Consider the following 122,545-nt stretch of genomic DNA (forward strand, 5'->3'; position numbering starts at 1 on the left):
CATTTCCAAGACCCCAAAAAGTTCCCTCATGCCTTTTTCCAGTCAGTTCTTTCTCATGGCCCCAGGCAACTACTGATCTGCTCTGTCACCCTGTGGTAACTATATTAATCTATATTGAACTATATTAGCTTTGCCTCTTCTAGAATTTCTATAAGTAAAATTATACACTATGTATCCTTTTGTGTCTAGCTTGTTTCTGTAGTTTATTTAATTTTCTATAGAGTCTATTTATTTATGTTTATACAAGTGTCATAGCTTATACATAATGTTGTAGATAACCATGGAAAATAACAAAACAAGTGAGACATAACAATGGTTCATAAATTCCACTTATTATTAGCTATTTCAGATGTAGTTGAACTCAAAATGAATTGAGTTCTTAACATATCTTTTCCCATTTTTGAAAATGTTACTTTAAAAAGAATGAGGAGGAGTTCCCTGGTGGCCTAGGTGTTAAGGATCCAGCCTTGTCACTGACGTGGCTCAGGTCACTGCTGTGGCGCAGGTTGGATCCCTGGCCTGGGAACTTCTGCATGCCAAAGGCATGGCTGAGAGAGAAAAAAAAAAAAGCATAAAGACCCTCAGATGAGCTTTTTGTTATTGAGATGTCTTTTACAATTCACTGTGTCTCTATGGAGAAGTTTAGTTTCTAAAGCCAATCCCAAGAGAAGCCTTGTTTATACTTTGACATCAGATTAAAACTTCTTCTGTCACTTACACACGTGCTCTCCTGAAAAAGCCCAGTCCCTTTGGAGCTCACATCACAAGCTCAGCCTGGGCTGGCATAAAAAGGACCATTGGAATATTCTGACCTGCAGGTGTAGGAAAAGGGTGTCAAGATTTCACACCAGATGTCCCCTCAGTTCAAAGGGTAGGGCGTCAGGTTCCGTAGGGTCCAGATCGCCTGCCACCTGATCATAGATTCCTCTTGGATCCTCAGACTTGTCCTCAGGCCAGCGGAGGTCATAGGGGCCCTGACAAGCAGAAGCAGAATTAGAACCATAGACAGATGATCTGTGGGTCATCATTTGCAGCCCTGGGGGATACACTCTCCTGCTCAACTTTACAGAAAAAAAAATGTTTTCACTTCTACTTATGGAAGAATTCCAACATAGACAGAGAAGAGAGTGATTACAATGAATTCCCATGAACCCATCACTGAGTTTCAACAATATCAACCTTTGGTCAATCTTGATTTCTCTAGGTCTCTCTCTTCTCATGCCTCACTCCCACTAACTGGATTATTTTAAAGCAAGTCCAAGCTATCTCATGATTTCCTGTCAAAAAAGTAACTTGAGGAGTTCCCGTCGTGGCTCAGAGGTTAATGAATCCAACTAGGAAACATGAGGTTGCAGGTTTGATCCCTGGCCTTGCTCAGTGGGTTAAGGATTTGGTGTTGCCGTGAGCTGTGGTATAGGTCACAGATGCAGCTTGGATCCGCGTTGCTGTGGCTCTGGCGTAGGCCGGTGGCTACAGCTCCGATTAGACCTCCATATGCCTCGTGAGCGACCCAAGAAATGGCAAAAAGACAAAAAGACCAAAAAAAAAAAATTAACTTGAATGTCATACATGTGAAACTTTTAAAAGTGTGTAATATTAGCTATGGGAAGAGTAGAATGTGAGTCTTGACTCTGTTAGACTTGTCAATGTCCAAAACATTTCCTCATCAAAATAGAAGAAGAAGAAGAAGAAAAAAAAAAGGCCATATAGGGTGGTCCTTACTGGGGATGTGCTTTACCTTAGATTTGGGAGAAAATGGCTTTTTTATTTATTTAGGCCACACATGTGGAAGTTCTCAGGCTAGAGATTGAACCCAAGCCACTGCAGTGACAGCACCGGACCCTTAACCCCCTGCACCAAAAGAGAACACCCAACAAACAGTTGATTTAGATCAGCAAACTTTAGAGAAAACTTGCCCATGGGCCACATGTTTCTGCACTGTCCAAGAACAGTTTTACATTTTTTTAACTGCTGGGAAAATATCAAAAGGAGAACTTGTGACCTATGAAAATTAAATTCAAATTTGTGTTCAAAAATAAAGTTTTATCAGGACTTAGCCACAATTGTCTGCTTACGTACTGTCTATGGCTGTTTTATGGCAGAGTTGAGTAGTTTTGAGAAAGACAGTATGTCCTGCAAAGCCCAAAATATTTACTCTCTGGCTCTTTACAGGAAAAGTGTGCAGAATGCCTCTGTGCTTCAGAGGGCAGATGTGGTTCAGCACCCTGGACAGTGTGCATAGTATTTTTCACCCTGGTGGGGAGAACAGCGCCCCATCAGGAATTAAGTTACAGAGCGTACTCTTTGGCCCACAGTTGGCAGAGCATTAGTCAAGGCCACACAGAAAGTCAGGGGTTCTGCCCCCCACCTCCTTCACTGTGAGGCAATAGTTGAGGCGTAGTTGGTGGTCAAGGTGCCTGTCCAGCCACCATCTTCGCTTCCCTCTGGGCTCTCCAGCCCTCTTCCACTCTCAGTCTGGTGGATTGAGTGAGGCTGGCCCATTGATCCAGACTTGTCTAATTAGCATATTCTATTCCCTGCCTCAGTGGTTCAGCAATGAGTATGTGAGCCAAGCTAAACAAATAGGTGTTTGCATTGAGGCTTTGGAAATATTGAAAAAGAGGCATTCAGGAGTTGCCATTGTGGCTCAGCAGCAATGAACCTGACTAGTTTCCATGAGGATACAGGTTGATCCCTGGCCTCGCTCAGTGGGTTTAAGGATCCGGCATTGCCATGAGCTGTGGTGTAGGTCACAGACTCGGCTTGGATCTGGCATTTCTGTGGCTGTGGCTGTGGCTGGCAGCTGCAGCTCCTATTCATCCCCTTGCCTGGGAACTTCCATATGCTGCAAGTGCAGCCCTAAAAAGCAAAGGAAGGAAGGAAGGAAGGAAGAAAGGAAGGAAGAAAGAAAGAGAAAGAAAGAAGAAAAGGAAACAAAGAAGAGAAAAAGAAATTTTGTAAAAAAGAAAAAGGAGTTCCTGTTGTGGCCAGTGGTTAACAAACCTGAGTAATATTCATGAGGATGCAAGTTCGATCCCTGGCCTCACTCAGTGGGTGAAGGATCCGTTGTTGCCATGAGCTGTGGTATAGGTCACAGATGTGGCTCAGATCTGGTGTTGCTGTGGTGTAGGCTGACGGCTATACCTCTGATTGGACCCCTAGCCTGGGAACCTCCATATGCCGCTGGTGCGGCCCTAAAAAGACCAAAAAAGAAGCAGAAGCAGAAGCATTCTCTTACTTAGAAGTTTTCTAATCTAATAGGATACAAACCTGGATTTGCTAGGGACATCTTTAGAGAGGAAACTCTGGATAGACCTGAAGACAATTCTATCCCTTGACTTTTCAATTGAGTGGGCCAAAAAACTATTTCTTTATATCTCTCTGCTCAACCAGTACAATGGAGATGGCTAATTATCCAACCAAATACATACCTTCCTTCTTTCACAGTAATAGAATGTAGTAAGGCCCATAGCGGCCAAGTGGACTAGATTTCTCAGCCTCCTTTGCAGTTAGGTGTGGCCATGTCTGTATTCTCACCAGTGGAATGAGAGCAGAATGTACCATTTCCGGGCCTGGACCATAAGTCAGGGTTGTGCCTCTACCAGGCTATTCTCTTTTTCCCTTTCTCACCTGTTGAAACCTCAGTGAACTGGCCTAACCATGAAAACTAGGTCAACTCACTAAGGATAGCAGAGAAACACAACAGAAAGAACTTGGACTCCAGAATAACCATGTGCAGCAGGACCACTCACCTCTGAGAAAGATATAGACTGCCTGATTTAGGCCACTGGATTATGGCCAGGCTTCTTTGTTACAGCAGCTAGCTTACCCTAACTGATACAAGCAGGAGGAGGTGGGTTTCTAGCACTAGCCAGGAAAGACTTCCGCTGATACAACTCTCCTTACCATCTGTACCTCATCATAGAGGGGTCCCCAGGCCCAGGATGGGGCATACACTCTCTCCACTTCATCGTACAGGTGCCCAGGGAAGGCCACATCCTCCTCCTCAAGACCTGGAGTTGGAGCAGAAGGAGGGGATGCTCAGGACGTCAGGTGTATGTCAGGGGCATCTATGAGCGGAGGGAAGTTCCAATGTGCCCGCCACTCACCTCGGGGATAAGACACTTCCTCCAGCGTGGGGGGTAGCTTCGGGCTGAAGTCCTTCATCGAGTGGTAATAAGGCTCTACATCTGTTGTGCTAACCTGTCAACACCCCCCCCCAAAAAAAAACCCAGATAAAATCTTTTTCTTCCTCTGACTCCATCATTCCTGGAAAGGGTACTGATGAACCCAAAGCTAAAGGTGGTGTTTTAGTCACTCTCAGTTCCTGTCAGTGAGGTGTCAGGACCACCCCCACTCACCATGGAGCTTTGAGTGTCCCGGTCTCCAGTCCACTGGCTCTCCTCGTATTCATTCCTGACTCGGTCCTCCTCCGACCTTCCAGGATGGAGGCATGGAGGGCAGTTGGGTCTTGACCCTCAGACACCTGTCACCCTCGACTCTCCTCCCCAGAGTCCTCCTTACAGACCAACATCCCCACTTACCCTGCCTCTGTCTTCTCTGAGATGCCTGAGGAAAGGAGGGAAGAAGGGGTCAGAGAGCCACCCTTGGGGCCCATCTGGCCCGGGGAGACCTTCAATGTGCAGCAACCGCAGGGGCTCCCATCACTGTTGAGGCTCCATCCCGGCAGGGGAAGGGCCTCTCCTCACCTTCAGCAAGACGCTTCAGTCTCCGATGCCAGAGAAACCCTCCGACACAGGAGGCATGAGAAAGCAGCAGAAGACCCCCAACAGCAAATAGTATAGGCAGCAGTGGCAGCCCTGAGGGTCCTGTGGGGTGGGAGATACCCCCTAGTGAGCCTCAGATAATTGGTTTTAGACCTCAATTAGGGATCTCTGGAAAAAACCTGCCCCTGACCAAACAAGGCCCTACTTCTAGGTCAGGGCAAGTGTTTCCATGTCCATTCCCTCTTTCTAGCCCAGGGCGAGTAGCGCCTTTCTCAGATCAAGCCATCAGCAGTGGGCCCTACCTTTGCCCGAGCCCTGTGTATAGACTCAAGCAGGACTTCAGCTCCTTAGCTGGGCACTCAAGACCTTCTGTGATCTGGCCTCTTCCCAGGTCTCCAGCCTTACTCACCAACCACAGACAATGGTATTGGACCCTCTAGCCACACAAGCTAAAGCACTGGCTGTTTCCAGAATCACTGAGGCAAGCCCACATTGCCAAAGCCTTCAAATAGTCAAATGTCTGTCTTTAAATATCCTTTCTTCTCAAGCAAACTTCTCTTCTCCCTTCAAACTCCATCTCGAATGACTTCCTTTTTTTTTTTTTTTTGCTTTTTTAGGGCCACATCTGCAGCATATGGAGGTTCCCAGGCTAGGGGTCTAATTGGAACTGTAGCCACCAGCCTACACCACAGCCACAGTCATGCAGGATCTAAGCCACGTCTGCAACCTACACCACAGTTCACAACAACACTGGATCCTTCACCCACTGAACGAGGCCAGGGATCAAACCCGCGTCCTCATGGATGCTAGTCGGGTTCGTTAACCACTGAGCCACGATGGGAACTCCTCAAATGACTTCCTCTTTGCACAAACAATATCAGAATCCTCTGCTATACCCCTGAGGACAAGACTAAGTTCCTCTAAACATATATCTAGTCAGCATCCATTTCTCCATCTTCTCTTAACAGCACTCATTTTCCTTTGAGGAAATAATCACATCTGGATGGCTCCACAGGACTCCCTGCAGGATACTTATTCTAGCCTGGCCAATAAGAGCACCCACTCACCTCTTCCCACAGTGCTCAGTTCAGAGCCTAGCATTTGACCCAAGGTAGGCTTTTTTTTTTTTTTTTTGTAGGACCGCACCGCGGCATATGGACGTTCCCAGGTGCCGGCCTACACCACAGCCTCAGCAACGCAGGATCCGAGCTTGTGTTAAGGATCAGACCGAAACTTGTAGCAACCCCGGATCCTTAATCCACTGAGAGAAGCCAAGGATTGAACCCACATCCTCATGGATACTAGGTGGGTTCCTAACCCGCTGAGCCACACTGGGAACTCTAACTCAAGGTAGATTTTTGCCAGAACATTCGGGACACTCTTCTGCCAGCTGTTGAGAAGTGAAACAAGGATTTCCTGCTGTGGGGCAGTGGGTTAATAATCCGGTGTTGCCACAGCTGTGGCATAAGTCACAGCTCTGTCTTGGATTTGATCCCTGGCTTGGGAACTTCCGTACGCTGTGACAGCAGACCGGGGGAAAAAAAAAAAAAAAAAGAGTGGAATGAAAGCTGAAGGTGTGGGAGGATTTATTTGTCTTTTTTGGTGGGGGGGGGGGGGCAAGGCATGTGGAAGTTCCCCAGCCAGGGGTAAAACCCGTGCTCAAGCTGCGGCAGGAACCACGCTGGATCCTTAACCCCCTGAGTGCAGGGGAACTCCTCTTTGCTGTTTTAAGGAAAGAACCTGAGAAGGAAGTCATCAGAGTTAAAGGCCAGGTTGAGAGAGTGAGAACTAGATTCCTGGGGAATTTTTGGACCACCTGAAACTAGCTACTCCTGGAGTTTTCAATTTCATTAGCCAAGCAATTCTTTTTATCGCCAACAACAGTGAATTTCTGTCACTTGCCACCTTCTCAGGCGCTAAAGGGGATTATTTGCAACATGATCATAATTCTCTCCCTGTATCCATATTCTCGAATTTTCCCCTTCCACTCTGAGCTGAGCACGTCACTTGCTTTAGCCAACGAGACAGTTGCAAATGTGACAGTCTCAGAAGCTTGACATGTGCCTGTAAATGGAGTTTGCCCTCTCTTGCTGCTCTCAGGACTCCCGTGACCACCTCCACCATGTGAACAAGTCAAGGAGACACAGGTGGCCCAGTGATCTCCACTGTCCCAACCAAGAGCCAGACTGTCAGACATGTGAGGAGGGGGACCGTCCTAGACCAACCAGTCCCATTGGAGGTGCTGGCTGTCAGTAGCCTGGGCCAGAACTCTTCAGTCCCTCATAGACTCATGAGGAATAATGTTTGTTGAGATAAGTGCCCACGTTCTGGGTGGTTTCTTATGCAGCAAAAGGCAACTGACACAGGCTCTGCACAGAGCATGGAGTCAGCCAGTTCTTTCAAAATTAAACTGAATCAGGAGTTCCTGTTGTGACTCAGCAAGTTAAGAACCCAACCAGCATCCATGAGAATTCGGGTTTGATCCCCGGCCTCACTCAGTGGGTTAGGGATCCAGTGTTGCTGCAAGTTTTGGCATAGGTTGCCGATGCAGCTTGGATCCAGTGTTGCCGTGGCTGTGATGTAGGTCACAGCTGCAGCTCTGATTTGATCCCTGGCCAAGGAACTTCCATATGCCACAAGTGTGGCCGTGAAGAAAATTAAACTTGAGTTTCCATCGTGGCTCAGTGGTTAACGAATCCGACTAGGAACAATGAGGTTGTGGGTTTGATCCCTGGCCTCGCTCAGTGGGTGAAGGATCCGGCATTGCTGTGAGCTGTGGTGTAGGTCACAGACACGGCTCAGATCCTGTGTTGCTGTGGCTATTGCATAGGCTGGCAGCTATTGCATAGGGCTCTGATTAGACCCCTAGCCTGGGAACCTCCACATGCCTTGGGTGTGGCCCTGGAAAAGACGGAAAAAAAAAAAAAAGAAAATTAAACTGAACTAAAAAGAGAGAAAAGTTATCACATCCAGGCAAGAGGGAGAGCTAAGGATATGGGTGAGGACCTACAGGGCAGAGCGAAGTCTTAAGGGGCTATGGCTACGAAGTAAAGGGAGTGGTGTTAGAGACCAGAACGTTTTTTTCGGGGTAGAGCGGTGTTCAGGGACTGGGGACTTGCCTGCAGGCTGCTCTGTGGGCGACTGGTAGTCGGGTTCTCCAGAAGGTTCCTGTAAACCTGGGAGGTAGATAATAGAGATTGCAAATTAATACCAACAAACTGGGATAAGCCTTAAATATTTCTCAGGCTCCCATTAAGCTTCTCAACCCATTTTGAGACTCATGGGAACTAATGTATAATTGCTTAGGAATAGTTCAAAGAGAATTGGAAATTGCTGATGATAACGGCAATACTATTAATATTAAGCCATTCTCATGCTAAAAAATAATTTTAAAAATTATTCTTGAGGGCTTTATGGTGTGGAAGGCCCTTAGAACCTGAATTGTCAATGTGGGGGCATAATCAAAAAAGATGCTGGGGTCTCAGGATGTTTTAATAGAGGCATAAGTTCTAGAGCCAGGGAGGTACTATGCATTACTGCTTAAAGGGAAAACTGGAGTAGAGGTGGAAAGGAGAGAGGAGGGAAGATTATAAGGATGGGAATGAGTCCTTACTTCCATGAGGAAAAAGGCTGCTCTGTCAGGAAGGGAAAGACAGGAGAAGAGAGTTTTCATGGAGCGAATTAAACAGAGTGTGAGTGGGGGGCATGTCTTTAAATTAGCATCTACATAGCACTTACTCTGTACAGGGCCCTGGTCTAAGCACTTTACATATATTCATTTATTCAGCATTCACAACTGTCTAAGATCTTACTTTCAGAAACTGAGCTACAGAAATTGGAGATATACCTTATCTTTAGAGACTGAGGCACAAAGATTTTACTGAATCTTAAGTAAGTTGCCTAAACTCTCACAATTAGGAAGTTGCAAAACTGGGACTGGAGCCCAAGCTTGTCTGATCTGGGCTATGTGTGATTAGCCACTAAACTGTCATGTCTACCAGAGTCAAAATGTTCTAAGTCATATTCAAGGAAGGTATCCATTTCATCGAAGTTGCTGATTGTATTGATATAAGGTTGTTTATAAAACATCCTAATTTCCCCTTAATGTCTGTAGGATCAGTAGTAATGTCTCCTTTTGTATTCCTGATATTGGTTAAGTTGTGTCTTCTCTCTTTTTTGCCTTGATTAGCTTTATAAATGTTACTGATCTTCTCAAAGAAGCAGCTTTTGGTTTCATTGATTTTTCGTTATTGTTTTTCTTTTTCCTAGTTCATCAACTTCTGCTCTTTATTCTTTCCTTCCTTCTGTCTACTTTGGGTTTAATTTGTCCTTTTTCTAGTTTCTTAAGCTGGAAACTGAGAGTCAATTAGAAGACTTTAAAAAGAAATCTGGAGTTCCCGTCGTTGCGCAGTGGTTAACGAATCCGACTAGGAATGATGAGGTTGTGGGTTCAATCCCTGCCCTTGCTCAGTGGGTTAACGATCCGGTGTTGCCGTGAGCTGTGGTGTAGGTCGCAGACGTGGCTCGGATCCTGCGTTGCTGTGGCTCTGGCATAGGCTGGCAGCTATAGCTCCGATTCGACCCCTAGCCTGGGAACCTCCATATTCCACGAAAGTGGCCCATGAAATAGCAAAAAGACCAAAAAAAAAAAAATTTTTAAAAATAAATAAAAAATAAAAAGAAATCTAATATGTGCACTTAATGCTATAAATTTCTTGCTAAGCACTGCTTTAGCTGCACCTTACAATTTTCACATGTTCTCATTTTCATTCAATACAAACTCTCTTCTAACTTCATTATGTCATTAATCACATTCAGACAGTACAGTTTAGTAGCTAAAAACTAATCTCTGGAGTTAATCAGCCTGACTTTAAGTCTCATTTGCATCTCCTTCTGTCTGTGTGAGCTTTGACAATTTGCTTAACCTTTTTGGGCCTCAGTTTCTCCATCTGTAAAAAGAGAATATAAACATCAATTTCACTAGACCACACTATTAAGTCCTCCGAGGAATTCTGCAACCTGCTCAAAAATGTCCCTTCGGGAGTTCCCGTCGTGGCGCAGTGGTTAACGAATCCGACTAGGAACCATGAGGTTGCGGGTTCGGTCCCTGCCCTTGCTCAGTGGGTTAAGGATCCGGCGTTGCCATGAGCTGTGGTGTAGGTTGCAGACACGGCTTGGATCCCGCGTTGCTGTGGCTCTGGCATAGGCCGGTGGCTACAGCTCCAATTCGACCCCTAGCCTGGGAACCTCCATATGCTGTGGGAGCGGCCCAAAGAAATAGCAAAAAAAAAAAAAAAAAGTCCCTTCGCACCTGGGGTGGTGACAGAGATCTGGGACCCTTTGACGGCAAGTCCACTGTCCCCTAGGGCATTGCGGGCCAGCACCCAGACCCTGTATCGTGTAGAAGGTTGCAGCCCAGTCAGCATGAAGGTGGTGGCCTGGGGTGGTAGGACATCTGTGTAGAGGAACCCTGGAGTCTCCAGAGCCTCATACCTGCATGAAATGGAGGACAGGGATTCAGAGAGGTGCCTTGCCACTGCTACTGGCTGTCACCCCTTCTTGCCATGACAGGGACCCACCTGATTTGGAAACTCTGTGGCAAGCCCCCATCAAAGCCAGGCGTCCATTCCAGCCCCACTGAGTACGGGGTCATGCTTAAGACCTTCAATCCGGATGGTGGATCAGGGCGGCCTTTGAGGTAAAGGATGGGGGAGATAGTCAGAGGATACAGAAGAATTCTGGAAGATTCCTACCAGATTTTTCCTCAGCATGATTTTTAAATATAAAGTTGATTCTCAATATTCCTGGCGGTCATATTCTGTAAAGTCACCATGAACATGCAATTTGCAAATACCAAACCATTGCTTCTAGGGGAAATGCAGGCTTAGATTCCTGCAAGCCTCTAGTCATATTTTCATCACAATAAATACATGATCATATTTTATGTGTGTTTCTGTTTAAAGACACCTTATTAAATATATCCTGTTGAGGGAGTTCCCGTTGTGGCTCAGTGGTTAACAAATCCGACTAGGAACCATGAGGCTGTGGGTTTGATCCCTGGTCTTGCTCAGTGGGTTAAGGATCTGGCATTGTCGTGAGCTGTGGTATAGATTGCAGACTCGGCTTGGATCCCGCACTGCTATGGCTGTGGTGTAGGATGGCAGCTGCAGCTCCGATTAGACTCCTAGCCTGAGAACCTCCAGATGCCATGAGAGCAGCCCTAGAAAAGGCAAAAAAAAAGTAAAAAAATAAAAATAAATATATCCTGTTGATTCATTAATGGTGAACTCACAGCCAACAGTGCTATAACACACACCTGAACGAAGCTCATCCAACACAAGCATTTTCTCCAAACAGCACATCACAGCCTTCTTGAGCTCAGAAACACCGGACAGCACTTTAGGTTATATAGCAAAATCTTATGCAGCAAATACATGGCAAAATCACTCACAAAAAAAGCACAAAATTGCAAAAAATGCGGTATTAAATAGACCACAAAAAGGACACATTTACAATATGAGAGTCGTAAGAAGGCAAAGTGTCGACTTGCTCCACTTCAGTTGAGAATGTGCTCACTGGGTGACTCAGATTTTTTACCCACTCTGTACAGTTTGCTGAATGTCTGAGAAAGCAGCATGAGTATTGATTTGGAGGTTTCCAGTAAATTTTAGCAAGTAGGCAAATTTGCAAATACAGATCCCACAAAGAATAAGAATTGGCTGTATAATATTCATTTCTTGTACAGGATTTTTTTTTTTTTTTTATTGCTGCACCTGTGGCATATGGAAGTTCCAGGACCAGGGGTTGAACTGGAGCTGCAGCTGCTGGCCACAGCCACAGCCACGGCAATGCCAGATCTGAGTCACATCTGTGACCTATGCCACGCCTTGTGGCAATGCCGATCCTTAACCCACTGAGTGAGGCCAGGGATCGAACCTGAATCCTCATGGACACTCTGTCAGGTTTTCTTAACCCACTGAGCCACAAAGAGAATTTCTTGTAGTGAGTTTTTGTATCTCTCTCGTATCCATTCCCCTCATTTCTTCTAGTTACAGAAGCCTGAATAGACTTGGGAGGGCCACTCGCCCACATGCTTCCGATGGGAAGTGACTCCCTTTCTGGTAGAATGAACACATGACCAGGTCTGTCCAATGAGAGCACTGCCTTCCCCTCACCACCTGATTGGTTCAGGGATGGGCTGGGAGGCAAGTGGAGCCAATGGATCTTACTTCTAGTACTTTCATACCACTGATAGGAAGAAAAAAGATTCACTTCCCCTGGGAATGCCAACAGACCACTATGAGAAGCCTTACAATAAAGCCAACACAGAGAAAAGCAGTCCTGAGAGATGTCAGCTGAATCTAGACCCAGCAACTCCTGAAAATCTACTTTTCAGTTACTTGAGCCAGTAAGAGCCCTGTCTTTGGAGTCCTCTGGTAGAGCAGCGGGCAGAGGATCTGGCATTGTCACTGCAGCAGCTTGGATCACTGCTTGGCAAGGGTTCAACCCCTGGCTTAGGAACTTCCAAATGCCATGGGTGAGGCAAAAAAAAAAAAGAGAGAGAGAGACAGAGAGAGAGAAACTGTCTCTTTTTTCCCCTTTGTTGTGGGCTTCCCTAAAAATCCAATCTCCTTTTGGATTTTCAGGGCAGGCAAAAACTCCGTCTTCATTCATAAACCCATTTATGAAACTCAGGTTTCAGGAACACTGCCACCCTAGGAGCAACCAGAGACTTGGGGATTGGCCTTCCTGTTGTAGCACAGTGGAAATGAAATCCGACTAGTATCCATGAGGTTTTGGGTTCAATCCCTGGCCTCACTCAGAGGGTAGGGGATCCGGCGTTGCTGTGAGCTGTGATGGAGGTTGCAAATGCAGCTCGGATCCCATGTTGCTATGGCTGTGGTGTAGGCCGGCAGCTGCAGCTCCAATTCCACCCCTAGCCTGGGAACTTCCATATGCTGCAGATGCGGCCTTAAAAGCAATAACAACAACAGCAAAAAAAGAGAGAGCGAGAGAGACTTGGGGACTGACCGAGGGAGCACCCTCCCGATACCCTCATAGCATCCTCCCAACATACTGATGCTGACGAGTTGAATGTTGGTATGGTCTGAGCCGAGGGGGTTGGTGGCTGTGCACGTGAAGAGGGCATAATCCTGGGCTGCAGACACATTGGCAATGGTCAGAAGACTGCTGTGGATGCCACCCTGGTGGTATGTGTGCTCCGTATACCTGGAGAGGAGGTGTGGCAGGAACTCAGGGAGGATGACCGGGGCTAGGGGATCAAGATGAGGGCTGGAGTTACCTGGCTGGGCCTGGGCTCACCTGGGATCCTGGAGATCCAGAGGGACCCCATTTTTGGTCCAAGTGAAGACAATATTGGGGACACCTCGGGCACGACAGTGGAGAGTGGCAGAACTAGTGCTGTCTCCGGCGGCAGCCACCTTGGTTAGGGGAGTGGGATGCTCCACATGGGGGGCAACTAGAGGGGTTGGAAGTCAACATGAGGTATATGGAAGGACATGATATGTGCACTTAGTGGCAGGCCTTGAAGTCAGGGCTTTGGTGTTACTCACATCTGACGACAAGACGGACCAGCCCTCGGGCTGGAGGTGCCACCCCATTGTCCACAATGCACTGGTAAGCACCAGCCTGGCTCAACTTGGCATGGTGAATTCGAAGACGTCCCGTGGATCCTTCTGACACCTTCTCCATGTCTTCCAGGCTCTGGTCCTCCTCCTCTTCTCCCTAGGAGCCCAGGACTCAGGAAATGGCCCCCTAGTCTGCCCTGCTCCATTATCCCCCAAACTGGGTCCCATCTGTGGCCTCATCCTCTCAGTCACAATCACACTCGCTAGCAAAGAAAATTTCCCCCCCCCCCGTCACCCACCATTCATTTGGTCACCCACAGATCCATCTAGCTACTTACTCATCCGTTTATGCAACCATTCATACTTGGAATCATCTACCCACCGACCCATCCATTTAACCATCCATCTGTCCATCAGTTCATCCATTTACCCATCCATCCATCAAACTCTCCTTCCATCCATTCATCCGTTCACGCATTCATTCATTAAACCATTTGTCTCCCTTCAAACCATTGTCATCCACATCAGCTATTCACTAGCACATGCAAGAACTAATAAATATATGCATGTATACATCAACTCATCTAGCTACCTATATATGCTTCTCTCCATCTCTCCACTGACCTATGCACCCATCCATCCATCCATTCATCCATTATCCTTCCACAGACATCTTTCCACTGATGTCATATCTATCTATCATATACTCGCAAATCTAACCCATTTATCTACTCATTTCATTCATTCAATTATCCAGTTGCCCACTGATTGATCCATTCATCCAAGTATTCATTTCTCTGTCTGCTCTTCAATCCACTCATTCATCTATCCACCTGTTTATCCACCCATCTACCTATCCATCTATATATCCATCTACCTGCCCACTCACTCACCTGGTTATCCATTCCCACATCCATTCATCTATCTGCCATTCAACAGTTCTTGGAGCATGCCACAAATACATAGTTTTACAGGGTCATATAGGTCATGTAGGTGTTGACCCCTTCTCCCAAGGAGCTCATAGTCAAGAAATAACATTCCCCAGCCCCCACTTTCATTTGCCAAAGTTGGTCCTCACCAGCCTTTCCCAGCTGAACATCCCTGGAAGGATAGGATTGGCTTCAACAGTGCAGACTATGTCCACAGAACCCCCAATGTTCACCTCAGTAGGGTCTTGGAGATTTCGGATGATGGGAGCATCTAGAGAAGGCAGGAGCTTGGGGAAGGTACTGGGGCCCAGATGGGCCGTGGTGGAAGAGGGCCCCAGGTGGGAGAGGTGTCTTAGAAGTACTCGGGAGTTATGGGTGTGACAACATCTGCCTTTTGAGTAAAGTTCTCAGGGTTAGTGAGGTTGTCTTCACCCTCTACTGTTCCACTGTGGTGACAAGAGTAGGTCTAGTGGACTTCCAGAATTGTATGGAGGTGGGGTTTCCACAGTGGGCTTGGCTCCCTGGTGGAAGTAGGTGGGCAGAGATTCTACATAGGGTCTCTCTAGTAGACAAATTTCCTAAAGTGGGCGTGGCTCAATTACAGTGGGAACTCGCAGAGTGGGAGGCTTCAAGGATGGGTGACTACCCCTGGGTGGGCGGAGCTTCCACAATGAGGAAACTCCACATAGGGTACTATTCCCTGGGTAGGTGTGGTTTCCATGGTGGGCGGAGCTCCCTAGTTCCTAGGGTGATGAGGGGGCTCACAGTGTACATCCAGCCTCACAAGCGCTTCCGCGGTGCCCTCTGAGTTCTGGCAGTGCAGCTGATAGAGGCCATCGTCAGCGCGGGTCACATTCCACAGCTGCAGAGCGCCACCAGACAGGATACGATGCCGGGGGCCACCAGCTGGGGGAAGTCAGGGTGAGGGGTCTGCCAGACCCTCCTGTCCCAGAGTCTTGGAGACCTGCACCTCTCTCCACCTCCCCTCCCTTCACCTGGGCTGAGGCGGTAGCCACGGAAGGTCCAGTTGAAGGCCTCTGGGGCAGGGTTGGCAGACACGGACACCGGCAGCAGTGCCTCCCCCCGCTCCACCGCGGTCACCACAAGCACCTGCTCGCCCAGGAACTCTGGAGGGTCTGTGGAAGAGGCACCAATGGATGGAAGTCAGGATTGTTAAGGTTCAGGGTGGATTTGAGATCAGGTGCAGCTATAAAGGGTTAAGGTCGAGATTAAAAGTAGATTTTAATGTTGTGGACAAAGTAGTAAAGTTCGGCAATTAAGGTCAGAGCTGAGATCTGGGATTAGGTGCAGGATCAAGGTTAGGATCGAATTCAGGGAAAGCGTAGAAGCCAGAGTCAGATTTAAGGATAGAAAGAGGGTTTGGGTTGGGGGCCATGGTCAGGAGTTGGGGTAGAGGACAAAAGGCAAGATGGAGGTTGGACAGGATAGGAGCTGATTGAGGCAGGATCAGGTGTCAAGGATAAAAGTCGGGAAAGTTCCAAGGTTTAGAATGGAAGTCAAAGACAGGGTCAAGGTGAAGATAGTATAGAGCGAGGAGGGAATCAAGGAGGGTGTCCGGCCGGCGCACATACACAGCACATTGAGGCGGTAGAAGGCGCTCACGGTTTCCTGTAGCTCCGTGCTGTGGGCGCGGCAGGTCACGCGGTGGCCGTGGTCGCGGGACGACATTCTCAGAAGGAGGCTCCTGGCAGCAGAGGAGCCTTTGAATGGAGCACTCCGGGGTGCGCCGGCCACACCTTCCAGCCTGTGGACCAAACAGGAAGTGGGACCAGAGCTAGAGCCTGGACAGGACAGCACAGGACAGCAGGTGTGTGTGTGGCGGCGGGGGGGATGGGGGGGAACATGCCTGTTGAGGAGCGTGACCAGAAGCGGGGAGGGACGGGGCCACTCACCTCTCCCCCTCCTTGTCCCAAGACAAGTTAACCGGAGGGTTGCTGCTAACGCTGATGCACGTCAAGTTTAAGGCATCCCCGGGGCGCAGCGCCGACGCGTTGGCCAGGATCGTCACGTTAGTTGGCGGGACTTGGAGAACCCATGGAAGGAGCAAGGCCCAGAGGTGAGGCGGAGGCTCGGCCTGCTTCCGCCTGGTGGGAGCCTGGAGTCTAAGGCATCCATCCTCACCCCGCAGCCACACACACCCCTGCCCCCACCTCCAGCACTGACTCGGTTCCCCGCCGCTGCGAAGCCATCCCTCCCAGGCGCGCCATGCGCCCCCTCACACTGAATCACAAGCTGCATGGACGCGCTGAGCTGGCCGGCTTTGCAGGTGAACTTGGCCTGGTTGTCCGACGGACCCGTGACCAGCACGAGCTCTCGGGAGAAGGTGCTCCCGGACTTCTCCAGACCTCCCAGCTGCACCCGCCGTGGCTCCTGGGCCTGCCGCGGCTCCGTCACCGTGCGCGAGTCCTGAGCGCCGAGAAGGAGTGGGAGACCGCGTGTAGCCCAGCCTTTCCCCGCCCCGAGACGCCCGCATTGGATTGGCTGTCGCCAGCCCAGATAAAGCCTTTGCGTGACGAGGCAAAGGCGCCCCCTTCCGGGGCACCAGCTGGGGTAGAGGAATGCGGCCGGGAATTGAACACACCCCACCCGAAATCCCTCCTGCCTGCTGCGCCCCCAGAACCCTGAGATTTTGCTGTCTGATCCCACCGCCGGTTCCACGCCTCCCCCTCTCCCCCCCACCGCCTCGTCTGCGCTAGGGAGGCCTGCATCTACCGGCGCCCTCTGCCGCCCCTCAGCCCCACTCCTCAAAATTCATTCCAGCTGTATTTACCAACATCCTACGCCAGGAAACTCCCTTGGAATTCCCAAACCCTTCCCAGAATTCTTTCTTTCTTTCTTTCTTTTTCTATCCTTGGTTCTTTTTCTTAAAATCCCCACTTTCCGCATAGATTTTCCTTTGCTCTTTCCCTTAATTCCATTGTCTGGTCACCGATTTTATTATTATTATTATTATTATTGCTTTTTAGGGCCTCACCAGTGGCATATGGAGACATCCAGGCTAGGGGTCGAATTGGAGCTGTGTCTGTGCCCTACACCACAGCTCACAGCAAGGCCAGATCCTTAACCCACTGAGCGGAGCCAGGGATCGAACTTGTGTCCTCATGGATGCTAGTCAGATTCGTTTCCGCTGAGCCACAATGGGAAGTCCTCGTCACCAATTTCTGAATCCTTTCTCAATATTCTCGTATTACACTGGTCTTTTACTAGAATCCTTTGTATTGTCCCAATTCTTGGCATTTCCCCAGAATTCCATCCAATTAAATGGGATTCAATTTCATTCCCGTAATTCCTAGTCTTTCCCTCACAATTTTCACTGGATTCCTAATTTCCCAAGATGCTCCCAGAATGCTGTCAGAATTTTAAAATTTTAATGCACTTTCATTATCTTACCCCAAATCCCCCAAAATTCAATTTAATATTAATGGATTATCACATTTTCTGTGGAGTTACTAGTCTTTCCCCAAAATTCTATCCTTTGCCCACCATTGTTTTTATTCCTGGAAATCTTAATCTTTCCCTAAAATTTCTGCTATTTCTCCTGAATTCCAAGATTTCACCAGGATTTCCTTTAATTTTAATGAAATCAATTGCCTTTTCTCTAGAATCCCCAGTCCTGATCTAGAACTCCTTCTTTTGTTCTACAATTCTCACTGCTTTTTCAGGATTTCCTCAGTTTTCCTAAGTTTTCACCTAATTCTCATGGCATTTGTCTTTTCCAATTCCCTGGAAAAACTCAAAATCTCCAGCATTTTTCTTTCTTTCTTTCTTTCCTTTTCTTTTTACAGCCACACCAGAGCTGCAGCTGCAGGCTTATGTCACAGCCACGGCAACACCAGATCCGAGCCTCGTCAATGACCTCTGCCACAGCTTGCAGCAATGCTGGCTCTTTCACCGAGCAAGGCCAGGGATCCAGCCTGCACCCTCACTGACTCTATGTCAGGTTCTTAACCCACTGAGCCACAACAGGAACTCTTCCAGTATTTTTCAAGAAACTCAGGTTTTCCAAGATTTCTCAAGACTCTGGGGGACAAGCAGGGCCTTCATCCCCCGCCTCCCCCCCCCCCACATTCCTGGCCACCCCACAACCCTTGCTGGGCACTAACCTTGTACCAGGTGAGCGAAGGGTCTGGGTTGCCTCCAATGGCCAAACACACTAGCTTCACTCGGGTCCCAGCCCGGAGGCGGCGCTGCCCTTCTGGGGGGCCCTCGATCCACAGCTTCTGGGCAGGATCTGTGGGGAGATCCAGAAAGAGTGGCTTTTCTCTCTGGGCTGGGACCTGAGGGTGGGGGTCTCTGAGGCAAGGGGCACCCCCAGACAAAGGTGGAGGCTCACATTTCACATTCAGGGTGAGCGACTTCTTGAAGGTCTCCTTGGCGAAGGCCTCACTAAAGGCCTCACACGTGAGGGTCAGACCATTGTCCTCCCTTCGCGCCAGGAATGTCAGGTTAGACATGGAGATGTGGCCGCCATGCAGGCCCTGGCAGGAAGCGAGCTTCAGACTTGGGGACTAAGGCACCCCCACCCCTGGTACCAGTGACCCGAGTGCATCCCAGACCCCAGAAGGGACACATGGATCATCTCCACCCTCCGCTCTGTTAGATCCGGGAGGCCCCAGGGAGGCCCATGCTCCCCAGGGACTAAGGCATGCAAGCTGCCAGACCCCTCCTCTCCCAGATCCAGGCCTTGTGCCCTCAGCGCCCTCCTCCCTCAGGCCCAGGAGCCTGCCCAGGTCCCGCCCCCAACTCCTCACATCCATGACCGTCTCCTCTGTGGGCTGCAGCTGCCGCCAGCCCAGCCACCATCGCAGCAGGACCCGTGGGCGACTGGACTTGGTGATGCAGGAGAGCGTCATGTTCTTGTTCTCAGACTGGGAGGCAGATCCCAGGATGGTAATGGCACTGGGGGGAACTGCAGGGATGAGGGGACAGAGGACAGGCACGATGGGTGGGACAGCTCGCAGATCAGCCCAGACAGACAGGAGACTGGGGTCAGATGACAAGGTCTTTGGCATCAGATGGGCGTGAGGGGGGGCACAAACAGATGGTTCTCTGGGGCACAGACTGACAGATGGGCAGCTGGCACCGGGACTCACAGGTGACCTGCAGCGTGACCCCGCGTTCCTGGATCCCTGTAGACACGCTGTTTTGGGCCTCACAGCTGAGCCTCGCCCCATGGTCTTCCGGCCGCACAATCATCACTAACATGCTGCGGGCCACCACCTGAGCATGCTCGGTGCCCCACGGTGTGGACACGGGCTGGCCATTCTGGAGCGAAGGACAGGACTGGGCCAGCTGAGGACCAGCTCCTGACCCCCGCCCTTGTCCCCCCTCCCCCATGCCTGCCTCTGTCCTCACCTTCAGCCACTGCAGTGTGGCTGGCGGGTTCCCCCCTCGGGCCATGCACAGCAGCTCCAAGTTCTGCCCTGCCCGCACATGCCCTTCATCCAGGCCTGGCCACTCAATGACAGGGGGTCCTGGGGGGACTGGGGAGCAGCCATCACTCAGTGGGCCTGGAGAGCTCATCCATTCTTTCAAGGCCCCCACAACCTGCCTCTAGATGCCCGTGTTTGTTTTGAGAGCCTGAGCCCCCCTGTCCTTCCCCAGGCCCCTCAATTCCTGCTCCCCAGAGCCAACAGCTGACTCAGTTCCCCACTTACACAGAACATTCATGGTGACCGACACCTTGATAGGGGTGTCCAAAGCTGGGCTGGATCCCTCACACACCAGTAACTGCCCATTATCCGAACTCTGGGGTGTCACCCTGGGGTGGGAAGTTGGGGTTCAGAGTCATTGTTTGAAATTTGGGGAGTCAGAGTGAAGGGCTGAGGACCCCAGTTCCCCACACTTGGTCTAAGTCTCTAGGCTGATTTTGTTTAAGATCTAGAGTTCCATGGAAGAGATTTGGGGGTCAGTAGTGAGGATCGAGGTCCCAGAGGCCCACGCCCAGCCAAAATCTCTGATACTTGGTGCTTGACACTTGCTACTCTGGAACTGAGGCTCCCATGGAGATATTTGAGAATGTCAAGGTGAAGAACTGGGTCACAGTCATTCATACCTCACCCAAGATTCCATGCCTGAATCCCTGGGCGATGGGGTTTTCGTGGTGAGATTTGGGGGGGTCAGGCTTAGGGGGGACACCCCAACTTCCATACCTGGCCGTGGCCTTGGTGATGAAGAGCTTCTCCTGCGACCCCTCATTCACATTAGCAGAGATGTCAGAAATTGTTTGTCCACCTTGGGGTAACAAGAAGTCTAGAGGGGTGCTAGGTTCCCCCCGAAGTAGATCCAGGGGACCATGGCCTGGAGGTCCTCAGGTGGACACGCGACCCCCTCCCTCCTGGTTCTGGAGGAAAAGCACTAGCTCCATTCCCTCCAAACATTTGAGTCTCCCTGAATCCTTGAGTCCTCAGGGCTGGGTCCTGGGTCTCCTCTCTCCCCTCCCTGCCCCTCCCCTCCAGGCCAGGTTGTATCACCCACCCCATTATCTCAGCTTCTCGTTTCTATGCCAACAAGACATCCATACCTCTGTCTGGAGTCTCAGCCTCTTCCCTGAGTCCCACCCCAGTAGTCCCAAGAAGTCCTCAGTACCTTTCCCTGGATGTGCCCTCCCATCCCCTGGGTCCCCCACTGGCCTCAGCATCTCCCCAAGACTGCTCCTGCATCCCATCTCCTGGGGCCCCTAGGAGGACCTTGGGCAGGGACCCACCCCCTTCCCACTACAGGGGCTTCACACACTGCCCCCACCATTTCACCCACACTCACTGCGGAGAAAGGTGATGTCAGGTGCGGGCTTTGCATCCCCAGAAACACAGCTGACTTCATACTCCTGCCCAGCTACCCACGTGACCGTGCTCCCTGCCTCGGGGGTCAGCTGAAGCACCTTGGGGGGCACTGGTGAGAAAGGGCCTGGGGTAAGCTGGAACAAGCCAGAAGAATAAGAGGATTTGGGCTTGAAGTCACATTGCTCATGAAATGGGTTCTGAACCCTGGGTCTGAGGAAGGGGGTTCTGGGAACTTGGCCTCCTGGGCCCTGGAGCAGGCGAGGGTGGAATTGCAGACTCATGGGTCCTGGGGGTCTCTCACCCATACCCAGGACGGAGAGGATCACTCTGGGTGACACGAGCTCAGGGCCTGTCTCTGAGCGGCTGACCTGGCATTCATACTCTGCATCGTCGCTGAGGTCACAGGCTTCAATATGCAGGTGGAATTCACCTGCAGGTAGAACTCAAGGTCAGGGCCACAGTCAGCCTCTGCTGGTGGCCCAGGATCTCAGGCTCTGGTTCCTTACCTTTAGTAGGGTCCCCTTCCAGGTGGTACCGTGGGAAACTGGGGATCCTAGGATCAGGGCCTAGGAGCAGCCCACCTTTGGCCCATTGCACCGCACTGCCAGGGGCGCTGACCCCACACCGCAGCTCAGCAGCGGCCCCCTCCACCACCGTCAAGTTTTCAGGCAGAGCCCAGAAGCCTCGGGGGGCTGCAGCAGGGACCAGCACCTGGGCCAGGCCTGGTGACAGAGAGGTGTGGATAGAAGAAGGCAGAGAGGGAGTTCCCATCATGGCTCAGTGGTTAACGAATCCAACCAGGAACCATGAGGTTTCAGGTTCGATCCCTGGCCTCACTCAGTGGGTTAAGGATCCGGCATTGCTGTGAGCTGTGGTGTAGGTCACAGATGCAGCTCGGATCCCATGTTGCTGTGGCTGTGGTGTAGGCTGGCAGCTACAGCTCTGATTCGACTCCTAGCCTGGGAACCTCCACATGCCATAGGTGCAGCCCCAAAAAGACAAAAAAAAAAAAAAAGAAGAAGAAGAAGAAGGCAGAGGGTCTGGAGAATGTGGGTGGGATGAGGGTCAGGATCCCACTCACCTTGGGTCAACAGCCCCATGAGGAGCAGCAGAGCCCTGATGGGGACCCTCAGGGCCATCCCAGTGCCTGTGGTTCCTGCAGCGCCCATGGCCCACCTCCGGGGTCCGCCGCTGGCTTCCTCTGGGTCTCTCTCTGTCTCCGTCTCTTGAATTTTCTTTGTTTCTTTTTTCCTATTGGCCTCGTCTTGTCTGTTTTTCTCTTTCCAGGAGTGAGTCTAGCGGTCTCCCCCAGCTCCCTCTGTCTCCCTGTCTCTCCCCCCGCCCTAAGCCCACTCTTCCTCCTGTATTCTCTCTCTTTCTCCTGGTCTAAGGTTTTTTTCCTCTCCCTCTAAGCATCTCCATCTCTGACATCCGTCTCTATTTCTCTTTCTTCTCTCGCGCCCCCCCCCCCCCCAACTCCCGGTCTCCGCTCACAGCCCCAAAGGGAGGACCTACTGCTCAAAGTCCAACAGGCCCCGAGCCCAGGAGATGGAAGATGTGCTCAGTGGCAGAGCCGGGACTTGTTCTCAAACCCAGTCAGATCACAAACCTCATCCTCACACGGCCACCTCCCCCAGGCACACTCTCAAGTCTCCAGTTTCAAACCTCAACCCAAGAGGCGCCTCCCAGCACAGCTGAAGCAAGAAATCCCCTGTCAGCACATGCCAGGCACATTCTTCGGAGCCTCCTCTGCCCCCATGACCCCAAGGGCCAGCCTGGCTTGGGCCAGGGGTAAGGGGGAGCGGGTCAGACCCAGGCAGTTCCAGCTCAGCGTCAGGGGCAGAGAGCTAGGCGGGCATGGGAGCAAAGCTCCCTGGCTCTTCCTACCCTGGTCCAGGACCTTCAAGTCCTTTCCTGCCCTGAGTATACAGCCCCCTTTCAGGGAGGTCAGGGATCTCTGCTGGGGAGCGTGCAAGAGTGTGTGTGAGAAACCGAGTACAGATATCTGGGTGCACACAGGTGTGTCAAGGGCATGTGAGTGTGTAAGCATGCGTATGAGCCTGGGGAAGTTAAGAGTGAACTGTGATCTGTGAAAGCATGTACACTATGTGGGTGTGTAAGTGCCTAATGTGTAAGTGTGCCGGGCAGTCAGAGTGGGTGGGAGTGAAAGGCAGGGTCCGAGGCCACCAGCACTGAGCCATGCGTGGGAACCTTCTGGCAAGAGCTAAAATGTTCTAGTTCACATAGTTTCCCTCTGTCTCTCCCTGTCTCTTCTTTCTTTCTGGGGGAATCTGTCTCTCTCCCTCCCTCTGTCCAACTCAAGTTATGTTCCTATCTTTCTCCATTGCTTTGAGACTTTCGCTCTCTGTCTCAGTGTCTTTCTCCCCTTCTCTCTACTAGGTGGTTACTCCATCACTGTCTGTGCTGAACACGTCTGTTTTTCTCTTTCTTTCTTTCTTTCTTTTTTTTTTTTTTTGTCTTTTTGCCTTTTTTCCTTTTCTAGGGCCGCACCTGTGGCATATGGAGGTTCCCAGGCTAGGGGTCGAATCAGAGCTCTTGCCACTGGCCTACACTACAGCCATAGCAACGCCAGATCCGAGCTGCATCTGTGACCTACACCACAGCTCACGGCAATGCCACATCCTTCACCCACTGAGCGAGGCCAGGGATCGAACCCACATCCTCATGGTTCCTAGTCGGATTCGTTAACCACTGAACCAGGATGGGAACTCCTGTTTTTCTCTTTCTGTCTCTATTCTCATCTCACCTCAGAGTCTCTCACACACAATGCTCAGTCAACATTTGTGGAGTTCCCTGGTGGCCTAGAAGTTAAGGTTAAGTATTTGGCATTGTCACTGCTGTGGCTCAGGTTCCATCCCTGGCCTGAGAACTTCTGTGGGTGGGGACAAAAAAATAATTTAAAAAAGATTTGGTTTCAGCCAAACTTTGTGTCTCTCTCTCTATCCTTTTTTTTTTTTTTTCCATTTTAGTGCCACACCCAAGACATATATATGGTGGTTTCCAGGCTAAGGGTCGAATCAGAGCTGCATTTGTGAACCGCACTACAGCTCACGGCAACGCCGGATCCTTAACCCACTCAGCAAGTTAGGGAATTGAACCAGCATCCTTATGGATGCTAGCCAGATTCTTTTCCATTGTGCCACAATGGGAACTCCTGTGTCTCTTTACTTTATTTGTTTCTCCATCTGAGTCCCCCGGATTGTCACATCTTCAAATTTTATAACCATATGCTGGTTGGCCTGCCCTTTCCACCCCAGTATGAGCATACACACCCACATGGGATAAGCTTCTTCCGCCTGCTTATCTCCTGCAGGAATTGGAACTGCTCGTTTTCTCCCCCCACCCCCCCGCCATGATCCCCCCCCAAATCTGGTCCTCCTCCAGGAACAAGATGAGGCATCTGGTCTGAGCCGCCACAGCTCCATCCTTGATGTTCCATCTAGTCTTTCTTCTTCCTTCCCATCATTGACTCCCTGCCTCCTCCCACATTCTCTCTGCCAACTGCCCCCACGCCTCCTGGGGAATGGACTGGAGGCAGAGCTGGAGGCTCTGTCATAGGACCGTCACCAGATGGTGTCCCTCAGGGCCACGGCGTAGAGCTGTCCATTGCTGGGACCTTTAATTAGAACAAAGCTTCCACCTCACCCCACCCCCACCTTGGATGTTTTCCTTCTCTGGATGCTCCTGGGACCTCAGCCTCTCCATCTTTCCACGCCCGTGGCCCCAGAGAGACAGGAAGTGGAAACGATGTCAGGTGTCTGGAAAAACAGCCTTACTACCTGACTTCCACCCCAAGACTCAGGAGGCCTGGCCCCAAACTCATCTTATTTCAAAACTCAGGGGCTGGAGTTCCCGTTGTGGCTCAGGGGAAATGAATCTAACTAGTATCCATGAGGACGCAGGTTCCATCTCTGGCCCCATTCAGTGGGTTAAGGATCCAGTGTTGCCGTGAGTGGTGGTGTAGGTTGCAGACGTGGCTTGAATCTGGCGTTGCTGTGGCTCTGATTCGACCCCTAGCCTGGGAACCTCCATATGCCCTGGGTGCTGCCATAAAAAGACCAAAAAAAAAAAAAAAATTCAGGTGCTGGTTCCCCCAAACAGAAGCCAGGAGTTCAAGGAGTCTGGACCCCTAAGACCCACCCTCTCAGATGCAGGAGTCCAGGCCCACAGCCACTTCTTCCCAAGGACGGGGGAGTTCAGACCTTCAATTCTCCACCTCCCGCCCCCAAACACACACAGGACTTAGGGCAGATGTTCACTGTCTGTTGATTTTCAAATCCTCCTGGGCCTGTGTGGGGGTGGGAGAGAGATTGGTGGTTAAATCCACTGACTCTAAGACTTAAGACCAGATTTTCTGACCCCCGGTCATCCTTTCCCAACTGCACTCTGCTGCAGGCAGGGCACCTAGTTGAGTCCCCAACTGCTCCTCAGAAACACAGCGTTCATGCCGTTAGCTTCTCAGTCATCCGAGGTCTGAGCCCCCAGTCGTAGAATCCTGGGCGTCCATGCCCCTGCTCTTTAGGAATACAAGAATCTGAGCTCCTGAATGTGGATCCCCAGATCCTACAGGCTCAAGGATGTCAGACCCAGGGTCCCAGACCCCCAGGACCCCCCTCTGTCGGCTCAGGGTCCCACCCACCTGTCCGGCCAGCTGCGCAGCGCACGGGCGGCAGCGTGGGAACGCCCCAGCTGGGCGGCTTGCAGCCGTCAGGACAAGCTGCGCGGTTCCCAGCCTCCCCGCCTGCCCCGGCCCGGGCACCGCCGCCTCCCAGCCGTCACCCGGCAACCACGGCCGAGTGGGGGCGAGGGGGTGGTCCTGGACTGCGGGGTCCTGGGAAAGGGGGGGTTGGGGGGGCTGGATTCCTGGATCTCAGGACGTGCTGTGGTTTGCAGCGGTAACGCGGCAGGCAGAGGCAGATTTTAAGAAGGGGTTTGGGGTGGGGAGAGCTGAACTCCCCTCTTCTTGGGGTCCCCGCTGCCTCCCAGGCAAACTCGGTGCCCTCTTCCTGACCCACAAGCCCAAAGGAGCCCTGGGCCCCGCCTCCCCAGGGCGCGGAAACTAGCAAGTTCCCAGGGGTTCCCATTTATAGCTCGGTTTCCACTCAGCACTGTCCCTCCAGGACCCAGGCTGAGCAAGTTTCTTCCACTCCCTCCCCATTCTCCTCCGCAGCCCCCCCAAACCCCCAACCCTGGCAGATTGTAGGTATCCAACCCAGCCGGTACCCCTTCCTTCGACCCAGGTGTTCCAGCGCCTGGACTGAAAGGGGGCTGGGGTGTCCGCCCGCTGGGGGGGACCCCGCCCCCGCCCTGCATGCTCCCATTCATCCGCGTCTGGGCCGCGGGAGTTTCTCAATGGGAAGAGGGCGGGTCTCCCAGGGGGCGGGCCAGGGCGGGGCGAGTGGCATCCGACCTCCCCGTTCTCTCCCAGACCCAACGCGCCGAACCCGCCAGCGTTTCAGAGCCAGGGAGCCCGAGGCGGAGCAGACGAGGAGAACTCCAGGAGAGATACTGGGGGGCTTCTAGCCTGAGACGACGAGTCGGGCTTGAAGGGGGATCCAGAGGGGTGGGGGGTGTGCTATCGACGAAGAAGCTCTCAGGGAAGCCGGTGCAACAGCGAGTCTGCTAGACCTTGGGGCTCACACTCAGGATGCTGGTCCCCACACTCCTTGTCCTCTTCTTCCTCTTCCTCAGAGGGCGTGCAGGTACCGTGAGGGGTTGTTTGCCAGCTGTCGCTTTACAGGGCTGGGGCTGAGGGTCTGGACTCCTGGATCTGAAGGAGGAGAACTCTGGGAGCCTGGGCTTCTGGGTCTGAGGGAAGAGGGGTTTGGGGTCTGGACTCCTGGGTCCTAAATGAGGGAGTTCTTGAATGTGCTAAGCTCTGCTCTGCTCCCCCGCCCCACTCTCCTAGGCCTGTCACCCCACTTCCTGCAACAGCCCGAGGACCTGGTAGTACTGCTGGGGGACGAGGCTCGGCTGCCCTGCGCCCTGGGCGCCTACTGGGGGCTGGTTCAGTGGACTAAGGATGGACTGGCTCTAGGGGGTGAAAGGGACCTGCCAGGTGAGGCTTTCTCTCTATTCAGGGCGGCCTGGATTTGGGCTATCGCTGAAGTTTCAATTTTAACGTTCTCGAGTCTGGGAAACTACTGGGCTCAGGCAAACATTTGGGAGTCCTGAATTTTCAGCTTCTTCTTTGGAGGTGACCCCTAGGGTTTGGGACTTTTTATTTTTATTGTAAAACATGAAATACATGCAGCAAAGCACATAAAGCATATATGAAGTTTTGCCAAATAATTCTAAAATAGACACTCGTGTAACCACTACAGGTCCATGGCCAGCTCCCCAGAAACCCTCCTTATTCCCCTCCCTTATCCTATGCCCTCCCTCCTCACCCAAGAGGTAGCATATAATCTGACTTTTCTCTCTCTCTCTTTTTTTTTTTTGTCTTTTTGCCATTTCTTGGGCTGCTCCCGCAGCATATGGAGGTTCCCAGGCTAGGGGTCGAATCGGAGCTGTAGCTATCAGCCTACGCCAGAGCCACAGAAACGTGGGATCGGAGCCGCGTCTGCAACCTACACCACAGCTCACAGCAATGCCAGATCCTTAACCCACTGAGCAAGGCCAGGGATCGAACCTGAAACCTCATGGTTCCTAGTCAGATTCGTTAACCACTGAGCCACGACGGGAACTCCTATAGTCTGACTTTTATGGCAAGTGTTTTCTTGTGCTTTTTCTCCCTGAATTTATCACCCCCAAGTTTGCAATGACTCTGGGTTGGGAGAGGGTTAGTGTTTCTCTGGCCCAGTGTCCACTTTTGGTAGTGTTCTTCTGGGGTGGGATGTCTGGGGATGGAGATCTGGGGCCAGGAACTCAGAACCATTGCTGTGACTGCCTTTTCCCTGACTCTAGGGTGGTCCCGGTACTGGATATCAGGGAATGCAGCTGGTGGCCAGCACGACCTCCACATTAGGCCTGTGGAGCTGGAGGATCAAGCATCGTATGAATGTCAGGCTACACAAGCAGGTCTCCGCTCTCGACCAGCCCAATTGCACGTGCTGGGTGAGGATCCAACCCACATGTCCCCAGGGAGCCCAGGAGGACTGCCAGCGTTAGCTGGGAGTATCAGAGTCCAGAGAGAATGGAGGAGTGGTGGGTTAGAGCTGGGAAGATCAGGATCTATGGGCCCAGGATCCAGCTCTGACCCCAGATCCACCCCTACAGTGCCCCCAGAAGCCCCCCAGGTGCTGGGCGGCCCCTCTGTGTCTCTGGTTGCTGGGATTCCTGCAAATCTGACCTGCCGGAGTCGCGGGGATGCCCACCCCACTCCTGAGCTGCTGTGGTTCCGAGATGGGGTCCAGCTGGATGGGGCTACCTTCCATCAGGTCAGGTCTAAGTCTCTGTGCCAGCCCTTGCTCATGCAGGGAAATTTGGGGATCCACACATCACAGGCTCATCCAGAGGAGAAAAGAGCATGGGAGGACAGGGATTCAAGGCTTAGGATCCTCGGTATGCCATTAAGGATAAGGACTCTAGGGCCAGACTACCTGGGTTCAAATCCTGGCTCAGCTGCTTGCTAGTTGATGGATCTTAGCCTCGCTGTCCCTCAGTTTATTTATCTGCACAATGGGCTTAGTAGTCGTATGCACCTCTAGGGTAGTTGTGGAAATTAAATACCGTAATATTTATAAATGCCTAGAAGAGTACCTGACATAGAGTAAGAATTACAGTAAGTGTAGATGAAGTCATTATTATTATTATTCATAAACGACAGGCCCTGTTGAAGGAAGGAACCACTGGGTCTACTGGGTCAGTGGAGAGCATCTTATCCTTGACGCCTTCCAGCCATGATGATGGAGCAACCTTGGTTTGCCGGGCCCGGAGCCAGGCCCTCCCTGTGGGAAAGGACACGGCTATCACACTGAGCCTGCAGTGTGAGTGCAGTTGAACACTAGGTTTGGAGCCTGAGGTCCTTGGAGAAAGTGGGGGGTCAGGGCCTGGACTTCAGGGAAGGAGGGGGGCCGTGGGCCCAAGGGGATTTGGGACATTTCAGCCTAAATCCTTGCTGAAAGGGAAGAGGAGACTAGGGGCTCAGACTCCTAGGGTGGAGAGGCTGAGAGCTGGACTCCTAGGTCATCAGCCGCTGACCATTGACACACCTCCACAGACCCCCCAGTGGTGACTCTGTCTGCAGAACCACAGAGAGTGCAAGAGGGAGAAAAGGTCACTTTCCTATGTCAGGCCACAGCCCAGCCTCCTGTCACCGGCTATAGGTGAGGACGAAGATCATCTCTCCCCACCTGGAAGCGCTTGGGGAGGGCTGGGGCTAGGATGTGAGCAGGTGTGCCTGAGCAGCAAGGACACTAACAGCCCACCGCCTTCGCAGGTGGGCAAAGGGGGGCTCCCCGGTGCTCGGGGCCCGCGGGCCAATGTTGGAGGTAGTAGCGGATGCTTCATTCCTGACTGAGCCTGTGTCCTGCGAAGTCAGCAATGCAGTGGGTAGCGCCAACCGCAGCACAGCTCTGGATGTGCAGTGTAAGAGCGGCGGCGAGGCCTTGGGTGTGGCCAAATGTGGGGCGAGCAAAATGGGCCAGGGGGCTACTGCGGGGCTTGGCTGCTACGGGTTGAGGGAAGGAGGTGGGGCAGGGGTAGGATTTAGGCGGGATAAGTCTGTGCTGGATCTGGGCCAAAGTGGAGCAGGGGCGGGGCAAGGGGGGGCCGGAGACTGTGAGCAGAGTTGTGGACTGGGCGCTTTAACTCAATGGGCCCTGTGGGTGTTGTCCCTGAGGGGCTGATCCCAAGACAGAAGTTGCATTCCTCCCTGGTCATGTGATTCTCTCTGTCTCTCTGTCTCTGTCTCTCTGTCTCTCTCTGTCTCTCTCTCTCCTCTCTCCCTATTCTCCAGTCGGGCCGATTCTGCAGGCAAAGCCAAAACCCTTGTCCGTAGACGTGGGGGAAGATGCCTCCTTCAGCTGTGTCTGGCGCGGGAATCCACTCCCACGGGTAACCTGGACCCGCCGCGGGGAAGCACAGGTGAGGCAGGATCTGGGGCTTATAGCCGTGGCTTGGCAGTGGCCGGGGCTTCTTTTCAAGGTCCTGCCCTTGACACCACTTCCTATCCCAGGTGATGGCCTCCGGGCCCACTCTGCGCCTTCCAGCTGTGGGACCTGAGGATGCAGGCGACTACGTGTGCAGGGCTGAGCCGGGGCTCTCGGGCCTGGGGGGCGGCGCTGCGGAAGCTAGGTTAACTGTGAACGGTGAGAAAGCGGCGCTTCCTAGTGGACCCCACAGGTCCTGGGATAAAAGTGGGCTCCTTGTGAGGGAGCTTAACAGACTGCGGGACCTGGGAATTGCCGCGGGACCTAGCTGAGACTAGCCTCGGTGGGGTTCACAGTTTGTTGAGAGGCGTGGCCTAGTTGGTTGGGGTTGGTGGGTGTGCCCAGTTATGACCCCGCCTTCTTGAGGAGGAGCTGGGGGCGGGGCCTCTTCTCTGATTGGTCCACTGTCTCCAAACCAGCTCCCCCAGTAGTGACTGCCCTGCACTCTGCGCCCGCCTTCCTGAGGGGTCCCGCCCGTCTCCAGTGTCTTGTCTTCGCCTCCCCAGCCCCAGAAGCCGTGGTAAGGAAATCCCCGCTCTCGTGAGCCATCCAGCGGTGATCCCGGACCTCCAGCCGGACTCCCAAAACTGCTGTATTACCGACACTGACTCTACCGACACCTTGCCGCCCCTTCCCATGGTTTCTTCTGTGGCCTTTCTCTTTTGTGCCCCCAGGTCTGGTCTTGGGATGAGGGCTTCCTGACGGCGGGGTCGCGGGGTCGGTTCCTGGTGGAGACATTTCCAGCCCCAGAGGGCCGCGGGGAACAGGGTCCAGGCCTGATCTCTGTGCTACACATTTCGGGGACCCAGGAGTCCGACTTTAGCCGGGGCTTCAACTGCAGTGCCCGGAACCGGTTGGGCGAGGGGGGCACCCAGGTCACCCTGGGACGTAGAGGTGAGACCCTAGACCCGAAGAGCCCAAATCTGACTTCAGACCCCCAAATGCCACAATCTCCAAACAGAGGACCCTCAAATGCAGAGACCCCTAAACCTTAAGAGCCTTAAAACTGAGTCGACTTGAATCCTGAGACCTACTCCCACCCCCAAACAATCATTTCCCTCAAGTACAGAATTCTAAACTGAGAGACCCCTCACACTTAGAGGCTCCAAAGAAAGCAACCTTCAAATACAGAGAATTGTAAAGTAACAGTACCCTCAAGCTCTAAGACTCCCTAAAGCAAGGGAGTTTAAACTTGTAAAACCCAAGTTCCTGAACCCCTAAACCCAGGGACTCCAAGCTAGAGGACTACAAAACTTGGGAGTCCCCAAATTGGTGACCTGTGAACCCAGAGATCCCCTACCTAAGCCTTGAGTCCTGTTCCCCTCTTCCTGCTCAGTCTTCTGCTCAGCCTCCTCAGGACAACCCCCTCTGCTTCCTGCAGACTTGCTGCCTACTGTGCGGATCGTGGCGGGAGCAGCTGCTGTTGCCATGACTCTTCTTATGGTCATCACTGGGGTGGCCCTCTGCTGCTGGCGCCATAACAAGGGTCAGTGCCTGACCCCCACCTCAGGTCCACACACAGGCCCTACCCACGGGGACCTGGTCCTAGTCCTGCCTCTCTAGACCCTCCCTGGGCCTGGCTTACATTCAGGACCTGCTGCCCCACTCCAGCTCTACCTCCATCTCCTCAGGGTCACACCACTTGCCCTCCTAAGCCAGGGTTCTCATTGGTTCCCAGCCTCCCAACCTGATTTGCCCCAGTCCTCTCTCTTCCTGCTCATGGGTCCCACAAACCATGACTCAGCCCCCTTGCTTACCTCTGCTCCCACCCCCAATGTCACTGGCCTCAGCCTCTTTCTCCAAGCAAAAGAACCTGGTGAGAATCCAAGGCAGCAGTGACAGCTCCAGTTCCAGGGGCCCCGAGGAGGAGACAGGCAGCGGTGAGGACCAGGTAGGATGCCAGGGTCCCCAGACCTGACTATACCCCAAGACCCAAACGGTAACCCAGTCCCAATCATGACCCTAGCCCCATCACCTCCCCAACTTAAACAGAGTCCTAATCCCAATGGCGACCCCTGGATCCAAATGTCCGTGAAGTCCAAACATGCCCCTGGTCCAATTATTCCTCCCAACATGCCCCTCCACCCCAGGGCTACTTGTGGTCCTAAATCCAGACCCCCAGCTCCCAGGTGCCCCTGGTCCCTCCTGCCTGGCATCAGATGTTCAACTGAGGGTCCCTGGGGTCTAGCACTGGGGTCAAAGGATCCTCTACACTCCCTCTCACTAAGCACCCTACCCTAGGGCCCCATCATGCACACAGACCACAGTGACCTCGTTCTGGATGAGGAGAGGGCTCTGGAGACCAAGGTGAGCGCTGGGAAAAGAGGGGCTCTGTTCAATGTGTCTCCAACTCCCCCTCCTTTTTCATTCAGTTGCCCTCAGAGCTGGCACCTACCCCCCTGCACCCATTCTTGCTGCCTCCTGGGCTGTATATCTGCTCACTCTGCCCATATATCTGCCCAGCCTTGCCCTCCACCTTGAGCCCCAGATCAATGTTCCCTCTGCCTGTGCTTTCCCCAGTTGTGTTTCAGGCCCAGACACCTCTCCCTGGTTGCTTCACCCAGGCCCCTTCTACCTATCAGATTCCATTTGACCTCACATTTCCCCAAACCCATCCCTCCTTTGGGACCCCATCTCTTTTGGGCCCCACTGACTCCAGTCCCCAGTCCGGAGCCCTTCTCTCTCTCCTCTCTACCTCACACATGTGATTCTCTTGATCTGAAATACTCCTACCTTTCCTCACATACACACCTACCATCACGCCTCTGGTCTCAGCCCAAGCACTTCCTGTCCCAGAAAGCTCATGCTTCCCTCCCCATGGCTCTGACCATTGTGTCTGGGTTTCACCTGTCACAGCCATGTGACAGTCACAGTGTGACCATTGTTGTCTAGGCTTTCCCATCGCAGTCTGAAGATTCCCCCATCACTGTCCCAGTCAATCTGCCTGAACTTCCTCCATCACACCTTGACCCTTCCTGGCTTGATCTGGTGATGCATCATTTCTCCATTGGCCTGGGATCCCCATGAGGACAGGGCTAAGACTATCCCAGTAAGAGATGTCTCCAGAAGCAGCACAGGGCATGACACAGAATCAGTCTTGGGGCTGTTGGGCAAATGAATGAATGAGTGTCTTGATCTCAATTTCTTTTCTCTCTTTTTTCTTTCCTTTTTTTTTTTTTTTTTTGCTTTTGTCTTGTTAGGGCCACACCCACAGTGTATGGAAATTCCCAAGCTAGGGATCAAATTGGAGCTGCAGCTGCCAGCCTACACCAGAGCCACAGTAACGCCAGATCCAAGCCACATCTGTGACCTATACCACAGCTCAAGGCAATGCCAGATCCTTAGCCCACTCAGAGGGACCAGGGATCAAACCAGAGTCCTCATGGATACTAGTTGGGTTCATTTCCACTGAGCCACAATGGGAACTTCTCAATTTTTCTCTCTCGTTCCCTCTGATCTCCTTCCACACAGCTGCCCCTCAGCAGATCTGTATTCCTCTGTCTCTGCCTTTCTCTGCCCATCTCCTTCTGCCCCTTTGTCTCTTGTTGCTGTTCTTCCTGTCTCACTTTGTCCTTCTACCAGTTTATATGTCTCTGAGTCCCTGTCTACTCCTGTTTCTGGATCTCTCCCTAGGTCTGGCTCTATCTCAGTGTGTCTCTCCATCGGTGGCCCTCACCCATCTATAGCCTCACATAACTTACCAAGTCCCATTTTGTCCCCTCAGGACCCAACCAATGGTTACTACAAGGTCCGAGGAGTCAGTGTGAGCCTGAGCCTTGGAGAAACCCCTGGAGGAGGCCTTTTCCCACCACCATCCTCTCCCCTTGGGCCTCCAGGGACACCTGCCTTCTATGACTTCAACCCACATCTGGGCATGGTGCCCCCTTGCAGACTATACAGAGCCCGGGCAGGTTATCTCACCACTCCCCATCCTCGAGCTTTTACCAGCTACATCAAACCCACATCCTTTGGACCCCCAGATCTGGGCCCCAGCACTCCCCCCTTTCCATATGCTGCCTTCCCCACACCCAGCCACCCGCGTCTCCAGACTCATGTGTGACATCACTCCAACTGAAGAGTCCTGGGATCTTCAACTTGCCATAAGGGATTGTCCTGATTACTGAGGAGCCAGAACAAATTGGCAACCTTGCTCTTCGAAAACTGAACATTGAATGGAGGGAGAGATCGTTATAATTGTCTGTGTCATTGATACACAGTCAGTTCAGCCAAAGGGGATACCCCAAGTGGAAGCAAGATGGCCTCTGTGCCTACCTATTCCCCACTATGTAAAAGAGATTCCGGGGGCAAATGGGCCCTTTGCAGAGGGATGGGGGGTTGGGGGTGATGGGAATTAGGGGCAAAGAAGGAAGTTGTTTCTAAACACTGAAGGAAGATATTTCAAGATGGCCACTTGTATTGAGAAGAAAGGCAACATAAGGCAGATTAAGATGGAGGTACTGTCCCAGCTGTCCCTGAAGGGCACTTTGCTTCATTCATGGAATTGCAGCCAAAATGGCCATCCACTCCCTGGGAACCCCAGATGGCCACCATCTTGATTCTTTCTACCTTCCTTAAAGGCCCTGGAAGAACTGGACCCAAGGAATAGGATAGGGTGAGAGTTGGGTTTGTTTGTTTGGTTGGTTGGGGGAGGATTGGAATCCAGGAATGAGAATATTTATGTTTAATTAAAAGAATGTTGAGAAGCAAATATCTTAGAGATTCTCCTGGCATTATTACTGTCCATCAAGGAAGGGGCTCATCAAACCTGTACCAAGTCTCTTCTTCTACCCCAGGCTATGAAGTGGTGATAGAAAAAACACATGAGCCACCTCCCTAGCCCTTTGCTACCCACTGAGCACTCTAGGCTCTTTTAATATACATCTACACAAGCATACACACACAGATGCACACATAGGACAGGGCTCCCCTAGGCAGCTCAGGGAAGACAGAAATCTACCCTGTATTTTGAGGAGACAAAACAGTGAGTCCTGAAGGAGAGGCAGTGAAGAAGAGGCTAAGGGTGGGAAAATAGAAATGCCCTGATCTAGGAGGTTCCCACCGTGGCTCAGTGGTAATGAACCCAGCTAGTATGCATGAGGATGTGTGTTCCAACCCTGGTCTCCCTCAGTGGGTTAAGGATTCAGCGTTGTTGTGAGCTTCGGCACAGGTCACAGATGCAGCTCAGATCTGGCATTGGTGTGGCTATGGCATAGGCTGGCAGCTGGAGCTCCAATTCAACCCTTAACCCGGGAAATTCCATATGCCACAGGTGTGGCCTTAAAATTGGGGGGGGGGCAGTGCTTGGGCTGTGGGATGGAAATCCTGTGAAATCAGATTGTTATGATCATTATACAACTACAGATGTGATAAATTCATTTGAGTAATAAAAAAAATAAAGTAAAAAAAGGGGGGGGGGGAGAAAAGAAAGAAATGCCCTGATCTATAGAGCAAAGATGGGGAGTCTATGCCCTTATCCTGAGGTGCAGGGTATCTGACTCAGCTCATCCTTTAGGAAAGGGCCTGGGGGCTTTGGTTCATGTATCCTTAATGTTGGAATTAAAGGTCTAGATGTCTGGGGCTCCTGGGAAGCAGAGCAGAAGGCCTGGGCTTTTGGGTCTTAAGGAGAAAGAGCTGAGGGCTTGGTCTCTGGGCTGAGAGAGAAGATATCTGGGACCCAGAGCCCTGGATTCTGAGAGAGTAGGAGACTGGGTCTTAACTGCTGCGTTTGTTTGTTGCTTCCTTAGGGCCGCGCCCACGGCACATACAAGTTCCCATGTTAACGGTCAAATAAGAGCTGCGGCTGCTTTCTTACACCACAGCCACAGCAGTGCGGGATCCGAGCTGCGTCTGTGACCTACACCGCAGCTCGCGGCAATGCCTGATCCTCAACCCACTGAGTAAGGCCAGGGATTGAACCCGAATCCTCATGGATACTAGTCGGATTCATTACCACTGCGCCACAGCAGGAACTCCCATCAACTACTGTGTTCTTGATTGGGGGAATTTTGGAGGCTTGTACTCCTAGGATCTGAAGGGAGGATTTGGAGGTAGGGACGCAGGTTTTCAATGCTGGGATCCCTGGAAGAGAAGGAAAATGGAGCCGAGGGAGGAGAAAACTGAGGGTGAGGGTCTTGAGGGAAAACTCAAAATCCACAACTACAAAGCCGGCGATCCACACTCCTGGCTAGGCCCTTACATGTGGTGGGATGCCTGGACTCTCAAGGGGGCGGAGGCGGGGCCCAGGCTTCCACCCTGGGCTTCCTAGCGGCTCCTCTCTGCGCAGAGCGGCCACGCTATTGTCCTCACAAGGAAGGCGGGGCCGGCGCGGGGCGGGGCTGGCGGCGCCGGCGCAGCCCGGGGGCGGCGGGAGGAGGAGGCGGCGGCCGTGGCGCTGGGAGCTCCTGTCACCGCTGAGGCCTGGCTGGGCCGGGCGGGAGTGCAGGGGACGTGAGGGCGCGAGGGCCGGGACATGGGGCCCGCCAGCCCCGCCGCTCGCGGTCTGGGCCCGCTGCCCTTGTTGCTGCCACTATTGCTGCTGCTTTTGCGCGCGCAGCTCGCCGTGGGGAGCCTGGCCGGTGGAAGCCCCAGCGCAGCAGAGGTGAGGCCCGGCGGGGTCCTAGGGGATGGGGGAAGGGGCGGGACTGGGGCTCTAGACTCCGACGCAGACAGGTCCAGAACAGAAAGCGCAGTCTTTCCAGCCAGGCAGCCGGCCCCCTGGGGCCCTTTAACGGCACCAAGGCATTCGGAAACCCAGCAGTCCAGGCTCTTATCTCTCTGATCATCTGTGGTCCCAGCCCTCTCCTAGCCACAGCATAGGAGCCCCTGGTCCCAGAAGTCCAGCCCTCTCAGACCCTCTCGACCAAGGTGACTCAGCCCCAGCCCCTTCCACCTGAACAGGACCCACCAGGCAGCAAGGCACCTAGAGCCAAGAATTGGCCCCTTGCATCCTCTAGACCCATACGAGAGCTCCCACAATCTTCCCAGTACTCAGGAGTCTAGGCCTCCAGCCACTGCCCCCTAACCCAGGATGTAGCTCTCCATCCCTCAAGGACTTGGTGTCCAGGCCTGCAGGGCTCTGAAGCCAGGCCTTGTGGTCTTTGCACCCAAGAATGGGAGCCTGAGCTAAGGATGGAGGGAGGAGAGGCCAGAACGCCTGGGTTCTGGCCTCCTCCCCCGCCATTCAAGTTTAACCCCTTCAGGCTCTTGTGCGGCTGCGCTGGGGTGAGGGCGGAGCCTGTCTCCGAGGCAACAAGGCCGGGAGAATCCCAGGGGACCCGGGTCGCCGTAGCAACGGCGGAGTCGGTGCGCCCCCGCCCTGTGGGAGCTGTTTCCCGGGGAACCGAACCTCTACGGAGGAGGGTGTGAGGTGCTTGGTGGAGGGGGCTGGTGCTTGGGGTCTGAACAACCTTGTGGTAGGGAGCAAAGGACCAGGAGACACCGCATGCCAGTGTCCTCCGTGGCTTCGCTGACCCCTCCGCCCCCACCCTCAGGCTCCAGGGTCGGCCCAGGTGGCTGGACTATGCGGGCGCCCAACCCTTCACCGGGACCTGCGCACCGGCCGCTGGGAACCAGACCCACAGCTCTCGCGACGCTGTCTCCGGGACCCGCAGCGCGTGCTGGAGTACTGCAGACAGGTAGGCGGGACCTACTGAGAGGGGCGTGGCCCGCAGGGAAGCAGGTCTACCTTGGGGCCCAATTGCCCACAAGAAGCTAGTCGAGCAAAGACAAGGTCCAGGAAGACAAAGGATCCAAGAAGGCATTCGAAGCTAGGGGACTTGGCCGGCAAAGAGGCGAAGTGAGGACAGGACCTATTTTTGAGAAAGTAGGTCAGGAAAGGGGAAGAACTGTGCGAAGACGACCAGCTAAGGAAAGTGTCCAGTGAAGAGACCAGAGTTTAGAATACAGGGTGGACTCCTTAGAGAGCCAGGGTATAGGGGGGCGTGGCCACAGAAGAGGCAGGGCTAAGACAAAAAGACCTCAAGGACCTGGGCATCAGGGAATGGGGTGGAAACCAAATGGGAGAGTGGAAAGCTAGGAGGCGTGGCTATGAAAAGACAGGTCTAACACAAAGAGAAGGGATACTTACTGAGAGGCCAGAGAGAGGCGAGGCTTAAAGAGGTGGATCTATAGAGAGATGAACCTGATTGAGGGAGGATGCAGAGGCGACTAGAAGATAGGTGGGCATAGAGGGACTGAGTTTGGGGGCAGCGGAGGGACCTTCTTAAAGAAACTGGACAGGAGTCCCGCTGTGGTGCAGTGGGTTAAGAATCCAACTGTAGCGGCTTGGGTTTCTGCGGAGGTGCGGGTTCCACCCCAGGCTGGTGCAGTGGGTTAAAGGATTCCACGTTGCCACAGCTGCGGCACAGATCACAGCTGTTGGATTCAATCCCTGGCCTGGGAATTTACAAATGCCGCGGGTGTGGCCATAAAATTTTTTTAAAAAAAGAAAGAGGCGTTCCCATCATCATGGCTCAGCAGTAACGAGTCTGACTAATATCCATGAGGACGCAGGTTCGATCCCTGGCCTCACTCCACGGACTAAGGATCCAGCGTTGCCGTGAGCTGCGGTGTAAATCATAGACAAGGCTCGGATCTGGCGTTGCTGTGGCTGTGCATAGGCCTGGGAAGCTCCGTATCCCACGGGCGCAGCCCTAAAAAGACAAAACAGAAAGAAAGAAAAAGGAAGAAAGGAAGGAAGAAACTGGAATGACAAAGGGGCGGGGCCTAGGGAGGGCGTGGCTTTTAAGGGTCTCCTGGAGACGCCGCCCAGGGGCTTAAATGTCTAAGACTGGTTCTTTAGAGAAGTGGGGCCTGGGGAGGAGAGGTCCTTATGAATACAGAGCCTTGAAAAGGGACGTGGCAGTGCAGAAGCAAGGCTAGTAGGGATGGGGCATTGGGTTGATCGTCCCCACCCACTGTCCCCAGATGTACCCGGAGCTGCAGATTGCACGCGTGGAGCAGGCAACGCAGGCCATCCCCATGGAGCAATGGTGCGGGGATGCCCGGGGTGGCCGCTGTGCCCACCCCCACCACCAGGTTGTGCCTTTCCGCTGCCTGCGTGAGTCACAGGCTGAGGGAGGGGAACGGAAGGTTGGGGGAGGGGGCATCTGCGAGGGGGTGAGTTTCTGGCCCTGGTTTCAGGTTCATATTAGGGAGCTGGATGCCTGGGTCCAGAGTGGGACAGAGAAGCCTCTGAGGATAACAGATCTGGATTCTAGGCGGGTAGGGCTAGTGGCTGTGGGAGTGTCTCACAATGATGCCCCCCCATTTGCCAGCGGGTGAATTTGTAAGCGAGGCCCTGCTAGTCCCTGAAGGCTGCCGGTTCTTGCACCAGGAGCGCATGGACCAGTGTGAGAGTTCAACCCGGAGGCATCAAGAGGCACAGGAGGTCAGGACCTGACCCCCTCATCCTCACTCCCCACTCCCTGCCCCCGCCCCAGAAGGCAGGAGTCCAGTGCCCTAACACCCTCTTCCTCCAGAACCCAAGGGTCTGTCCCTCAGCCCCCTCTTCCCACAGGGACAGAGCTAAGAATCCAGGCTCCCAGCCCCATCAACCCCAAGACCCAGGCATCCCAGCTCCCCGTCACCCCACAGTCCTGGCATATGGGCCCACTCTTCCCGCAGGCCTGCAACTCTCAGGGCTTCATCCTGCATGGCTCGGGCATGCTTTTGCCCTGTGGTGCGGATCGGTTCCGAGGTGTGGAGTATGTGTGCTGCCCCCCTCCAGCGACCCCCAACCCATCTGGGACAGCAGTTGGGTGAGTGGGAGGGAAGCCTCCATGCCCAACCCCAGGCTCCGGAGCTGGAAACCGGGGCCCTGGGCTCAGGTTCTTACTGTCTCGGGTCTTCTGCTCCCCCAGCGACCCCTCCACCCGGTCCTGGCCCCTAGGGGGCAGAGTTGAGGGGGGTGAGGACGAGGAAGAGGAGGAATCCTTCCTACAGCCAGTAGATGATTACTTTGTGGAGCCCCCACGGGCTGAGGAGGAAGAAGAGGAGGAAAAGGTCCCACCTGCAAGCTCCCACACCCCTGCAGGGGTCAGCAAAGGTGAGGCAGCCTCTGAACCCCCAGTCCACTCCACCCTGGAGGGAGGATGATTTAAGGGAGCCTTAGTGTAGGGGCACCTTTGGGAGGGGCCTGTGGGAGAGAAGCCCTGTTGGGGGGAAGTGGGAGGGCTGGGAATGGCTTTGGATAAAGTAGAGGTGGAAGGGCCAGCCTGTGAGGAATGCAAAGGATGAGGATGGTTTGGGGGTACCTGGAAATGGAGGGGCCATTTGGTAGGTCCTAAGGATTATTTGAGGAAAGCTTGGAGGGGGGGCATATGGATTCCCAAGCTTTGCAAGAAAAGGCCCAGTCCAGAGTCGTATCGCCCATCACACCAGGCAGCAGCATGGCTCCAATGAACTCACGTTGGTCTCCAGTGAGCCCTAGGAAATGCAGTTCTATGGGAAGGGAAGGTGACCTGAAGATGGGCTTCAGGCTGACTCCCTGATTCCTGGCCTTGCAGTGACTCCCACCCCGAGGCCCACAGATGGTGTGGATGTGTACTTCGGCATGCCTGGAGAGATCAGTGAGCATGAGGGGTTCCTGCGGGCTAAGATGGACCTGGAGGAGCGCAGGATGCGCCAGATTAACGAGGTGATGGTGCTGGGGGCCTCAGGATCCCCCATAAGCAGAACTTCAGCAGGAAAGGCCTCAGGGATGCATTGAGACTACCTCTAAAGGCTCTCCAAGCCCTTGTCAACCCCCCCCAACACCCTCCCAAGGATCCCTGACCCACCTAGGATCCCATTGTGAAGCCACCAGATTCTTTGGAAACCGTGGTGCATGGTACGCTTCCACTTCCTTCTGGAGTTCCCATCGTGGTTCAGCGGTTAATGAATCTGACTAGTATCCATGAGGATACAGGTTTGATCCCTGGCCTCACTCAGTGGGTTAAAGATCCAGGGTTGCTGTGAGCTGTGGTATAGGTCGCAGATACGCCTCGGATCCTGCATTGCTGTGGCTGTGGTGTAGACCGGCAGCTACAGCTCCGATTCGACCCCTAGGTTAGGAACCTCCATAGGCCTCAGGTGCAGCCCTAAAAAGCAAAATAAATAAATACATACATAAATTCCTTCTGAATCCTCTCTCTTGGGAATCCAAACAGCAGTGGGACTTCAGGGATAAGGAGACTCTGAAGAGTGATGGGAGGACTCACTGGGTGGAGCAGGGCAGAGTCTAGGATCCTGAAGCTCCACTTGTCCCCAGGTGATGCGTGAATGGGCCATGGCAGACAACCAGTCCAAGAACCTACCTAAAGCCGACAGACAGGCCTTGAACGAGGTAGGACAGCCCCAGAGGGTCCTCATCATGCCTGTCCACTACCTGGGGCACGCTGGGTCTCCGCCTGGCTCAGGCTTTGTCTGGCCTCCTTCAGTTTCACCCCTTCCTACAGATAGGGAGCTCTCCCCGCCCCACCCTACACTTGGCTCCGCCCCTCTCGGCCCAGATCAGACCTGACTTTGCCCGCCTTCTCCTATTGGCCATGTTTTGCCCTGTCTTAACTTGATCCTAACCTCTTAAGGGCTGGCTCTGGAGTCTTCTCCCGAGCTGGGTCCCTGCAGACACAGCCAGATCCTTCTCAGCCTCTCTTTGATGCTAGGCCCTGTCCCCTGACTCTGGTCCTGCCCGCTAATCTCTCTGCTACTCAACCCCTCCTCGAGAGGCCCAGCCTCATGACCCTGGGACCCCCTCTCTCGACCTCACCTTGGTACAGCCCGACCCCACATAGACCCTACTCAGGTTAGCCCCACTCCCTGACTCTTGCTGCAGCCCCTGTAGTCTCGTTTAGCCACAGCCTGTCTCCAGTTGGCCCTTCCCAGGCCTCCAGCCCTACCTTTCCTATAATACTTTGTCCCTTTTCATGGTTTGTTCCCACCCACACTGTTGACCCCTTCAGCTGGCCTCCCAGCAGACCTAGTCCTGCCCCCACTATAACTGGCCCTGCAGCCCCAGCCCCTCCAGTCTCCTGTGATCTAGTCCTACCCCAGATTGACTCTGCCCAGGCCTGGCTCCACTGCACCACCCTCCCCCTGGGCCCTATAACCTCACTTCTACAGACTATCTTTGACCCACGTTTCACCCACCCACGCCTCTCCTGGCCCTGTGCCCATCCCCTCTGCAGCACTTCCAGTCCATTCTGCAGACCCTGGAGGAACAGGTGTCTGGTGAGCGACAGCGTCTGGTGGAGACCCATGCCACCCGAGTCATCGCCCTCATCAACGACCAGCGCCGGGCTGCCTTGGAAGGGTTCCTGGCGGCGCTGCAGGGGGATCCGCCTCAGGTGCGGGAGCCGTGGGGGCAGAGGGCACAGGGTGAAAAGCGTGGGGCGGGCCCGGGCAGCCTTCATCCCTTCCACAGCCAGAGCGCGTCCTGCTGGCCCTGCGGCGCTACCTGCGAGCAGAGCAGAAGGAGCAGAGGCACACGCTGCGACATTACCAGCACGTGGCTGCTGTGGACCCTGAGAAGGCCCAGCAGATGCGCTTCCAGGTGCTCAGACTCTTCCAGCTCCCAAATACCCTGCTGCCCCTCAGACCCCATCCATCAGACTCTCCTCTTGTCCATCAGACCCTCTTTCTATCCCATGGACCTCCTTCCTGTCCCTGGAACCTCTCCCTTCCGTGCCTTGGGACCCATACCTGTCCCTCAGACCCCTACTTCCTGGCCCTGGAGCGCTGCCTCCCCCACTTCCTGTTTCTTGACCCCACTTCCTGTCCCTTGGCTTCCTACTTCCTTTCCCAGAACCCTCCTCCTGTGCCTCAAACCCTGTTCCCATCCCTCAACTCTCCTTTTTACTTAACCCCACGTGCTCTCCCTGGAACCCTTGTTCTGTGCATTCAGATCCTAATTCGTTTCTGGGATGTTCTCTTGCTGCCCAAGGATACTCTGTTCAATGCTCATGAACGCCAAGTCCTGCCCTTGAATCTCCTCATTTCCAAGGGACCCTCCAATCCCACTTCCTTTTCCAGAACCCCTTCAAACTTCACTTTCTGTTCCTCAGACCCTCCTTCCTGCCCCTCCAGCCCACCTCCCTCCATTTCCTAACTTTTATACCATCTTCCTCGTACCCTCTACTCACCTTGTCTCCTGGGCCTCACCTTTCCTAACAACTGCAGCTTTTCCTCCTCCCCACCTTCTTTGCCAAGACTCCTACTTCCTGTCTTCCGTACATCTTTTCTTTGCATCCTGCTTCCCCTCCCGTTTCCTTCCTTCTGTGGCCCAATTCCTGGTCCTCATACCCTGTTTCCCATCCATTGTATCTGCTACTTTTCCTTGGACCCTATGAACCTTCCTCCTTCCCCCTGCCTCAGTTTCCCCATCTCCAGCCTACACGGCTCAGGTCATCCGTCATACTCGCTCCCCCACAGGTGCAGACCCACCTTCAAGTCATCGAGGAACGGATGAATCAGAGCCTGGGGCTGCTTGACCAGAACCCCCGCCTGGCCCAGGAGCTGCGGCCCCAGATCCGTGAGTACCCAAGTCCTGACCCCCAGCCTTTGGCTCACCCCCCCAGCCACTTCAGTTACCTCTCTCTCTGTGTAACAAACCCCAGAACTTAGTGCCTTAAATCACCCATTTTCTTTGCTCACGATTCTGCTGGCAGGTCCGGGTTCTGCTGGTCTTGTCACTAGTCGAGCATGTAGTTATGTCTGGCTAGCGGATCAGCTAGGGTCTGGGACTCTGGGACACATGAGCCTCTCTTCCTCTCCGTGGAGACTCAGGGCCTCTCTTCTCCATGGAGCCTTTCCATATGGTCTCTCTAGCAGGGCACCTGGACTTCCTACGTGGTAGTTCAGGCTCCCCCAAGCACAAAAGTGGGAACTGCCAGGCCTTCTTAAGGCTTGTGCCCGCATTCTGTTGGCTAAAGCAAGTCATAAACCCAGTCTAGATTCAAGAAGCAGGGCCTACACGAGAGCATAAATATCAGAAAGTGTGACCCACCACAGCCCCCAGGTCTATTGTGGCTTCCTCCTGGATGGAGGTCCCATGCTCAACCCTAATCCTCCTGCTCATTAAGGAGGCCATTCCCTTGAGCTTCCACCTCCATCTTCGTCCATTCAGCTCCCCGCTTCTGCAGATCCCATGGGTGGCTACCCCCCCCCACCCTTCTGTTAGGGCGCCATCCATCCGCCCAGTTCTGTTCCATGGCTCCCTATGCTCACCTTTCTGCTTGCTCCCCGCAGAGGAACTCCTCCGCTCTGAACACCTGGGTCCCAGTGAATTGGAAGCCCCCGCCCCGGGAGGCAGCAGTGAGGACAAGAGTGGGCTGCAGCCTCTGGACGCCAAGGATGGTGCGTTAACCCAGACTGAGACAATCCTGGACTTTGGGACACAGGCCCCTGGGCTCAATTCTCATCCCATAAAGTCTGGAGGTGTCTTAGCCACCACAGTGAGAGAGAGAGGGTGGAAGGGAGCAGTGAGGTTGGGAGGGCTCTGTGGGGTCCTTGGTCCTCCTTGCTTGGCCTCTGGCAGAGGGTCTCCCCACAGCCTCCTCAGTGATGCTCCCCTCCCTTCACTGTTCCACCCCTCTTGCCTCCTCTGGCTGCCAGCAGACACCCCTGTGGCCCTTCCAAAAGGTGAGTGCCTCACAGAGCAGCCCCCTGCCATCAAACCCCTCTGAGTCCTTGAGCCTAGAATGGAAAAGGACCTGTACCCTGGGACCCCCAGGCCTGCTGCGGGGGGGGGGTGTGTCCGGTGCCCCTTCTGACCCCCTCCTCAGGCGGGGGTGGCACCAGTCCGGACTGTGAGGAATGAGATAGGATTCGGGGGGCAGGGTCCACAGAACAAGATGCTGCATCCTCTGGAAAAGAGAAGCCGACCCCCCAGGAGCAGTACGATCGAAAGGTCAGTCAGTCAGAACTGCACAGGCGCCTGAGGGAGGACTGGAGGGGGCCTGGGCTGAAGGAGGTGGGTGGGAGGGGTTGGGATTCTGTGGCCTGAGGGGAGAAGGGACTGAGGATATGGACTTTGGGGTCCTAGGGAAGAATAAGGCTGGAAGGGGGGGTGCCCTCTTGGGGCCCAGGGGAGGAGGAGGCGGGGGCCCTGACTCCTGGGTCCCTGACACCTCCTGCTCCCGCAGGTGAACGTGTCAGTTCCAAGGGGTTTTCCTTTCCACTCATCGGAGATTCAGAGGGATGAGCTGGTAAGAGGAGGAATATTCTGGGTACCTAGGGGGAGGGATCAGAGGTCAGTGACTAGGCTGTGACTCCCAAAGCCACCACAGAGCCCTAGTGAGCCTCAAAGATGACCCTGGCCGCATCTCCTCTCCCTGCAGGCCCCAGCCGGGACAGGCGTGTCCCGAGAGGCCGTGTCCGGTCTGCTGATCATGGGAGCAGGTGGGGGCTCCCTGATTGTCCTCTCCTTGCTGCTCTTGCGCAGGAAGAAGCCCTACGGGGCCATCAGCCATGGGGTGGTGGAGGTGAGAGGCACAAAGACCTGGACTGGGGAGGAGTTCCAGGGCCTGGGCGTGGCGGGGCTGTGAGATCTATGCCCCCTTGTCCCCTGCCCCTACTGCAGGTGGACCCCATGCTGACCCTGGAGGAGCAGCAGCTTCGTGAACTGCAGCGTCATGGCTACGAGAACCCCACCTACCGCTTCCTGGAGGAACGACCCTGAACCAGCCCCCTTCACCCCTTCGGCTGAGCCCAAACCTTCCTTCTTCCTGGAGCCCCAGAACCCCGACTCCCAGCCTGGAGGGAGGGGATCTGGGAAAACTTCATTTCACACTTATTGTGAGGAGGCTGGAAATTCTTATTTCCCCTTTCCAATTCCAAATTCCATCCCTAAGAAACCCCCAGGTAGTCCCAGCCGCCTCCCCACTGGGGACCTCCTCAGCTTAATTTGTTTTGTATGTTAATTTATTGTCCCTTAAGCTTGGTCCTAGTGTTTGTTGTTCCCTGGAGTCCCCCACTAACATCCCAATAAAAGTCCTCTTCCCCACCAGGCCATCCTGCGTCTCTGTGGGAGAATCAGTGTGTGAGCAGCTCTGCACATTGGTGTGCGAACCTGCCCTTTTAAACTGTAGAGAGATCTTTAAATCTGGGCGGGCTCTTCAGAGGGGCGGGGCCTAGAGAGCCGGCATCTTGGCCAGGAGCTTTCCGTGGTGCTGACTTCTTCTTCTTCCTTTTTTTTTTTTTTTGGCTTTTTAGGGCTGCTTCCCTCGGCATATTGAGGTTCCCAGGCTGGGGGTCCAATCGGAGCTTCCGGCCTATGCCAGGGCCACAGCAACGCGGGATCCGAGCCGCGTCTGTAACCTACACCACAACTCAGGCAACGCCAGATCCTTAACCCACTGAGCAAGGGCAGGGATCGAACCCACAACCTCATGGTTCCTAGTCGGAATCGTTAACCACTGCGCCACGACGGGAACTCCCCCGGTGCTGACTTCTAAGCCGTTGACAACTGACTTCCAGAGTGGACACCGAGGAGGTGGGGCTCTAGCAAGTCAAGCCCCACCTTCTACTCACCCTCACGCACAATCACATACAACAGCCACCTGTGAGCCCGATGAGGGACTGGGAATCTTGAACCTCTTCATCCCTTCCTGGGGAGGCCATTGGAATCTCCCTGGGACGTGGAAATCCAATCACGTGTCCCAGAGAGGGCTATGTGATATCTGCAATTGGTTCATCCTGTTTTGTGACATGTTGGAGTGATCCCTCTAAAGATGTCTCAAGAGGGTTGTATATGAGAATTAAAAGGATGAATGTTTGTGGAGACATTAGAACTGTGACTACTGTTTTGCAAGTATTTGTTGAATAAATTCTAAAATGGCATGGCCGCAAACACTTACATGGCACTCACCCTGTGCCAGGCACTGCTCCAGGGGCTTTACTTGCATTGGCACACTTAATCTTTACTTCTACCTCGTGAAGTAGGTACTATGATTATCATCATTTATAGATTCGGAAATGGAGGCAAAGGGAAGTTATAGCACATTCCCAAGGTCACCATCTAGGAAGGGTCAGAGCTAGAGTTTCAACCCATAAAACCTGGCTCCAGCACTGATATTCCTGGTCATTTTGCTAATCTGCTACCAAATAATTCGTGACTGTCCCATATGGTGTTCTGGTTGTGCACTGCAAAATTTCAAGTGATCCATTCATCTCCTAGAAATTGTAGACTTGTATTTTTATAACTTTCCAGCAGATGGCAGTAATGAGCCATGTTCTAATCTCAGAATAGCACAATTTTCCGACAGATGGCTTAGAAGAACCTATTTCTAATTCTCCCAAAGGACCTATGAGCTCACAGAGGCTCTTCATAATATATACATGTAAATATAGGTCATGCATATTAAGTATAGAAATGGTAGGTATTAGGAGGAAGATGCCTACATGATTCAAGTTGGATACAATACCACAGCTTCATTAAGAACTCAGTTTGGGAGTTCTTGTGTAGCACAACATGTTAAAGATCCAGTATTTTTTTTTTTTTTGTCTTTTTGCTATTTCTTCGGGCCGCTCCTGCGGCATATGGAGGTTCCCAGGCTAGGGGTCGAATCGGAGCTGTAGCCACTGGCCTACCCCAGAGCCACAGCAACGCGGGATCCGAGCCGCGTCTGTGACCTACACCACAGCTCAGGGCAACGCTGGATCGTTAACCCACTGAGCAAGGGCAGGGACCGAACCCGCAACCTCATGGTTCCTAGTCAGATTCGTTAACCACTGCGCCACGACGGGAACTCCAGATCCAGCATTTTTACTGCAGCAGCTTGGGTAACTGCTGCGGCATGGGTTCGATCCCTGGCCTGGGAACTTCCACATGCCGCAGGTATGAGGGAAAAAAAAAAAAACTCAGTTTGCAACATCCTTCTGATAGTGGCTATACCATCACATGTACTCAGACAAACCTAGCAGAAATCTGTAACTAGCATCACAAGCAGGGGAAAAAACTTCCTATGTATTTTCATAGCCAAGGGTGATTAACAGGCTAACAATGGGTTAAGGAGCTGCAAGCAGGTGGGATAGAACATGAAAGGCTAGGAATTCCCTGGTGGCCTAGCAGTTAAGGATTCAGTGTTGTCACTGCTGTGGCTTGTTGCCAATACTGTGACTAGGATTTGACCCCTGTCCTGGGAACTTCCACATGCCGCAGGCAGGGCCAAAAAACGAAAGAAAAAAAAAAAAAAAGGCTAATTGGCTCAATATGCTCAACATTCTTTAATAATATGTACATTTTAGTGGTAATAGGTTTTTTATTTATTACTGAAATTCCAGCAGGAACAATGACTTTGCTATTGCTCCTGTGATGCTCTTGTGTCCCTAAGCCACTTTTCTTTTCCCATCAAAAATTATTTAATTATTCTTTTAATAATGCGAAGTTTCCTAGAGGCATGTTATCATGTTAGTGGGGGTGTGTGTGTGTGTGCTGATATGTGCCAGGACATACACCCTGTATGTCAACAGAATCTAAGATGCCATCAATAATAAGAAATACCATTATTTCATATACCACAAAGAAAAAAATGCAGACACCGAAGTATGCCATATAATTGAAAGATGAATTCTTGTTAAGTTTTTCAAGGGTCAGCAGCCACTATGTGAGTACACACAGAAGAGCATACAGAAAAGGGAGAGCACTCAAGAAAGCATATGCTATCAAGCCAGAACCAATGTGAACTGGAGCCTCTTTTTTTTTTGGCTGCCGCACAGCATATGGAGTTCCCAGGCTAGGGATGGTCAGATCTGAGACACAGTTGAGACCTACACCACAGCTGCAGCAATGCCAGATCCTTAACCCACCGTGCCGGGCTGAGGATCAAACCTGCATCCCTGGGCTCCAGAGAGGCCACTGATCCCATTGTGCCACAGGGGATCTCCTCCCTGGGGGAGCTTTGAGAGCCCACGTGGAACATGTGCTTCCGAGTTATCCCCCCAGAGGCAAGGGACCTGGAATATTCACATAGCATCTCCTTTCAGTCAGTCAGTGGTTGAGGGCTCCTGGCATTGAAGCCTTGCCACACTTGTACAGGGCAAAGCGGGCACCAGGGGTCTAGAATGTCCACCGGCAAAGATTCATGTGTTGGCCCTGGCAGTTGGGCCACCAGATGTCGCCAGGGTGAGGGGGACGGGATATGGACCTGGCATCCACAGTGTCTGCACAAACACCCCACCTGGACCCAGCCATCCAAACACGACTCCTGAGCTGCTTCCCTGCACCAGTGATGAGAGATTAGACAATAACAGGTCTAGTCCATATTGACTTTAATAGGAATTTCAGACAGAGGGACTCACTGGAAATACTGGGGTCTGGGGGAGGGGCCCTGTTCAGTTCTGAGTCAAAAAGCAGTAGGACCCTAATCAAAGAAGGTCCTTCCTATGTCTCAGGGTTAAAGACCTGAAGGGAAGGGGTCCTGGAGAGGTTAGGGGGTCACCTGAGGAGTGCTACTGGGATGGTACTGGAAGCTGTTTTGGGGGTACCCCAGTACTGTATAGGGGAGTTACACCTGGGGTTCCAGGTATAAAGAGCTGAGTTAGGGGAAGGGACCACAAAAGATCCTGGTGGGGAAAGGGTTAGGGGTCCAGGGTGTTTCACAGAAACAATCAAGGGGCCTCGATTTCACAGAAATCATCAAGGGGCCCCTTGTGGGTGGGGAAGGGGTATCAGACCACCCCAAATATTGGGGACTGTTTACCCCTCAGCAGCCATCCTGGGGTTTTAATGTAAGACCCCAAAAGGCAGCACACTCCCCATACATTATCACGGATTTGCAACATTAGCATACGCTGGCTGTCCCACAGGACGGTGGGGACTGGAAAATCAGTCCAGGTTCTGGGTTTGAGTCCTAAGAGGACAGGCCTGGGGGTGCCACACGGCTCCTCTTCAATAGCTGCCGCAGCTGTGGACAAGACAAGGCGGGGGAGATGCATGAGAGGCTGCGGGGAGGGTGGGGGCCGGCCCTCCCCGCCAGGTGGGGGGTTCGAAGGGAGCTGGCTGGGTCGGAAGATCAGAGGTTCTGAGTCAAGATGCGGGGTTGGGGGCGCTGTGAAGGTGCGTTCACATGAGGAGTAAAGGCTCAGGAGCCGGAATGGGGGAGGGAAAGGCGCTGCTGGTTGCAGGTTCCCGCCTTGGGACCAGCACTGAGGACTGGGGATCAAAGGGGAGAGGCAAGGGGGGCAGAGTCACGTTCGGGATCAGAAATTCCACTGTGAGGTCAGGACTAAGGGTCAGACTGAGGTTATACTTGGGATCAAAGGTCACACACTGAGGTCAGGATTCCAGCTTGGAAAAAGACGTCATACTTTGAGGTCAGGGTTGAAACAGAGGTCAGGAGGAGTCACCATGACAAGGTCAGGTTGGAGAAGGGTCAAGGTCACCTTCGGAGATGACAAGTCACCCTCTAAAGTCAGGAATGGATGGGTCAGGGGTTCACTGGGTTAGGTCAACCGGCAATCAGGGTGGGATCAGTGCTCACCCCCTCGGGGCCCGGCCCGGGCCGTAGCAGGTGGACAGGCTGCTCGTTCTCCAGATTGCGCAGTGTCGGATCCGCCCCCGCTGCCAGCAGACGCCGCACGATGGTCTCTTGGGCCGGCCCAGGGGGCAGGGCGGCCGCCATGTGGAGGGCTGTGTTCCCATGGGCCTAGGGACAGCAAGGGGAGGACTGCTCAGGACGCAGATTTAGCTGGCCTGGGTCCCCAGTGTCACACTTCATATTCGGCCATATCCATGTCCCACGTGCTCCCTTTCACAGCCCAGAACCCGCCTCCACAACCACATTCCACACAGCCCCCAGTCTGTGTCCTACACATGTCTCCAGTCGATTTCCACATCCTACACCGTCCCCAACCTCATCCCATCTGTTGTCCCCTCCACAGCCACCGCCCACACGACCCCCAACACCCCACTGCCCCACTCCGCCACATCTCAATCTGTACATTTCAGCCTAGGCTCCTACCTTCATGTTGACAAAGGCCCGCAGGTCCCCCCGAGGCAGCTCCAGCAAGAGTTGAACCAGAGTAGGGTTGGCGGCCTGCACAGCCAAGTGCAGAACTGTCTTGTTGCTCTTGATCTCCTGTGGGGAGGGGGATGGCAGACGTCAGGTCAGTTCTCACACTCAGGCCTCCTCTCATGGAAGCCACAAGTCTTGAGAGACCCTGTCTTTGTCTCTCCTCTGCAAGCACTCAAAGGTGCTAAGGATTTAGATTTAGCTGACCTGAGCTGTATAAGCAACATTATATGGTTGCAAGTGTTGTGCACTATACAAGAATACCAAGTTTAAGGGAGTACCATTCCGGTCATATGCATCACAGAGCATTTATTAGGACAATGTTCCAGCCCAAGAATCTTTGAGAAAAAGGAAATCTCTGGAAGAGTAGCTATTCTGGCCTTCCCACATCCTATTAAGCACAGTAAAATGCACCACCTCCCACACCGACTGTACTTTATCTACAAGGATGGGAGTTGAGGAGCATTAATCAACGGAATACCTAAGCCTGTATTTACTTCCATACCGAGTTGTTCTCTACATATTTTGAAGCAAATGAAGACATTTTCTACAGTGAAACTTTATTATATGCCTTTAAAGAGTTTGTAATAGTAATTAACATTAAAAATTGTGTTTATAGGGGCAAAACAACACAGTTGGCTCACCAAATAAACTATAAAGAGAAAACAAAGAGATAGAGGGGAAATTCTAAATCAAGAATGACCTAAAAGGACATATCATCTCAATGTATGGCCTTTATTTGAGCCTAGGGAGGTGTGTTTTATAACAAAAAAAATAAACATATGTCACTTTAGAGCCAGATGAAAATTTGAACACAGCCAGGATCTTTGATATTAGGAGATTATTAATTTTTTTAAGGTGGAATAATGATACCGAGGTTAAAAAGAGTTCTTATCCTTTAAAGACACAGAAATAGGGAGTTCCCATTTTGGCTCAGCGGTAATGAACCCAACTAGTATCCATGAGGATGCAGGTTCAATCCCTGGCCCCCTTTAGTGGGTCAGGGATCTGGCGTTGCTGTGAACTGTGGTGTAGGTCGAAGATGTGGCTCAGATCCCACATTGCTGTGCTGTGGCTGTGGCATAGGCTGGCAGCTACAGCTCCAAATCAACCCCTAGCCTGGGAACTTCCACATGCCACAGGGTGCGGCCCTAAAAAGGAAAAAAAAATAAAATAAAATAAAAAATAAAGCACACAAATATTTATGCATAGAATTACATGCCTGGATTTAAAAATAACACAGGAAGGTGGAGAAGTGGATGGGACAGGACTGGCTATGAGTTGCTGGTTATTGACCTTGGGTACGTGGAGTTTATTATACTATTTTCTGTACCTTATCTGTGTTTAAAGTTCTTCGACTAAAAAAAAAAAACCCAAAAAACTTGAGTTCCCGTCATGGCGTAGTGGTTACCGAATCCGACTAGGAACCATGAGGTTGCTGGTTTGATCCCTGGCCTCGCTCAGCGGGTTTAGCATCTGGCGTTGCTGCGAGCTGTGGTGTAGGTGGCAGTCACAGCTCAGATCCCGTGTTGCTGTGGCTGTGGTGTAGGCCGAAAACTACAGCTCCGATTCGACCCCTAGCCTGGGAACCTCCATATGCTGCCAGGTGCGGCCCTAAAAAGACAAAAAAACAAAATAAAACAAAAACCCACAAGTAGACGTTTAATTCTCTCAGCCAGCCCACGAAGGAGCTACTGTCAGGAAGGAGGAGACTACCACCATTACTAGCTGGATTCTGGGGTCACCACCCAGGTTCTGATTCCCTCTCTGACATGCACAAGCTGGAAGATTTTTGAATCCTTGTGTCTCAGTTTCCTTATAAATAAAATAATAACGGCACACGTATCAAAGGGTGTTTTTGAGGATTCAACTAGCTAATCCATGAACCTGAGTGCTTCATGAATAGTAAGCGCTTGGGAAATATAAGCTCAGGCCAGTAATACTATTTACAGTAGACAACTAGGGCGCAGAAGAGAGAAGTAACATGCTCACGGTCACACAGCTGGGAAGAGGCAAGTCAGCATCTGTTTAGAGCCCCCGGACATCCAGGAGCTCCCCCCGCCCCCCCACCAGGTCCTCCTGGGGCCAGCTGCCCACTGTCCGCTCACCTGGCTGGTGTGGTCAGCACCCATGTGCAGCAACATCTGGACGCAAGCCAGCCTGTCTTGGGCCTGGGTGCTCAGGACGGCGGGACACAGGTCGGGTGGGTGCATAGCGACGTTGAGGGCCAGGATGGCTGTGTGGAGGGGGGTGAGGCCTGCAGAGGAGAGAGTGTGGGCTCTCCATCTGGAGCACCCACTCCGCCAAGCCACAGCCAGCCAGCCCGCCACCCAACTTACCCTCGAAGTCTCTGGCTTCCAGGTCAACCCGAACCCCTGATTTAATCACAGCCTGGGAGGAGGAGAAGGCAGAGGGCTGGATTAGGGTCTCCCCAGGCCTCCCAGCCCTGAAAGCCGGGATCTTGGCAATCAATCCATCTCACTCATCCCACCTGCCGGCTGCACATACCGAGAGGACTCTTGGGAGCCCATAGGTAGCGGCCACATGCAAGACGGAACGTCCTTGATGGTCCGTGGCATTGGGTTCTGCTCCCAGGTTCAGTAGATCCTCCACAATCAGGGGCTGGTTGGCAGAAGCAGCCACCAGGAGCGGAGTCTGTGGGTGTCAGGAAAGATGAGTCTGGGAGCCCAGCCCTAGCCTCCTTCCCTCCGAAACCCAGGAATCCAGGCCCCCAGACCCTCTGCCCTCAGATCCAGGAGTGCAAGCCCCTGGCCCTCACCTTGCCCTTATGCTCACGAATGTCCAGATGTCTGTACATTTGCAGCACCTCAGCTGCAGCGTACGCGGCCCAGCGCAACCCTCGAGCCGCAAGCAGGTGCAGGAGCCTGGGGATGGGTAGGGGGCAGTAGTGAGCACAGCACCCCAGCTGAGAAGGGCGCCTGCAGACCCCATTCCCTGACACTCACGTGTCTCCCTCCTCATCCTGGGCTAACAGCTGTTGTGGCCCCAAAGCCAGCATTTGAGCACGGGCAGTGTCCAGGGATGGTCCGGTGACCACAGGGGGCAACTGTGGGGGTCCTGAGGGGAGTGCAGAACCTCTCCAGGATCCTGTCTGTGGCAGGGAAGGTTCTACATAGAGCCGGGTATCCAGGGGGTCCTGAAGGGTGCAGGTGATAGGGAGAGCCAGTCAGCTGAGAATTCCTTCTTCCCAAACCACCACACACACACACACACACACACACACACACACACACACACACACAGCACCAGTAGAGTGGCTGGTTGACTTGTCTGTGCCAAATGACCTTGGACCTTTGGGCCTCAGTTTTGCCCGTTTTAAGAAAGGAAGCTTAACCCAGCACCAGACACCTCAGGATGCTGCATGAGAGCAACTGGGAATCTTAGGGGACGTTCAGCATCCTGTTCCCACTCTATATCTCACCTCCATCCCCAGGGGAAATGGACACGGTCGCCCTGGGTCCGAGTGTGGGTAGAAGTCAGGAGGCAGGAAGCCTTCAGCAGCAGAAGCAGTGTAAGAGTAGGGGCTGTCTGTGTAGGCAGCATGTGTGTTGGGGTCCCAGTCTGGAAAGCCTGTGGTGGGGGCCATGCTGCCATATCCAGACCCCACAGTCTCCTGATGTGCTGGGAAGTGAATATGGCCTGCATGTGAGAGGAGGAGCAGGGGCAGGCATGGTTACTGGAGTTAGGGGAAGTCGTAGCCTGGTCAGGGCCTGGGTGAGGGCCTCAAGTATCCCAAGGACCTGAAAGCTAGTACTTCTGGGGCCACCGAGGGACTGGAAGCTTGGACTTTTGGGGCCTGGATGTCTGGGGCACTGGGGGACTGAAGGCCTAGACTCCTGGAGCACAAAAAGGCTGGGCGCCTGGGCCCCTGAATGACTATTTAGACTACTGGGCTCCAGAGAATCTGGGAGAGCCAACTTTTGCCAGGTCTCGGCAAGAGTGAGGGCCTAGCTTCTAAGTTCCCCCAGATACTAAGAGTTGCAGAGTTCCCTTTGTTAAGGATCTGGCGTCGTCACTGCAGCAGCTCAGGTCCTACTTTGGTGTGGGTTTGATGATGCCTGGCCCAGGAACTTCCACAGGCCCCAGGCACAGGCAAAAAAAAAAAAAAAAAAAAAAATTCTAAGAGTTGGGATGTTTGAGTCCCTGAGGGAAGCTGGGACTGGGAGCTGAGGCAACCGGGTGCATTTCCAGACTTACCAGCTTCACCCTCATTCACAGATGGGGTTAGGGGCTGGGCCAGGGGAGGTGGGAACTGTCCCTGTAGAGGCATAAGCAAAAAGAAACAAGGGTGAATTTATCTGGCAGATTCCTCAGCAGCCATTCCCCACCTACAGGGCATCTAAGTCAGGACAAGTCCTGTGAGCCCTGAGGGCCCAGCAGGGCAGCAAGTCTTTGCCCGACAGGACACGGCCTCATGGGAGTTGTAGTTGGCGGGGTTTCACGGGCCTCACCGGTAGGCCACCGGCGTCAGGCTGCTGCTGGCGGCGCCTCTGTTCCTCCAGAAGCTTCTTCACCGTCTGCGATGGGCAGTGGCTACGTTCATTCCGACTCACTGTGGGGTGAGGTGGGAAGGAAGTTACCAGGGGTCCTTAAATCATCTAAGTGCGCGGGGGAGGGCGCTCTCCTCGCCCTCCTGCGCGGAAAAACTGGCACACTGATGTCGCCAGAGAGCTCCCAAGCCAATCTAAGATTTCGGGTGTGGCGCCGCCTCCGCCATTTCCTTCCTTTTGCTCCGCACTTTCCCCTCTGACCCAACTTTCCACCAGCGTCGTGGAAACTGAGGAAGGGGGTGGAGGGCGCCCTCTGCAACCCCCTGCTCCGCCACTTCCGTGAAAAATCCCACCCCTTGATCTCCCAGGGCTGAAGGATTCGGGGCGTCGCTGGGCATCACTCTCCGGAGACACACATGCAGGTTCTCTCCCCTGATACTCCTTCTTCGGGAAACCAGGCATCCGAGTCCCCAGCCCCTCTCCCCGAGAAGCCACGAAGTCAATAACCCCCTCGCTTATCAGGGATCCAAAGGTTCCGATCTCGGCCCCCCACTTCAGACTCAGGAGTCCAGGCCCCACCCCGCAGGAGTCTGGGAGACTTGCACCCACTCCCCTGCCAGAAGTACGGGCCCTCAGCTCACTCCCCGACTAAGACCTGGTCCTCGCTTCCAGTCGCCTAGTTTGCGCAACTCAGAAAGGCGGAGCCCTCAGCCCTCACCCTTCCGAGCCAGTTCCGGCGGAGGAAGGGTTAAGGGGGGAAGGGCGGACTCGGAAACAGCCCGGGCGCAACGCGCTGACGTCACGGCGCTCACGCAAGGGAATCTTCCACCTCCCTCTTCCTCCCCGCTCGATGCCGCAGGTGTCGGGCTCCGAGAAGCGATGCGTGGCCAAGCGTGGCACTCGTGGAATCCCCGCACATGGGGAATTCCTGTTAAGCCCGGGGCCTCGGGCCGGGTGGCGACCCGGGAAATCCCGGGCCGGGGGCAGGGTCATGGCCATTGTGAATCCCTGTGGCCTGGCGCTGGGCCTTCCACACCCAGACCTTGGCGGATTTTAAAGAACCACGCCCCCAACGACTCAATCCAACCTCTTTCTGGAGCATGGAGTTCAGACCCTCACCCCCTCTTCCCAGGACCCAGGGGTCCCGGCTCCCTGCGCTTTCCCCCCGGGACCTAGGATTCCAAATCCCAGTCCTTTACCCCTCGGGACTCAAGGGTCCGAAATCCCAGCCGCTCCGTCATCACAACCCAGGAGTCTGGGCCCTCTGCCCCCTCCAAACGCGGGTTACCCTCGCTCTCAGCTTGATGCTTGACCCTTTACTCTTGATGCTCCGGCTCTGTCTCTCGGAGCCTCAAAAGTGCCCCCCGCCCCCGGCCCCTCTGTTAGGGGCCGAGCGTGCTTCCCCCCACCCCCCACACTTTCCATTACCTCGGGGATTCCGTGGCGCGGATTGCGGGCCCCCAGGGCCCCGGCCTCGGCGCTGCGCCAGCCTCGCTGTTTCCCCGCGGAGCCGCCGCTGGGTCCCCGATCTTGAGTCGGGTCCCCCGCGAGTTTTTAAACTGAAGTTCTGGCACCGCCCAGTCCTGGGCAGGGCCCCGCCTACAAGCCCGGGGAGTCCCCGCGCGGCGCTAGCGCAAACCTGGTCTCTGAATGGGCGGGGCTTTGAGGGCCTGACTCCGAAGTCTCCCCGGAAAGAGATTTGGGAGCCCTATCTTTGGTCGGAGGGAGAAGACTCCCGGGCCCTGGGCTGGCGGCACAGGGTGGAGGGGGTGGTGCCCGTATTACTGAGCCTTGAGGGAGCAGGGAGCTGGAGGTTCTGAACTCCCTCATCCGGGGGGAGGAAAGGTCTGTAAGAAAGTGATGTAGGTGGACTCCAGTTTCTCCCTCTTCATTTTTTCAGAGATCAGCTCTCATTTATTCATTCATCTTTAAAAATAATTTTTTACTGCAAGTGGGGTGCTTTGCTGGGTGCGGTGGTATAGGTGTGAGCTAAGCAGGCGGGAATTCCCAGCCCTCAAGCAGCCTGACATTCCAGTGGGAGGCTCATTCTCAGTTCCCATCTCGGTGACCAAGTAAATCACATTTGTCCTCTGCTTTCAAGACTCCGTGTTCTCCTGGTTCTCTTACCTCACTCGCTGCTCCTGTTCTGGCTGTTTCTTCCTCTTCACTCATTCTTGGTGTTGGGGGGAGGTGGTGTGTTGGGTGTTGCTCCTCTATCTGGACTCACTTCCTCGATGATCTCATCCTGCCGCATGGCTCTCAATACCATCCCTAAGACACCGACCCCTAAATTTACATCTCCAGAGCAGACTTAGCCCATGAACTCAGAGGCAGGCAGCTCTGGTGGTTCAGCTTCTCCACAGGGGGACCTATCAGGCATTTCCAACTCAGTGTGCCCACACCCCAGCCTGTTTCCCCTAAACCTGCTCCTCCTCCTTCTCCATCCCGCCAAAGGATGCTCTGCCTTTTCAGTTGCCCAAGCCAGAAGTTTGGTCATCCTGGACCCCTCTGTCTCTCTCATATGCACTCATATCTACTGCATCAGGAAGTTTTGTTGGCTCTACCTCCGAAATCTTTCCAGAATCTCCTCGGTGCCCACAACCTGGTTTCCCTGTCACCTCCCACCTGGACAATCATAGTAGCCTCCTAGTCTCTCTGACCGCCCCCCAACCCCAGTTGTCCTATTAGACAGTCACAGGGATCCACCACCTCTCTTCCTCCCACTGACACAGGAAGCAGATTGCCTTGCCACCAGCAGAGTGACATCCGCTATTGCTGCCTCTCTACTCCCCCCACTGTTCCTCAGGACTTCTGTGGACCAAAGCCCTGTACCAGACCCCTTCCCGCCCCCAGCCCACCATGGCCCCTCCAGGCGGCATCCTGTTCCTGCTTTTGCTCCCAGGTGAAGCCAGTGGTCGGGGCGGGGGGGCCGGGCTGTGTGTTGGGCAAGTTTTGTAAAAGGGACAGCTTGGGTGGCATCTGAAGGGAGGGGTGCTAAGGGCAGGTCCTTCTCCCAGCACCCTCCCCCGCCCCCATGTAGGCTTCTGGGCCTGGTGCTTTGGGGAGGGAAGCTGGGTTTGGAGTGGCCACCTGTTGTTCTTCTTCTCACTGCTGAGTTTCCATCTCTACTTCTGGGTTTCTGTCTCTCTGTGTCTCCGGGGGCTCCCCTCCTGTTTGGCCCCTCTTTCGCATTGCATCTCTCCAGAGTGGACATTACTTCTGAAGACATCACCTTTTCCTTTGGGAACCTCCTCTCCCTGCTGATCTATCTTCCCTATCCTTCCACAGTGGCTGCAGCGCAGATGACCTCAGGTGAGAAATCAACACCCCTTTCCCTTTGTGGAGCAAGCGACTTCAGGTACTGCTTCCCTCCCCCCGCTGCCCCAAAGTGCGGCCTGACATTCCTGGAACACCCCCAGCGGCTCTCTAGGTCACCATCTGACCTCTCATCCCCAAATCGGAGGCTCCAAAGGACCCACAGCCCTCTCTGGAACCCCATCTCACCATTCTCATCACCAAACAGAAGACCCAGGGACCCAGCCACCCCACCCCCCCCAGGCCTGTCTTCAGGGGTATCCACCATGCCCAGAGCACAGCCCCTCAGGCCCTGGGACACATCAGCCTGTCTCTGGATCTCCCCTCATTCCCCAGGGAATCTGGGCCACCCAACTCCAAAGGGACTTTCTTTGCCCCAAGCCCAGCCACGAGTGTCTGGAACCACACCCTCCCCGCCAGCCACCTTCTCATCTCGGCCCCAACCCTTCAGGTTCCTGTTCCGGATGTGGGCCCCTCTCCCTGCCACTCCTGGCAGGCCTCGTGGCCGCTGATGCGGTTGTGTCACTGTTAATCGTGGTGGGGGTATTTGTGTGTGGGCGCCCACGCAGCAGGCCCACCCAAGGTGAGGGCAGGGACAGGCTGGGCTTGAAGAGGGTTGGTGTCCCTGGGGAGGGGGGTCCCCAGGGCGGGGGCCCCAGGGCAAGCCCTGGAGGTTCTGGGGAAACCCTGGGGGCGGTGCTTGGGGGAACTCCTGAGGAAACCCCTGAGACAGGGGGTCCCCAAGGAAGTGGAGATGTGGGTGGGAGGTGGGTGGTCAGGCCTCGTGCTCTCTCTCCCCCACCCCCAGAAGACGGCAAAATCTACATCAACATGCCGGGCAGGGGCTGACCCCGCTGTAAGCCGTTACCTGCAACCTTTGACTCCTGACCCTCCCATCCCAGATTGTGCGTGGTGGCACAGGAAACTGGCCCCTCTTGGGGATTGGAATAAAGTCTTTGAAATACCTCTAGTTCTAATTCTTCTTCAAAGAACCCAGGCTCCCCACAGCCTCCCTCCCACTGACTTGTTTCTGGGTCCATGGTCCCCCCACCCCCCACCAAAACCCCACATATCCCCATCCCATCAGCCCAGGGATCTGAAATAACTCAATAGTGCTTAGGTCCTCCATGTTTATTTGGGGACAGTCGTGGGGAGAGGTCTGACATGGAGGATACTCTGTGGATCCGTATCCTGGTGGGAGCAGAACGGGGTTCTGGGCAGGCATCAGGAATGACTGGATCCAGGCATCGGGTTGATGACTGTCCTGATTTGGGCTCATTTGTAATACTGCCTCTGTGTGTTGAGGTCGCTGTAGACATCTGACCTCTGGCCTTGGAGCTCCTAAAGGGATGGACAGGGTAGAGACCCTCTGTGAAAGAGGTTCACCAAACCAGCTTAAAGCCAGTGCCTTGCCATGGCTGTGGCGGAGGCCAGCAGCTGCAGCTCCAGCTAGATCCCTAGACTGGAAACTTCCATATGCTGTGGGCGCAGCCCTAGACAAACAAACAAACAAAAACCAACTGTGGTTAAATTTAAAACAACAAGATCTAGCCTTCTCCCAGTGGCCTTCACACTTGCAGCCAAGAGAGAGATCTGGATCTTATTCAAGTGTGTTCAGCATTCCCCCTTCTCCTCTGCCTCATCTTATGGCCCAGCCCAGTGGCCTTTGGGTGCGCCATTCTCTGCCTGGAACACTGGTCCCCTAGAAATTCCCATGGATGGTTCCTTCTCTTTGTTCAAGTCTCGGCTCAAGTCACTTTCCCAGGAGGCATTTCTTAATTCCCCATCTCTACTTTCTTCCTCCCACATCCCACTTACTCTCACATCAACCTGCTTTATTTCCTTCATGCTGCTTCCCCAAATGATCTTCCGTGTTGCTTTGCTTCAAGTCTGTCTCCCCAACTAGGACACAAGCTCTGCTAACAAGCATCTAGTGTAGACAGGTCCTCAGCCAATTCCACCAGAACAGTGAATAAATTGGAATAATGCTCTGCCTGAAATGTCACCGCCCCCAGTAACTGGAAGGCCCCTTCAGTCTTCCAGTCCTCACAGAGCCGCACTTGAGCTTCTTACACTTTGCAAAGTCTTTTTTAGCCACACATGAGGCAAAGCAAAGTGGGTTGCAGGCGGGGCTTTCACAGAACAAGGTTTATAATGGCAATGGGGTGTCTATCACCCCAAGGCCTCAGAATCCTTGAAATCTTATACAAATGCCTAGTCTGGGTGTGTATTTTTGTGGAGAGGGTCTATGTGGCTTCCATTAGATTCTCAGAGGAGCTCCTGACCCCCTAAAGTGTTAAGAATGGCACTGACAGGAGTTCCCATCATGGCTCAGCGGAAACGAATCTGACGAGTATCCATGAGGACGTGGGTTCCATCCCTGGCCTCGCGCAGCAGGTTAAGGATCTGGCGTTGCCGGGAGCTGTGGTGTAGGTCGCAGATGTGGCCCTGATCTGGCGTGGCTATGGCTGCAGCGTAGGCCGGCAGATGGAACTCAGATTAGACTCCTAGCCTGGGAACCTCCATATGCCGCCACTGTGGCCCTAAAAAGACAAAAAAAAAAAAAAAAGAAAAGAAAAAAAAAAGAATGGTACTGACAGAAGGTGGGTGATGAAAAGATGATTATGGGCACAGAGGTTCTTAAAAAGGGTTTCAAAGATCCTTGCGCTGGCCCTAGATTATATGCACAAATTTGTATTTTTTTGTGTGGATTCTTCTAAGGAGTCTTTAGACAGGTCCTCAGCCAATTCCACCAGAACAGTGAATAAATTGGAATAATGCTCTGCCTGAAATGTCACCGCCCCCAGTAACTGGAAGGCCCCTTCAGTCTTCCAGTCCTTTAGATTTGGATAGTGTCTCGAAGGGATGCAAACTCCTCCCCTCCAAACTCTAGAATGTTTCTTTTTGGAGTTACCAAACTAGGCTGAATTCTATCCTCTGCCCTTAGGAGGACTTCTCCAGGACATCAGCCTGTCCCGGGCTGGGCTTTTCCAGAACTATTCAGAGCCTGCCTTCAGACTGAGGCCAACCATTCCTGTATGTCCCCTCCACACATTGTAAGCCGAGCATAAGGTCATGAACGATCACTGAAAGCATTCTGGATGCTTGGTCTTCAAGCATTTAAGGGGCTGCTGTGAAAGGGGCTTTCGGGTCTAGGTTCTGCAGGGCCTGGGGGAGGGGTACTCCAGATGGACGCCCCCAGGGCAGGAGTGAGGTGTGAGAAAGAGAAGCTGGTTTCCTCACCTGATAAGCAGACTCTGTCTCAGCGATGTGCTGTTTCCGGGTCACTGCTTAGGGGTGGGGAGCAGCAGAGTGCAGACACAGGGTGAGAATCAGGAGCACCACGTTGTGGCAGAACCAGCCCCTCCATCACCCCCCTTGGATGCTTGTGACTCGGGAGCCATACCCCCTCCCCACCAGGCAGGTCCTCAGAGGGTCCCAGGCCATCCTCTGGCGGCCCCACTCACCGTCCGCGGCCCCTCGTGTCCGAGGGACCAGCCGACCCAGGGAGTACACAGCCAGGGCGATGAGGAGGGTCAGCACCAGATCCCCCAGCACAATCCCTGCCAGGATGCCCGGGCTCACGGTGGAGCAGCTGCATTCTGGAATGGATGAGGCATGGGGGTGAGGGGAGGTCCGTGGGAGTAGGGCATTGGGAGGAGGTGTCAGTCATCAGGGGGAGACTGGGGAAGGGACAGAGATGGGGTGGTCTTGGGGAGGGGGGGTCGGGAGGGGGGACTGGCCTACCTCTCTGGGCCTGGACAAGGCTGAGACCTGAGGAGAGAAAAAGAAGGTAAACTGAGACACGGGGCTGGTGGGCATAGAGGCTGGGGGAGGGGGGTTCCTGACAGCCAGGAGGCAAGGGTGGACAGCAAGGTCCGGTGGGACCTGTGGGCCAGCATCCAGGCCGCTGGACTGTGTTACTTCTACATCGGCTTTTCCTGTTGCAACATCTTAGAGTGCCCTCCCTCTGCTTCTGCCAGAGGCCCAATCTCAGGGGCGCAGTCTCTGAGAGAGACCCATAGAGTGTGGGGGGCTGGGGAATCTGCTGGGTCCACCCCGCTCCCCACCTCTTTGCTTTTCTCTTCCCACCCTGTTCCCTGTCCTGCCCCAAGCTGAGCCCGGGAGCATCAGAGGCCCCCAACTCACCACCCACAGCCAGAAGGAGAGGCAGGAGTCCATTGGAGGGTCCGAGGCGCCCCATGATGCAGATGACGCTGCTGGACACCACAGTCCAAGGCCGGTGGGATGTGGCGTAGTGTCCAACCAAGTAAAGGAGGAAGTCTGAGGTGGGCGGTGGCAGAAGGGAGGAGGGGACAATGGGGGAGGAGGAACAGAGACATATAATACCACAAAGAATCAGGCCCGGACACCCCAGAGGCCGTTGCAGCCGCTAACAGCTGGAATGAAAGGTCAAAGGTGCATGGGTCAACTTGAGCTCCATCCCCAAACAGGGCTCAGCCATCACTGTACCAGAAGCCTCGATGGCTGACTCTGACTGACGCTATCGCTGCCTCTTCCGGGCTGGACGACCTTGAATCCGTCACTCAACCCCTCTGGGCCTCAGTTTCCTCATCTGTAAGATGAGAAGTAAAACAGTACCTACTTTGTAGGGTGCTGTAGGGATCAAATGGATGAATATTTCTAGAACAGGGTCTGACACTTGTCAGCTCTTCATTTTTATTTTTATTTTTTTGCTTTTTAGGGTTGCACCCGCGGCATATGGAAGTTCCCCAGCTAAGGGTTGAATCGAAGCTCCGGCTGCCGGCCTACACCACAGCACGCCAGATCCGAGCTGAGTCTGGAACTACACCACAGCTCATGGCAATGCTGGATCCTTAACTCACTGAGCGAGGCCAGGGATCAAACCCAAGTCCTCGTGAATCCTAGTTGGGTTCGTTAACCGCTGAGCCCCGAAGGAAGCTCCCTTGTCAGCTTTTTATAAGCACTCATTACAATTATTTGGAATGTTCACAGCATATTAAAGGAGAACCATCAGGGAGTTCCTGTCGTGGCTCAGCAGATTAAGAACCCATCTAGTATCCATGAGGATATGTGTTCAATCCCTGGCCTCGCCTCATTCAGTGGGTTAAAGGCTCCAGCGTTGCCACAAGCTGCGTCACAGGTCACAGACACAGCTCGGCTCCTACATTGCCGTGGCTGTGGTTTAGACCCGTAGCTGCAGCTCCAATTTGACCCCTAGCTGTAGGTGGGGCCCTATAAAGACAAAAAAGAAGAGAGAGAGAGATACAGGTGCTAAAGAGGTGCAGGCACTCTGTCCCAGGCATTAAGGCTTTTAACCCCCAACAGCACCATCTGAGGCACAGGCTCTTACCCCCATTTTACAGAAAGAAAGATACTTGCCGAAGGTGACACAGCAAATAAAGGTGGAACTGGAACCCGGCAGCTAAAAACAGACATTTGACCCTCGGAAAGGAGTGGGGGAAGAGGGAAGATCGGGAAGGAGAGAGCCGAGGCGAGGCAGAGAAAGAGGAGAGGAACAGGCTGAGACAGGGCTGCACACGGCCCAGCCCAGGACCGGGGCTCTGGGGAGAGGCAGGTGGGCCACAGTGTGGTGGCTCCGGGCCAGGCTGGGCTGCCCCCACCAAATGAGGAAGTGGCTGGAAGTGCTCACTGAGAGAGGCCACCCAGCAGATGACAAGGACTTCTAGCCCCCAGGAGGAGCCTGAGCTAGGGCTGGGAAAGGAGGAACCTGAGGTTAGGGTGCCTGGGGGATGGGCCAGGGGCCGGAAGCCCCCCTCCCCCCGTCCAGGAAGCCAACACCCACGGTTCCCCAGGCCTGGGCTCAGGACAGAAAACAGGGAACTGGAAGGTGGTCATGAGATAGATGCTCAGTGGCCCACTGGGGCGGAGGTTGGGGTGGGGGGGTTTTAACTTGGAGTCCGGAAGAGGATCTGGGCCAAGTTCAAGGCAGCACTAGCTGCTAAAGCCACCATCACCACCATCGCCCAGGCTTGGGCTTGGCCGAGTCCCGTGGCAGAAGAATTAGCACACCCCACCCCCACCCCCCAGGTCTGTCTGGAGTGAGCAGGTCCTGCAGGTCCTACTGGCACCCCAGACCCCTCAAGGCAGCTGAAGCCCAGTGAACTGCGGGCAATCAGAGACCAGAGGAAGCTCTGAGCCAGGATGGTATTGATCTGCCTGGGGTGTTCAAGGGCTGCCTCTGGCTGGGCCAGGGGAATGGACTGTGGGGAAGGTTGCTGCAGTGGTCCAGGATTTTGTGAGTTGTGTTTAGAATAAGGCCTGCCTGGCACACTGAATAGCTCAGCGAACGGAAGTCATTACCAACATCACTATTGTTACTGTTCTTTTGTGTGTGTGTCTTTTTAGGGCCGCACCCTCGGCATATGGAGGTTCCCAGGCTAGGGGTCCAATCAGAGCTGTAGCCGCCGGCCTTTGCCAGAGCCACAGCCGAGCCACGTCTGCAGCCTACACCACAGCTCACGGTAACGCCGGATCCTTCACCCACTGAGCGAGGCCAGGGATAGAACCTGCAACCTCATGGTTCCCAGTCGGATTCGTTAACCACTGAGCCACGATGGGAACTGCTGTTGTTACCGTTCTTAGAACTTCAAGTCTCCAGTTCTGGGCTCACCTTGCTGAAAATCCTCCCTAACCTTTCAGCCTCAGCCTCCTGATCTGATTTTTCCAGTTCCAGCCAGGTCCAGGCTACCCCCCAAATTCGGTCTAACAGGCCTGCACCCAGGCACCATCCAATCGGAAGGGATGCGGCCATAGGGCTGGGTCAGAGTCTTGGGGCCCCCTTTGGTTGCTGAGATATGGGGAAGTCCGAGATGACCCAAGGGAATGGAACAGGGTAGTGGCACATATTCGTAAGATGTGGGGTTGAGGCTCTTAACCAGAAGTGAAGTATTTCAAGATTTTAGCAACAGGTACAACTGTACCAGTACAGATCCCAACCTGCCAGCCCAGGCTGCTCTGCACTCCATGGTCTCCATACCACTGGGGGAAGGAAGAGGCTGGGATGGAGGGCTCCACCCTCCTCACAATGCCAGACTCCGGGAAGCAGGGCTACCCCCGCCCCCACACGATCTGTAAAGTGTCTCAATCTCTCCAGGCAGCAGCCCAAGTATTGGGGAAGGCCAAAGCTGACCTTTCCAGAAAGCAGGCAGTGTGCTGGGTCTGTGACACGCTTAGGTCTGTAGAAGCTGCATGCTCCCGCTCCCACTTTTCCCCTCTACAGCAGGGGAAGGAAGCTTTTTGAAAAATCAGACAAATAATCAACTTTTTAAAGTGGTATGAACAGATAAGTCGCAAAAGAAAAGATAGGAATGGCCAATAGGCATGTGAAAAAGTGCTCAATATCATTAGTCATTAGGGAAATACAAACTAAACCACAATGAAATCCTCCCACACACCCGTTAGCATGATGAACATTTAAAAAACTGACACTATCCCGAGTTCCTGCTGTGGCTCAGTGGTAATGAACCCGACTCGTATCCAGGAGGATGTGGGTTCGATCCCTGGCCTCGCTCAGTGGGTTGAGGATCCAGCATTGCCGTGAGCTGCGGGGTAGGTCACAGACATGGCTCTATTTGGTGTTGCTGTGGCTGTGATGTACGCTGGCAGCTGCAGCTCCAATTCAATCTCTAGCCTGGGAGCTTCCATATGCTGCACATGCGGCCCTAAAAAGATAAAAGGGGGTGGAAAAAAGCAAAAGAATGACCCTATCAAGTGTCAGCAGAGGTGGGGAACAGTTGGGAATCTAAGACACTACTGCTTGGAAATGTAAAACAGAACCACCACCTTGGGAGAGAATTTGGTAATTTCTTATAAACTTAAATATTCACCTATGCATAGATCCAGCAATTCCACAAAAGCAGACATTTGCCCAAAATGTTCACATAAAGACCTGCCCATCTCTCTATTCTCCCCTCCTACTCTCTTCCCCAGGACTGGGAAACCAAACTTATAAGGCAGGAAATTCCCAAAAAATAGAAATAATGTTCAGGAGTTCCCGTTGTGGCCCAGTGGTTAATGAATCTGACCAGGAACCATGAGGTCGCAGGTTAAATCCCTGGCCTTGCTCAGTGGGTGAAGGATCCGGCGTTGCTGTGAGCTCTGGTGTAGGCTGGAAGCTACAGCTTCGATTCCACCCCTAGCCTGGGAGCCTCCATATGCCACGGGAGCGGTCCTAGAAAAGACAAAAAAAAAAAAAAATAATGATAATAAAGAAATAATGTTCAAAAGACTCTAGATATCTAGACGTCTAGATAGAAAGCACAAGAATGGTCAAAATCACCAGGGGAACCAATTCATACATTCGATGTAATTCAACATCAATTCATGAAAGTCTCAGAAACTAGGAATAGAAGAGGATTTTTAAAATCCAATGAATAGGAGTTCCCACTGTGGCACAACAGGAGTGGTGGAGTCTCTGCAGCCTAGGACCCAGGTTCCATCCCCTGCCCAGCACAGTGGGTTAAAGAATCTGGGTTGTTGCAGCTGTGGCTTGGATCTCATCCCTGGCTGGGAAACTTCTTATGCCACCAGGCGGCCAAAAAAGAAAAAATTTTTTTGATAAATAGCACTACTAAAACCTACAACTAATATCATTTATGTTTAAGTATTAAAACATTTAGTGGTTAAATATCAAAAGTTTTCCTTCTTTTTGGGGGGGACACACACATGGCACATGGAGGTTCCCAGGCTAGTGGTCGAATGGTAGCTGTAGCCGCTGGCCTACGCCAGAGCCACAGCAACTTGGGATCCAAGCCACGTCTGCCACCTACACCACGGCTCATGGCAACACCGGATCCTTAACCCACTGAGTGAGGCCAGGGATTGAACCCTCAACCTCGTAGTTCCTAGTCGGATTCGTTTCAGCTGCGCCAGGATGGGAACTCTAAAAGTTTTCCTTCAAAGTTTGGAATAGGACAAAGATGCCCGTTGTCACCATTTCTGTTTGATTTTGCCTGGAAACCTTAACTCTGCAGTAAATCAGAAAAATAAATAAAAGTGATTGGCATCATTATTAATAGATTATATGATCTGGCTAAAGAAAATTCAGAAGACTCTATTTATTCGAATCCATAACAGAATTTAGCTTAGTTACTGGATATAATATCAATCTACAAAAATCAATTTTACTGCAATATATCAGCCATACACCAAACAAAAGCGGAGAAAAGTAATCATTTGCATTATCATAAATGACCAACTTGGGAGTTCCTGTAGTGGCTCAGCAGAAACCAATCCAACTAGGAACCATGAGGTTTCGGGTTTGATCTCTGGCCTAGCTCAGTGGGTTAAGGATCGGTGTTGCCATGAGCTGTGGTGTAGGTCACAGATGTGGCTCGGATCTGGTGTAGCTGTGGCTGTGGTGTAGGCCAGCAGCCACAGCTCTGATTAGACCCCTAGCCTGGGAACCTCCGTATGCCATGGGTGTGGTCCTAAAAGGCAAAACAAAACAAAACAAAACAAAAAAATTGGTCAACTACCTAGTAATACATCTAAAAGTCTATGCAAAAAGTCAGTACAGGGAAACTTTATAAGAGACTTTTAAGAAAATTTAAATAAATGTTTTGATGTACCATGTTACTAGATTTGGATAGTAGTTTTCCATAATTTTGCCTATATATTCAATCTATTCATAATCTAGATACTAAAAGCTTTTCCTATGGAACTTGCAGGCGGAGCCTAAATTTATTTATTTATTCATTTTTGCTTTTTAGGGTCACACCTGAGGCATATGGAGGTTCCCAGGCTAGGGGCCAAATTGGAGCTACAACTGCTGGCCTATGCCACAGCCACAGCCATGTCAGATCCGAGCCTCGTCTGCAACCACAGCTCAGGGCAACTATGGATCCTTAACCCACTGAGCAAGGCCAGGGATCGTACCTATGTTGTCATGGATACTAGTCAGATTTGTTTCCTCTGAGCTATGACAGGAAGTCCTGGATCCTAAATTTTATACAGAAATATAAATAACCAATTATAACAAGACACTCTTAGAGAAGAACAAGTTGAGAGGCTCACCTTACGTGCTATCACCTTATTGTAAAGCTATGGAAATTAATGCAGTAATTGGTAATTCCAGAAACATACCCATGTACACCGGCCACCTAATCTGTGATAGAAGTTTTACAGAAAAATAAAAGATAATCTTTTCAATATACATGCTTAGTTAGTTGGCTATCTAAATGTATGAAAATTACATTAGGCCCCTACCTCACACCATGCACGAAAACTCTAGGTAGGTCATGGACCCAGACTGAAAAGCTAAATAAAACTTTTTAAAGACAAGGCAGGGAGTTCCCTTTGTGGCTCTATGGTAACAAACCTGAGTAGTCTCCATGAGCATGTGGGTTTGATCCCTGGCCTCACTCAGTGGGTTAAAGGATCTGGCATTGCTGTGAGCTGTGGTATGTTGCAGATAAGTCTTGGATCCCACGTTGCTGTGGCTGTGGCGTAGGCCAGCAGCTACAGCTCCGATTCAACCCCTAGCCCAGGGATCTTCTGCATGCTGCAGGTGCGACCCTAAGAAGCAGAAAACAACAACAACAACAACAACAACCAAATTTTTAAATAAATAAATAAAAGACAATGTAGGATAATAAGTTCATAACCTCAAGGAAAAGAAAAGCTGTCTTAACCAAGACTCAAAAATCACTAACTAGAAAAGGTAAGTGCTTGACTAATTAAAATTAAGAATTTGTATTCATCAAATGATATCTTAGAGTGATATGGTTATATATATGCATATTTGGCCATGCCCATGGCATGCGTAAGTTCCCAGGCCAGAAGTCAAACCCATGCCACAATAGGGACCTGAGCCACAGCAGTGACAACACTGGATCCTTGAACACTAGACCACCAGGGAACACCTATATATTTATATACATATTGTGTGTGTGTGTGTGTATGTGTGTGTGTGTGTGCCATGTAAGCACCTGTGGCTTGTGAAGCTTCCCAGGCTAGGGGTCGAATCAGAGCTGCAGCTGCCAGCCTATGCCACAGCCACAGCAATGTGGGATACGAGTCATGTCTGTGACCTACACCACAGCTCAAGGCAACACTGGATCTTTAACCCACTGAGCGAGGCCAGGGATTGAACCTGCATCCTTATGGATGCTAGTCAGATTCATTTCTGCTGAGCCACAACGGGAACTCCCATATATTTATATTATAAAAGGGCAAAATTTTTTTCTATAATAGCCAAGCCCTTGGCATATGGAAGTTCCTGGGCCAGGGATGGAACCCAAGTAGCAGCTTCGACCTACGCTAAAGCTGCAGCAACCGACAGATCTTTTAAGCCAGGGATCCAACCCACGCCTCTGCAGAGACCCAAGCTGCTGTGGTCAGATTCTTTTTTTTTTTTTTTTTAGGGACCACACCTATGGCACATGGAAGCTCCCAGGCCAGGAGTAGAATTGGAGATATAGCTGCTGGCCTATGCCACCGCAACACCAGACCAGGGCTGCATCATTGACCTACTCCACAGCCTGTAGCAATGCCAGATCTCCAACCCACTGAGTGAGGCCAGGGATCAAACCCATGTCACCACGGACACTATGTCAGGCTCCAAACCTGCTGAGCCTCAGTGGGAACTCCTGCAGTCGTTTTCTTAATCCGCTGTGCCATGGTGGAAACTCCTTAAAAAGTCTGTATTGCTTAGAGATACCTACTTAATAAATATTGGGGGGTAAAATAATAAAGCACTTGGAATTTGCTTGAAACAATCCAAGAGGAAAGAAGAGCAGGTAGAAAGGATATAAAATTGGCTATAAATTAACAATTGTCAAAGCTGGTGATGAGTCTATGGAAATTCATTATACTGTTCTTTCCCCTTTTATGCATGTTTGAGATTTTCCATTTAAAAAAAAAGATACCACTAGAAAATAGACACAGGGTGGGAGAGAATATTTGCAACATATAATAAGGACTAAGGATTTGATTACGGCATATATAAGGAACTCCTTCAAAAACCAACACGGCTGACCTTAAAAGAGAAATGAGCAAAACTCTTAAGCAGATGCATTAGGAGTTCTCTGGTGCAGCAGGTTAAGGATCCAGTGTTGTTGCTGCAGTGGCTTGGGTTGCTGCTGAGGCGTGGGTTTGATCCCTAGCCTAGGAACTTCCTCATGCTTCAGGTGTGGCCCCAAAAAAGAAGAAGAAAAAAATCCATATACAAAAGAGTACCTGCAATATGGTTCCCATTTACATAAAGCTTAAAAATAGCCCAGATTAGACTATAGCATTTTAGAAGCACATATAGGTGGCAAAATCATTAAGAAAAGCAAGGAACAGATGAGGAAAATAAAGCTCAGAGAGGTTAGAAAGAAAGAAAGAAAAAATACAGAAAAAATAAAATAAACACACAAAATTTTTAAATAAAAATAAAAAAGAAAGAAAGAGAAAAGCTAGAAAGCAAGGAAGAGATTCCATCAAATCAAAATGGTGGGAACCTGTCAGAGAAGAGCAAACTTTACAAAGAAAAAAGGAAAAAACGTGAGTTCCTGTCATGGCTCAGTAGTTAACTAACCTGACTAGTATCCATGAGGACGCAGGTTCGATCTCTGGCCTTGCTCAGTGGATTAAGGATCTGGAGTTGCCTTGAGCTGTGGTGCAGGTCACAGACGGGGCTCGGATCCTGCGTGGCTGTGGCAGTGGTATAGGCCGGCAGCTGTAGCCCCGATTCGACCCCTAGCCTGGGAACCTCCACATGCCGCAGGTTCAACCCTAAATAGACAAAAGTCAAGGAAAAAAAAAGAAAAAAACATTTTATAGAATGCATTAATGAGCTCTTTTTTTCTGTGGAGGTAGTTGCCGGAGTGTTCACTCGATGTTTCATTATGCTGAGCATTTGCTTTTTGTTTGGGGTTTTACGGGTTTCTTTCTTTCTTTCTTTTTTGATAGGTGTTCTCAATGTCATAATAAAATTGAAAAGATTTAATAATGCTTGCTCATTACGAAAAACTTGAAAAATACAGCCAAATGCAAAGAAAAAATAAAAAGAAGCTCCCTACCTCTCAGAAACAACTTCGTTATAATATCTCATTCTATTTCCTTTCTGTCATTTTACTGGGCATATTTTTATATATTTCAGACCACATCATATATGCAGATTTAAATCCTGATTATTTCTGCAAACAACTTGTATTAACAGGGAACAAGCAGCTATATTCCCTTCGACTGCTCATCTGTGACCTGAACTCACTGTTACACATCTGAGCTTTACCCTGAGAAGAAACCAAAGAACTGACTCTGAGAATAAATTAGATATGATTTTTATTTCTCAGTTCACCTATGTTCAGAAAGAGCCCCGGGATGGGTCTCCAGTTCCCATTTTCCCCTCCCACTGCCTGGAATGTGGACATGCTGGAGCCATCTCGAACCCCTTAGACCAGGGCGCTAACCCAGGGATGGGAGGGTCATAGGTCCAAGCAGCCTGGATCGCTGATGTCATGAAGACCTGGGCTGTTTATATTTAGTCTATTAGAGAGAGTGGAATAATGTTTGTCTTTGTGTCTTTGTTTGTCTGTTTGTTTCTGTTTTCTTTTTTGGCCACATCCATGGCATGTGGAAGTTTCCCAGGCCAGGGATCAAACCCACACCACAGCAGCAACCCTAGCCACAGCAGTGACAATGCCGGATCCTTAACCTGCTGTGCCCCAATTCCCATTCTCCTTCGTTTAGGCTATGGTTATACTGAGTTCTGTTGTGGGTCCATACCCTAACCTAGACTCTACCTAGGTGTTCATTATATGTGAGCAATTTCTCACATTCTCAAAATCTCCATAGAAATATAAGTCCTAATTGGTTCATAATATTATATCCTTTTTTTTCCTTTTTTCTTTTTTGGCTGCCCCACAGCTTACACAGTTCCCGGGCCAGGGATCACATCTGAGTCACAGCTGAAACCAACGCTACAACTGCAGCAAGAAGGGATCCTTTAACCCTCTGTTCCCAGCTGGGGATCGGACCTGTGTCCTGGTGCTGCAGAAACACCACCCATCCCCCTGCACCACAGCAGGAACTCCTCATAATTTATATCCTTTGAAGTTACTGAATTTTTCATTCACTCATGCATTCATCCATTTACTCCAGGCATATTTATTGAGTGCTTACTAGACCTGCCTCGATGGGTGACGGGTGACAATGGTGAACAAAACTGCCTTCATGGAGCTTACATCTTAGTCGAGGAAGACAGGTGATGAACAAGAAACCAATAAACATCAGAATGCTTCCTACTTTCAGATACAGCACTGCCCCAATGTGTGGCAAACATTCACACATTGGCAAAAATTCTCTACTTTCGGATACAGCAAACGCCCCAATGTGTGGCAGAGATTAATCGCTCACTTAAACTACTCTCCTTTGCCCGTTTGCACAGACCTGGACCACATATCCCATCCTCCCTTGCAATCAGGTGTGTGAGCCAGCAGGCAGGTGAGCAGATGTGTGTCTGACCTCCAGGTGTGACCCTAAAAACCTCCCACTTATGGCCTTCATCTCTTTCAACATTCACTGATGGAGGGGAGCAGGGTCAGGGGCAGGGAAGCTAAAGGAGCCCAGAGCTGCCAGATGGGAGGAACCTGAGTCCCTGAGTGACTCTCAGGAGCAGAGCTTTCCACTCTGCTATCACGTGAAAGAAAATAGATTGTCTCAAGCTGCTGAGATGGGGGAGGTGTTGGTTAACAACTGCTAGGTGCTTGCTTCAGCTGCACATATGCTAAAATTAGAACAATATGGAGACGATTAGCATGGCGCCTGCACAAAAATGACATGCAAATTCGTGAAGTGTTCTATACTTTTTACACATATGTATGACTGGGTCACTTTGCCGTACAGCCTAAATTGGCACAACATTGTAAATCAACTATACTTTAATAAGAAAATGTAAAAGAAAAAAAAACAAAAAAATTGTTAGTAATTTACCCTTGCTAATAGGGCTCTGGAGGCTGCAAAGATGGCTCCAATGTTTCACTCCTCCCTGTCTCCTTGCCCTTTGCCTCCCGACTTCACAGCAAGTTCTAACAAAGGGTACAGCCTATTTACCCACCCCCCATCTGAGTAGGTCTTGGGACCTGTAGGTGGCCAAGAGAATTAGACAGAAGAAATAGCTTGACTGGAGTTCCCATCGTGGCTCAGCAGATAACGAATCCAACTAGTAACCATGAGGTTGTGGGTTCGATCCCTGGCCTCACTCCATGGGTTGGGGATCCGGCATTGCCGTGAGCCGTAGTGTAGGTCACAGATTCGGCTTGGATCCTGCGTTGCTGTGGCTCTGGCGTAGGCCGGCAGCTGTAGCTCCGATTAGACCCCTAGCCTGGGAACTTCCATGTGCCACTGGTGCGGCCCTAAAAAGAAAAAAAGAAAAAAAGAAAAGAAATTTTAAAAAAAGAAAGAAAAGAAATGGCATGACAATTGCCAGCAAGAGCTGAATAACTGAAAATATACTCAGAAATAAATAAATTCAGTGGAAAAAAATGTCCAGGAGGCCACCACTTATACAGTTATTATGGGCTCTATCATGTTGATAAAAATTCCAAGTTAATTGAACTTCATTCAAGCTAGCTTTTCCCACACTTATTTTATCAAGGAGCCTTTAATTCTCAAATAAAAATTAATATTCCATTGATTTTTATCAAATGACTAGTAGGATGTAATCAAATTATTTCCCACTTATCTTTGGTTTTGTTTGTTGTGCTATCGCCAAAAAATAGTGCCAGTGGGGTTCCCACTGTAGCTCAGCAGGTCAAGAACCCAACTAGTATCCATAAGGATGTGGGTTCAATCCCTGGCCTTGATCAGTGGATGAAGGATCCAGTGTTCCCCCAAGCTGCGGTGTAAGTTGCAGACATGGCTCGGATCTAGTGTTGTGGCTGTGGCATAGACTGACAGCTGCAGCTCCAATATGACCCCTAGCCAGGGAACTTCCATAGGCCATAGGTGCAGTCCTGAAAAAAGAAGAAAAAACGGTGCCAGGATTCAGTGCCTAGCCCAGAACTTCCGTAGGGGGCAGGTGCGCAAAAGAATGAATAAATATGCAAATAAATAAATAGTACCAGGAGTTCCCACTGTGACACAAGGGACTGGTGGAGTCTCTGCAGCACCAGAACACAGGTTCGATCCTCAGCCCTGCACAGTGTATTAAAGGATCCTCAACCCACTCTGCCATGCTGGGGATGAACCCTGCCTCCCATCACTCCCAAAACACCGCCAATCCCATTGCCCCACAGGGGGATCTCCTTGGCTTTCATCTTTTTTTGGCTATTTACATTTCTTCTTTGAGTTGTCTCTTCATGTTAATTAGCTATCTTTCTTTTGGGTTTTGGCATTTCGTGTTAATTCCACGTTAGTTTGTTAATATCCTTATCACATTATGTTAACCGATTTTCTATCATACATGTTGCAAATGTTTTTCTCTACTCTTTGTATAACTTCAATTTTAGTCATGCCCTTTTTGAACATACGGGATTTTCAACTTTTTATACAGTCAAATCCATCAATCTTTTCCTTGGTGATTTGTTCTCTTGCTTTAACGTTCAGAAAGTCTTTCCCAACCCAGAGGTTATTAAATATTTATTTCATCTTCTAGATTTTTATTGTGTAATTTTCTTCCCACATTTTACTCTAGCCCATCTGGAATTTATTTTCATTTATCATGCAAGATGAGGCTACGAATTGAGATTTTTCCCCAAATGACTGAGACATAAATCCAACTGGTGTGACATTATGCTTCTGTTCTGTAACACTTTGCTTTCTTTACTCTGTCTGTGGCCAGTCATTCTGTACATCACCCAGGCTGATTGCTTTTACACTGAAACCACACTTTATATTATGTGAATTCCGTGACTTTGTGTGTCTTGTCACTAGTATCTCCACAGCATCCAGAACAGAGCTTGGCGTACAGCAGGATCTTAATAAATCTGGTAAAAGAGAAGACCCCTGTGGCTCAGTGGGTTAAGGATCCAGTGTTCTCTCTGCAGTGGCTCTTGTTACTGCAGTGGCGTGGTTTTTATCCTTGCCCCAAGAACTTCCACGTTCTGCAGTGCAGCCAAAAAAAAATCTGGTGAAAGAAGAAATGGGTGAATGAATGAGTGAAGAAACAAGTGAATGCATACAATATGTCAGTCCTGATCTTTGCAGTGAATGTATTTGTGTTGGAATAACATTCTACCCCTTCCTCTATGAGGCTGGCAGATGAATAGGAAACAGTTTACGCAGCCTGTATCAGGTAGCTATTGCTGCATAACAAAAATCCCAGGGTTCCCACTGCATCTCAGTGGGTTAAGAACTTGACATGGTGTCCCTGAGGATATGGGTTTAATCCTTGGCTTCGCTCAGCGGGTTAAGGATCCAGTATTGCTGCAAGCTGCGGTTTAGGTCAAATACACGGTTTGGATATGGTGTTGCTGTGGCTGCAGCATAGGCCAGCAGCTGCAGCTCCAATTCGACTCCTAGCCCAAGAACTTCCATATGCCACAAATGTGCACATGAGAAGAAAAAGCAAAAATAATTCCCCACAACTAAAGGCTTAATAGAGTGGTCAAGTTATTTTCTCAGTGTCCTATGTTTCAAGAATTCAAATAAGACATAGCAGAGAAGGTTTTTCTGTTCCATGTGATGTCAGCTATGGTTAGCACACACAAGAAGCCTTCTCCACTGCGTCAGTGCTTTGGGAAAAGCTCGAACGGCTAAAGGATTAACCAGAAGAACTGAACTGGGGTCGGATATCGGAGCACTGCTTCTTGCTATTATCTGGCTTCCTCAGGTCTCCACATGGCCTCTCCGTGTGGTGTCCCCAACAAAGCGCTCAGGGCTCTTGAGTACACGAAAGCCTCAGGAGCTTAGTCTAGGCTTAGGCTAGAACTGGCCGGGGTAGCGGGGGGAGGGGGGGGGAGGCGGTGGTGGTGGCTTCTGTCGCATTCTATTGGTTAAAGCAAGTCACATGTCCAAGGCAGATTCAAGGGGAGAAAACTATACAGGAGCGTGACTAGGGAGGTTTAAGTCTTTGAGAATCTCAGTATAACTGCCTTCCACAACCCGATAAATGGCTCCTTACTGAACATTCACAAGGGCCAGGCAGGAAGCAGGTGCAATGGCAAGTCCTGAAATGCAGTGAATGTAGGGGCCTAGGCCATTACTAGGCCCTGAGGCAGGTACCTCTCCCTGCCTGAGAGAGGAATGCTGTGTCTTAAAATGAGGAGAGCACTGTCAGTCAAGTGGAAGAGCATGTACACAGGTGAGAAACCACTTAGACATTGTCTTAGTGAATTCCTAAAGCCCAAGACAAAGAGAAAAGCAGGAAGCCAAATCAGGGTCTATAGAATGGGAGATGGTGGAGGTCCCGAAAGTCATAGTAGGAAATCTAGCACTCATTTCAGGAGTTCCCATCATTGCACAGTGGAAACGAATCTGACTAGGAACCATGAAGTTTCAGGTTCGATCCCTGGCCTCGCTTAGTGGATTAAGGATCCAGCGTTGCCATGAGCTGTGATGTAGGTCAAAGACGTGGCTCAGATCTGGCATTGCTGTGGCTGTGGTGTAGGCCAGCAGCTGTAGCTCTGATTCCTAGTCTGGGAACCTCCATATGGTGCAGGTGTGGCCCTAAAAAAAAAAGAAGAAGAAAATGTTAAGGAGTCTAAGCAATATCTGGGGGGATGTACAGTTGGTAGCCACTCTGCACACCAAGGGATGGTCTGGGCTGGGAACTGTAGCCACGTAGAGAGTCATCAAAGCCACCAGAATATAATGTCTCCGTTACGGTCGTTAATGTTTATTATGTGCCACATATTCATCGAAGGAGAATGTCTAGAGTCAGGAGAGAAAAGGACCCATATCGGTGCCTCAAAGAACATTCTTTGTAAGAAAGACGTGGATGATCTCACCAAGCCTACCTCATCTTGAAACTGGGTGGGTCTGTGACTGCAGAAGTGATGCTGGGTGATTTCTGAAGCCAAGTCAGAAAAAAAAAAAAATGCTGTTAGTTTCTGTCTAGATCTTTGGGGACACATGCTCTGGAAGGCAGAAGACAGCCCCCTTGTACCATCACCATGCTGGAGTGGCCACACGCAGTTGATCTGGTCAACACCCCACTGAGCTCTCAACCAATGGCCAGCAATAGCCAAAGCTTGAATCCACCCAGTTCTCCAGTGACTCCAGGCCCAGTCAACCTCTGACTCCAACCATAGGACAGACAGCACGTGAGAAAAGCCCTACTGAACCCTTCTTAAACTCCTGATCCATAAAGTTGGAGGAAAAAGAAAGTGGTTGTTGCGGAGTTCCTATTGTAAGCTCAGAGGGTTGAAAGCCCAACATAGTTTCCATAAGGATGCATTCTGTGGCTGTGGTGAAGGCCGGCAGCTGCAGCTCCAATTTGACCCCTGATCTGGGAACGTCCATATGACACAGGTGCGGCCATAAAAAGGAATAAAGAGAGAGAGAGGGAGTTCCTGTCGTGGCACAGTGGTTAACGAATCCGACTAGGAACCATGAGGTTGCGGGTTCGGTCCCTGCCCTTGCTCAGTGGGTTAACGATCCGGCGTTGCCGTGAGCTGTGGTGTAGGTTGCAGACGCGGCTCGGATCCCGTGTTGCTGTGGCTCTGGCGTAGGCTGGTGGCTACAGCTTCGATTGGACCCCTAGCCTGGGAACCTCCATATGCCGCGGGAGCGGCCCAAGAAATAGCAAAAAGACAAAAAAAAAAAAAAAGAGAGAGAGAGAAGAAAATGGTTGTTTTAAGCTACTTAATTTGGGGATAATTTGTTATGCTGCAATAGATAACTGAAACATCGGAGTTGCAAACTCAGCTCTAACTGTTACCCTCCAGCAGCCAGACACACAATGTGAATCAGTGTGTGCGGCCTGGTGTGGGACCACCAGGTGGGGCCCTAGTACCCAGGAGAGTAAGAGGAAGAGGCCCGAGGGATTCTCTCCTTCTGCGACAATTCGTCCCTCTCGCGCTGTGGTTGCACCCCTTCCAGAGCTCCAGCCAGCTAGACCATCCCACTGGGGTTCCAGCTTCTACTAGGTGACTCTATTTGGGGGCTCTGGTTGAGGCAGGAGGTAGATGGGCCCCTGGGCTGAGAACAGCTGGGACTTGTTAGGCTGAGTAAACTGGGCTTTGCTCCTCTTTGACACGTTGGGGAAAAGTTAATGGCAGTTGCTGAGCTCCGCTGGAGTAAAAAGATAAGATGCGCACCTCAGTCAATTCTGGGGTCACAGAGACCTTCCCAATTACACCTGCACAGAAAGACTCCTAGGGGTCAAAAAGAGAGGGGGTGCCAGGCCATAATAAGTCCTGCTACCATCCCAGAACCCTTTGCTCTGGAATCTATCTTGACCAAAAATATACACAAAAAAATCAGGGGAAGGTTCTGGGTCCAGTCAGGTGTGAGAAATAAAACGAGATAATTGGCCAAAGAAAAACAAAGACTGGGAAGCACTGTCCTATATAAGTGATCTAAATCACCACTCTGGGTGCTCCTTGTTCAGGGGGACAACCACACCCCCACTCCTCTTTTGGGTGGGTATTACTGTCTTGCTTCTGTATTCAATAAACTACTTCCTGGAGTTCCCAGGGTGGCTCATGGTAACAAAGTTAACAAAGCCAACTAGTATCCATGAAGATGCGGGTTCCATCCCTGCCCTCCCTCAGTGGTTAAGGATCTGGCATTGCCACGAGCTGTGGTGTGGGTCGCAGACGTCCCTCGGATCCCACATTGCTATGGCTATGGTGTAGGCCAGCAGCTGTAGCTCTGAGTCAACCCCTAGCCTGGGAACCTCCATATGCTGGGGGTTCGGCCCTAAAAAGGTAAAAACAAAAAACTACTTCTCTGTGTGTTCTCCCACATGTTGTACTGTTTCTAAGAGTAAACTTTGTACATGTTTTGACAGTCTGCCTTCTTGAAACACTCTTGCTTTCAACAGGGGGCAAGAATCAGGGCAATTTTGCTTTCAGCCTCTAGCTAGTCTAGTGGCCAGGATTTTTGGTTTTCACCCAGGCTGCCCAGGTTCAATTCTGGAGCTGAGAATTAAGTTTTTTTCTTTCTTTTTTTTTACTTTTTTTTTTGTCTTTTGTCTTTTGAGGGCTGAACCCTCCGCATATAGAGTTTCCCAGGCTAGAGGTCTAATTGGAGCTGTAGCCACCAGCCTACACCAGAGCCACAGCAACGAGGGATCCGAGCTGGGCCTTCGAACTACACCACAGCTCGCAGCAACGCCAGATCCTGAACCCACTGAGCAAGGCCAGGGATCGAACCTGCAACCTCATGGTTCCTAATCCAATTCGTTAATCACTGCGCCACGACGGGAACTCCTGGAGCAGAGAATGAAGATCTCGATTCAAGCCACCACTCACTGGCCTCCCTCCTTCGCTCCCCCAGCCTGGAGCAGCTGAGGCTGTCCACGGCTGTCCATTTGCTTCACTGGCCCCTTGTTTGCTCCTCATCTCCACTCGGAGGTGTGAACGCCGCTCTGTTCCCATCCGGGAGGGGTTTCTGTATCCTCGTCAGGCCCTCCAGGCACAGCAGCTCCTGCCCCCGGGATCAAATCGTAAAGTGGGCTCCGTGTAGCCAGATTTCCCAGGGTGGCAGAATCCAGAAGTCAGATGATCATGGGGAATGATCCAAGATTTCAGACACCATGGAAGCCAAGGGTCCCCTGACCAAGGAGCGGGTAGAAGCAGTGAGAGAGACTGAGGAGAAGCAGCAGCAGCCATTTCCGGGTCAGGCCAGGGAACTGACCTTTTTGGAGCACCTACTGTGTGCGGGCACTGTGAGCAGAGCTGGGGACCAGGTGGTGAGCTGGAGAGATGAGTTCCTGCCCTTGAAGGCGAACATGATGGTAGGGGAGACAGACGAACAAACAGGAGGAACAGCATGTGGCACAGGCCCTGCAGAGGATGAAAGGTGGGTGGTGCTGTGTCAATGTGGGCGTGGGGGGGGTGGAGCTTTAGTGACACAGTGGCAGCATTGAGATGGGAGCATCTGAGCTGAGGTCCGAAGGAAAAGAGAGAGCCAGGCCTGCAAAGATCTGAAGAACCATATTCTCAGCAGACGGACTGGCTGCCACAAACCACCTGAGGCAGGAAAGAGCTGGGGGTCCGGGAGCAAGGTGGCAAGGCTGGGGCTGAAAGCGAAAGGGGGCCACGTGAAGATGGGGATGCTGCAGGGGCCACAGGAAGGAGTTTGGATTTTATTTTAAGGGTAATAAGAAGCCGTTGGATGGATCACTTTGCTGTACAGCAGAAAGTGGCACAATATTGTAAATCCACTCTGCTTTAATTTAAAAAATTAAATTAAATTGGAGGTCCCGGAGTTCCCGTCCTGGCGCAGTGGTTAACGAATCCGACTAGGAACCATGAGGTTGCGGGTTCGGTCCCTGCCCTTGCTCAGTGGGTTAAGGATCCGGCGTTGCCATGAGCTGTGGTGTAGGTTGCAGACGCGGCTCAGATCCTGCGTTGCTGTGGCTCTGGCGTAGGCTGGTGGCTACAGCTCCATTTAGACCCCTAGCCTGGGAACCTCCATATAGCCACGGGAGCGGCCCAAGAAATAGCAAAAAAAGACAAAATTAATTAATTAATTAATTAATTAATTGGAGGTCCCGCTGTTGTTCAGCAGTAACAAACCCAACTAGTATCCGTGAGGATGCGGGTTTGATTCCTGGCCTCGATGGCTCACGTTGCTGTCAACTGTGGCTCAAATCCTGCGTTGCTGTGGTTGTGACATAGGCCGGCAGCTGTAGCTCCGATTCGATCCCTAGCCTGGGAACCTCCATATGCTACACGTGTGGCCCTGCAATGCAAAATGAAAAAAAAAGAAAAAAGAAAAAAGAAAAAATTTAATTGAATTTTAAAAAAGAAGCCGCTGGAAGGTCTTAATGTATGTTTTCGGAGGAGCCCTGGAGCTGTGTGTGAAGACAAGTAGGGCACAAGATGACATGCTGGAAATCAGACTTCAGGTAGGACCGAAGGGTGCTTAGAGCAGGGCGTTAACAGTGAGGAGGTGAGAAGGAGGTGGGTTTGGGAGGGTACTGTGTCACAGAAACTGAGAGGGGAGTTTTCAGACGGGAATGGTCTGGAGGACTTGTTAAAATGCAGACTGCTGGGTCCCACCCCAGAGATTACGGTTCAGTAGGGAATTTGCATTTCTAACAAGTTGTCATGTGATGCTGATGGTCCAGAGATCACACCTTGAAAACCACTGGTCTAGAAACAGCACTTTCTAATAGAAATATAATGTGAGTCACATATGTGATTTAAAATCGTCTAGTAGCACCCAGCCATGAAAAAGGACAAACGTTTGCCATTTGCAGCAACACAGATGGACTTGCAGGACATTACGCTAAGTGAAATGTCAGAGAAAGACAAATACTGTATGATATCACTTTTATGTGGAATCTAAAACATGCCACAAGCTAGGAGTTCCCTGATGGCCAAGCAGTTAAGGATTCGCTTTGTCACTGCCATGGATCAGGGAACTTCTGCATGCTGCAGGCACCGCCGAAAAAAAATTAAACAACAACAAACTAGTGATTATAACAAAAAAGCACACTCAAAAAAAGAGAGGTGGGAAGCTCCCGTTGTGGCCCAGGAGGTTATGAAACCTACTAGTATCCATGAGGATGCCAGTTCTGTCCCTGGCCTCGCTCATGTTGCCGTGAGCTGCAGCTCCGACCCCACATTACTGTGGCTGCGGTGTAGGCCAGCAGCTGTAGCTCTGATTCAACCCCTAGCCTGGGAACTTCCATATGCCGCAGGTGCAGCCCTAAAAAGCAAAAAAAAAAAAAAAAAAAAAAAGCAGCAGCAGCAGCCTCACAGATATAGAAAAATAGTGGTTACCAGAGGTGGGGGGATACAAGGGTGGGGTGTGGAAGGTACAAACAACTGAGTATAAGACAGGCTGGAGGATGAGCTGCACAACATGGGGAACACAGCCAATATTTCATAACAACCATGAATGGACTGCAACCTTTAAAACTGCATTAAAAATTCTAGTAGCCACATTTAAAAAGAAACAGTGAGGAGTTCCCATCGTGGCTCAGTGGAAATGAATCTGACTAGCTCCATGAGGACACAAGTTCGATCCCTGGCCTTGCTCAGTGGGTTAAGGATCTGGTGTTGCCATGATCTTCGGTGTAGGTCGCAGACACGGCTCAGATCTGGTGTGGCTGTGGCTGCAGCTGTGGCCAGCAGCTAGAGCTCTGATTCGACCCCTAGCCTGGCAACCTCCATATGCCATGCATGCAGTCCTTAAAAATAAATAAATAAATAAATAAAAAGAAACAGGTGAGAGCAATTTTTTGGGGGGCCTTGCCCAAGGCAAATGAAATTCCCAGACCAGGGACTGAACCCCTGCCACAGCTGCCACCTGTGCCACAGCTGCAGCAACGCTGGATTCTTAACCAGCTGTGCCACAAGAGCATGTCCAGTAATTTTAATAAGGTAGTTCACTCGTGTATATTACTGTTGTTTTTGTTTGTTTTTTGTCTTTTTGCCTTTTCTAGGGCTGCTTCCCACAGCATACGGAGGTTCCTAGGCTAGGGGTCTAATCGGAGCTGTAGACGCCAGCCTATGCCAGAGCCACAGCAACACCGGATCCGAGCCACGTCTGCAACCTACACCACAGCTTGCAGCAATGCCAGATCCTTAACCCACTAAGCAAGGGCAGGGATCGAACCCGCAGCCTCATGGTTCCTAGTCGGATTCATTAACCACTGAGCCACGACGGGAACTCCTTGTGTATATTATTGTTAATATATCTCAAATACTATCATTTCAACATGTTATCCATATTTTTTAAATTCTTGAGATATTTTGCATTATTTTTGGTATTGTCTTGAAATCCCAACGTGTTTTTTACACTTTCAGCCTATCTCGGACTAGTTAAAAAGTCTCTTGTGTGGCTAGTGGCTACCCTACTGCACAGGTTATTATAGGACCCGTGAGTTGAGGATGGAGATTTGCCTCCTGAGTTTAACAACAAGGAAAAGCTCGAGCAATAGGCGACAACACTGTGAAACAGAAGGAAAGAGATGGAGGGGAGAGCACGGAGATACTCCCTTCCCGAAGTTCGGCTATGATTTTATAAAGGATAGATCAGGCTGACAAGATTCAAACCCAGCACTGAATAGTACCACACACAGAAACAAGCATTATCACAGTGCCTCCTGATGGAAGGACACAGCATCACCCATGAAGTAAACTTACCCCCAAACTGAATCTGAATCTGACCCAGCCTCTAGATTTAGCAGTTTGTAGGACATACAGGGACAGAAGTGCATCCAGCCAGATCAGACTGTGAGATGGATGAGAGTGAGATGAAACTGTCATAGAATAAGACTTAAGGAGTTCCCTGCTGGCTCAGCGGTTTAAAGAGACTGCATTGTCACTGCTGTACCTTGGTCCATCCCTAGCCAGATCCCTGAGCCAGGAATGCCAACAAAATGCAATGCACTATCCTGTTTGGATTCTTATTTGAACAAGGCAACAGTTAAAGGACATTAATGACAATCAGAGAAATTTGGAGATGGGTTGGATATTAGATAATATGGAATTATTCATTTTTGAGGTGAGATGAATGTTATACATTTTTTAAGAACCTTATATTTTAGAGATACATACAGAAGTAATGATGGATAAAATCATATGATGTCTGGGATTTGCTTTAAATTAATTACACGGGGAGGGCAGGGGGGCGGGATTAAAAGGAGACTGGCCATACGTTGATGATTGTTGGAGAAAGGTGCTGGGTACCTAGAGGATCATTTTACTGTTCTATTTTTGTGCATGGTTGAACATTTTTTTTAAGGAGGGGGTGTGACTGTGAAGGAAATGAAAAGAAGGGTATTTTCTCTTAAGACTGGAACGCCAACAAAGGACAAGCGGCAGCGGAGATGCAGGAGCGTCAGGAGGCGGTTGAGCTGGCACCAGGGCATATACAACGGGAGGATCTCACTCTTCCTCCAGTAAGGGGCTGCGTGGCCTCCACCGCTGACTCAATTTCAACGCTGGTGTCTGTGGCTCCAAGGCCACCCACCTGCAAAGGTGCAGAGGGCGCGACGGGCCACTAGCGCCTGCGCAGGAACCCTTCCTCAACTTCTCCGGGCACAGGTGTCAGTCCCCACACCCCATGATTCCCCGCGCCCGCCCAGGCGGTGCGCTCTCCTGGGGAGCGAGGCCTCCGCCTCCAGATTTGAGCAAGGTGAGGCTGAGGGTGTCGCATGGCCTTATGGAAAATGCAGTTCGTCCGCCAGACTGGAGCCATCGCCTAACCTGCCGGTAAGACTACGTGGCCCACAATGCGCCGCGCGCGCCCGCTCAGCGGCCGAACGGTGTGTTGCTGCCCCCAAGTGGCGATTGAGCGGTTCCGCCTGGGAAGCGTGCTGAAGAGGACGGGGCGAGGGGTGGGACTGGGAAGAGCCCTGGGACTCCTTTTCCGAGGGGGCGGCCCGCATCCTGGGCCGAGGAAGGGCGAGGGTGGTGACAAGATTGAAAGGAGGACCCGCCATGAAAATTAAATGAAATCGACCAGTAACGGTTGGCTGCGTATTATCATCATTATGAGAGCTAGTAGTTACAGAGTAAGCACTTAGATAGCAGGCGCTTTATACGTATTAACTCATTTAATTCTCCCAACAGACTTTTGAGGAACTATCAGCTCCCTCTTTAAAGAATGGAATTTGAACCCAGACTGTCAGGCTTCGGAGTCTGTGCTCTCCGCTATAAACATAACACCCTCTGATCACTATTTAATTACCCCAAGGAGTTTTGTTTAAGGATCTGGGTTGTCACTGCAGGGGCTCGGGTTGCTGCTGTGGGTTTGATCCCTGCCATGGGTGCGGCTAAAAAAGAAAAAGAAAGGGAGGGAGGGAGGAAGGAAGGAAGGCAGGAGAAAAAAAAAGAAAAAGGAAAATGGAGTTCCCCTCATGGCGCAGCGGAAAAGTGTCCGACGAGGAACCATGAGGTTGTGGGTTCCATCCCTGGCCTCACTCAGTGGGTTAAGGATCCGGTACTGCTGTGAGCTGTGGTGTAGGTCGCAGACATGGCTCGGATCTGGCGTTGCTATGGCTGTGGCTGTGGTGTAGACCTGCATCTGTAGTTTCAATTAGACCCCTAGCCTGAGAACCTCCATATGCCTCAGGTGTGGCCCTAAAAATCTAAAAAAAAAAAAAAATTAAGAAAGAAAGGCAGGCGGAAGGCTGGAGGGCAGGCAAGCAGGCAGGAAGAAAAAATTACCCCAAGCTTGTAATTAGCACATGAATCAACTCTAGATGGCCATTAGCAAGGTGGATCTCTTTGACTTGAGAATTATTAACACGTGTTCCTGCCCAAGTTTGTGATTTAGCCCTGCTAGCTCCCGGACAGTTTTCAGTCAGCTTGGGTTTATAATTAGCACATGAATCAGCACAGGTTTGCACAGGGATCAGATGTCTGATTAGCACTTGAATCAGCAGTGGTTTGTGTTAGGTGCTGGAATCTTTAGGTTTCTGATTAGCATTCACATTTGCACTCAGGGATTATGTTCACGCCGTGTAAACCCTATCTCCTTTGGTTCAGGTGACCTTCTCCTCAAAAGTTGCCCTCATCCTGAACCCCACCCTCACCATCATCAACGGGCAGGCAGACTTGATTTCCTTGCCCCTCCCCTGTCTCCCATCTTGTTCCTAATGAAATACCACAGCCACAAGCACAGGTTCAGAACCTGTTCCCTTTCTGCCTTATGAGGGGGGCACAATTCCAAATTCTGGACTGTGTTTCATTCATGGGTCCCACACAGTAAAGGCTCAATTAAATGCCTGAAGAAAGATCACTGGGCTCTCACCATTATCGTTCTGCAGTGACATAAAGATTTCTCAAACCAGGCCAGATTTTCTTTGCCCTCAGAGGAGTTTGGTTTTTTTTTCTTGTCTTTTCTAGGGCCAATCCCGCGGCATATGGAGGTTCCCAGGCTAGAGGTCTAATCGGAGCTAGGAGCTATAGCCACCGGCCTACGCCAGAGCCACAACAACGTGGGATCCAAGCCATGTCTGCGACCTACACCACAGCTCATGGCAACGCTGGATCCTTAACCCATTGAGCAAGGGCAGGGACCGAACCCGCAACCTCATGGTTCCTAGTCGGATTCGTTAACCACTGAGCCACGACGGGAACTCCTCCCTCAGCTGCTTCTTGCTGCCCCTGCAGAGCTTGTGGATGTAGCAGTGGTTGCTGTAGGGCCCATTGTAATCCACATTCCCTTTGCATAATTGTGACTGGGATAGAGCTGCCCAGCCTGCAAATATGTTTTCAGCCCCACTTGCATCTATCCAATGAAATATGGGCAGAAGGGAGCTCTGTAGAAGGTCACTTCTGGGCCACATTTTTTTGTTTTTTGTTTTAATTATAGTTGATTTACAATGTTCTATCAATTTCTGCTGTACAGCAAAATAACCCAGTTATACATATTGGAGCCAAGTTTTTTTCTTCTTTTTGGCTGCACCCACAGCATGGGATTGAACCCATGCCAGAGCAACGACCTGAGCCGAGCTGCAGCACTAACACCAGATCCTTAACCTACTGAGCCACAAGGGAACTCCATGTGCCAATTTTTTTTAAGGAGCTGGTGAACTTTCTCCACCCTCTTTCTTTCCATTTGCCAGGTAGAAGCAGATAATTCTGAGCCCTAGGAGACAACAGAGGCACAGGATTAGCAAATCTACTGTGTGAATCAGCAGATGGAAGATAGCTGCCTAGCAAACAGGACACCTGTGGTGAGAAATTAACTATAGTATGAAGTCACTGAAATTCAGGGCATTGTTTGTTACAGCAGCTGGCATTACACTCACTAATACACTAATCCTTCCTTTCTGGACCCTGGATATCAAGAGAGTTGAGCCCCCCTGTCATTCTGTAAAATGAGCCTCGAATCCCCCCCTTCCCCAACTTCGGTGTTTAGGCTTTCTCAGAGCTGGTCTATGCGGTGGCCCAAAGTCTCTAAGTTTGCTAGTTTAACTTTTAAAGCATATTCCCCTCCATTGTTGGAACAAATATAAACTTTTCCTATGTTCTTATGGAAGACTTCTTCCATGTTAATTGCTGGAAGTCATTCAAGCAGACTCCAAAAGTTGCATTCCATCTTGCAGCACAGTAAGCAGAGCCTCAGGCACAGGGTCTTGTGGCTGCCTGCTGGAGTGAGGTCAACGCTTGTCTGGAAGCTGATTTAGGGAGGTTAGTGTATGTATATGGGGGATGGGAAGGACCCACATCTCCCAGACCCTCTTTTTTGACCACTCTGTATGGAGGTGCATCTGCAGACAGGATCTGTCAGATGAGTCCTTTGTCCTCAGCTCTGACTCATGCACTCATTGCAAAGCTAAGCTCATTTCAGTGAACCCGTGGCTGGACTTGGGTGGTACTAGTTGGCCGGTACTAGTTGAGGATAAGGCGTTATGAACTCCATCCCTTCTTGCTCTAAAACCCCCCTGATTTGGAAGGGGCCTAAGTTTCTTTATAAAGTGACACTTGTTTGGCAGACAGGCTGACTTTAGCGATTTTTTTTTTTTTTTTAACGCACCCTGGGCTGGGGTTGAATCGGCGTTTCAGCTGCCGGCCTATGCCACAGCCACAGCAACGCCAGATCCAAGCCAGGTCTGTGACCTACACCATAGCTCACAGCAACACTGGATACTTAATCCACCGAGCAAGGCCAGGGATCCAACTTGCATCCTCATGGATACTAATGGGGTCCTTAATCCACTGAGCCACAATGGGAACTCCTAACTTTACAGACTTGAGAGTATGTGTGCATGTGTGTGTGTCTGTGTGTGTGCCCATCCCTTGCAGGTGTCTGGTGCAAATCTCTGAATATGTTTCTTGCTTGTATGTGTGGGATTGATGCAGAATACTAACTCAGGTCGTCAGTGTAGGAGCATGGGCTCTGATGCATTCTTGATATGGCCATTGATTAACATTTGTGGCTTCAGGGCTCCAGGCAGTAACATCCCCACAGGCCTTGTTTACTGTAGGGAGTGTACCCAGATGGACATTAATCTCTAATCCCCTGTGACTCAGTTTACGGGACAAAAAGGAACTATGAGACTTATAGGACATTTCCACCCCCTGGGACCTTATTGGACAAGGACTGATAGAGGTACCTAAACAAGGCCAGTGGGAGAAGACCTATCCCTCTGGACCCCACGTTGGTACCCCCACATCTTTAAGGGATAAAAACCCCTATAGGACAATAGAGAAGGGGGGCTCTTCTCCCGCCTCCCAGCAACTCTGGGTGCCATTTGCTTTCCTTTACTTATTTATTTTTTTGTCTTTTTGCCATTTCTTGGGCCGCTCCCGCGGCATATGGGAGGTTCCCAGGCTAGGGGTCGAATCGGAGCTGTAGCCACCAGCCTCCGCCAGAGCCACAGCAACGTGGGATCTGAGCCGCGTCTGCGACCTACACCACAGCTCACGGCAATGCCAAATCCTTAACCCACTGAGCAAGGGCAGGGATGGAACCTGCAACCTCATGGTTCCTAGTCGGATTCGTTAACCACTGCGCCACGAAGGGAACTCCAACCATCTGCTTTCCTTTAATAAAGACTTTGCTTGCTTGCTGCCTGTGTGTTCGCAGAGTTCACTCTTCAACTGCCGTGAACAAGAACCCGGATTCCAGGACCATCTTTCCGACATCAGGAGGGCGGCTCACACATGTGTATAAGAGAGAATCTGCATGCAGAGTGTTTCTGCACACGTGACCTCTCACCTGTCTGCCTGTGAGTCTGCGTGTGTGTTTTCGAACTGTGTCTAAGGGTGCATCCCGGTATTCAAACATGTACGTCCCTGTATTTGAACACGAGGCAAAAGCTGTGTGTTCCACGTGCCTGCTGTCTCCATGTGTGTGTCCCGGTGAGCCTCTGAGTATGAGATGTGCATGTGTGAATATGGATGTGTATTTTTGGGTGGATTCTGTGCGGGGATATGAACCGTTCCCTTCCCTCCAAGGCTCCCTCCGCTCTCAGGCAGTTTAACCTCATTCTTCCTGCTGTGGCTGTTTCCACTGTTTCTGTCCCCTTCTCCAGATGTTGCAATTAAGTAAATGCAGCAATTAAGCGGAGTTCCCAAACAACCGTCCCACCAGGATCCCCTTCCAGGAGCTAATGGGCGATTACAGCTCATGCAGACACACACACAGTACTATTCGGGCACCGCAGGAACCCCCACCCCTCAGATTGTACAAGCTATGGCATGAGGGCACACAAACAGCATACAGGTCCCTTTGCCCACTGCCTTCATTCATACTTATCCTTCATGTCTCAGTATAAAGATCACCTCCTCCAGGAAGCTCTCCTGACTCTGGAGGGAGGGAGCAGAAGGATTGGACTCTGCCTCTGGGGCCCCACACAGCCCTGACCCTGTTCTGCTCTGTGCTTTGTCATCAAAGCCCTTATTATCTGGCCCTGTGCTTCCCCTACCGCACCCTGACCACTATGGTCTGGGCTTCTGTCCTGACAGTCCCAATGGTTTGGCCCAAGCTTCTGCCATCCCAGCCCCAAGCACCTGGGATGTCTAGAGATGTGTCTTTTTCCTTTAGGAATGTGAGCCCAGTGAAGCAGGATTTGATGCTGTCTCGGTCTTTTTTTTTTTTTTTTTTGGCTGCATCCATGTCACATGGAAGTTCCCAGGCCAGGGATAAACCCAAGCTACAGAGCTGCAGTTGCTTGTGTTTGTTTTGTTTTTTTGCTTTTGCTTTTTAGGTCTGCGCCCGTGGCATATGGAAATGCCCAGCCTAGGGGTCAAGTCGGAGCTGCTGCTGCCGGCCTATACCACAGCCCCAGCAAAGCCAGATCCAAGCTGCATCTGTGATCTACACCACAGCTCACGGCAATGCCAGATCCCTGACCCACTGAACGAGGCCAGGGATCAAACCCACATCCTCATGGATACTGGTTGGATTCCTTTCCGCTGTGCCACAACAGGAACTCCCCCGTGCTGCAGTTGTGACCTGCTCTGCAGCAGCGGCAATCCAGATCCTTAACCCACTGTGCCACAAGGGAACTTCCTTGGTCACACTTTTACTGCAGTGTCATCCAGCACACAGCCATGCCCAGAAATCCAAAGTGAATGTTGAACTAGCATCTTTGCCTCTGCCTCTCTCGGTTGCCAAATCCCTCTTTATGTCTCTAAACATGTTGGTTTCTTTGGCACACTCTTGGGGTGCTACAGCCCCTCAAGCCACCAGGTTTCGCTGTAGCTGTGCTAGAAAGTTCCACACACACTGCCGATGTTCCTGGTTTAGCCCGGTAGCTCTCAAAGTGTGGTCCCTGGGCCAGCAGCATTACCATCACCTGGGAAGGTAGACATGCAAGTCAGAAATCCTGGGACTGGGGCCTGGAGATCGATGGTTAACAAGTCCTCAGAGTTCCCATTGTGACTCAGCAGTAATGAACCTGACTAGTATCCATGAGGATGCAGGTTCGATCCCTGGCCACGCTCAGTGGGTTAAGGATCTGGCATTGTCATGAGCTGTGTGTAGATTACAGACAAGGCTTAGACCCCACGTTGCTGTTGCTGTGGCGTAGCCTGGCAGCTGCAGCTCTGATTCAACCCCTAGCCTGGGAACTTCCACATGCTGCAGATGTGGTACTAAAACAACAAAAAAGAAAAAACCCAAGTCCTCCGGGTGATACCGATGCAGCTACAGCATGAGGATCCAGGTCTAGCTCATGCAAAGCATCCCTCTCTGCTTTTCTGCTTCAGCTCGCAGCATCAGTACCGCCCCCTCTCACCAAAGGGACGAGCATTACCAAAGGGGGTGAGATTTGGTGGATAAATTCCCCAGCCTCTCTGAACTTTGCAGCAGAGGAGGAATAGAAGGAATGACACTCCTGATGTGTCCTACAAGCTTCCTAAATGTTCCCCAGCAGAAGTGAGTCCCAGTTGCCCAGAGAGGTAACCTGCTCCCCATCTGTCCCTTCTATTAATTGGGTTCCTCCTCTGCCTCACTCTCCCCCACCCCACCCCCACCGCCCATTTCCTGGGTCCAGTCTCAAAGCAGCCATTTCCACTGAATTCCAATTCCAGTCTGTTTGGAATCGACTCCAGGTATTTTTCTCTATCTCCCCCCGCCCCACATCTGTAGCATCTCTGAAACTTCTCGTCCTTTTTCTGAGTGTCTGAGAAACCAGTATCTGCTGTGCCAAGCCGGGAGCACTGATGAACTTTACTAATGATCAGGAGAGGCGGGCCCGAGAGCGGAGTTAATTTTAGCTACAAGTTTTCAATACGCATAAGTGCAAGGAGCCAAAAGTCTGTTCTGAAACCTTCCGGGGAGCTTGAGATGCCAGGGTGGATGTGTACTCCTGCCTCCGCCCACAACAAGATTGCTTTACTCCTCCACTCAGATGAGGGTTCCCGGGGGGTGGCTTGTGATCAGGTTCCCCCAGGGTAGGGTCATGACCACAAGCCAAAGCTGTGTCCCCTCCAGACCAGGGCTCCCAAAAGACTATGTTCCCCATAGTGCTATAACCAAGTTCTAAGGCCAGGCTTGTAGACCATAGCTCACATCCCTCTTCCTGCCACACCATCTGCCAGGAAACATGTGGGGCCCCCTCCCTCATCCTCCCCCCACTATCCTCCAAGCATCAGCACAGGCAGACACCACTCCTGGTGAGTCATGTGTTAGTACAATTCTAATAGGCTACTCTGTGGGACAGTGGACCTGAGCTAGGAAGAGGGGAAGGCTGTGGACATATTTTCTGGGTCAGCTCGGTCAGCCCCCTGCCTCTGTCCAATTTTTTTTTTTTGTCTTTTTAGGACCGCGCCCACGGCATATGGAAGTTCCCAGGCTAGGGGTCAAATCAGAGCTGCAGCTGCCGGCCTACACCACAGCCAAACAACAGCAAACCTGAGCCGTGTCAGCAATGTACACTGTAGCTCACTGCAGCTCACAGCAACACCAGATCCTTAACCAGATCCTTAACCCAATGAGCAGGGCCAGGGATCGAACCCACATCTTCATGGATACTAGTCGGGTTTGTTACCCCTGAGCCACAGCAGGAACTCCTCTGCCCCAATTCTTATCTTCTTCCTCCATGGGTTATCTGGCCAGTGTGCCTTGAGGTGTAACTCTAATTCCAGAGGGCACAAAGTCTTGGAGGCAAGTTTTCCCCTTACAGCCAGAGCAAGGAGACTTGGGAAGGAGCAAAGGCTCTGCTCTGGCTGCAAGATCAGCCTTGATGATGGGCAAGGTCCAATAAGGAAACTCCATCTGTGGGAAGGGCATCCTGGGAGGTGGTGCTGAGACAGAGGCACAAAAGGAGACAGACCGGGAGGGGGTGCCTCTGGGATGGAGAACCACATTCAAGGCTGTGATTGAGAACTGGTTACACATGTACACACATGTGCCCCAGCTCAGTTTGTCTCTGTCTCTCTCTCCCTGCGACTTTGTCTCTTTGACTTCTTCTACGTCTCTTTGTCTGTCTCTAACTTGTACTGTCTCTTGTCTCTCTTTTTCGTTCCGGGTCACTCCCTGTCTTTGTATTTCCATCTCTCCTTGAATATATCTTTCTATTTCTCTATCTGCCTCTCTCATTCTAATCTCTGTCCCTCAATCTAAGCCTGCCTATTTTTTGTCTCTGTCTTTATCTCTGTCTGTCTGTCTCTCTCAGTCTCTGTATCTCTCTGACTCTCTCTTTATCCAAGGGTTCTGTCTCCCAAGCAAAGCTAGGACGACTCCATAAGAGGTGGGGCCAGGGGCGCGCCTTTGAGAGCGGGGACCTGCCTACACCTTTAAGCGCGGGCGCGCGCGGGGCCTGCGCCTTTAAGCGCGGGTGCGCTCACGGCCCTGGATTCCCGGCGAGGAGGCCGCGGGAGCGCCCGGACCCGGCCCGCCTGCCCGGCCCCCGCCCGGCCCCCGCCCCGGCCCTGGCGGGGGAGGGGTCTCTGAGCGCGGCCCCTCCCCCCTGCGCCCCCGCCTCTGCTGCGGTGCCCCTACACCGCGTGTCTCCGTCTGTCCGTCTGTCTGCGCCGGGCCTCGCCCCACCCCGGCCCCCGGGGCTGCCTGGCCGCCCCCCTACCCACCGCAGCCGCCCCCCTGCCTCTGGGCCAGTCCCCGCTGCAGCCCAGGAAGCAAGTCAGGACGCCGCCGCCTCAGATCCAGGGCCTGTATCGTGAAATCGGGGGCCTGCACCCCGAGATTGGATCCGGAGATCTGGAAACCCGAGCCTGGGAGCCTGATTTGGGGCTGAAACCCCAAGACCTGGAGCCTGAACATCAATATCTGGGGCTGAAATCCCAGCATCAGTCTCTGGGGCTGATTTGGAACCTGAACCCCAAGAATTGGAATATGGACCCCAAGATTTGGAGCTTGAACCTCAAGATTTGGCATCTCAAACCCCAAATCTGGAGCTGAACTCTGAGTTCTGTGCCTGGGACCTTGAAATCTGGGACTGGATTCTCATGCTTATACCCTGGAACCCACTATTTAGAACCTGAACCCTGAGATTTAGGCCTCAGATTCCAAGATCTGAACCCTGGCATTCCACAGGGCCTAAAGCTGAGTTTGGGCCTGAAGTCCTTGCTGCAAACCTGAATGCTGAGATTTGGGGCAAATCTTGACTCAGCACCCCAATATCAACTGAGCACCCCAGTATCAGATTCCAAGACTGGGCCTGAGACTCAGACCTTAAACTCTGCATTTGACTGTTTAGCCTCTCAAGACCGGAGCTGGGACACCCTGACTGAGCAACCCAAACTGGGTTGGACCCTTAGAGGCCCAATATTTGGAGATCTAGGACTCAAAGCGTTAAGGTCTGCAGACACTGTGGCCACAAGTCTGAGCTGAGACACCAACAGACAGTCCCTCTACAGAGGCCTTGGGGACAAGGAAGGCATGACCAGGCACCCCCTCCAGAGCCCTGACCCCTGACCCCCTTGGAGCTTGAGGACTTTGCTCCCTGGGGCAGCTTCCAGCTCAGGTAAGGCTACTGAGAGACCCTCTGGAGGGGAGGGACTTGGGAGGAACTTTGTGGCTGGGGGTGGAGGTGAGGAGGACCAGGTCCCCCTGGGCACCCTTTGGAGTTTCCGCAGGAGGCAGGTGTATCCACTCACAAGGGTCTGCCTCCAACTCCTTCTCTGCCTCGAACACTCCAGACATTTGGCCAGCCGTGCCCCCCCCCTGCCCTCCTCATCCCCAGGGGATGGCATCTCCAGGTCTGTGACCTCCCCACCCTGGCTCACCAGCTTCTTCCTGCCCTCTGTCTTATTTGAGTATCTCCAGCTGCCTCTCCCGTCCACCTTCCACCACATCTCCTCTCACTGACCATCTCCATTCACTTCTCCTCTCTCTGATCTTCTTTGATGCTTCTGTCCACCCCTCTTCTCTTCCGCCACCCCTCCTCTCACTGACCACCTCTGTCTGCCTCTTCGATCTTTGATCATCATCTTCGACGCCCCTGTCCACAGTCCCTCTCTCCAGCCACCTCTGTCTACTGTTTCACTCAGTGACCAGCGTTGGCATCGCTGTCCAAGGTACCTCTCTCTAATCAGCTTTCAGCAGCTCTCTTGACCTGTGACTCTCTCTGACCGGCTTTGACATCTTTCGCTACCACGCTTCTCTCCAGCTGCTTCTCTCCTCTCTGACATCCTTCGTCTGCCTCTCCTCGCTCTCTCACCATTTTACCATTTCTCTTGCCCTCTACCCCCCCCCCACCAACTGCCAGTCTGCAGCCATCTCTGGTCTTTACCGACCGCCTCTCCTGCCCATTGGCACTCTCGGATCCTTCCTGACGTCTCTGGCTGCCTTTCCTCTCTCCAATGACCTCTCTCCACACCCATCGTCCGCGCCAGCTGTCCCATCTCCAGCTGCCTCTGACATGTCTGTCCTCTCCTTCTCCCTTTAATTGCCTCTCTGCCATGTTGGACCATCTCTGATCCTCTCTCCTGGATCTGACCACCCCTGGCCCCTTCCCCTCTCTTTGTCCACTTCTCACCTCGGCCATCTCGAACCACCTCTTTGCTCTGGTCATGTCTGGGTACTTCTAAGCCTTTCCACCATCCTGAGCACCTCTTCTCTCTTTGGCCATCTCTGAGCATGTGTGTTGAACCATGTCAAAAGCTCTTCCCTTCTACCCAGCCTGACCACTGCTCCTGTTCTCTCACTATCTCTGACTGTTTCTCATGCCTCCTTGCCCTCTGACTCTCTTTGTTCATTTCTTTTTTTTTTTTTGTCTTTTTGCTATTTCTAGGGCCACTCCCGTGTGGCATATGGAGGTTCCCAGGCTAGGGGTCCAATCGGAGCTGTAGCCGCCAGCCTACGCCAGAGCCACAGCAACGCGGGATCCGAGCCGCGTCTGCAGCCTACACCACAGCTCACGGCAACGCCGGATCCTTAACCCACTGAGCAAGGGCAGGGACAGAACCTGCAACCTCATGGTTCCTAGTCGGATTCGTTAACCACTGCGCCACGACGGGAACTCCTCTTTGTTCATTTCTGCTTCCTCTGTTCCCCTGCAACACATCTCCTCCTGCTTTTGATCTGTCTGACCACTCCTCTCTCTCTCTCTTTTTTTTTGTCTTTTTGCCTTTTCTGGGGCCACTCCCGTGGCATATGGAGGTTGCCAGGCTAGGGGTCGAATCAGAGCTACAGCTGCTGGCCTATGCCACAGCCACAGCAGTGCCAGATCCAAGCCGCGTCTGCAACCTACACCACAACTCAGGCAACGCCAGATTCTTCACCCACTGAGCGAGGCCAGGGATCAATCCCGCAACCTCATGGTTCCTAGTCGGATTCGCCCACCACTGAGCCACAAGGGGAACTCCTGACCACTCCTCTCTCCGACCGTTTTTGACCAAGTCTTCTGCTCTCAGCCCACTGGGACCTTCTCTTCTGGTCTCGGACCACCCCAATCCCCCCCTGCACCCCTTAGCCTGCCCTAACGCCCCCTTCTTCCCTGCAGGCCGCCCCTGCCCGCGATGGCCGTCCTCCCGCTGCTCCTCTGCCTGCTGCCGCTGGCCCCTGCCTCGTCTCCCCCCCAGCCAGCCACACCCAGCCCGTGTCCCCGCCGCTGCCGCTGCCAGACACAGTCCCTGCCCCTCAGCGTGCTGTGCCCGGGGGCCGGCCTTCTGTTCGTGCCACCCTCGCTGGACCGCCGGGCAGCTGAGCTGCGCCTGGCGGACAACTTCATCGCGGCCGTGCGGCGCCGCGACCTGGCCAACATGACGGGCCTGCTGCACCTGAGCTTGTCTCGCAACACCATCCGCCACGTGGCAGCTGGCGCCTTCGCGGACCTTCGTGCCCTGCGCGCTCTGCACCTGGACGGCAACCGGCTGACCTCGCTGGGCGAGGGCCAGCTGCGCGGCCTGGTCAACTTGCGCCATCTCATCCTGAGCAATAACCAGCTGGCAGCCCTGGCGGCTGGTGCCCTGGACGACTGCGCCGAGACACTCGAGGACCTGGACCTCTCCTACAACAACCTCGAACAGCTGCCCTGGGAGGCTCTGGGCCGCCTGGGCAACGTCAACACCTTGGGCCTCGACCACAACCTGCTGGCTTCCGTCCCCGCCGGCGCCTTCTCCCGCCTGCACAAGCTGGCGCGCCTGGACATGACCTCCAACCGCCTGACCACCATCCCGCCCGACCCACTCTTCTCCCGCCTGCCGCTGCTGGCCAGGCCCCGTGGCTCCCCCGCATCCGCCCTGGTGCTGGCCTTCGGCGGGAACCCCCTGCACTGCAACTGCGAGCTGGTGTGGCTGCGGCGGCTGGCGCGGGAGGACGACCTGGAGGCCTGTGCCTCCCCCCCAGCCCTGGGCGGCCGCTACTTCTGGGCTGTGGGCGAGGAGGAGTTTGTGTGCGAGCCCCCCGTGGTGACGCACCGCTCGCCGCCCCTGGCGGTGCCCGCCGGTCGGCCGGCCGCCCTGCGCTGCCGGGCAGTGGGGGACCCTGAGCCTCGCGTGCGTTGGGTGTCACCCCAGGGCCGGCTGCTGGGTAACTCGAGCCGTGCTCGCGCCTTCCCTAACGGGACGCTGGAGCTGCTGGTCACCGAGCCAGGCGATGGTGGCATCTTCACCTGCATTGCGGCCAACGCAGCTGGCGAGGCCACGGCTGCTGTTGAGCTGACCGTGGGTCCCCCGCCACCCCCCCAACTAGCCAATAGTACCAGCTGTGACCCCCCGCGGGACGGGGATCCCGATACCCTTACCCCGCCCTCTGCCGCCTCTGCCTCCGCATCTGCCAAGGCGGCTGACGCTGGGCCCCCGACCGACCGTGGCGTCCAGGTGACTGAGCATGGGGCCACAGCTGCTCTTGTCCAGTGGCCAGATCAGCGCCCTATCCCAGGCATCCGCATGTACCAGATCCAGTACAACAGCTCGGCTGATGACATCCTCGTCTACAGGTGCAGGGTCCAGGTGGCGGCGGGCCGTTTGGGTTGGGGCGTGTTGTGGAAGGAGGGTTGGAGGAACACGTACTAATACCCCAGTCCAAAGCACAGGAAATGAGGCTGCCACGTTACAAAGGAAGTCAGATGTCAAAGTAAAAAAAAAAAAAAAAAAATCGGGCAGCAGCGGTGCAAAGAAGGCAGCAAAAGTAAAGAGTAATGGGGAGTTCCCACTGTGGCTCAGTGGTAATGAACCTGACTAGTATCCATGAGGACTCTGGTTTGATCCCTGGCCTCGCTCTGTGGATTAAAGGACCTGGTGTTGCCGTGAGCAGATGAGGTTCAGATCCTGCGTTGCTGTGGCTGTGGCGTAGGCCAGCAGCTGTAGCTCCTATTCAAGCCCTAGCCTGGGAACTTCCATATGCTGCACCTGTGGCCCTAAAAACCAAAAAAAAAAAAAAAAAGAGGAATGAATAGCAGACAGAAAAGGATATCAAGCAGCAAGAGCAAAAGGTAATCGGCCAGAAGAGTAAACAGTTAATTAGGGGGTGGGGGGCAAGGTTGAGGAGATATAAACACATTTAAGTAATAGAAACCAGATGACAGGGCTAGATTCAAGCCACGCTGCAGGAAGAAAAAAAGGGATCCATATGCCTCGGGGTGGCCCTAAAAAAAAAAAAGCAAAAGGCAATAAATAAATAAATAAATAAAAGGAAAACGGGGGAGGAGGTTACCTAGAGATGAGGCTTTGGGTTCGTGTGGTGTGACCTGCTCCATTTGTTTGGAGTTCTAACATGTGATACCTCAACTTTGAGTTTTCTAACTGAGATCAAACCTAGTTCAAGCTCCACTGCTGGGTGAACAGGGACTGTCTGCCACTGTTGGGAACTCCCATTGCTCTTCTCTTGTTGCAAACACAAAACCCAGGGCTCACGCACTCCCAGAGGTAGGTTTGTGTAACGTTTGCCCTCAAGCCAGAGAGCCTTTGGAACATCTGCCGTGGCCACATGGGGTCACTAGCGTGGGCTCTGACCCAGGTGCTGCTGACCTGTCTCCCCAAGTCCAGCCTTGCCCGGATGGCTATGAATGGCTCCCTGTTCTCGCTGCCAGACAGGGTCAAGGGTCCCTGAGGCCTGGCTGCAGAAGACTGGGCCTCCTGAGGCCTGGGGTCTGTACCTTGTAAACTTAGTATCTGGATCCCCTTTGCCTCCCCACAAACCTGGGTCTCAAGAGATCATCACTTGGAAGTTCCTGTTGGGGCTCAGTGGGTTAAGGACCCAGCATTGTCTCTGTGAGGATGTGAGTTCGATCCCTGGCCTGGCTCACCAGATTAAGGATCCGGTGTTGCCACAAAGCTATGGCGTAGTTGCAGCTAGCCTGGGAACTTACATAGGCGCCTGTGAAGCCGTAAAATGAAAAAAAAAAAAGGAGGGGGGAGAAATTATCACTTGATTTCCTTTTCAGTCCTGGAAATCCAACGAGCTTTTCCCACACCCTTTCTCAGACAGCAAAATGCAGTAGAATCCACGGAGGGCCCACACCTGAAAATCACACAAGTCCTGCCCACCCTGCCTGGCAGGGGGTGACAGATGCTCTCCAAGATAGTCACCTTCCCAGAGACAGTCACAGGGTTCCCTCATTAAAGCAGTCTAGGAATAAAACAGTGATTATAAAAACAAGCTATGTCTCCAGGGTGCTCTGCTGCTAAAGGAAATACAGTGGAATTGGCTACTGAGGGTAAAAGGAAAATGGGAAAGATAAGCATAGATAGAAACCAGGCCACAGAGATAGAGGGGAATCAGGAGACAGAGCTGGGAAGAAAAAAGGCAACAGGGAGGGAAAGACATCAGCAGTGATGACTGAGGCACATCAGTTTAATGAAAACGGAGTCAGAGGACGGGGCCCACCGGCCAGCAGGCTGTGGGTGCCATAATAATAATACGCCAGCGGGGCCAGGGGGACGTTCGTTGACAGGTTGGAAGGAAATCAAGATTCAACGCTTTGGGGGAATCAGGCAGTTAGATGAGACTTCTAACTTTACACTAGAGGAAAGTCGGGCAGCTGGAAAAAGGAAATCAGGCACCGGCTGGAGGAAAGTCGGGGGAACAGAGGGAAATTAGGTGAGGGTCTCGAGGGAGACTTGGAGGTGGGATTAGAGGGAAATGGGTGAGGGCCTAGGAGGAAATGGGCATCGGGTTAGAGAGATACCAGCCAGAAAAGAAAACTAGGCACTGAGCTGGAGCAATGTCTGGCAGCAGGGCTGGAGGGAGCCCAGTGGTGGGCTGGTGGGAAAGTGGGTGATAGACTGCAGGGGAAACTAGGATGGGGGAGCGGAATGCAATCAGGCCGTGGAGTGGAGCAACACTGGGCAGCCTGGAGGGAATTTGGGCTGCAGACTGGTGGGAAATTGGGTGGCAGCACAGGACGGGAATCAGGCTGCTGGGTATGAGGGGAAACAGCACTGGGAGTTCCCATTGTGCCTCAGTGGGTTACGAAGCTGACTAGTATCCATGAGGAGGTGGGTTCCGTCCCTGGCCTCGCTCAGTGGGTTAAGGATCCGGCATTGCCGTGAGCTGCGGTGTAGGTCGCAGGTGCAGCTAGGATCCCAAGTTGCTGTAGCTGTGGTGTAGGCCAGCAGCTGTAGCTCTGATTCAAGCCCTAGCCTGGGAACTCCCATATGCCACAGCTACTGCCCTAAAAAGCAAAAAAAGAGAAAAGAAAAGAAGCAGCGAGAGTTCCCATCGTGGTGCAGTGGAAACGAATCCAACTAGGAACCATGAGGTTTCGGGTTCAATCCCTGGCCTCGCTCAGTGGGTGAAGGATCTGGCGTTGCCATGAGCTGTGGTCTAGGTCACAGATGCGGCTCCGATCTGGCGTTGCTTGGGCTCTGGCGTGAACTGGCAGCAACAGTTCTGGTTAAACCCTTAGCCTGGGAGCCTCCATATGCTGCGGGTGCGGCCCTAAAAAGACAAAAGACAAAAAAAAAGAAAAGAAACAGCCCTCAGGAGACAGACAGGTTCCAGCGGGAAACCAGGTGGCAGAGGGGAAGTGGGCGGCGGCACTGGAGGGAATTGGGGCACTGAGGCCAGAGGGAGGTCAGATGGGCATTTGAGCAGCAGCAATGGGGCAGTGAGAGGGTGGGTGCAGGTAAAATTGGCTAAGAAGACGGAGGGATGCTGGGCAGCTGATACGTGTCAGACCAAAGGGAAATCGGTAGTGGTTGCAAGGAACTCCCGACTGGAGCGTGCAGGGTGGGTGCTGGGCAGCCAGAGACCTGACCCCCACCTGCCTGTCCCTCCAGGATGATCCCGGCCGACAGCAGCTCCTTCCTGTTGACAGACCTCGCATCGGGCCGTACTTACGATCTGTGCGTGCTGGCCGTGTACGAGGACAGTGCCACGGGACTGACAGCCACCCGGCCCGTGGGCTGCAACCGCTTCTCCACCGAGCCGGCGCTGCGGCCCTGCGGGGCCCCACACGCGCCCTTCCTGGGAGGCACCATGATCATTGCACTGGGTGGCGTCATCGTGGCCTCGGTGCTGGTCTTCATCTTCGTGCTGCTCATGCGCTACAAGGTGCACGGCGGCCAACCCCCCGGCAAGGCCAAGGCCCCGGCGCCCGTCAGCAGCGTTTGCTCCCAGACCAACGGCGCCCTGGGCCCCACGCCGGCCCCGCCTGCCCCTGAGCCTGCCGCACCCAGGGCCCACACCGTGGTCCAGCTGGACTGTGAGCCCTGGGGGCCCAGCCACGAACCCACGGGACCCTAGCCTTGCACCCACCTCTCGGCCCTTCCGGCCCCAGGGGCGGCAGGACCCAGACTCCCTGTGGGACCTGGCCTGAGACTCACCAAATTGCTCACGGTTTTTAAAACTCTGACGGGGAGGGTGACGGGGACACCGGGGCACAACAAGAAAGTCCTATTTTTCTAAGCTTGGGCCTGGGCCCTTGCCCTTGTCTCTGTCTGTTGGGACTGGGGGATCGTTCAGGAGTCTGGAGCTGGGATGCCCCCTCCGGGGAGAGGAACACCCTCTGCCCCCCGCCGCCAGTTCTGTCTGAGGTCCCTGGATGAGGCTGAGGATGGTTATTTAGTCAGTGAACAGACATTCTTTGAATGTCCTCTCTGGCCTGCCCTGTGCTGAGTGGTGCCAAAGGGACCCAGGCGGCCCCGAGCCCTGCCCCTCAGACAGTGGTAACTCGTGGTGATGAGGGAAGCCTAGGAGATTGTAGGAGCCCAGAAGAGGTGCCCAACTCAGCCCAGGGTGTGGTTGGGGGGGGCTTCCCGAGGGAGAAATGTGATCTGGAGGAGATAATTGGGCAGAGAGCAGAGGGAAAGGTGTTTTTGGCAGAGGGAAGCACACGTGGGGGCTTAGGAAGTGCCAGCCACAGGGCGGGGGGTGAGCAGGGGTCAGGACCCCAGGCCATGGAGCTCAGACACTGGCCTGATCGTCTCAGGGAGCTACAGAGGAGCCTGTGCAAAGGAGGGGCAGGGTGAGCTTCGGGCTTGAGGAAGATCCTTCTAGTCATCCTGAGGAATGTGGACTAGAGGAGGAGACGGGCTGGGAGCCCCGGGGAAACCAGGGCAGGGACTTTGCATGGGCGCAAACAGGGCTGGACCAGGGCAAGCCTGGGGGAAGCTGAGTGGGGGAGTTCCCGTTGTGGCTCGGCAGGCTAAGAACCTGACTAATATCCATGAGAATGTGGGTTCCATCCCTGGCCTTGCCTAGTGGGTTAAGGATGCAGCTGTGGCACAGGCTGGTGGCTGCAGCTCTGATTCGACACCTGGCCTGGAAACTTCCGTATGCTGCAGGTGCAGCCCTAAAAAAAGAAAAAATATATTAGCAAAAGAAGCTGAGTGGATGGGCTATGGAGCTGAAGGGCTGTGGGGGAGGGAGGTGTCCAGGGTAAGGCCCAGGCCTCTGGCCGGGGGACGGACAGTGGAGCTGTCCTAATGCAAGACCAGGGAGGAGGGGCAGGTTTAGGGAAGATTCTGAGTCCACCGTGGGACATGGTGGATATGGGGGGGCCCAGAGGATGGAAAGGCCACCAAGGGTGACAGCCAGGAGGCCTCAGGACCCCTGGTCTGAGTCTAGAGCTGGGGACAGAAATGGGGTTCCGACGGCTGTGATGGGGAGCTGAGGCCATCGGACTCTATATTTAAGGGACGGACAAAGAAAAACCTAGACCACAAACAAAGGCTAGGAGTTCCCTAGTGGCCTAGCAGTTAAGGATCTGGCATCGTCACTGCTGTGGCTCAGGTCATTGCTGTGGCACAGGTTCAATGCCTGGCCTGGGAACTTCTGTGTGCCGCGGGCTCAGCCAAAAGACAACAACCCAAAGACTAAACGAGAGCAGCAGGTGGAGGAACAGAGGAAGGCAAATCAGACGAGTCACACTCAAGTGACTTTTGAATTTAATGATATCAAGGCTGCAGTGACCTCAGGGAGACTGGTGTTAGGGCATCAGCAGGGCAGGATGGAGGTAGGAAGGTGCAGACAGGCAGTGTAGATCCTGCAATTCTGTGGGCCTAGAGCCTGGTTTGGTTGATCTGGGCCTTTCTGCCTCATGTCTCTCCTGGGCTGGTCCTCACTCTGTCTAGGGCTGCCCTAGGTGCCCTCTTCAGACACCAGGCCTGGAGGTTTGGAGGACCGAACCCTGGGCCCTGGAAATGTCATGCCTCAGTGGAGATCCAGTGAGATCCAGCCTCCCTGGAGCGGGCAATAAGAGGAATCGCGCTCTGTGATGGTCCAGAAGCAGAGATGCGGAGGGAACTCGGGTCTTGTCATCCTTCTCTGAAGTGATGTATGAAGGGCATGGTGAAAAGAGCCCAAGACTGGACCATTCCATGATCTGGCGCCCGTGACTTGTCCTCATGGGATGACATCCTAGTTTCTGGCGCAGCCTTCTTTGTTATGGGCCTTGGAAATGATGCTCCATCGGCCAAGGGAGCAACCTGAGTCCCAGGGACCTGGTCTGATCCCCAAGTTCTCCAGCGGCATCATGAGGTCCTTATTCTTTTCTTTTTTTTCTTTTTCTTTCTTTCTTTCTTTTTTTTTTTTTTTTTTTGATCTTTTTAGGGCCGCACCCACGGCATATGGAAGTTCCCAGGCTAGAGGTCGAATCCAAGCTGCACCTGCTGGCCTACACCACAGCCACAGCAACATGGGATCCGAGCTGCATCTGCGACCTATACCACAGCCCACGGCAACACTGGATCCTTAGCCCACTGAGCGAGGCCAGGAATCAAACCTGCATCTTCATGGATACTAGTCGGGTTCACTACTGCTGAGCCAGGACAGGAACTCCATGAGGTCCTTATTCTTATTGTTTGTTCCCCTCGGTGGCTGAGGTCATGCGAAGCCATCAGGGAGGGTGAGGTGTCTTGGGGAAAGGGGTCTAGGGAGTAGGACTCCTCAATGGACTCCTAGGGTCCGTCACAAAATACCAGTTGCAACCATGAGGGGGAGCCAGAGCGTGCCCTTCCTCAACCCTCCTTTTTCAGTTTGAAGGATTAACTGCGTGCCCACTGTGTGCAACGTGCTGGGGATTCAGTACTAATCAAATACAGGCCCAGCCTGCCCTCACGTATCTCACCATTTGATGGAGGAAACAAGCATTAAATAAGCAAGTGTCACGCACCTGTAGTGACAAGACGGGGTCATGCAAGAGAGAGAGCCTGGAAACTGTGAGACCCTATACTCCAGCGACTTGACCCAGGGAGAGAGATTGAGGGAGGCTTCCTGGAGGAAGTAACGCCTCTGCTGGATGCTCAGGTTGGACTTAACCACGCAGGGGTTGGAAAGGGTGTTCCATACAAATGGAACAGCATTGCAGGAGGCCAAGGGGCTGGAGTGGAGGGACGGGTCGTGATGCCATGTTGAGGCTGGAGAGTGGGAAGGGGGCAGATGATGCAGGAGCCTGTAGGCTGCTGGGAGGAGCCTGGGGTTTATTCTTGTCGGGACAAAGGTGAAGCGGGGGGACCAGGGAGGAGGCTACCGCAATGGTCCAGGCAGAAAAGTAACCGGAGGAGGCTGGGACCTGCAGTGGACAGATTGAGAGATTTGAAACTACCTCACCAGAGGCTTCCATCCTCTACACAGACGGGGACAGTAGGGACCACTGTCCAGCTACCCCTTTCTCAGGCAGGATTGCTTTAGCATCTGATATCCAGGGATCCATCCCTTAGATAGAGGAGCTGGCTTCTCTATAGCACAGTAATTAAGGACCTTTTCCAGGTTCAAGTGCCAGGACTGAGGCCACGGCCAGTTGGAGGGAATGTGGACACAGGACATGGAGACCCAGGAGGCAGACACACACCCACAGTGGTGGTTTATTACACATTCAGAAGCAGGGAGGTGGGAGGACATACATGGGGACAGTTGGTCCCTCCAGCCTGGTCCCCCTCCGCCTCCCCCACAGGATGCCTGGACCATCCCCCACCCCCATGTGGAAACAGTATGACTGTGGACGAATGATCCCGTGTATCTGGAATTTAACTTTAAGATGTAGCTTGTCCACCCTTGCCCAGCGGAATCCACCAGGAAACTGGTGGATTCCACACCCCTGTCTGTGTCCTGCCAGATGCGACCCATGTGTCTGGGTGCAGCTAATCCCCCAAAGGCCCTGAGGGTCTGACGTACCTGGGACCCCTCGCAAAGCCTCAGCTAATGCCAAGCCTTCACAGCCGTTTACCTGGGCACATGTGGGAGAATCAGATAAAGAGTCCTCAGGAATGGGGCTGTTTCTTTCCTAGGTTGAACTTGGCCATGGCTCTTCCCTTTGGTTCCTTTGATGCCTGTACCCTTTCATGCCTCACAAAAGCAAGGCTAGGTATCCATGTGTTGGTATTGGTGTTGGGGTTACCCTGACCTGTGCAGAATGATGCTGGAAACACAGTAGTGGCCAACACAGCCCCAGACCCTGCCCTCAGAGAGTTCAAGTCCAGTGGAGGAAATAAACACTCACCAAACAATGGCAGCCCAGAGTGGTCAGGGCTGGGATGGGGGAAGCACAGGCAAGGATGATTAGGGCCTGTTTAAGCCCAAGGGACTCTGGGAGCTAAAGGGGGTTCCTAACAGCCTGGGATGGGAGGTGGGGAGATTTCCTGATGTCAAGGTCGGCTTCAAGGAAGTGTGACCTGTGCGGTCGACCGGCATCTCATGTTTAAAAGGACCCTGTGCTCGGCGGATGCCCCGTTGTCACCATTGTGAAATTCTTAATGATTTTTGAACAAAGGACTCCACGTATTCATTTTGCACTGGACCCAGCACACTGGAAGGATAGACAGAAAGAGTTGGGAGAAGAAACAGTCTTCCTAGGAGAGAGAACATTGTATACAAAAGCTAAGAAAGGAAAAGAGAGACTTGTGCGCTTGGAGAGCCGGCCCCAGTTCCAAGGAGGAACCGGAACACAGAATGGGAGAAGGGGTGAGGGGTGAGCTCAAGAGGCGGCGGACGCGTGCTTCCACACTGAAGAAGTGTGACTCTGTGCCAGGGGCACTGGGAAGCCAGGGAGGGACGGGGTTAGGTTTGGGCTTGAGAAAGATCTATGTGACTCCGGTGGGGAGGGTGGATGGGACACATGGTAAAGAATGAGGTGGGGGGGGGGCGGTTCCCATCGTGGCGCAGCTGAAACAAATCCAGCTAGGAACCATGAAGTTATGGATTTGATCCTTGGCCTCGCTCAGTGGGTTAAGGATCTGGCATTGCCGTGCACTGTGGTGTAGGTGGCAGACATGGCTGGGATCCCTGTTGCTGTGGCTGTGGTGTAGGCTGGCAGCTGCAGCTCCGATTCAACCCCTAGCCTGGGAACCTCCATATGCTGCAGGTGCGGCCCTAAAATCCAAAACAGAAAAACAAACAAAAAAAACAAGCTGGGGACATGGGGCTCCACTGCCTGTAGAGAAGTTGGGAGTGTCGCCCACTGTGGGCGGGCTGATGAACAGCCTTGAATGGCTGGGTGACAGACACTCCAGTGCACCAGGAGACTGGCCGGGAAGATCCCAAAGCCACAGGCTGGACCCGGAGCTTCATTTTCACTGTTGAGGATGGGAAGGGGGTACACAAGGGTAGGTTAAAGGGTATCCTGGTAAGTACTTGAAAAATCTTCTTTTTGGAGTTCCCGTCGTGGCGAAGTGGTTAACGAATCCGACTAGGAACTGTGAGGTTGCGGGTTCGGTCTCTGCCCTTGCTCAGTGGGTTAACGATCCGGCGTTGCCGTGAGCTGTGTTGTAGGTTGCAGACTCGGCTCGGATCCCGCGTTGCTGTGGCTCTGGCATAGGCTGGCGGCCACAGCTCCGATTAGACCCCTAGCCTGGGAACCTCCATGTGCCGCAGGAGCGGCCCAAGAAATAGCAAAAAGACAAAAAAAAATCTTCTTTTTATGTGAGAACTCACATGGATAGGCTGATGGAGGTGACTGCAAAATTGACAAGAATTTAGAGTATAAACTGTGAGACTGCAAAGGACTTTTTTCTGGCTTCAACTCTGTGGAACCCCCAGGGTACACTTCACTCTGCCCAGTCCTCTGGATAAACCAATAGTTCTTTGGAAACCTCCTCATCATCTGCAGCCCTGCACTGGGACCGCACCCGCTTCCTGCTCCTCCACTCTCCTCTTTCTGGGGCATCATCCCCAACACATCCCAGCGCCTCCACTTCTCTGCTTTTGGCCCTGGCCCCTCTCCTGAAACCCCAGACCTGGCTTACCTTGGCTTCCTGGACATCCTCCAGGCCTCTCATACCCTCTGAGTCCCACGCTGGCCTCAGCTTCACACCTGCCCCTTTTCCCAGGTCCTGTCTCAGAGCCACCCCCACTCAGCCTCCGGAGCAGCCGGTCTACTCACCCTTCCTCCCTTCTCTGGCCCCATCCTGTTCTAGCTTTGGCCCCACCCAACTGGATCCCTACACCTCCTCCCCCTGGGCTTCTGGCTTCTGGTCCCGGGAACCTTCCTAAAAGCCAAACCTGACTCTGCATAGAAACCTCCATGGGTGTTCCCATTGTGGCTCAGCTGGTTAAGAACCTGACAGAGTATCCATGAGGATGAGGGTTCGATCCCTGGCCTCTCTCAGTGGGTTAAGGATCTGGCGTTGCCACAAGCTATCGTGATGGTTGCAGATGCGGCTCAGATCCGGTGATGCTGTCTTGTGGCTGTGGCGCCCCAACAACTGTAGCTCCGATTCGACCCCTAGCCTGGGAACTTCCATATGCTGCAAGTACAGCCCTAAAGAGAAAAAAAGAAGAAGAAGAACTCTCTATGACTCTCCAGGGTTCCCAGGACAGGGTCCCAGCTCCATCTCTAGCATAGAAATTTCTTTCCTGAGGCTGGAAAGAAATCACAGCTCCCTGAACACCACCCACCTGTATACGCCCCCACCTTCCCTCACCTCCTTCTCTGGGCCTTGCTTCCTCTCCTTTGCTTGTAATGAAGAGCTCGGGAAGGATCTGAAGCAGGTGAGAAACGAAGCTATTGAAAGAAAGTCGGTTTCTTCTAGAATTCTCTCCCGCCTCCCACCTAAGGCAAGGCTTCTGGGGGGGAAGGGGCTAGGGATGCAGGCTCCTGGGACCTGGGGGAGGAGGGAGGGGGTGGAAACTGTACCCAAGGCCCCTCGTCTCTCTCTGTCTGGAGCCCCAGCATTGCCCTTCCGCCAAGATCCTCTGTGGAGGGTACAGCTCCACAGTTCTTCAGCTCAGGATGGCTGGGAGGATGGGAGTTACTGGAAGCCATTGTCTCCTCCACAGGCATCACATGGCATCCTCTCCCCTGCTGTCTCCAACCACGCCCTCTCCCTAGCGGTCCAGGCCCCAGCCCCCTCCTTCCCCAGGAGTTCAGGTCCCCAGACCTCTCTCTCAGATGCAGAAATCCAGTCTCCTCCTTCCACAGAATCCAGGAGCCCAGGCTCCTGATGCCTTCCTTCCTGGGATCCCCAAGTTCAAGCTTGAAGCTCCTCCTCCCTCTGCAGGATCAGCCCTGCTCCTCTCGTCTTAGGAACCGCATGTTCTTGCCCTGCCCTCTTTGGTCCCCTTTCTCATTTTCTGTCTCAAACTTGGAGACTTCACTCCATCCAAATACAACCACTTCCTCCGCACTCAAAGGCCCTCCTCGGAAGAGACAGCTTTCTTGTCTCCTTTGGTTCTTGTACATCTGTCTCCACCACTCTCCACTCTATGCTGACTCTGCCTGTCTCTCTCCCCACACCCATCTCTCCATCTCGCTGCTCTTGTATTTTTCCTCTCCCTCTATTTTTTTCCTTCTTTTTTTTTTTTTACCCGTTGGCATATGGAGTTTCCCAGGCAAGGGGTTGAATCAGAGCTACAGCTGCCGGCTTACACCACGGCCACAGCAATGCAGGATCTGAGCCACGTCTGTGACCTACACCACAGCTCACAGCAATGCTGGATCCTTAACCCACTGAGCGAGGCCAGTGATCAAACCCGAAACCTCATGGTTCCTAGTCGGATTCGCCGCGACGGGAACTCCTCTTCTCCCTCTTTCATCATCTCTGCTCTTCTCTGTCTCTCCCTCCCCTCCCTGCCTCTCCCCTCTCCCTCCCCTGTCTCTCCATCTTCCCCTTCTCCCTGACCCTGCCCACATTATTAGGCCTCATTTTGATTGATGGCACCACAGCAGACTGAGCCAGTGCTAATGGGGACATCCGTGGGCTGACCCTGGGAGGATGCTGAATGCCAGGCCCAGGCAATGGGGACTCTAAATGCCCCCCACAACGTGCCTGGCCTCAGTCCCCCTCCTGGCAGGTGAGACTCTCAACCTTGCCTTTTCCCCTGGCCTTTGAGGCCCAAGACCTTTTCTGTGATTCCCCTTGTGTCCCCTTCTGCTCCTGAAGTAGGAGGGCTGGTAGGCAGCCTGGCAGGAGAGGCTGCACCAACTGGCCCGGATCTACCCACCCCCTCTCCAGCCATGGCTGTCCTCACACCTGCCTGGCTGTCCCTCTGCACCCTGAGTTTCCTACGGGGTTAGTGATCTCGGGGAGACAGAGTAGGCTGGTGCACTGGTCTTCATCTGTAGCAGGGGACTGGCTGTGCTGGCTGGGGTTGGGCGCAGCCTGGCAAGTTCTGTGACAGGGGATTCACCAACCGTGGCACTTCCAAGGACAGGGCTCTGGCCACCTGGGACAAAGGATGTTCTGGGCAGACTCTGTGGCAAGGGATGGGCCAAACCACTTATGGGAAGGGCACCAGCCAGGCCTTTCTGGGATGACGGCCCCATGGAAGCAACTTTCATATTTATATACGAGACATCGTTCCATGGTCCTCGCATACATTATCTCAGCTAATCTTCTCCTAGCTCTGTGAAGTGTGGGCTAACACCGCCTCTCACAGATGAGGCAGCTGAGGCCCAAAGACAGTAAATACCTGCTGCCCACGTTCTCATGGCCAGGGAGTGGCAGGCAGCATCAAGATTAGAACCTGATATATTTGGCCTCAAAAGCCACGGGATTAGGCTGACTCCTTCCTATCCACTCCTAGTTCCCTCCAGCCCCATGGCTGCATTCGTGGGTTTCCACTGCCGTTACTTCATCACAGCTTTCTTGGAGTATCCGCGTGAAGCCCAACTATACCAGTCGCCACCGCCCAAGGGGCCCCAGACGACAGCGCTAGTGAGGCGCAGCCGGTGCACCGCGGGCTTGGTGTGCCTGCCCTGCGATGTGGAGCTGCGGGGCTCGAGGCGGGCAGCGGGCGGCGAGCTGGGTCTAGAGGACTCGCGGCCAGGGAGGGAGAGTGGCCAACGCGGGTGTACGCGCCTCTCCAGCCATCGCGCTGGCTCTTCCGCGCCGCCTGCTGGGTACTCACTACATGGTGGTGACGCCGTCGCTGCAGCCCCTTGACCAGCCCAAGGAGTTTGCAGTGGTGGCCGGAGCTCCGTCCACGCACCTGCGCCTCAGTCCTCCGCTGTGGGTCCTGCTGGACCGTGTCGAGCACACTGTCACGGGCCTCTCCTTCTACACCTTGAGCCTTTCCAGGTACTGCGGGTGCAGAGCCCCGGAGACCCGGCGGGCACCTGCGTCGTGACCACTCATCCCATCGCGCTGCTGACTGGGCACAATTGTCAGCAATCAGGAGACAAGGCTTGTGGCTACGTGTCCAAACAACTGCTGTCCCAGGGTCTTTGAGGCCGGGTCTATGCCGAGCCTCCGTTCGCGCCCGCGGATCCGGGGCTCGAGACCTCTTTTGGGGCCTGCGCTTCGGGCTGGGAGCGGCGGTGGGCGGCGCCGAAGGGGCGCAGACCCTGGAGCCTCGCTGCACATCGGCATGCACCCTGTCGGTGCGCCCGCCAGCGCGGCCCTCCTCCGCCCGCCTGCAGAGGCCGTGGCCCGTGGGACCGTCGCCTATGATCCCTTCTTTTCTCGTGCTCCCAGTGGGTGCGTTCAATCCAAGCTTCGAGCTCACGGAGCTGCCAGACTTTTCCAACTGGCGGCCGCTGCCCAACCTGCACTGGAGGCCTGTCCTCGCTGGTCCCGAACCGCATCACCCACAGCATTCTCGCCAAAAGCCTAGTCCCGGCTCAGGCTTCACCTAGACCGAGTTGGCTTATGAACTAGGGCGCTGGCGCGATGCTCTGCACAGCCTGGAGACGCGCGGGGCGTCCATCCAAGGGTTCAGCTTCAGCACTGCCCACAGCGCGGGCTTCTGGACCCAAGCCGTCGGGTAGCCAGCGGCCAGTGAGCAGCCCTGGGACCCAAGAGAGCCCAGGGTGGGCACGTGATGGGATCTCTGGGGGTCGAAGAAAATCATAACCCTACATTCAGTTGTTCATTTAGCAACCAGAGAGACCGTTTTGGTTTTGGTTTTCCTTTTTTTGCCACGCCTGTGGCAGGTGGAAGTTACAGTGCCAGGGATTAACCCCTGCCACATCATTGACCCAAGACCGGCAGTGACGCCGGATCCTTAATCCACTGCGTCACAAGAGAACTCCCAGAGACAGCTTTTAAATGCAAGTCATGTCCCACCCTTCATTCAATCATTCTATCTCACTCCCAGCAAAAATAAAGTCCTTACAGTGTTTTATAAAATTCCATACGACCTCCCCCCATTACCTCTCTGATCTCATCTCGTCTCTTGTCCTTCCCTCACTCTATTCCAGCCACACTGGCCACCTTACTTTCTTCTCTCTGCTCCAGGGCCTTTGCACTGGCTGTCCCCACCATTCCCTTATAGGATGCTCCCTCACGTCTTTGCTCAAATGTCACCTTCTTACTGAGGCCAAACTAACTACTCAATTTTTTTCTTTTTTCTTTTTTTGGCCACCCCTGCAGCATGCAGAAATTCCTGGATCAGGGATTGAACCCACGCCACAGCTGTAACCAGAGCCACAGCCGTTAAAATGCCAGATCCTTAACCCGCTAAGCTACAATGGAATTCCAACCACCCAATTTAAAATTGCAATTCCTCAGGAGTTCCTGTGGTGGCTCAGAAATAAGGAACCAAACTAGCATCCATGAAGACATGGGTTAAGGATCCGGTGTTGCCATGAGCTGTGGTGTAGGTTGCAGACATGGCTCAGTCTCAGATCCAGCATTGCTGTGGCTATGGCCATAGGCTGGCAGCTGTAGCTCTGATTCAACCCCTAGCCTGGGAACTTCCTAAAAATCAGTATATATAAAATGGCTGATATTAAGTGCTTAACCTTCCCGCTAGACTTTAAAATAGACTCTATAATAATATAGTAATAATTCATTTTTTTTCCCCCTAGAGAAGGGAGAGGGAAAGGCTGGAGTGCAAATCTTTTGCCAAGTTTATACAGCTAGAAAGGGGCAGAGCCAGGATTTGAACCCCAGTCCACCTGCTTCCAGAGCACAAGTTTTGTTTGTTTGTCTGTTTTATTTCATTTGTTTGTTTTTGTGGTCACACCCACAGGATGTGGAAGTTCCCAGGCCAGGGATCCAACCCAAGCCACAGCAGTGACCTGAGCCACTGCAGTGACAAGCCCGATTCTTAACCCACTGCAGCGGAAGGGAAACACAGAGCACAGGCTTTTTTTTTTTAATCACCTTTTTGTTTCTTTTTCTTTTTTTTTTTCTTGTACTGCCTTACAAAGACTTATAAATAGTCAAGACTTATGAGCTAAGTGATAAGTCCTTTTATATAGAATGTGTGTATGTTATGTAATGTAGTCCTCATAGCTACTGTGGAGGCCAGTATTTTTATTATTCTCATTTTATAGAGGAAGCAGTTGAAAAATGAAGTCAAGAAATCGCCACCTAGGAGTTCCCTTGTGGCACAGCAGGTCAAGGCTCCAGTGTTGTCACTGCAATAGCTCTGGTCACTGCTGTGATGCGGGGTTGATTCGTGGTCCGGAAACTTCCACATGCCTTGGGCACGGCCAGAGAAAAAAGAAAGGAAAGAAAAGTCACCCTTCAAATCTGCACATGGAGCAGGTAACAGCTGCAACCCCACTCCGGGCTGATTCTTTGTAACTGGATATTGACCAAAGTCCTGAATTATTCTGAGACTTGGGATTTTCGTAACCCTGGAATAAGACACTCCTATCCAATCTCTTCCAGGCCTGAAAAACAGTAGGTGATCAGGGAGATGAAAGAAGCGTGAAGGATATGCAGAGGCTAGGGTTTCTTACAAAGACAAGGATTTCAATTTGTTTCGTCATAATGGCTCAGAACCAGACTCTGCTGCCAAGAGGCCTGGATGAAAATCATTCTACACACCTCCTAGAGTAATGACAATAAAAACAAAAATAAAGAAATGGGACCTAATTAAACTGAAAATTTTTGCATAGCAAAGGAAACCCTAAATAAAATGAAAAGACAGCCCACGGCACAGGAGAAAATATTTGCAAATGAAGTGACTGACAAGGCATTAATCTCCAAAATTTTTAAACACCTCCTGCAGCTCAATATCAATAAAACAAACAATCCCATCAAAAAATGGGCAGAAGATCTAAACAGACAATTCTCCAAAGAAGACATACAGATGGCCAAGAAACACATGAAAAGATGTTCAACATCACTCATTATTAAAGAAATGCAAATCAAAACTACTATGAGGTACCACCTTACACCAGCCAGAATGGCCATCATCAGAAAGTCTACAAATGATCAGCGCTGGAGAGGTGTGGAGAAAAGGGAACCCTCTTACACTATTGGTGGGAATGTAAATTGATGCAACCATTATGGAAAACAGTACGGAGAATTACCCTTTGATCCAGCCATCCCACTCCTGGGCATTTATCCAGAGAAAACCATGACTGGAAAAGATATATGTATTCCAATGTTGATTGCAGCACTATGTGCAATAGCCAAGACACAGAAGCAACCTAAATGTCCACCAGCAGAGCAGTGGATAAAGAGATATGGTACATATACACAATGGAACATTACTCAGCCATAAAAAAGAAAGAAATAATGGCATTTGCAGCAACATGGATGGACCTAGAAATCATCATGCTAAGTGAAGTTAGACAGCAAGACGCCATCATCGTATGCTATCATTTATAAGTGGAATCTAAAAAAAAGGATACAATGAACTTCTTTGCAAAACAGATACTGATTTAAGGACTTACTAGTCGATTCATTAACCACTGAGCCACGACAGGAACTCCTTGATGGCTACTCTTTCCTCATGACTGGAGGCTGCATCTACATGCTGAGCCATTGACCTCAGACCCTACCCTGTGGCCTCCCTTCCTTCCAACTGTGGGTTGCCTCCTCCAGAGGAAGGCAGTCCATGCTTTGTCACAGTGTACATCTTTGGCATCACCGTCACCATCACTGCTGTCAAACATGAGTTCAGGTTTGCTTGGTTAAGAATTACACTGTTTGAGAGTTCCCATTGTGGTGCATCAGCAACAAATCTGCCTAAGAATCATGAGGTTTCGGGAGTTCCCGTCATGGCGCAGTGGTTAACGAATCCGACTAGGAACCATGAGGTTTCGGGTTCGGTCCCTGCCCTTGCTCAGTGGGTTAACAATCCGGCGTTGCCGTGAGCTGTGGTGTAGGTTGCAGACGCGGTTCGGATCTTGTGTTGCTGTGGCTCTGGCGTAGGCCGGCGGCGACAGCTCCGATTCGACCCCTAGCCTGAGGAACCTCCATATGCCGCGGGAGCGCCCAAGAAATAGCAACAGCAACAACAACTACAACAACAAAAAAGGCAAAAAGACAAAAAAAAAGAATCATGAGGTTTCGGGTTCCACCCTGGTCTCACTCAGTGGGTGAAGGATCTGGTGTTGCCATGAGCTGTGGTTTCGGGTTCCACCCTGGTCTCACTCAGTAGGTGAAGGATCTGGTGTTGCCATGAGCTGTGGTGTAGGTCGCAGACGTGGCTCGGATCCCGCGTTGCTGTGGCTCTGGCGTAGGCCTGTGGCTACAGCTCCAATTAGACCCCTAGCCTGGGAACCTCCATATGCCATTGGTGCAGCCCTAAAAAGACAAAAGACAAAAAAAAAGAAAAAAAGAATTACACTGTATGGAATCCTGGGAAACCGCATCCTTTGCTGTCCCTCGTTTTTGTTTTCTCTAAAATGGAGGCAGTTATACAGATCCACAGACTCTTATGTAAAATGATTGAGGCCAGATGCATTACTGGTTTTGTAATTTCAAACGGTTATACCATGCAAACGCTGCATATTATATAATCATCCTAGTGGGTATTACAAAATCACAAATAATAATATCTCTGTGGTGATATTCATACCATGTGGGATAAATTGAACCTATAAGCAGCCACACATGAATTCAGGTCAGCTTTTGCTGCCAGTTTAGTTTTACCATCGAACACACGTCTTGTCTTTCAGTCTTTGTATCATTTTTACATTTGGGGATTGTAGGTAAGGGGTTGTGGGTTTCTAGTACCTATGTCGTCAGGTTTCTGTGAGGTGGGAACAAGTTTGCACAAGAAAAGCACTTGAGGAGTTCCTGTTTTGGCGTGTGTGCGCGCAGGGGTGGGGGGCACAAATCCAACTAGGAACCACGAGGTTTCAGGTTCGATCCCTGGTCTTGCTCAGTGGGTTAAGGATCCAGTGAGCTCTGCTGTAGGTCACAGATGCTCGGCTCTGGCGTTGCTGTGGCTGTGGTGTAGACCGGCGGCTACAGCTCCGATTGGACCCCTAGCCTGGGAACCTCCACATGCTGCAGCTGCTGCCCTAAAAAGAAGAAGAAAAAAGAAACTAAGGACACGTCAGCATCCACAATAGGCAAAATCTTTGTTCTCACAGTGCTTATACTCTAGAAGAGAGAGAGAAACCATGCATATAAATTAACTATATAGTATGTTAGAAGACACTACAGGCGAAAGAGATAAAATAGAGCAAGGAAAGTGGGATCTGGATTTCTGAGCATACAGTTTTAAATAGGAGGCCCTTCCTGAGGAGATGAAACTTAAGCCAAGTCCTAAAGGAGGTGAGGGAGAGAGCCATGTGGATATCTGCAAAAAGAGCATTCCAGGCAGAGGGAACAGCAAGTGCCTAAAGTGAAAATCTGCCACCCACGTTCAAGGAACAGCAAGAAGTCCAGGCTGCAGTGGAGGGAGCTAAGTAAGGGGAGAGATCATGGGAGTCAGAGTGTCTATGGCTTGTGGGTTGTTCCTGCAGTAACTTTGACTTTTCTCCTGTGTGAGGCGGGGACCAAGGAAAGATTTTGTGCAGAGGAGGGATGAGATGTCACTTGCATGTTGATAAGAGCTGTGCGGCTGCTCTGCCCGGGGGGGGGGTGGGGTGGGGGGGGTGGGGGGGGAGGGAGACTCTGGGGCTTGTGAAAGAAGCGCTGGGAGCCCAGGGAGGAGGCTTGTAGCACTAGGCGGGGCAGGAGATGATGGGGGCTGGGCCAGGGTGGAGGCGGTGGAGGAGAGTCAAAGTTGGGTTGGGGACACAAGAAGGAAATCATGCATCGGGAGAAGGGAGACACTCTCTGAGCTGGACGCAGTTGGTGGAGGTTCTTGGTAACTGGGGGAAAGCCTTTTGGGTCCTGGCTGAAGGTCCACCTATTAACTGGAGGAGGAGGCACTCCCAGCTCCGCAGTGGGATTGCTTATCTGGATCCCTCAGAGGAGGACTTGGAGTTTTGTACGAGGACAACTCTGGGTTGTGGAAACAAGACTGCTGGTTAGTGGATGAGGGTGAGACCTCGCACAGCCCCCACTCCTTCAGCACCCCAACATTCAACTCCCTCAGCTTCCTTCTCTCACTCTTCCTCAGATTCTCCGGAATGCAGCCTTTCTGGTGACCCTGTCTCTTGGGTCACCCTGAGGGTCACCCAACAGTGCCTGCCAGTGACCTTGAGAGTCTGGACCAGGATAGGGGCTGGGGAGGAATGGTTGCAGGCTGGCACTGTGGGGAGTACCAAGTCTCAGGGACGAAGCTGTGCAGGGAGGGGCTGGCACCGGGAGGTGGGCAACTCAGGTTGGAAAGGGGCCAGGTTCCCCAGATAAACAAAGATGGAGAGGCTGGATCGAGGCCCTGGACACTCACTGCACAAACTCAGTTTCTGCCAGGGGAAGGCTTGGTCACTCAGCAACTGGCAGGTTTCACAGTAGACACTTGGCATAAGACAGGGTCCAGTGCCCAAGTGCACCATGCAATCTTGGACATTGGGGTTTGGTGCAAGCAGCTTATGGCACAGTCATAGGGGCACTAGGGGGACTAAGGGGATGTCACTTATGTGGGCAAAGTGGACTGGGATGCTAGTGGTTGGCAGAATGACACAGGAGATGGTGGCAGTGGCAGCATCTTGCCAGCAGCCTCCGGGCACCCAGCCAGGGAACTCATCAAGAGGTTATAGCTGAAGGCCCAGGCCAGCGCATCCTCAGGAAGCTTGGTATCCCCTAGAGCGGAGGCTTTCCAGCCCCCAGCCCTGGCAGTTTCTGTTGGACTTCAAGGCCCCTTCAAGGAGATAGAACTCAAAGCCTCTGGCCAAGAAAAGAATTACCAGACCCTTATCATCCCACCCATCTCATTGTAATGCCCCTTCCCCACCTTGAGCAACCTGGCCTCCTCCTTCCTGCCCCTTTAGGGCCCCCTCCAAGCTGGGTTGCCCACCTCCCGGTGCCAGCCCCTCCCTGCACAGCTTCGTCCCTGAGACTTGGTACTTCCCACAGTGCCAGCCTGCAACCAACCCTCCCCACCCCCTATCACAGTCCAGACCCTCAACATTTGCTCATTCTAAAGTGTCAGCCTAGGAGTTCCTGCATCATGGCACAGCGGAAACAAATCCGACTGGGAACCATGAGGTTGCGCGTTCGATCCCTGGCCTCGCTCAATGGGTTAAGGATCTGCCATTGCCGTGAGCTGTGGTGAAGGTCGCAGATTTGTGTTGCTGTGGCTGTGGTGGAGGCCGGCAGCTGTAGCTTCTATTCGACCCCATAGCCTGGGGACCTCCATAAGCCACAAGTGTGGCCCTAAAAAGAAAGGAAATAATGTGTCAGCCCAACTCTGACAAAAGTCCAGCCCCAGCTCTCATCCTTCCCGCTTCTTAGTCCTAATTATGGTCCAGCTCTTCAACCCCTACCTCCTCAGGAACTCAGACCTATTTATGGTCCAGCCCCCAAATCCCTACCCATCCCAAGCCCCTACAGAGCAGCTGTGCCTCCGATTCATGACTGGCCACCTGATACTTATCTATCTGAGGGGTAGTTTCAGCTCTGCCCCAGTCAAGCCATCCAGCCCTTACCCCTTCAGGGACCCAGATGCCCCATCCCAGCCCCAGAGGTGGGGGGTGAGACTCCAGCAGGCACTTGCCACCAGTAACCCTCCAATCCTACTCCTTCCCACAGGCCTGCTCCGCCCAAGGAAAGTGGGGGAGGGGTGAAGACGGCTTCTTCCTCAATCTTCGAGTGGCTGTCAGGCTTACATCACTAGCTCCTCCTTCGTATCAGGTAAGAGAGTATTTGACCCTATGAGGTCAAACTAGGACTGTTATGGTGTTTATTCAAATCAGCAGAAGGGCAGTAATGCTAGGGGGACCATGGACTGAAACTGCCCACCTTGGCCAGGCATGACCAGAGTCGCTGGCTCCAGCTGTCTCACAGCAGGAGGTCCTGCTAGGGAACAGGGTGCTGCCCTGAAAACTCACCCGGAGGAATTGGGAGGGGCAAATAAGAGGGAGGAGACGACCAACCTCCTAGGATCCTTGGTGCTGGAATCTGCCTTGGCTGAGAGGGGCACCTGCCACCAAGAAGGACCCAGGGCCAGACCAAGTGTGGGCCAAGCAAGACGACTGACCAGAGACAAACCTGGAAATTAACTCCATTCCTGGAATTCCTATTATGATTCGGCGGAAACGAATCTGACTAGGATCCATGAGGATGCAGGTTCGATCCCTGGCCCTGCTCAGTGAGTTAAGGATCTGGCATTGCCATGGGCTGTGGTGTAGGTCATAGATGCAGCTTGGATCTGGCGTTGCTGTGGCTGTGATGTAGGCCAGCAGCAACAGCTCCGATTCAACCCCTAGCCTGGGAACCTCCATATGCCTTGGGTGCAGCCCTTAAAAAGCAAAAAACAAAAAAACTTCATTCCCATAAAACCTGAGGCTGCGAGCCACGTGGCAGAGCGGTTCTCCTGGGTTCTCTTCCCCTGCTGCTCACCACCTGGATGCCCCTTCCCAATAAAATCTCTTGCTTTGTCAGCACATGCATCTCCTCAGAGAATTCCTTTCCATGTGTCAGACAAGAGCCCGTTCTCAGGCCCTGGAAGGGGTACCCCTTTCTGCAAGGGTAACATATGCTAAAATACATTGAATCATTTCAGGTTTCCATACAATGAGGGTCTCCTATTTTTTGGTTTGTTTTTCTTCTTAGGGCCGCACCTGCGGCACATGGAAGATCCCAGGTTAAGAGATGGGAACTCCAGCACTGGTTTTTATCCCTGCACTACTGTTTCTTGAAAGCTTTTCCTTTGTTCATACATTCGCTTACTTCCCTTAAGATCTGTTCAAGGGCAGAAGCATTGTGGCCGGGTTTCGATTGGAAAATGAGTTAGGCCAAAAATGGCTTCTTTTATGTCCAGAAAACCATGCCTAGTTCTTTTTCTCCAGGGACGCCCCCCCCCCCCGCCCCATCTACTTACAGTTCCAAAGGCCCACACTGACCCACCATCCCTCACGGTCCCCACTACCCTCAGGTAACACAGAGTGACCCCTTTTTTCCTGCTGATGCCCCCTTTATTGACTCTCCCATTGGTCCTCCAAGATGTCCACTCTAATTCCCTCGTGCCCTATTCGTCCCTTAGCAATGGCTACGGACCCCCCTCCCCATTGACTCGCTCATTGCCTCCTTCCCACTGACTCCCACTTGTCAGTTTTACCACCCTTGAGACTTCTATGACCCTCCCATTAATTCTTCTCTGAGTCCTCAGCTGACACCCTAATTGGCTCCCTTTAACCCACAGGCTCAGCCCTGCGCTCCCCATCGGCCTTCCCTTTCACCACCCCCTCCAGTTAACATCCCCTTAACCCACTGCCCCTCCCCATCCTACTACCGGCCCCCCTCCCAACTTGCCCATTAACCCTATGTACTGCCCTGTTGATGCCCCCCACACTCTCACCCTGTTGCTCTGGAAAGGGCTCTCAGTGATCTATGGCCCCGTTTACACCCTGAGGATCTTCCCATTGAGCATCCTCGGACATGGACCCCTTCTCAGGCCTCTTATCCTAATTGAGCCTCTCTGATGCATTGCTTCATCCACTGAGCCTTTGATAATGTCCCCTTAAATCATGGACTCACCTTCTGACCCCATCCTCAGTCTCCAGCTGAGCCCTCCCATTGCCCCCCCAAGCCGTCTAAGCCTTCTCTCCAGCCTCAGTGATGCAAGGGTTTGTCCATCCGCTTCCTCTAATTGCCCTCTATTTGTCCTCCCCTTGGTCCCCCACTGGCCCCTCCCACAAACTCCCTAAGTATTCTCTTGTTACCTCGTTATCTTCCACTGACCCCTCATTAATTCTGACCATACAGTCACTCTAGCATTGATCCCCCATTGGATCTTTTATTGACTCTCCATTTAGCCTCCAACTGACCTCCCCCTGAATTCTCTTTTGATCCCTAATAACTGAACTACCCACAGGTGTTCTCCTCAATCTTTCTCTGATCCTTCATTGACGTTCCAAGGATGTCTTCTGACCACCACTACCCCCTTCCCTGGCTGTTCCCCTCTCCCGCATGCCCTCCCTGTAGGTGGATGGAATTCTGGAATCGCTGCCCTTCGTTCACGGCCACCACCTCCATGCCTACTGCCGGGGCTGCCTGCTCTGCAGAGACATGGACTTCAGCATCTCAGTGACCTACAATTGGGAAAGCCTGGCACTTGTGATGCTGCTGCCACCCTACCTATGTGGATTCTGTAGCCTAGGCAGCCCTAATGGACCCTCAGTGCCCTTGCTCAACACCTGGTAGGTCACAGGCCCCTCTGCTCTGGCTGGTGCCCTGTGGCTGCGTGCATACGATTCTCTAGGGGTGCACACTGTGGGCTGCTAGTGGCAGCCCAGGGTCCCCTAGCACCACGTCATGCTATGCAGTGCTGGACTCGCACCAGATCCATACTTTCTGGATGATGTATGTTGCTGCCACAGCACCTGCCTCACAGCCTGCTGAGCCCTGGCTGCTTACACTGTTGCCTGTCAGGTCCTGGGGGATGCTTTACTTCTGTCCTAAGTGTGCAGGACTGTTGGAGATGATCTCAGAGAGACAGCAGTGAAAGATGGCTTGGAGATTTTAATTCTCTGTTCAGGAATTGAAACTGGGCAGCCAGGGTAAAAACTAGGAATCTTAGCCATTAGACTAGCTAGAGGCTAAAAGCAGTACAACACGTGGGAGAGCACAGCGAGAAGTAATTTACTTATCTAAGGCAGAAGCAAAGCAGTAATACACACCCAAAGCAGGAGTGCAGGTGCCGGCATCCTCCTGAATGAAGAGTGTGCCGGCAAGGTGATTTAAACCACATATATAGACAGTTCTTCTGAGTCTTTGTTTTCCTTTGGCCAATTATCTTGTTTTATTTCTCACACCTGACCAGACCCAGGGCCCGCCCCCATATGCGTGTGCATCTCTTGGCCAAGATGGATTCCAGAGCAAAGGATTGTGGGATGATTATCAGGACTTATTAGGTCCTGGAACCCCCCCCCCCCCTTTTTGACTCCTAGGAGTGCATCTGTGCACCTGTGACTCCTAGTCAAGAAGGTCTCCTTGACCTTGGGTGAGACTGATGGGTCATCTTCTCTTTTTACTCCAGCAGAGCTCAGCTCCTGCCATTAGCTTTTCCCTGACGTGTCAAAGAGAAGCAAGGCC

General features: G+C 52.4%; 7 protein-coding genes and 1 non-coding gene across 16 annotated transcripts; 5 read left to right on the plus strand and 3 right to left on the minus strand.

Moving 5' to 3' along the window:
- Nucleotides 1-585: 585 nt before the first annotated feature.
- NPHS1 (NPHS1 adhesion molecule, nephrin) lies at nt 586-22,186 on the minus strand. The gene is made up of 29 exons (XM_047791044.1): nt 22,129-22,186; nt 21,554-21,769; nt 21,355-21,477; nt 21,028-21,156; nt 20,418-20,499; nt 19,923-20,026; nt 19,621-19,748; nt 19,359-19,530; nt 19,017-19,174; nt 18,599-18,743; nt 18,369-18,496; nt 16,485-16,671; nt 16,158-16,287; nt 15,837-16,009; nt 15,240-15,380; nt 15,010-15,150; nt 14,394-14,515; nt 13,301-13,472; nt 13,050-13,206; nt 12,805-12,956; nt 10,307-10,418; nt 10,039-10,220; nt 7,847-7,903; nt 4,710-4,829; nt 4,545-4,569; nt 4,362-4,437; nt 4,110-4,203; nt 3,907-4,013; nt 586-974 (listed from the first exon to the last, which is right to left on the minus strand). Exons 1-29 carry the CDS (start codon nt 22,184-22,186, stop codon nt 843-845), a joined length of 3,723 nt encoding a protein of 1,240 aa, XP_047647000.1. The 3' UTR covers nt 586-842.
- A 2,629-nt stretch (nt 22,187-24,815) lies between these two features.
- Nucleotides 24,816-34,824, plus strand: KIRREL2 (kirre like nephrin family adhesion molecule 2). Its single transcript, XM_047791322.1, has 18 exons — nt 24,816-24,822; nt 25,696-25,864; nt 26,715-26,770; nt 26,977-27,126; nt 27,975-28,124; nt 28,287-28,447; nt 28,837-28,996; nt 29,230-29,335; nt 29,449-29,597; nt 29,968-30,095; nt 30,187-30,319; nt 30,580-30,680; nt 30,835-31,054; nt 31,542-31,646; nt 31,951-32,051; nt 32,402-32,467; nt 33,885-33,923; nt 34,193-34,824. Exons 1-18 carry the CDS (start codon nt 24,816-24,818, stop codon nt 34,262-34,264), a joined length of 2,073 nt encoding a protein of 690 aa, XP_047647278.1. The 3' UTR covers nt 34,265-34,824.
- Nucleotides 34,825-36,528: 1,704 nt separating this feature from the next.
- APLP1 (amyloid beta precursor like protein 1) lies at nt 36,529-46,139 on the plus strand. Of its 2 annotated transcripts, none has more exons than XM_047792382.1 (17): nt 36,529-36,758; nt 37,651-37,794; nt 39,086-39,218; nt 39,436-39,548; nt 39,785-39,918; nt 40,021-40,205; nt 40,666-40,796; nt 41,409-41,483; nt 42,325-42,483; nt 42,561-42,689; nt 43,568-43,667; nt 44,384-44,491; nt 44,750-44,776; nt 44,974-45,044; nt 45,280-45,342; nt 45,475-45,618; nt 45,717-46,139. In XM_047792382.1, exons 1-17 carry the CDS (start codon nt 36,630-36,632, stop codon nt 45,813-45,815), a joined length of 1,944 nt encoding a protein of 647 aa, XP_047648338.1. In that variant the 5' UTR covers nt 36,529-36,629; the 3' UTR covers nt 45,816-46,139. The 2 variants fall into 2 exon arrangements, with proteins under 2 accessions (XP_047648338.1, XP_047648339.1); XM_047792383.1 differs by having other exon boundaries at nt 44,753-44,776.
- Nucleotides 46,140-49,388: 3,249 nt separating this feature from the next.
- NFKBID (NFKB inhibitor delta) lies at nt 49,389-57,218 on the minus strand. 2 transcript variants are annotated; one of them, XM_047790106.1, is made up of 12 exons: nt 57,087-57,218; nt 55,620-55,720; nt 55,366-55,426; nt 54,590-54,807; nt 54,114-54,304; nt 53,927-54,032; nt 53,656-53,802; nt 53,487-53,538; nt 53,256-53,404; nt 51,097-51,213; nt 50,617-50,781; nt 49,389-50,040 (listed from the first exon to the last, which is right to left on the minus strand). In XM_047790106.1, exons 4-12 carry the CDS (start codon nt 54,752-54,754, stop codon nt 49,987-49,989), a joined length of 1,146 nt encoding a protein of 381 aa, XP_047646062.1. In that variant the 5' UTR covers nt 54,755-54,807; nt 55,366-55,426; nt 55,620-55,720; nt 57,087-57,218; the 3' UTR covers nt 49,389-49,986. The 2 variants fall into 2 exon arrangements, with proteins under 2 accessions (XP_047646062.1, XP_047646063.1); XM_047790107.1 differs by lacking the exons at nt 54,590-54,807; nt 57,087-57,218 and having other exon boundaries at nt 55,620-55,718.
- On the plus strand, nt 55,590-59,939 carry HCST (hematopoietic cell signal transducer). 6 transcript variants are annotated; one of them, XM_047790112.1, is made up of 5 exons: nt 55,605-55,727; nt 58,391-58,560; nt 58,947-58,970; nt 59,425-59,556; nt 59,782-59,939. In XM_047790112.1, the coding sequence occupies exons 2-5, from the start codon at nt 58,518-58,520 to the stop codon at nt 59,820-59,822; spliced, it is 240 nt and encodes a 79-aa protein (XP_047646068.1). In that variant the 5' UTR covers nt 55,605-55,727; nt 58,391-58,517; the 3' UTR covers nt 59,823-59,939. The 6 variants fall into 6 exon arrangements, with proteins under 6 accessions (XP_047646065.1, XP_047646064.1, XP_047646068.1 ...); XM_047790111.1 differs by lacking the exon at nt 55,605-55,727 and adding an exon at nt 55,956-56,080; XM_047790114.1 differs by lacking the exon at nt 55,605-55,727 and adding an exon at nt 55,956-56,080 and having other exon boundaries at nt 59,785-59,939.
- A 150-nt stretch (nt 59,940-60,089) lies between these two features.
- TYROBP (transmembrane immune signaling adaptor TYROBP) lies at nt 60,090-63,548 on the minus strand. Of its 2 annotated transcripts, none has more exons than XM_047790116.1 (6): nt 63,447-63,548; nt 63,123-63,257; nt 62,721-62,747; nt 62,441-62,575; nt 62,217-62,260; nt 60,090-60,314 (listed from the first exon to the last, which is right to left on the minus strand). In XM_047790116.1, exons 2-6 carry the CDS (start codon nt 63,175-63,177, stop codon nt 60,249-60,251), a joined length of 327 nt encoding a protein of 108 aa, XP_047646072.1. In that variant the 5' UTR covers nt 63,178-63,257; nt 63,447-63,548; the 3' UTR covers nt 60,090-60,248. The 2 variants fall into 2 exon arrangements, with proteins under 2 accessions (XP_047646072.1, XP_047646071.1); XM_047790115.1 differs by having other exon boundaries at nt 62,217-62,263.
- Nucleotides 63,549-73,665: 10,117 nt separating this feature from the next.
- LOC125134721 (U6 spliceosomal RNA) lies at nt 73,666-73,772 on the plus strand. The gene has a single exon (XR_007136733.1). It is a non-coding gene; the product is annotated as a U6 spliceosomal RNA (small nuclear RNA).
- A 20,120-nt stretch (nt 73,773-93,892) lies between these two features.
- On the plus strand, nt 93,893-102,247 carry LRFN3 (leucine rich repeat and fibronectin type III domain containing 3). Its single transcript, XM_047792817.1, has 3 exons — nt 93,893-94,911; nt 96,892-98,328; nt 101,612-102,247. Exons 2-3 carry the CDS (start codon nt 96,908-96,910, stop codon nt 102,075-102,077), a joined length of 1,887 nt encoding a protein of 628 aa, XP_047648773.1. The 5' UTR covers nt 93,893-94,911; nt 96,892-96,907; the 3' UTR covers nt 102,078-102,247.
- The last annotated feature ends 20,298 nt before the right edge of the window (nt 102,248-122,545 follow it).

This window comes from Phacochoerus africanus, chromosome 8 (assembly GCF_016906955.1).
Source record: "Phacochoerus africanus isolate WHEZ1 chromosome 8, ROS_Pafr_v1, whole genome shotgun sequence".
In the NCBI taxonomy this organism is placed as follows: Eukaryota; Metazoa; Chordata; class Mammalia; order Artiodactyla; family Suidae; genus Phacochoerus; species Phacochoerus africanus.

What these genes read in the sequence shown, in the direction of transcription:
- NPHS1 (XM_047791044.1), bottom strand. Translation starts at nt 22,186, where the DNA reads ATGGCCCTGAGGGTCCCCATCAGGGCTCTGCTGCTCCTCATGGGGCTG. An exon ending in GGTCACGCTGCAGGTCACCT is followed by an intron (nt 19,175 to 19,358) that starts GTGAGTCCCGGT and finishes TCATCCCTGCAG; the next exon opens with TTCCCCCCAGTGCCATTACC. An exon ending in CTTCGCTCACCTGGTACAAG is followed by an intron (nt 16,672 to 18,368) that starts GTTAGTGCCCAG and finishes CTCGGCGCTCAG; the next exon opens with GACTCGCGCACGGTGACGGA.
- KIRREL2 (XM_047791322.1), top strand. An exon ending in CACCCGGCAACCACGGCCGA is followed by an intron (nt 25,865 to 26,714) that starts GTGGGGGCGAGG and finishes GCTCACACTCAG; the next exon opens with GATGCTGGTCCCCACACTCC. An exon ending in GGGTGAAAGGGACCTGCCAG is followed by an intron (nt 27,127 to 27,974) that starts GTGAGGCTTTCT and finishes CCCTGACTCTAG; the next exon opens with GGTGGTCCCGGTACTGGATA.
- APLP1 (XM_047792382.1), top strand. Translation starts at nt 36,630, where the DNA reads ATGGGGCCCGCCAGCCCCGCCGCTCGCGGTCTGGGCCCGCTGCCCTTG. An exon ending in CCATCTGGGACAGCAGTTGG is followed by an intron (nt 39,919 to 40,020) that starts GTGAGTGGGAGG and finishes CTGCTCCCCCAG; the next exon opens with CGACCCCTCCACCCGGTCCT. An exon ending in GCCTCTGGACGCCAAGGATG is followed by an intron (nt 44,492 to 44,749) that starts GTGCGTTAACCC and finishes TCTGGCTGCCAG; the next exon opens with CAGACACCCCTGTGGCCCTT.
- NFKBID (XM_047790106.1), bottom strand. Translation starts at nt 54,754, where the DNA reads ATGGCCCCCACCACAGGCTTTCCAGACTGGGACCCCAACACACATGCT. An exon ending in CAGGATGAGGAGGGAGACAC is followed by an intron (nt 54,033 to 54,113) that starts GTGAGTGTCAGG and finishes ACCCATCCCCAG; the next exon opens with GCTCCTGCACCTGCTTGCGG. An exon ending in GTGCTGACCACACCAGCCAG is followed by an intron (nt 51,214 to 53,255) that starts GTGAGCGGACAG and finishes CCCTCCCCACAG; the next exon opens with GAGATCAAGAGCAACAAGAC.
- HCST (XM_047790112.1), top strand. Translation starts at nt 58,518, where the DNA reads ATGGCCCCTCCAGGCGGCATCCTGTTCCTGCTTTTGCTCCCAG. An exon ending in TGCAGCGCAGATGACCTCAG is followed by an intron (nt 58,971 to 59,424) that starts GTGAGAAATCAA and finishes CCAACCCTTCAG; the next exon opens with GTTCCTGTTCCGGATGTGGG. An exon ending in ACGCAGCAGGCCCACCCAAG is followed by an intron (nt 59,557 to 59,781) that starts GTGAGGGCAGGG and finishes CCCCACCCCCAG; the next exon opens with AAGACGGCAAAATCTACATC.
- TYROBP (XM_047790115.1), bottom strand. Translation starts at nt 63,177, where the DNA reads ATGGGGCGCCTCGGACCCTCCAATGGACTCCTGCCTCTCCTTCTGGCT. An exon ending in GACACGAGGGGCCGCGGACG is followed by an intron (nt 62,264 to 62,440) that starts GTGAGTGGGGCC and finishes CCCACCCCTAAG; the next exon opens with CAGTGACCCGGAAACAGCAC. An exon ending in AGACAGAGTCTGCTTATCAG is followed by an intron (nt 60,315 to 62,216) that starts GTGAGGAAACCA and finishes CCATCCCTTTAG; the next exon opens with GAGCTCCAAGGCCAGAGGTC.
- LRFN3 (XM_047792817.1), top strand. Translation starts at nt 96,908, where the DNA reads ATGGCCGTCCTCCCGCTGCTCCTCTGCCTGCTGCCGCTGGCCCCTGCC. An exon ending in GATGACATCCTCGTCTACAG is followed by an intron (nt 98,329 to 101,611) that starts GTGCAGGGTCCA and finishes CTGTCCCTCCAG; the next exon opens with GATGATCCCGGCCGACAGCA.